The following is a 144,179-nucleotide window of genomic DNA, read 5'->3' as shown; positions in this document are numbered from 1 at the left end:
ATATACACTCAGCCACACTTTAAGTTTTACAAAGTGTTGCAAAAAAGTCTGATTTTATTTAAGCCAATTTTTATACTAATGATAACTAGAACTGAATCAAAATAAATTCGTGACAAACAAATTTATTTAGATGATTTTCCGTACAAAATATGTCCGGCAAATCATCAAAGCGAATTCAAATTTTTGCCGTACTACTTAATACGGTTCATTTTGCATGTGTCGAGCGACAGGGGTACGGGCTTTATTTCATAATTTTTTTTACAAACTAAATCATTGCCATTTGAAAAATGTATCGTACACATAAGTGTTCTATTTAGTTGAGTTCATATAAGAAAGAAATCATTTGTATATGTAAAGTACTTATTGCATACAACGGTTTTCGTGTAAAATTTCCAGGTAAGTTTGTGTTTTGTTTTCTATCTTGAAAGTTTTTCGAAATCGTGTTTTCATACCGTATAGTAATCAGTGTGGATATACTTATGGGATATACACTCAATTTTACTAATTTTTTTCCAAAGTAATTGATATAAGCGAATCAACCATAGCCATTTGAGGTTATATAGACTCTTATGCTTCAAATAAACGTTATGTAAATGACGTAAGGAACAATTTTCTACAAGAATTTTGGCATATACAACCAGAGGCGAAGTACCTATAAAAAAGTCACCATTTGTAAGCCAGCTACTCGTCGAGACCAATTAGCTTAAACACGATAGTTCTACTGTAAGTAAAAGCTGGTGAAATTACAGGCACATGTGTCTTGTCAACTGTCTCAGGGTGACAGACGCAGTGGTAGTGCCCCTCAGATCTTTGCAATTCAAAGCTCTGAGTGGCACTGTAACGTTACAAAAACAAAGAAGTAGTTGAGGTGTTGGGTAGTCGGCAAATTATCCTAGTTGCAGCATCAGATCAAAATTACCATATTATTGCAGCCATAAGTCCACAGCGGTAACCTATCACAAACTCGAATTTCTTTTTACCGAATTTCATTACTCCGAAAACGGTGCGACTTTTTTTCATTAGTGCTATGACAGTTTTGATATAAATTTGCAACACAGAAATGTCTTACAGCAGAAGTATTGTTTGTCCGAAAACCTACTATTAGAACAATTATTACACATACGTATTCTATGGGCAGAAGTTTGTTTGGTCTAATCATGTTTGTATACTGTCTGTTTTCCATACAATTTAGATTGCTGAAAATTCGTTTCGACAACATTATTATTCTTAGATAAAATTGTACCGCCACACAATTTTACCATACAGTTCCGAAATTCTGGACTCCAAATCCACTTAGGTAATTTTCGTCATACCATTGTGCTATGTGTTTGCTGTCATCTGAAGTGTAATTTAAAAACAATGGTCTTAAGTATTCAATAAATAACTTATAACTGAATCGAGGAGAGTACCAGAACCGAATTTGTTTGCATTTCCTAGCTAGGTCGACCCCTCCTGTGGGTTTAGATTAGGTTAGTATATGAAAATGCAGCACGATCCGAACGAGTGAAGCGAGCGACTACAACTCGATCAATTAACATGCATCTCGTTTACCATATTTTCCAAAGATGCGAGGTGCTTTAATTTGACGAGTTGTATTGTGCGTAACGTTCTAATACTTTTAATATCTGTAATAAGAAATAATATAACAAAAATGTATCATGGATGTCGTTTTTTTACAAAATAAAAATATTCAATTCGATAGATACATTAGTCAAATGGTTTCTTGGGGAAATAAAAATCGAGAAAAGAATAACTTGTCAATATGTCAAAATAGTGAAACATTAAATGGTGTAATGAAAAAAACCGTAACTTGTTTTCGGACAAATGAAACAAAATCTATTCAACAAAAGTCTAAAGGTTTTAGGAGAAACAAAATTCTGTAAATCATGTTTTTAGCTTGTGATAGGTAACACTAACGTCTAATATCGTCCAATGATATCGCCATCTCGGAGGTCCCGGTTTCGATTCCTAGCCCGGTCAGTATAGAAACTAACTTTTCTATATTGTCTGAGTGTTTGTGGTTCCGTCGTTGTTTCCGATTTCCGATATGAAACCAAATGACAGGACGAACAAATCATACTTGATGTTAAATCGCAAAGTTCTGAAGGACATTGCCACTCTGACTGCCTGTCACCCTGAGACATAAGTTGAGAAGTCTCCGTGTGTCTGTACTTTCTCCTGCACCCTTACCCTTCAAAACCGAAACACAGTAATGCTCACATTACTGATTGGCTGCAGATACAGGTAAGGTAAGGCAGTACTTCCCTGGACGAACACTTTCACAAGGAGCTACTAAAAGTAGCTCTAGTTACTTACTTTGGGATCAGTGCAACGTAAGTGACAGTGCTTATATTTATTTATATAAATCGCTTCAGTATTTTCTGTGGCTCTTGTGAAAAGGGCTACAACAACTTTACAAGGACACGCGAAAAACAGTTAAAACTGATTATGATATTAAGCGTTAAATGTTTTTCGCGTTTCCTTGTAAAGTTGGCTTTTTTTACTTGTACCCCTTTTCACTACAAACTACTAATTCCGACTGCAAAAGTGCAAACAGCACAGCAAATTAGTAGTCACGCCAGGGCAGTGCAGTGGTACTATAAGCGTCTAATTTGAAACCGCCCTTATTTAGGGAAGGTACTTTACCTATCTCTTTTTCTAGTTATAACTATAACAGCTACCCTTTCTAGCCTGTACGTTCCTGCTAAGTATCGAGACACAAAACTCTCGAAACGGCGCAATGCGAATTCGCAACGCAATTACAATGCGACGCCAATTGCTGCAATGCGATTTCGTGCGATAAAGGCATCTCACTGCCACGATTCGGGTAACCATTCCTTCGACTATCGTCAACCGTACCAGAGAACTAATAAGTAACGAGAACGGACACTCTCCGCCCCTCCCTAGCTTAAGATACCGCACCACGCCCTGCACATTGCCGGTCACATTGACTGAACGACAACAAGGCTGCCGGCGAGCCGTTTTCACGCGAAGACGGCTTTGATATTTGAATATAGTTTTCATTTATTCATTACGAAACTTGTACGTTAATATGTAACATCATTTTACGTTACTATTTATAATAGTCGTGAATTGTGCTGTGTACGGCTGTTTAGCATCATTTTCCGAAAGATGAAACGAAGTAGGTAAGTAAAATAACTTACGTCTGAGACTCATTCAGTTATTGTTTTTTTTATTTATTTACCGCAGAGTAATATATGTATGTATAAAAAATACAGATTTATTAGATCAATATAAAGAGGCGCCATGACTTCGTGAGCTAGTAGACAAGGATTCTCGGATTTTCAATTCATATTGCCGATAAATATTATGTAAGTAGCGAATATACCTAATTATTTACTAAGTAGTGATGATCATCTTGGACACGCAATTTTAAATACCTAGGTTACTTTATTTAAAGTACATGTCCAAAATATAACATTTTAAGTGCTTTTAATATATTTTTTTAATAAATCTTCAATATTACTCTAGTTAGTGAGTTAATGAAAAATATGATATTATATCGATATAAATCATAAAAGACATGTGTAATTATTAGGATTCTGGATTCTATTAATAGAATCATTGATAATAGATTCGCGTTAGCATTTTCGCTATGTTGCCGCTCCGATCACGTAACGTAATAGTGCAAGAAAGTGATGGGTAACCCCGCCACTTCACGCACACATTTGCGCGTGTGCAGATAGCGCCTTGCTGTATGTAGTAGTAGTAGGTAAATAATTTTCGACCGTTCTATGGAGTGTCCGGGGTGTGAACGTATTTTTTAAACTAGGTAGCAACATGGATCATAAAAAGAGTGTTGCACTGCTGTTGTTGATAAGAAAGTATAGGAAGAAAACACAAAGAAGATTATCATCCCAGGAATGGGCGATGCGGAGCAATTCCCAAACTCGCGTAGTGCGAGCTCGTAGATTTCTGCGATGCGACGTCGCACGGCAGTTTTGTGTATCGGCCCTAAGCAAGACCATTTCCAGCACTGATATGTTAAAGTCACCGGTACGATCACACAATTCAATTAAACTGCGAACGGACGCGTAGCTTGCATCCTAAGTAAATACCTCGCCATCTGCCTGGGGTGCCGATCACCGTTCATGGGGATCGATCAAAGATTCACTAAGCATACAAACATAAACGGTAATAGTAGAAAAGTTGGTATAAAACTTCAATATGACAATGGATTGAACATAAAAAATATTTTTTTGCTCTCTACTGTACCTCTACCGTAATTTTGTAGTGTTGACATAGACCGCGCGTTAGACTTGGTCTAATAGTCACATGTGGTCATACGTCAAAAGTATTTTATCACACGATATTCATAAAAATAATAGGAACTACATGAAACAAATGATGTAAAAGACGCCTATCTGCACTAAACCAGATTTTACAGGAGAGAGAATTAATAGAAACCCATAATCCAATGTCAGATACGCGTAATTGTACTATACTCGACGATAACTTTCTTATTTAATGAAACATTAATAAGTCATCGATTAATTTCGTTCGTAGAATCTTTAAGGCTCTCTCATTTGTCAAGTGTAAAACGACCATTTTTTATGCTACAGCTGAGCTGTGTGATCTGTGTTTTTCCTTATATGAAAATTTCAGAATTTATATGCCTTAAGTACCTACTGTACAAATCTGCATGTATGTACCTTCATGAATATCAACCAAAAATATTTTTAATAGACTCTGGGCAGCATAAACGCATCCTACCTATTTGCTATATGCAAAAGTGATAGTTACGTATAAGTTAAAATCCCTTAGTTAGCCCCACATGAAACCCGACACGCACTCCGCCCTTACATCACCGAGTGGGCTCGTTGGGCCAATGACGGGATTATCTTACTTGCTCGTAGCCCGTAGCCTGCACCCTACGGATATCTGAGACAAGATGGCCGCCAAAGTTTTTTATTTATTTCGTCTACTCATGAACACAGTTTTGTATGAAATATTTAAGAAATATAAAACGAAATATATTTTTCTTTACAATCGCTTGAAAAATCGTCTTACTTCACAGCACAAGTAAACCTTTGCGAAAGTGTATTGGTGTAGTACAAATACATTACATTTAACAGTCTTATTATTATCTATTTATTGAGCATTGGCTATAGAGTCATCGGCTTAAAAAGGTAACAAATAATTAAGAAACTAAAAACGTGTAAAACTTATACTAAAAATTAATTCATGTATAAACTATAACTACAAAAACTCGCCATTTTTTGGCACACGGAACTTATGTGTCTGATTCTGAAAGATTTTGAGAAATTCACTAATATTCAGTAACAGTCAAAACAAAAAACGCATCAGAATAGATAATAAGATGCATTTACAATTAAAAAATGGCATGTATTTGTAGTTTCAATTATTTACACGTATTAATTTTTAGTTGAGTCCAATTATTTGTTACCTTTTTATACTGATGACTCTATAGCCAATGTCTCAATAAATAAATAATAGATAATAGATACGTAAAATGAATACATCCTTAAAGCACAAAAATTGGGCTGGTTAGCGACATCTAGTGAGGAGTAGTATAAAACAAGCATCAATCGAAAAGTTATTCTTTCGGTTACTTAGAAGTACTTAGCGTAAAAAAAATATGACGCCAATACATTAAAGAATCGGAAGTGTCAAATATTGATATTTGAAATATAAATTGCATTTCATAGCCTGTGCTAAAGCCACGCTCAGTGACCGACGGCGACGACTGCCCGAAAAAAGTTGCGCACACATTGCTCTGACAAGAGTGGTGGACACACAATCCTATTTGCGGAAGCAATTTCGCGAAATGCCACAATTTATTTAAAAATTACGCCCTTGTTTGTGTTGTAAATATTGACGTGTTTGGTTTATGATAATGGCAACTCTGACAGGTAGGACGTTCAACGACTAGCGACAATATTATTTGCCCGTACACATATTATTTAATATTTACCGTCGCAATGTAAAGTTTACAATATAATATTTGTTAAGTATGCTCCTCTTTTGAAAGTTTGTGTTTACTATTTACTACATGTGGTTTATAATCAAAGGTAAATTTGAAGTTTAAACAAGGCGGATTGAGTGGGTGATTTAATATATAAGTTTACTAGGCTTACGCTCACACTTAATTTGTGTGTCTATCCTTAACTCCAATGTATGTTTAATCGTTTCAACACATAGTATATTCATATATTTACAAGCGAACTAACAGTTATACTATTATAAGATTTACTTATAAAAATCTGATTACGAAAGTCTGAGACAAGATGCCCGTATTAAAGTTTTAAAAATAAAACCAAATTTAAAGCAATAGTTTATGTATCAAATAACAATAGATTTAATCAGGCCTATTGCGTTCATTAAGGCTGCTTATCATAGTAGGTACCTACTAGTACCTACGATTGTATCAATGACTAACTTTTCTAACATTGTCTTGTTGATCAGACAATCAATTTACAAGTGTTGACTTGCTACAACTGTGCGCTAAACAACCTCGATCGAACGCAAAGTCTAACTGCAAACAATATCATAGTATTTGTACTGAAACAACAAATTTGTAGCCAGCTAACGCCCGTCGAGCCGACACTCGCCGTGTGTGCAGAGACAATATGTAGACTCCACGATCTTAAGCAACGCGACAAAATGAATCTCCGCAACGACTGATACGGCCCAATTCAAACACAGTCAGCGCCATTTTGTTTTGACAAGCGGCTATCTCGACCTCCCTCTGACTACGCCAAACGCGACCTTACCACAGAAAACTTTAAGACTCGAAATCGAACCGAATTGCACCAGGCAGAATGTAGAAACATTGAAAATTAAGGGACGACCAGACACGATTCTGTTTGCCATCTAACGTGGTCCCAGGACGAAGTTACAAATATTTGACGTGTCAATTTTGTGAATGTTGACCGAGAATTGCGGTAATATTCCCGACCCGAACAACCTGGCGGGCACCCTTTAATTAAATGACTAAAATAGTCCAATTGTTAATATATCAACTCAAGACCCAGGATGGACCTTTACATTTTGAAAGCGCTTCTTGTCAAATATCCGACCTTCCTTTAGAAAATTATAAGTAGGATTGCTATCTCTATCAAACAATTTTGTTTTTCCTATAAATAATACAAGCAAAGTTTTAAAATATTGTTTGTGTAGGAATTAACTTGCAACTTAATGATCGTTAAAAGAAACAATAACAGCTCGCCGCGATCCATTGTGCAGACAAAACATTGTTTCAGCTTGTTAGAGAGTATTGCTCGTTACCGCGGCTATTTGTTCTCAAGTGGCAACATCGAAGAGTCTATAAACAAAAAAACACTCCGGCGACTGTTTTCATTGACAACAAAGCGTCGAAACAGCGCTGTGTTAAGAGTGGGTTCGAGCACTCTTACTTTCGCGACATAGGTATCCGAGTAGGGGTACTCTGTTCGGTATTTTCATTGTGTGCTTTTAATTTTGAGTGCGCGAACTAGCTCGCTCTCCCGGGACTCTTGTTTGCAATGGAAATATTTGCTTCCGCTGTATAATTCAGCCGGCCGCCATATTTGCCAAAGAGCAATCATTTTAATATCGTCAGCCAGCACATTAGGGCCGCGCGGGATACTTACTTTGTTGAATGAATTAATTTTTCAGGTTTAATCAGACTTTTTGGATCCTCTTCGAGTTGAAATGTTGAAGGCAATTTTAGATAATTATTTTATGATATAGAATTACGACGTCGTTATTTGCGGTTATTAGGGATAGAAATAAGTAAATAATTATGAAGCTGAGATGTGGACGAATAGTAAATCGAACAGAACAGCCCACAACTGCGCTAAATGTAATTAAATTGATTACAATTGTTTATGGGCACTCATAAAACTTAACGCGTTTTTTCATTATGTAAAAGTTTACACTATAAAAGTAATACACGAAAATGAGTACCTCTAATTTCACTCCTAAGATGACTCTATCCAAACGCATGTCTTTACATTTCACGTTGGTTTTACAAGCACTCTACCCTACTTAAAAATTATTAATGCTACGGCTAATGCCATCTTACGGCAAATAGTTTAACTAAAGTATGTACTTCAGTATGCGCCACATGTTGTGCCATCTTTTGACGTGCCATATTACTAAGTACTTCCACAGCTAAGAAGTTCCTGGCTTTAGCACCCTTTGGCACTTACACCATATAAAAAGAATAAAACTCGTTGATTAATATAAAATATTTATTCAGCAAAGTATCAAATTAATATTCATACATAAAACACAAACTGGCCAGCGTACGTCATACGTCATACCACTAAATTAATGTCATCAACACAATGATCTTATATATGCACTTAACATCAACATAAAACAATAAAATTACTCATAAATGGCACATGGTGCAAATGCCAAATAAGATGATGTACTTATATTTTAAAGTATCTAAGTTTTGTATATAAATTTCATGGACATTACGTCTTACGCCTTTTATTTAAAATATTAAAAGATCATGGTATATCGCTACAAATGTCACCCAGAAAATTTATGTTTAAAAATTACAAACTTCTTGCTGGAGATATTCCTACTCATTTTAACTGAGTAGTCATTAAACTGCATGTATACACATCTTTAACGGTAATGTTGTACTGTAAAAAACATATTTTTATAACACAAAAAATATTATAAATAAACTTATCCTTCCCGTCATAATCTAAAAATAATAAATAAATTCACTCTTAAACTTCAAACGCAAAAAACTTAATTTAAAAAGTATTCTTAATATTAAATGTTATTAGCGGTTATGTTTTATAGAATCAGTATGTTAAAAAAGAAGCAAAAAGAAATGGTCGTAATGTTACAAGTTTATTTAATTTATTAAACTCTAGTGGAAATTCTTGTTTCGCTAATATTACAGGTTTTCCTATATAAAAAGAAAATTATCGGATCTCAAAACTGTCGACATTGTCCTTTCAACTCTCACAGAGTTGAAAGGACAATGTCGACAGTTTTGTCTTTTTGTTTTTTGTCCTTTAAAAGATTCATCTTATTGGAACATGGTCATAATATGTGTAACAATCGCGAAAACCTAAGAACTCCATATTCATCTTATTTTCAAACCTGTTATATAAAATCGATTTAGAAGTAAAAAAGATATACCATATATTAATACATAGTAATCCCATGATTTCCAGATAGTGGCTTTATAAAATTTCCATAATGGGACACTTATATTGTAGCTTACGTTTTACAATAAAACTAAAAACTTAATTGTGCTCTTATAGCACTTACAAATAAAATTCTTATAATAATTTAGCCAAAGCAAGTATTGTGTAAAACATTCTTGATTTTGTAACGGAAAACTTAATCATCAATTTTCCGTTCATCATCATTCATCAAAATTTGCAAGAAGACTGGAAGACAGCCATTAGTGAGTTCAAGTAAAGACACCGGTTATTTAGAAAACTTGCAAAATACGTTTTCACCTCACTAGCTCGGAAAGGCTTTTTTATTAGAAATCTGCGCGCAAAAGCATTTTTTCAACGCTAGAGGCGAAAAGGTTTTTGAAATTCGTAATAAACCATGGACTGTGGTGCACCTAACTTTTTGAAAAAAAACATGATACGTTCAACTACGCGATTTGTCGTACATTATTTATGTAATATAAATCCGTTGGTATATTTTATTCTTATTGTTGATTTTAAATATCGAACGATACCTAATTTTGTTTATTAAATTATTTTTAATGTATGAATGAATAAAACCGATTTGTTATGGTTCAACTGTTTTTCTTTCATCCATTTTCCTCGCATTATACTGAGGTGAAAAACTGTGTGTTTCGCTCGGCAGCAAAGTTGTTTTAAGTCTCGTGGCTTGAAACCCTTGCTGTGCTCAAGATACTATTAGTATCCTTAGCTTGCTCAGGTTTCAACATAAGCACTCGCGTCCAATAACAACTTTGCAGCCTTGCATAACAAATAACTATTTCAAGAAATAAATGAAAACATTTTGTTGCTCCTATTGTAGAGTACAAATAGTTTAGGCGTATTTAATCACATTTTTAATGTCACTAGTGTAGAAACTTAACTTTACATCATGATCGCGGTTTATTCCAAAACGAGCGGGAAATCTTCGACGTCCTCGCACATAGAGTTAAAATTCGCTGCCCATGCTTCTGCCTCCGCGCGCTGCAAACAATTAGTTTATATTTAATTTTTTGCGCATTCAACAGCACATCAAGCTATACACGTTTGTTCGAATATCACATCCAGTGCAACAAAACAAGACCCTACATACAAAGAGGTACCATTACATCTGTCCCCTAATGGGACAGGCAAAGACTACCACCACTTGCTTTGTTCCTGTCATACCGCTTTCGCTTTTCCAACTCTAATTCAATTTTTCATTTTCCTTTGGTCTGGGTACCTATTGACATGATAGGGTCTACTCCCGTGCTCCAGAACAATTACTGCCTGTCTGTATTTTTAATAATTTGTTTGTTCATTTATTATTTTAGAGTATTTTAATGTATCATATTAAGATTGTCTACTGTTACATTTCAACTACAACAATCTCCACCAAATATCTTTCTGCCTGGGTGAAATACAGCGATAATGACAAGAAATAGGCTAGCTAGTATCGCCGTGCTGTCGTATAAGATTGCAAATAATATTTTGATTGTCTATCTACCTACCAAAGAATAGGCAAAAACTTATTTGTGAACTAATATTAAAATCTAAGTAAAGTACAGCATACTGTATATGTTGACAACATTAGAAATATTGACACATATATGTATATTGGTTGCGCAATCCCATGACGCGGGTCTCATCTATGTTATGCCATTTCTGTTAGAATCCTTCACCACCACTATGTTAAATTGTATTCCCATCTGTAGACCCACCCATCTCAAACTGTATAATACACAAAAATTTAAAATGAGGCCGATTGTCACAGTAGTTTTCAATATGTTTGAATGGCACACAAACAAAAAGATTGGTAGGTTTTACTCATCCAATAAATAGAAAACTTGAAACTGAAGGGTTATCAATTTTCTATCTTAAGTTAGCTTACCTCTTTTTTTGTCATTTTCTGTTTCTTACTTCGTTTCTTTCTGGGTTTCTTCTCTTCAACCAAAGGCACCTCAAAGTTGAGGTCATTTAAGTCATCTTCTTCACCGCTAGAGGCCTCAGCCTGTACTATGTTGACACTCTGAGAATCACTGTCAGATGTTGATGGTTGGCGGAATGCTACTTTCTTTGCTTTGCTATAGCTTTTACAATGGGCCTGGAAGAAGACATCGTAACACTTAAATAACAAATTATGGATCTTACAGGTAGCACTGAGTGTTGAGATAGATTATCTCTCCTCCTAACTTTTATAAATGAAATCCCAACTGAAATATTGTCGCACTTTTTTGTTACAGCCTGAAGATATGATAGCTTAACCATAACTATGTTTCAATGTTACTCAATTGTAAGAAATAATGGATAGATCAAGAATAGTGCATATTTTTCAGCTTAAAATAGAATAGGTTTCACCAAGATGGTACAGAATATGCAACAATTAAATAAAAAAGATGTAACTTTACCAATACTCACATTCAAATGACGTGCAAATTCAATATCCTCAAACAAATGCACAGATTGTGAATCTTCATTATCAATTAAATCAATATTAGTTGTCTCTGGGGCTGGTTCATTTTGTAACGCATCCTCATCAGGGAATATTGGAGCATCAGTAGCAGATTTCATCTCTTCATATAATCTGTTTACTCTTTCAGAATCTTTAGGTTTTACTGCCAAAGGCAGTAAAGCACGGGTTGGTCCTTGTTCATTAATCTCTTTTAATACTTCTCTAGCCCTTGGCCTCAGAGCTCTTACTTTCCGAGCATCTATATTTTTATTAGGAGATACATTCTCTTGATCAATCTCACTGTCATCAAAACCAAAGTAATTGTTGTTATCTTGCCTAGGAGTTTTAGCTGGTATTTCAATTAGATCAAAATCATTTTTACGTTTTAAACTTTCACGAGGATTTTGCTTATTCAATGTAGTTGAATTTTCATTCTTGTTTGAAGAGTTTGGTGTATTTTTTGATGTTGCCTTATCTGTTGTAGTTTTCTTAGGTGTAATAACTTGCCTGGTATGTTTTGTCACATTATCAATTACTTTACTAGAATTAGTAGCTTCACTGAAAATACAAGCTGTTGGAGTCTCAGACCTTGGTCTTGGCTTTTTACTAGCACTCTTTTCCACAACTTCTTTTATGAAAGAAATTATACTAGGCTGTACAAGATTAGCAGAACTCTTTTCAACAATCTGAGGCAATGGTTCATTGCTTTGTGGTACCATGTTAGTATAAACATGTTTTTTCTTACTGTCTTCAAAGTTCACAAATGAACATTCAACTGCTGGTGTCATGTTAGGTTTAACATAGGAATTGACATGCCATTTGATAGGAAGACTTTCAAATTCAATCCTCCAAGGGCTGGCTAACGGATGTCTCACAGACATATTCATACTACTACTTGCAACAGGTTGATCATCAAAGAAGCTTAAATTATCTCTCAAATTCAACGGATCATTATTGTATCTAGGACTTGTTTGAGGAGTTGGAGGTTGTACTTGAACTGTAGGGCTTTTTAAACAATTAGGATCCGGAGAATTAACTGGGGAATAATTTAGGTCTTGATGATCTAATGAGATTTCTAAATCTGCAGCAATGTCTTCTATTTGTACTGATTTGTTTCTTTCTGGAAATGTAGGGGCTTCAATTGTAGTTGGTGTGGTTGGTTTACTGGTGACTGTATTTGTTACAGATTCCACGTTTGTGGATATTTGGATAGTCCCATGATTATTGGCCATTACTGAATTAGGATTTATCTCTTGATTAGGTGTTTTTTGTATTTCAACATGTTTCTTAGCAACAGCACTTTTAAGAGCTGACAAAGTTTTAGACAGATTTCGGTCATAATTATGTTTGAATACTACAGTTTTGGGCTTTGACGGCTTTTTCTTAACAACCCTTCGTTTCTTTTTCTTCTGAGGTGGTGGTTCATCATTAGGGTCATATGTAAACTCATAGATATCCTGATTCTTTTTGTCTTGTGATGAGTTTTTGTTTTCAAGCACTCTAAATGAGAAAATTGGTAATACATTTTTAGCACTAAGTGTTTTAGAGGAATTGTTTCTAGAACCATCTAGAGACTTTTTTGTTTTTGTAGTTTTTTGTTTAGTCATAAGGGAAGAGTTTGTTACTTCCACCTTTCTTCCTCTTAATGTTCTGCATTGTGTACCAGGATTATTTGTAGCAATAAGCTTACTAGTTTTCTTGACTAATACATCCTTCTTCAAGTGTGTTTTAGGTTTTTCAGGCTGCAAAGTATTACTACTTTTAGAAGCCTTATCAATCTTCTCATTCCTGATATTTTGGTGCTCATTAGCGTTGGAATTTGCCTTTTTTCTATTTTCAGTCGGTTTAGGGCCAGTTTTCTGCAATTTAGGTGTACTTGCATGCACTGGTTGTACGGGAAGAAACTTACTGGGGCTTATTGAATGGTGTTCGAATTTAGATGGCAATCGGCATATTCTCCGGGGCCTATTAGCCATGAAGCTTATCTCAACTGGGTTCTGTGGCGTCTTAAAAGACATTTCTGCGTTTGAATTAATGTTTACAATGCTCTTTGTAGGTGTATGCGTCTTGTTCATTGTAGATTCAGGAGTAAATGTTTCTTTGTTATTAGACATATTCTTCAAAACATTGTTTTCAACAAATCTATTAGGCAGTCGTCTGTCGCGACGCGGCCGTTCGTTATTCTCTTTACCCGTTTCTGTTGGTTTCTTGGTCACCTTTTTTGAAATTTCGACAGATGCGTTGTCATCTGACGCAGAGTTTGTTTTATCTGCTAACGCCTTCCTCGCAGGCTTTGTGACCTTTCCTAAAACCATAATCTTTGTTTTTTCAACAATTTCGACGTTTTCTTTTAAGCCTTTCGCTGGTTTACTTGCTCTAGTTCGAGGTGGCATGATGCTGAGAGTGAATATGATAAAATCACCATTAGTCCAAAATTCGGTTTACAATTGTTTAACAACACGTTCAACATCCACAGCACTTTTAAAACCAGTAATTTTGTACGTAAATGCCTGACTTCAAGGATTTTTACAATGATTTCATACTTCTTTTTCTTATTTTATATGATATGGCTCCATCGAAACAAATGATTTCATACATAAAAAGCAAAGAACTTCTAGTTTTCGCTCGTTTTTTGATTTTGACAGCTGTTGGCAGGCAGTGTTGCCAGACTTTTGTGAAGTTAATTCGTTAATTAGTTAATTTAGTGAAGAATTTGTGAAATTAAACGGCCGCGTTCACGCTCAAAGACTCGCGTTGACACTCAAACGGGTGCGCACACACCCGACGCGACCATACATCGGCGTGTGAACAAACAAGCTTGTTGTTGTTGGTTGTTGATATTATCGTCTCGTAAATTAAATGACAAAATGGCTTTAATAACTTTTGACAACTCGAGTATTTAAGCTAGCAACACTATTATGGATACTTATTTAATTTATACATTAATTATTTCAACAAGTTAGAATGAAACAGTAGCATATAATGTAGTATTTTGCTATCTTATTAGCACTTTACGACTGCACAATTACTGTTTCTGTGAAAAATCGTGATACAAACAGCATTGCCAATTTGTGGGAAATTCCCCAAATTGCGGGGAATTTGAAAGAATTTCAACTCGATTGGGGATTTGTGATGATTGGCGCTATGTGGGAAAAATGTGGGGATTCTATCATTTTATCATTTTGTTTAATCTATCGATTGCTGATGCATCGCTTATTTGATCGTTGCTGATGAAAACATTGTGATAAACTATATCGATCTGTTTTTCAATCGCATTATTAACAGGCAGGTTCTGAATTGTAAAACTACCAGTCGGTGCATGTTGAGTACGCAGTCCTTTCTCCCGTTTGGGTCGGTCTCAGTATGAAGAAAAACGAAATCAGCTATTGATAAACAAAGCCGAGCAGTTACTACCACACCACTACTTACCACTCGTCAACTTTAAATATTAAATATACGTCGAAACTTAATTTAGTCATTGATTATTTCTAACATTAACATAGTGTCACCAAATGTGCAACAAATAATTAAGTTACTTAATTTTGTAAGGCAAAGAAATTTTTTTTTTCAAAGGCTGATTAATGTTGAATCTCATTAAAACAAATAAACGATTTAAGGCATCTAATTTTACAATTTGCTTTACATTTTACATTCTGTTTACATTCACAGCAAACGTAATAGATGATTACATTTTGAGTTTCTTAATTATATGTATATCATATGTTTAAGCGATGTATTTGTAATAAATAATGATAACTCGAGTTGTGTGGAATATGAACTTTGCTCTCCCCAAATTTGAGGATTTTAACCGTGATTATTGGGAATTTTGAACAATTGGCATTGGCAACGCTGGATACAAATTCAAATTTAAATTCGTTGCTTCAACCGTTCTGTGTTAATATAGGCAAAGGAAAGGACTGTAAATAAATTTATTTTATTTTATCTGAGGTAATTAGTGAACTTACGTAGGTAAAGTTATCTTTCAAAGTTTGTCTTAGGTTACTTTCCAAGAAACGAACAAGTAACGTTTTTCTCATTTCCATATACCAGCGATATTTTCTAGAAAATGTTCAGTTGGTACTTGGTACACTAAGTTCCCAAAAAAATATTTGCGAAGTGATCAAAAATTATTAGCACTGTCAAAACCTATGAAATCTTTTTTGTTCCAGGTCAAAAAGTTTAAAATATCTGGTTTGACACACAATTCAGATGCCATTTCACGTAAAGGAACTGTCGTATCGGTTCCTTCGCCCGTGTCAACAGGACGTCCAGAGCTGGTGAAGACGGTGGAAGTGTTTTTTTTATAATTTTAGGAAAACGCATAAAAAATGGCTGACGAAAGTAGTAAGGGTACAATAGACACAGTTCAAGTGGCTTTGAGGATAAGGCCCTTGATGCAATCGGAGCTGGACAGAGGGTGCGATGAGTGCATCGACGTGGTTTCAGGCGAGCCTCAGGTCCAGATCAAGGACCTCGCTTTCACATACAACTATGTGTTCCCGCAGCATATCACACAGCAGGAGTTTTATGACACTGCTGTGAAGGGCCTTATAGGGAAGCTTTTTCAGGGTTTGTATTGTTTAGTTTCTATTTATGTATAAAATACGCTTTTTAAATTGATTGTTATGATGGAGGTGGTATGGTAGGTATGGCACAATATAACACGCTGGTTTCGGGACTCAATGCCGCAGTGCCTGTTTTACATGATAATTTTTTTATAAGGATGATTTTAATGCTGTTCAAGAGTACTTAAAATTTTAATTATATGCAATATTAAATATCATCATTCCCAAGTAGAAGATGTAAGAATCTCGACGAGCTTGTAAAATTAAAAACTGTTTAAGTTAACTGTAATATATTGGCAATACGTTAGCAGTTTACAGGATTAGTGCCATTAATCGCTAAACAGTGGTGGTTTCTTATGAAAGTACAATTCAAAAGTGAACATCCTTTTTGATCTTTTAGTTCAGAAAAAAGCTTATTTCATTCACTCCTGCCACTTGGCTCCCATGCCTATAATCCTATGGCAGTTGTGAGTAACATTTTTGCCACTATGTTTCCATGGGATCATAGGATATATTTTTATGTCTTTTGACTCCGGTGGGATCCACGGGTGAACTATTTTTCTTCAGTTGTTGTAGAGATGAAATAACATGTATGTGGTGTTAGGAGGTTGGTAAGTAGAAAAATAGAACCCCCGGCCTATGTAATGTGCTTTTGATGAGGGATTAGTTACTGCTTCAAAAGTTATATTACATTTTATACAAAAATTCTGTTGTGTTCGCAACATAATGTTTCACAAGATTATTTTGTATAGTATAGTATAAGAAATTTATTTACCACAGCTATTTACAACAACAAAATAGTGTATTCCACAGTAAAAACTTAAGGTAGGACTCCATTTTTCAGCAAGCATCAGCATGTTTGATTTTAAGCTGTGCTGATGATACCTTATATAAAACTACGTGTTTTACATGAGGTATCATCAGCTATAGTATGAACTTTATTATTTTTTTAATTTTCATTTATTTATATTCAGGTTACAAAGACCCATAAATACATACCTTATTAAACTAACAAACATAATATGCTGAAATGTGCTTATTAATAAGCACAATAAGGCTCAGGCCACACAGAGGCGGCCGTAGAAGCATTCCGGGCTCGGGAATTTTTGTAATGTATGAGTTCATACGAACCCTGCCCATGGAGTTGCAACATGTATTTGCAACTCCAACAAGAAGTAGTAGTTGTTCAACAAGTACAACCTTGAGGTAGTATGCTATGTTGAATTGGGTGTTCTTTTATAGGAAGTGTACTTTTCAAAAATAACAAAATAATTGGGATATATTTAATGTGAGAGTAAAAGACAAATCCAACACTATTTCTCATAAATTCCAGTGGACTTAGGGGGTTGAATTCGGATTTTATATGAGGGACTGTGAATATGTTAAATTATAGTCGCCAATGTTGGGGTAGACTGCACAGTTGGCATGATGACTAAGGCTACTTTGTTTACAATTGGTCCGCAAGGGCCCAAAGTGAGATTATGTTGGCAAGTTTCGTGACTGCATATAATTGTTAATGAAAAAGAACTATAACCTAAAATTGTCTAATTTCAGGTTACAATGTGACCATCCTGGCATATGGACAAACAGGGTCAGGAAAAACCTACACCATGGGCACTAATTACTCTGGCTCAGATGGGGACTCTACAAAACTAGGTATACACTATTCTGTATTTTTTTATTTTAATCTTCTACCCAATCAAGAACTGAAGGAACTTCTTGGCTCCAACAGTTTTTATGTCCTCTGGTTGTTGTTGTTGTTGTTGATGTCTGTGCCTTCCCGCTATGGAACTTTCGTCATCACCATAGTCTTATACAAAACTCTATAATGTTATTTATATTAATGATTAACATGCTGAGATAAATAAAGTTTAAATAATAGGCATTTTCAATATTTGTTATTTTATTCTAAATCTATTTATTTAGGAACAAATCATGTCAGTGGTAGTTGTACTCTATATTTCAGAGACTTAAAAGTTGCTATATGCAAGCAACTTGTGAATCACATCATATATCATTCTTTACATTGCCGATGGCCCTTTGTTTGTTTTAGCAGGATTTATTTCTTAAAATTAATTTACATTGTTATTCCAGGTGTAATTCCACAAGCTGTAGCAGACATATTTGACTATATAGACACACACGAAGATAAGTTCATATTTAGAGTAAATGTTTCCTTCATGGAGCTTTATCAGGAGCAATGCTATGACTTGCTATCAGGAAAGGAACGAGGACATAGTATAATTGAGATTAGAGAGGATATTAACAAAGGCGTGATATTGCCAGGTAATTTTTTTAAAAGTCAAAGTCTACTATTCTGCACTGCACTAAAACTTCAGTGTGACTTCTGGATATGAAAAGATTTTATGCCGTTAAAGCAGCATCTTTCTTTTAACGGGGATAGGCGCCAGAGTAGTTTCAATATGTCTAAAGGCAATAATGGTTTTGTCCCAGAAATATGAGAGATGCTAGATAACTTCTCATAGAGATATGCTTTAGTCTACTTCCAACCAGAGAAGAGGGATTTACTCTACATAAAATTATATGTATACTTATCATCAACTTACCATAAAAATTCCAGGCATAACAGAAAAGCTAGTAACGTCCACAATGGAAACCATGATGATACTCGAGCAGGGCTCACTAGGCCGCGTGACAGGTTCGACCGCCATGAACCAAGCCTCCAGTCGCAGCCACGCGGTATTCACTATCATTATCGCCAAGGAAAGCCGCACTGACAAGTGAGTTACATTGATGTGATACCTCTCTTCCTGTGGCCCACCTTGCAGCAACAGGACACCAGATAGAAAATCACTGTGTTGGAACAAATGGCAGTTAGCCTAGTGGTGGCCCAACTGTCTGGGTCCCACATTCAATTCCTGGTCAGAACATTTCAGGACAAAACAATTTCTAAATTGGTTCTGATTTACAAAATTGGTGACACCATGTTTGCCTAAGTTTTTGGGACAAGCTAATTGTTCAGTTTGTTGAACACTCAGAAACAAGACAAAACTTTAAAATTATGTTTTCATGCTGCTCTATTATTGGATGAAGAAATCTTTCGTCCAGCTATAAAATTTACAGAGTACAATTTTTTCTCATGCAAATGTAAAGAAATGTGAGACAGTTAGGATTACATGATATTTCTGGCCCCATTCCTAATTGATCATATATTTACTCTACAGAAACATAGCAACAACATCAAAATTTCACCTAGTAGACCTAGCAGGTTCAGAGCGTATAAAGAAAACTAAAGCATCAGGCGAGAGACTTAAGGAAGGAGTTAAAATTAATCAGGGTTTGCTGGCATTGGGTAATGTCATCTCGGCGCTTGGAGATGGCACTAATAGAAGTTTCATTGGGTACAGGGATAGCAAGCTCACAAGATTACTGCAGGGTAAGTGACACTTAACATAACTAGAACAGTCACAAAGAGCCATTCAACATGTAGCAAAAGTTCAACATGTAATTGTACATTTAAATGTAATTATTCAGTGTTTATCATGAATTTCTAGTGCTGAAGCTACCATAACATATTGTTCAGCACTGTTAGATAGAAATATTTTAAGCAATTTTTAACAATTTCAATTATTTTTTTAAATATTTTTTTTTATTAGGGTAACTTACAGCTACTTTTACAAGATGGATTTCAATGTGATCAATCAGATGCCAATTACGAGTTTACATAACCTTACCTTACCGAGCGTTACGGTTTTGTAGCGTGCTGATGAAATTACAGGCACATGGGACTTGTCAACTTATGTCTCAGGATGACTGGCGCAGCGGCAGTGCCCCAGATCTTTGTGATTTAAATGTCTGTTAAGGCCAGGTGTATCGCTTATCACCAGTCCCGTGACTTGTTCGTTCCGTCACTTGATATCATAAAAAAAAGCTCCCACATGTGAATACACATATGCATATATTGATAAAACTATGATGATAACTAACTCATGAATAAACTTGAGATTACAAATTAATTCCTGCTAAGTTATTGGCGCAATCAAAGGTTCCCACATTTTTCTTTCTCTTGAAAATCTGCAGTCAGTCGACCAAACAGCGCGGGATCAACGATTTTTTCGAACTGGGGTAGAAAATTGTATAGTGGCTCCCCCTTGAGACCGTTTGAGGTAGCAAGAATTAACGAACCTAGAACCTAGAACCTTAGAACTATTAGCTAATAACTATTTCTTTATTGTGACATAAAAATAAATATAGAAACCATACCAGGAAAGACAACAGACAATACAGTGTTGATGTTTGTGTTGTGTTTAAAAACAAAATGGGTGTTTTAAAATCAAATCAACAATCGATAGAACAATGTGCGCTCGATACTTGTCTATAGTGAACTGAATAGCATTTAGATTCGAGAACCATTGGTGTATCCAGATGGTGTGGATTTCTGAGTTTCGAGCGTACCAGGTTGCAGCAGATAACACCCTGAGAATGTTATTTTGGGCTTTTTGGAGGCAGAGAAAATTTGTTAAACAACATATGTAATAGGCAAACACACAGTTGCTTATACACATTTAGTTATATATATTATTTAAAATATTGTTACGTGCGTATAGAACACAGCGATATACTTAAAGATGAGAACCAAACAGAAGAGAAATAATAATAAAATGTCGTATATTTTCCTGTTTACAGACAGTCTAGGCGGCAACTCCCTAACACTCATGGTAGCGTGCGTATCACCTGCGGACTACAACCTGGACGAAACGGTATCAACACTGCGGTACGCGGATCGCGCGCGCCGCATCCGTAACAAGCCTGTCATTAACCAAGATGCCAAGGCTGCGGAGATCGTTAGGTAAAACAATTTTCACTACTTAAGTGCACTGATTAATACCCTGGAAGTAGTTTAAATTATGTACACGGCCTTGGATTTCAATTCATTTCTCTTTAATATAAGATATAAAAAGTCAGTTTTTTTTATATTTATCATGAGTTAAAATTATTTTCTAAACTCTGACAGATATGTTTGTCAATATATGGCATTGTGTGTTACAAACTTATTTATAAATGAATGCTTCCTAATACGGGTATATGGCCCTAATCCTAAATTTAATTAAAGAGTAGCCGGCTCATCGGGTATATAGCCAGATAGAGACGAAATAAGGGCCATACATTCCTGGTAGCTAATCAGTGATACATCACTTATAAATATCAACTCTCGTTTGCATTGAAATAAGACCTCTCCGTATATTCCTAAAATATTCTGTATTTTATTTATTTATTTATTTATTGCACATCACACATGATACAAGTATGACAACCCTGTACGGGCATGACAATAGTTGAGGTCTCACGCTTTTACAATATTTCTAATTAATTATAATTCTTGATTATATATGTCTAATTACTATTTAGTTTCTATTTAAGTCACACAGTACGCGATCGGAATGTTATTAGATATGACGAAAGCTTATGATAAAGTACAATATAATGTATAGTATAGGTATTGGGGGAGAAGCATACAAGTGGTTGCAATCTTATTTACAAAAACGAGTTCAGTATGTTGACATAGAATTTTTTGACTATAATACATGTACAATATGTAACGTTAGATCTGACCAGCATTACATGACAAGTTCAATACCGCAGGGCAGCGTGATTGGATGTTTACTTTTTCTAATCTATATCAATAACTTACCTAAATCTATTTCTGAACACTGTGTCATGTTTGCCGACGATGTTTCACTTTTGACATCATGTGGTACCGGCGACAACGTGAATGCAAAAATTCACCATGTTTTCACTGAGGTCATAAACTGGATGTCTGACCATAACTTGGATATAAATTTCACCCACCGCAAAAAAACTCCATTATACTTAGTATATGCATATAATAACACGCCTGTAGAAACAGTACACAGCTTCACTTTGCTGGGTTTAAATATAGACAAGCATGTGAATTGGAAATGTCATATACAAAAAATTAAGAAAAAGTTGTCTAATTTCACGTAAGCATTGAGAGAGGTAAAGAAAACGACTGACCTAATGACTGCAATGGCCGCTTATTATGCTTACACTCATTCCCACCTAAGTTACGGAATTATCCTTTGGGGAAATAGTGTGCACGCACGAGAAATATTTACAAATTAAATATACAAATTAAAATTTTGTTTTGTGTTCTATATATATTTTAGAAATTTTTAGAATAAAAATGAGAAATGCTAAAGTCACGTGTTATTCTCATTTCAGTGAATTGAAAACTTTAAAACGCTCCCCTGTAAACTTGGCAATTTCGACATACAATACTTTACGTAGGAGGGGTCGAGGTACTAAATACCCGAATGCGTTGTTTTGTATCGTGATTAGCAATCTCTAGTTATTGGTCCATGGTTTTCAGCCAATCTGAGAATGGAGCGCTCCCATACCACTCACTTATTTTAATGGTTGAACAATATTTTCAATGACTGACAATTTTCCAATTACTTACAGGCTAAACAAACTAGTTAACGAATTACGTCTACAACTACTCGGAAAACTGCCGTCCACGAGCGAACAAAACAACGAGCAGCTACAAGACGAACTTGAAAGGGAGCGGGCCAAATACTCAGACTTGCTAAAGAAGCACAAGCAAATAACAGAACATCTTAACAATATGTTGATAGAGAATACAAATCTTTGCGAAAAGGCGTTATTAGCTGAAGCTGCTAAGGAGAAAATCGAAAGAAAATTAAATGAATTGACAGAGCAATGTAATCAAACAATTGATAAACTTAATACGTCTGAAGATGAGTCACAGAAGACAGGTGTGGTTGATTATTTGAAGGAAATCAAGACGAGATTAGAAGACCTTCAGTCGATGAATGTGAAAACGAATGAGGAGTTGATAGACCATGAGATCAAGGTGTCTTTCGTGACCGAAGGAGACAATGACAAGATTGATGAGGATGCCATTTTCAATGAGGAGCAAGCTGTGCTGGAGGAAGAAAAACGGGCGATCGGACAGGTTTGTATATGTTTTGTTTTAAATTTATTTTTATTTCAAAACTAGATAATACTTGTAAAATTAGGGCGGATGGAAAAATGTTAAGATACGGGCGTACAAAAAATATTTACCAAGGTTGTAGCAGATATCCATAATTTCTACAGAGCCCAGTTTTTTGCGATATAATTTCAGGATCAAAATCAGTCTGTGACTAACCTTGGTTCTCGATATGACCAGAATAATTCCATACTTGTGGAATGATTCATTCAATTGAGCGTTTGGGACATGGGAATAGCACTTATCATAAGATTGGCTAAAGCTCTGTCACATTTCACGGCATGGAATTCATCATCATCATCACATCAGCCGGAATATGTCCACTGCTGAACATAGGCCTCCCCCAAATATTGTCAGATTACCCGTCATCTCACTCATCCGTGCCTCTAGTAGGGGGCGGTCCCACTGAACGCCTTCCGGTTCGTGGTCTCTATTCGAGAACCTCTCTGCCCCTACGGCCGTCAGTTCTACGGGCTATGAGCCCTACCCACTGCCACTTCAACTTGCTAGTCCTTTGAGCTATGTCGGTTACTTTCGTTCTTCTACGGATCTCCTCATTTCTGATTAGATTACGTAGAGAAATGCCGAGCATTGCACGCTCCACAGCTCCATAACCATGGCATGGAATTAGAGTACATCTGTTGTATGAACACTACTTTACTGTGAAGAAACGTATTAATCAAAACCTTCACCTTATTCTAAAAGCCTACTTACTTACTGCACAGCCCAGTTATGTATAATAATGGAATGGTACGTCATACGGAAAGGCTCCTTTCGTGCACCCTAACTGACCAACCACGTGACTTGAATAAATTTTTTTAATAAAATTTACTCAATTTTATCTTTATTTCTATATATCTTCATAAGTAAGCAATTTACACTAGAAATCGTCACATTGATAAAAACCTTCTGGGTTGCTCTTTGTAAACAAATATTTGTACACATTTATAATTTACAATTTTTATTTAAAATTTAATATATATGAAGAAAAATCAATGTGCAAGATTTAACCTGGTCACTACCAGAGATTTTTGATACGCGAAATTGTTAAATTGCTATTACTCATTCGTAAGGCCAATTCTGACGAATAAGAAAATCTAAGGGCTGCTTTTTGAAATACATATACATTTACCATATCCAGAAATTTATTTAAAAATATCATTAGTAAAAACAACAAGAAAGAACTAAATGGAGCACTCCAATAAATTTTTGGAATCATATTAAAAAAGCTTCAGTAAATTTTTTGAATACCAATTATAATTCGTATTTTTAACTATGCGCAAAATTATTTTATCACACAATAAAGAACACTAATTATCCTATGGTTATAAACAATCTATTCCATTGACTATAATCTCTTTCTGTTACTTCTAGGTGGCTCTGACCCAAGAGTTACGCGAACTAAACCACGCGATGGCGATCAAGGCGTCTGTAGTTCAAGCCATACTGGCCAACAACAAGGAAATGCTTGATAGTCACACGAATCTACGCGAGAACGAAGAACGCATCTCTCGGCTGGAGAAGGAACGGGATGAGCTTATGCAACAACTCAAGCAAACCAAGGTGTGTTTTTATTATTTTTCTAACATGTGTTCCAAGTTTGAGTTATAGTCAAATGATTTACTGTCAATTCATATACCATAAAGTAATCGTTACGAAATTATTTATTTGTCGTGTTTAGAACAATTACCTGGTCTCATACTAAATAAATTTAGTAGCAGTAGAGTTTCTTGTGAAGGAGTTCCCTGGGGAAGTACTGTCACTATTTCTGCCATCAAGCAGTAAAGTGACTATTACGTAAGTGACTAATGATAAGGATGTCGCTTACCACCTAGTAACAAACTAGTGGAGTAATTTCACAAAAACTAATTGAATTTCACGGTGGTTAAACATTCTGACGTTTATTTTAATAAAAATTTAATACTTCATCTTGTCTGTACTCCTGCCTTATAACAGGAAAATTTTATATTGAAAATCAGTATACTTACAGGGCAGAACCTGTAAAAATACTGATAAAAGAGTTTTTTAATTATTAAACCTTTGATTTTTACGCAGAGCAAGGACCCAGATAACGAGGTGCGTCGTCACAAGGTGTCGACATTAGAAGCAGAGATAACTGAGCTGAAGAAGAAGTGCCAGCAGCAGGCTAACATCATCAAGACCAAGGAGAAGAATGAAGCCAAAATAGCCGCACTAAACGCAGAGCTGCAAGCTATGAAAGCTACCAAGGCATGTCAAACTCTTTTACGTATATATAAATCTACTGGGAGTTCAATGCATTTAGTGAAATGACAGTCTGTACTTCCAGTTTATTTCGTACAAATATGTAAGACGGCTCCAACAGAGTAGACGTTATTATTATAGGTCTATGAAGTCTTAAATGTGAAAGATAATTCAACAATACTTAGCGTAATTTTTCATAATCTCGTACTTTATTAGAAGTAATTATGTACTTATTAATTGTATTTAACCTTCGGATTATTAATTATATTTACACAGTTCTTTAAGTTGAAATTAAAAACCTTTTCTAATTTACAGTTTGTAGGTGAAGTCAATGTTAAATTCCCATTTTTTTTCATTGACTATTTTTTTGGCTATATTACATAAAGTAGTGAATTACTATCCGAGGTAGATTATAATAAATACTATAGTATAATAATAATATAATACAAGTACGGTAACCAATACAAAACATAGCAGCGCGACTTGAATATGACCAAACACGCCACGCGCCGTACACGGAAACACGTTAAGGTATTTGAGCATTATTGAACATGCACAGCCCCATTTTAAAACGATACATCAAGAAAGTACTTAATAAAATCCATACAGATATATCAAAATACTTCCTAACCAAACATGTATACAAAATCTTCGCGGCACTACACGTTGGCTCGGACAAAGCGGATTGAAACCACCTAACATTAAATGGACGGAAACCCACCTGTGTAAATAACCGTACTCTGATGGGTTCCGTCCATACTTCATAATTAAGATACACATCTGCGATACTAGTAAAAAAATATCAATACATAAGTACTTACTGCATTTAACAAAGGCTATTTCAGTATAGCACGAGAATACTGCGTGGAACGTATCATGCTTACAGTCTATAGGTACAACCAAAATAATAATGTAACAACCTTATGCTCTGAGGGACGACGTGAAGGCATTTACGCGCTGAAAAGGCGGAAGCTGCCCTACTTGCTCATATATGCCAAGACTCACAACTCTGTGCACCCCACTTAAAACATTTATCAATAGGTGAAAATAATCCGGCAAATGCGCGAAGAGAGCGAGAAGTTCCGCAAATGGAAGGCAGACAACGAGCGCGCCATGCTGCGCTTGCGCAACGAGGACCGCAAGCGCGCCACGGCCATGGCCAAGATGGAGTCGCTTCACGCGAAGCAGCAAAACGTGCTCAAGCGGAAAATGGAGGAGGCCGTTGCTGTTAACAAGCGACTTAAGGCAAGTGTCTGCAATATCTTAATAAAGTGTCGCACTGCTGGACTCATCAAGTCTAAAAAGAAGCAGATTAAGCCACGTTTTAAGATTTATTGGAAGTGTTCCTGCCTAAACTAAACGTCAGGTTATGTGTATATTACACCTAGTATCTTTTTCGAACTCAGTTCAGATTGATTGAGTTACGATTGGATTGCCTTGTCCTTATAAGACTACCGTTCTCGTCGCTGATCTATATGGGCCACAGAGTACTGCCTCTACCGATTTCTTCTTCAGGTATCCAGCATTTGATACTTGTGATTGCCGTAACAGGAAGCCCTTGAGCGCCAAAAAACAGCGCAACTCAAACGCAATGCAAAGGGTAGCGTTAAGGAGACTGCCGTTCGCGCGTACATCGAGCAGGAACTCGAGGTGCACCTCAGCATCGTCGAAGCCGAGAAATCGCTAGAAGAACTTATGGAGTACAGGTAACATTTGCACATGCTTGTTTACTTACATTGCGTTGGATTGGTAGAAAATAATACATAAATGTAATGTAATTAATTATTGTTAGACGCTAGACGCCTGCTACGTGCTATGTTAACTAAGCACTACATTTCTCACAGATGGCACTACGGAAAAAAGTCGTCAAAACCTAAACATAGATGTGAAACATGCACAGAAAATTAGTTGGGCCCGCTGATTCGTTCGTTGCGTTGCTTAGTTGACGTAGCATCTACCACGGTTCGTTAGAAGACGCTAGTTCGAATTCAGCCCGATCGAAGGATTTTTCCTAAGTGTTTGATCTTTACTTTGATTGAAACATTCACGATTTTCACACATTATTTGATTTCTAATTCGGGACTTAATCACGTATAAAAACATATTTTAATTACCTCAACGTTTCGAACGTATTGCAACGTCCATGGTCTTGAAGGAACTGAAGAGGCGGGTGTCAGCTTCTTCGAGCCGTGCGTGTTTTTCTAACTATCCGCATTTGATCTTCATTATTTATTTGTGCACTAGGGTTCTCACTAGACCGACACACAACACTCACGACATCCAGCGACTTGTCGGGCGATACTTGATGTCGTTTATATTTGCTGATAACTGGATCCCATGACGATGAAAGCTTAAAACCGTCTTCTTGGTTCAAATTACGGTGTTATTTAATTTCAATAGCTTCACGCGCGATGCTACTATATTGATGACGTTCTGTAGAAAGGATCTTGGGATTATGAAGCTCAATCCTGCGGTTTGGTCCTGATTCCAATTAAAAATCAAATAATGTTCGATCTTTGTATTAATAATTAACTAGTAATAACAAAGTAGTGGAGTAATTTCATAAAAAATAATTGAATATCACGATGGTGAAACATCGTGACATTCAATAAACTTAGTTTTAATGTAATTTTGACTGCAGGGCATTCATAATGGAACAACTGGAGGACTTGCGCAACCGCACGGATGAGGAGGCTAATAGAAAGAAGATCGCAGAGCTAGAAGATGATCTCGCATTGCGCAAGGCTCAAATATCTGACTTGCAACAGAAGATACTTATTGCTGATCAAGGCATGATTGCATTTTACCACAACTTATAAATATAATATGATAAAACCGTTTTGTGAAATATTTCCAACTATATAAACTTAGTCATTAGAGCTAAATATTGACTGTGAACTGGGAACCGGTACTATCTCAATTTTGACAACTTTACAAGGATGAAGAAACAAAATTATTTGCGTCGTTTATAGAGCATCTGATTTATTAAATAAGAATACGTACATTTCTCGCCAGGACTGGTAACTGTAAAGGTAACTAACTGGGTGATAAAGCTTTCATAGATTTCTCATAGGTGGCACTACGACTAAAAAGTCCTTGAAAAAACCAAATACAAAGACACGACGTAAGCACATAGAAAAATTCGTGAGGTCCGCTGGTTCGTTCCGTGGCTTAGTTGGTATAGCGTCTGTCACGGTAAGCTAGAAGACGTCGGTTCGAATCCGGCCGGATCGAAGGAATTTTTTCTCAGTGTTCGATCTTTGTATTAATAATTATAAAAATACGTAGTTTTTAAATATTTTTATTACACATACACTACGTATTTGCCAGTTCACAGTCGATACTTTTGTACTAGTAACGGTGATTGAAATTTACGTTAATTATAAACGTAGAGCTTGTACAGCTGAGTCGACAAATTATGATAGCTTGTAAACTGGTGTTGCAAAAAATGCCTACTAATATTGTAGACTATAGGGTTCTATTTATTTGCTAATACGGGACTAAAGTGAAAGATGCTGCCGTTTTCATACTGAATTTAATTTAACCTTATTTACTTATTAACCGTACAGACTAGAGCCCATCAAGCTACACATTGACGGATCATGTTCCGTTGCACTAGAGGCGATATTCGAACAAAAGTGTATAAACTTGATTTGCTGTTGAGTGTGCTGTTGATTCCCTAATTTAAAAGCTAGACAATTGGTGCGCCTTTCTGCCGCATAACCACATAACATACTCGTACATTCTATGCTACTAATTTGTCATATACTAAATGCATTCATTAAAATTTCACAGAAAACAAGTCTCGCACCCAATGGGATAACATCCAATCGATGCTCGAAGCAAAGGTGGCCCTGAAATATCTATTCGATATTTTAATAGACGCAAAGCGAGAACTACAGAACCAGAGCGAAAAGGGCTATCAAGCTCTTTATGAAGAAGTCAAAGAAACATATGACAGACTCAAGCTCGAGTTCGAAAACAGCAAAGCCGAGTTTGAGAGGCAAATCGCGACTATTAAGATTAAGAACGATCAGAAGGTAAGGTTATTTTCTATAGTTTGTCGAATTCTGAGGCCTCAACTTTGTTTTTGACTGTTTATGAGGTTCTTCAATATGAGACAACATCTTTAGAAAAACAGTTATAACTTTAACAGGAGTATAATATTTTGTAAAATGAAATGTTAAATTTAGATTAAGAGAATAGACAATGGTCATACTTGGGTTACTAGATTGAAGTCCGAAGTGTTCTAAATATAGAAAGCCTAAAGATCTCTTTTTAATTAACTGTAATGTGTGATGCATAGTACCACTAGTCGGAAATATTTGCGGACTTGAACCCTTGTCACCTCGCCACAAACCACTGCGTGTTGCCAGTTTAAGGTCATCGTCCATATAACATCGTCTCTATACCCGATCAGCACTGCCTTACCTGAAAATAAAGTATCGAAAAATAAATTTAAAGCTGTGAGACAAGTATATTTTAAAGATTTAAGTAACATGCCGATAGATGGGCGGCAGATTGGCCAAAGCGCACATTCAGAAATATACTGAATGCTTTACAAGTTGAAATCCGTTTTTCAATACTTTGTTTTGAGGCGAGACAGTGCAAGTCTGGTGCTGAGACGTTCATGCTGAGCGTTAAGCTACAACAATTGAAATAAGGTATACATTTCAATGCTCCGAGGCCGACCTCGGGGCATTGCAGCGCTTTCTCTTTTCGGTATTGAAGAGTACATTAGAGGATACCGCAGCATATCGTGGCCGGAGGTGCGCCCACCGGTATGCACCGAAATCCACCGGTATGCACCGAAATCCACCGATATGCGCCGAAGTCCACCGGTATGCGCCAGAATCCACCGGTATGCGCCAGAATCCACCGGCATGCGCCAGAATCCACTGGTATGCGCCGGAATTCACCGGTGTGCGCCGAAGTCTGCCAGAATGCGCCGGGCACTTTCCGACTGCATAGTTGCTAGTTGCTAGAAGAGAGGATTCCAATCCGAGCGACCGGTGGCATGTGGGCGGATGACGCGATATTCTAGTGTACTCTGCGGTATTGTAAGGTATATTCCTCATCAGTGTGCGCTGGCGGGCAAAAGATCCTCTTCCATGCTATCCGGCGCCGTCCGCCGATTTGCTAGCCTAAGAATACGGCGAGGACGGACGACACGACGCGAGTCGACACAGCCGAACCACACATCTTTTTCGCTTTTATTACGTGGATATGTCAACGGTGTCAACAGTGTTTGAATTTTTTTGGGGAGCATGTTTTAGTTTTAAAATGTTTAAGTTTCTGTTTTAAGTTTAAAGTCTAAAACATTCTCCCCTGAAAAAAATTTCGAAATGGCGTTTTTGCTCTTTCTACGAAACACCGATGTTATGTGTGACTCTCTAACTCATACATAGTTTCCCAAAGTGGTCCCTACCGCCCCCTAGTAGGCGCTGAAGAATCTTAGGGGGGTTGAAGCAATTGGCGTCGATGCTGTCCAAGGTGCTATCGCATTTGAAAAAAAAGTAGTGTATATAGATATTTTTTACACGTATATACAATTTTTCTCATTGTGATTTTTTGTGTTAATACAAAAAAAACGAGTTTTCACTATTTTTTTGTGGTGATGGGCGTTGAAATTTTTTATCTTGCCTAAGTGGGAGGTGAGCCAAAAAGTTTTGGAACCTATGCACTAACTGAAGCTTGTCGTACATGACGTCATTCGACAGTTCCGCAAATGTTACCGACAGATTGTAAATTAGTAATGATGAGAATCTCCCTTGTCTACAGGTAAATGACGTTGCGGAGTGGCTGGGACTTTCAGTTCACTGGTCACTCGGAATGTTAATGTAATTTTGCTTGTGCACAAATTACGTAGTCACTTTTAGTTTTGTGTATTTTTTCATTGTAATGTATTTGAAAGCACCTTTGAAGTTTGACGACCTCAGTGACCCAACCGTGTTGGATTCCCGGTAGAGCATATTTGGGAAACGAATTTTTCTAAATGGGCTTTCAAGGTAGTGCTCTTCTATAGTGAATTTTGGTTGCTCTGGTACAGGGAGTTCTCTAGTTGAAGTGTAAAGTAATTAGTGTGGATGTCCATTATGTAATGACATTAATGTCTACTTGTACTAAACTTATTACGTTTTACACAAATGCTTAAATTGATAAGACAATGTAAAATAAACTCTTAACACAATGTAAAATAGTGTCTTTTGCATTTCAAGTATTGGTTTAAGAGAAACTTAAGTTTAGTTAGTGCAAGGGGACATTAGTATCGTGCGTGATTTTAACGGATGCAGGCGTAGGTTGTATAAATTGTACGGATATCATAAACAATGTCAAACAATGTTTAGTTTATTTATTTCTCAAACAAAATATTATAGTATAAATAGCATAGCACGTGCAGCGAAAAAAATTAAAATATAAATGTGATTTTAGGTTTCATTGCAATACAAAATTAATAGTTTGTGTTTTATACAGAGTGTAAAAAGACCTTTAACGAAGCTGAAATTTATGCACGCGTGGTGTACATCAAACTGAGGCATATAAAACAAAAATAGTTGCTGGGAAACAACTTTAATTTTTAGGTATTAAAAAACAGCTGTTTTTTATGACGCGTAACGTAGCGCGTGCAACAGTGCATGAGTGAGTGTTTTCAATCTGCGTTCAGTCTGATCTCTGATAGTAGTTATATACTTAGTAAGCGAAATGACACTGTAGTCTTCTTTGGCTGCTGTTCGCACTTCCAACGTGGGTTTTCACACCACGTCCAGAATAGAATTGAACTGCACTTCGATATTCAATCCCGTAAAAGGGGGCATTTCCACGGGCCATATAACTTTCGAGCACTAAATGATTGCCAGGGTCCATTTCGTACTAAGTTCTTATCACTTAAACAGAAAACATAAACACTAAATAAAGTGAAATGTAGGATTACATTACATCAACAACAAACTGCACTCATTGACGCCAGTATTCGAAAAAACAAAACCAAATAACACTATTCGAAAAAGATCGATGGTATTTGTCGTTTCTTTTTCGCCTCCCTTTTGCCCCGCGGCCCTCCTTGCGGAGATCGATAGATCGATGCTATACGTCGCATTTGATTATTTTGTCTAATTTTCTGTATTACAATTGTAGTAAGACAACACAAAATTACTCTGTAAATAAACTAATTTAGTTTTTAATAATACAGGCCGTGCTTGGTGCCACAAATGGCCATTCGCGTGTAATCTCGTCTGTCTGCCTGTGGTACATGTACAGCTGACGTTTATTTGTGTGCGTAATTGCATAGCGGCGCCGGCAGTCGCATTGCGTGTGCGTTCGATATTTATTGCGGTTTAGTAATTTCAAACGCCTTGTGAATTTAAGAAAAAAATATAATATTTATTTGGAGGGAAGTTTAGTAATAACGTTTCAAAACAGATTTCGTAAAAAACACGAAAACAAAATTTTCACTTCGACTCTCAATATCTTTTTAACTATCAGATATCGCCCTACATAAGAAAATACTAGTAACGATGAATAGGAAGAATACGTAGTTCTCGTTTTCGTTAAGGGTGTTTTTGCAACCTATATATTTGCGTTTATAATTATTATAGTAATCATTCACGATGTAATTTACAAAAACTTGTTAAACGCAACCTTATTTTACTTGAAAATGGTCTACGGTTATATGTCCATCCAACATGCTTAACTGAGCCTCGCATATAATGTTTATGTCAATATTTGAATGCCAATGAAAAACTTAAATTTTCAAATGAAATTAACAATAAAATTGTACTAATAAAATGTAAGTAGTAGTGGATGACATTTAAGAATTTTACTGTCTTAGTTCGGGGTGAAATTTTGCACGGAAAGTTGAAAAGTTGACAAAATTTATTTTAACTTGTGATCCCTGTGAGTATTATTGACATTTTACATGCCACCTTGGATATGGTGCTGAGATGCAGCTATTCAAAGTAGATGATTTTACGTAATATTTTCCAGCTGACGGCACTGGTGGCGTTACAACGCGGCGTGGTGGGGCGCGGCGACAACAGCGAGGCCTGTCGTCATTTGCAGAACGTCATGCGCTACCAACAGGAGCGCCTAGAACAGCTTGACGAGGAAAACGTATGTATCTAGAACGCGATATCGTTTACACATTTGAAGACAAATATAAAAATCAAGCAGGAGACATAAAGGTTCTTAGTTAAGCAGTCTACTACATTCAAATAAACTGTTTGTTGTGAAATTATAGGGATATGGGGCTTATCAACTTATGTGTTAAGGTGACGGACGGGCGCAGTGGCAGCACCCCTCAGATCTTTGCGATTTAAAGCTCTGAGTGGCACTTGAAATTGCTAAGGAGAGGCTGGTCGCTTACCACCAGGCGCACGACTCGCTGGTCTCGTCACTTACTATAAAAAATAAATCAAAATTGCCTTCAGTATTCTGACCTATACGGAAAAAAGAAATGATCTGACGAAAGCTGAATCTGACCGACGTGGTCTAAATCTAAGTTACTGCCCCATTCAAACAAATATGTAAACAAAATGAACCCGCGACAGCACTGTTGGACTCTCAAGGATGGTTCAATGTATTTACTAAATGAATAGTTAAATTAAAATTTCTTTCATGAAAATGCTGAGAGTTAAATAACAACATCGACAAAACACAGAAAATAGTACTAAAAAATCATGTAATTTTGTTACTCTATTTTAGTTAAAGCTCTAGTTATACATGCTAAATATAATATGAACCCGACAAGACCTGATGAAAAAATAAGTGCGCATTTAACCTCCATCTCACCTGATCTAAAGTGACGATAAGGTCGAGGATGCAGCATGCACACCTAATTAATGCCTATTCACTCTCGTCGCCTTGAAAAGGTCCAAGTTATAGCGTTCGGGGAACAAGTCTGCAGGCAGGGAATTCCAAAGGCAAATGTGGAAGCGAAACGCTTCATGCGAATCCGGGAAATATGCACAACATAGGAGTGGAACCTTCGCCCACATCTAGGATCGTATTCTAGAACTCTACTCAATGCTCAAGTCAGGATTTGAGTATGGTTTAAAGCACTCGAAATCATACTCAAGTCCCTGCCATTAGGGTCGTATTTCCAGTGCTTGTGTTTCCAGTGCAATCCTGACTTGAACATTAAGTAGAGTTCTAGAATACGACCCTATGAGTGACAAGAAACATATTAACTCGAAACGGGTGTTTAAAGTTAAAAATAATAAGTGTGGTGAAGTTGAAAGTTTGGTTTCTTCATGAGTCTTACGTTTATCTTCGATTGGTATTTGACTGGGTTCGTCGACGCTTCTTCATATGTGGACGAATTTCAGTTCAAGGAATTCGAGGACAAAGTTCGAGGAATTGGCTTATATTAACCTCATAATTCCCATTTCTCCTAGGTCTTAAAACGACTTGATATCATCTCGAAGGGATCAAGCGTTACAACAGGTTGATAGTGTCATCGTCCTCACAGCTGTTTCAACTGTTATCGCTATTTTCTTCTGCCTGTGATGATGTGGACGTTTCGTTCCTGGTACTGAGGGTTCTTGTTCACAGTTTTCCTCTAGATCTTCAATCACAACATGGTTCTGTTTGACAACATTCTGATTGGTGTCTTCAAACACTACATCTCCTGATACTTTTATCTGGTTTGTATTTGGGTCATACATTCTGTAGTTGTGGTTTTCGTACCCGACTAAGATCATCCTATTATTGGCCCGTAAACATCGCTATAGACCAAATCTCCGGGACTCTGCTCGGCTCGACGAGAAGCAAAGAACAGCAGCCGACTTTGCTTGCCATACTTGCATCCTCGAGCACACTAACAAGCTGTACACTTCAACTTCACCATACTTATGAAAACGTTAGCAGTGGAAGCGTGCTAGCAGTGGAAGCGTGCTGTGCCCATAACCTGTTCGATTATCAGCAGTAATATTAATAAAAATGCAAGAATTCTCATAAATAAACTTAATTTATTTAGCTCGCAAACTGGTTCTCTAACAATCGGTTCTACGAAAATATTGACATCAGTCTAAACATATGTTTTTTAAAATTAACATAACATAGAGTCTTAATATAAAATTACTATCTAACAGAAACAACTGGAAGAGGAGCTGAAACAATTGCGGATGACAAACAACAATTTCAAAAAGCGAGGTAAAAATAACAGCAATAATAATGGCAGCAACAACGCCAAACGTGAGTTGGAGTACATGGAACCCTCGGACGAGGACGATGACGAGTTCGAAGACTCCGACAAAGACCCTGATTGGCGTGCTACACCTCTTTTTAAACGTATACAGGTAAGGGATAAAACAAAGCAAGAACTCCATCATTTAGTGTGTTAGCTAAATGATAGAGTTCTTGCTTTGTTGCTGTAATGCCACTATAATAAGACACAAGACCGATTACCCACGTATCTTTTATTATACAGTATCGTTTAATAAAAAATGTTTTTTTTTAAACTTGATAAAAAATTATAATAATGGTAATATACAACACGGAAAGTCGCTCAAATTACAAGCACATGGAACTTGTCAAGTTATGTCTCAGAGCGATGGGCGTAGTGGCAGTGCCCCTCAGATCTTTGCGATTTAAAGCTCTGAATGATACTGCAACTGCTATGGACAAGCGTGTCGCTTACCACCAGGCATACGACTTGTTCGTCTCGTCACTCGGTGTCATAAAAATTTAAATCGACCAATTTAAAATATACGAAAGATATAATCGTTATCACATTCGATTTTTGTTACGAAGACACTATTCAACATTCAATACGCAGACTCAGTAAAACCTACTATGCATTGAAAATAAAAATGTTAACACACGGTTAAGTTCTCTATCTCTCAGGTTTTCGCGATTATTACACATGAAGGTAATGAAACATTTTTTTTTTCTGATCTAAATCGCCTTTATTTTGTTTTATCAAACAAACAAACTTTCCGTGCCGTTTACAGCCGTGATCATGGGACGTGTATAGAACCTGAAACGTAGGTTTGTTTGAAAAAACAAATATACGCGGTTTAAATGGTTTAATTTCCCACACGATTAAGATATTCATGTCTTTATGACACCGATTTCAGCGTACTGTACGTCGTTCTGATTTATGTGTAGTACAACGCAACGTCACGACACAACGTCGTCGTCGTATTGCCAGAGTAGTGACTCCACAAGCCGTATTGCATCCTCACGTGTCTTCAGGCGCAGCGTCCTCGTCTGACCATGAACTTCACGGTGTCGGACGGCGGCGACGGGCGCGGCAGCGGCGGCAGCAGCGGCGCGGTGAAGCGCGGCAGCGACGGCTCGCCGCACTGCACGTGCCGCGGCGCATGCGCCACGCGCATGTGCGGCTGCCGCAAAGCCACGCGCGGCTGCGGCGACGCCTGCCGCTGCCCGCCCACGCTCTGCCAGAACCGGAAATCCACAGACGATTCCGAGGACAAGGAGAACAAGGTACTTACTTCTCTTCGGCGAAACGTTAAGTTAGCCACTTTTTAACCGACTTCAAAAAAAGGAGGAGGGTCTCAATTCGACTGCTTTTTTGTTGTGTGTATGTTACGCGGTAACTCCGGATATTTGTGAACTGATTTCGTTGACTCTTTTTTTTTTGTTGGAAAGAGGGTACCTTAGATGTGGTTCCATTTAAATTTGAAGAAAATATTCCACCTCTAACGGTGGCAATCTAGGGGGTGAATGACTTTTGAGGTCGGTTTTTTTAGTACTCTGTACTGAGATTATTATTAAACGACTAGTTTCTGCTACTGTGTTGTATAAACATTCCAGTCAAGCTAGGGGTAATAAAAACACCAAAAAGGTAATTAAAATAAATAGTCAGCCAAAACTGACAAAATACGTATCTCAGTGGTACAAAAGACATTCTTATTCCTTTCATTCATATTTATTTATTCACTCAACTTATAGGAAGTACTATAAGGTTCTTATATTGAAGACGGTGTCAATAACATTCTATAAAAACTGTCATTCTTTTAATACTCCATTAAATGACAATCTCAATTGTATTGCAGCCATCGTCAGAATCGGCTCTAGAGTCTACGCCGAACCGCACCACATCATTTTTCGGAAAAGGGTAAGTTATTTATCGTAAAATTTTTAATGGGAAATAATAAAGCTTCCGAAAAGCAAATAAAATGGAGCGAAATGAGACTAACCTGTATAAGCTAATCGTCAAAATTGGTTACTAAAAACGAAACTAACTTAGCAAACAATTAAGAGCTCTTTCAAATTACAATTCTAGGAAAAAAAAACTATTTTGATATAATATACTGAAAATTTTTTTCATTTTCATATTATATACAGAAATCGAAAATAAGAGGTACAAACTTACCGAAAATACATTTTCTATAAAAACGTTTTTAACAGATTGTCGCAACCAGCTTTGTTTATGTCGTAGACTTCCTTTTGTTAACTCTTAATTTTAATGAAAATAACTACTACCGTTCGGTCCTCGACGGCAACGCTTGGTGCCAGCTTCAAACGCGACGCCATGTTGACAATTTTTTATGTAGCTTTAGCTACAAGGCTATAAGTTTCAAAATTTTATGTGAACGCAGGAACTTTTCTGGACAGAAACGAATATGGTCGATGTAAGTTCGTAGTTAGTTTTTTTTTTTTATACAAAAGTGGAAGTCTTCCGGGACAGAAATTAGTTTCCTTCACTATTACTCATTTCCTCGCCTCGTCCATCGTTTTAAGAATATTTTTCATTATATAACTATTATATAATGATTGGTTACAAATACACTTTGATATTGCTTACAAATTCGTATGTCGTCACTCATGATAGTATATATTTCCGTATGATGGAAAGGTTATAAAATATGTAGGGTCGCTTTCAAATTTATAATTGATTTTCGATAAAAATGGCTAACACTAGTTTTCGGTAAAATATAAGTTAAGTTGATAGAGTAATATTACATTAGCAAGATTTTCCGGAACTTGCAGTACTTGATTCGGTTGTTTTCATAATTTTATTTGCACAAAACTTTTCGGTAGCCTATTAAATAACACACTAAAATTCAAATTGTATAAGCTCTGTTTTAATTTACTTTTGGGAGATTTTTTTTTTTTGTACTTTAGGCAAATTAGCTTAGGGCCATAAAATTACTTAACTGTCGCAGAAATTAATTCATAATAATAATTCACGTGGTCAGACCAGAGACGGCACATCAAATCGACCACAAGTTAGCTCGGCCGGTCGAAGAGCAGTGCCTCCCTAACGTACCTATACCAAGCGAAGAGAACTCGTTGGTCGTCCGAACACTGCGACCTCTTGCTGAGGGGCAACATAGCCCCAACCCTCACGCGCAAAAATGGATGTACGCCCTCCTGCTGTATAATACTTGCGTCGCCCCGATGTCCACGTACTGCGCAGACAATATCGTCCAATACGGGATGGACGTCGCAAAATACCATTTTATTTCTCTATTCTTCAAGTATCTGCGTGAGGTTGGCTTCTTTTAACCCCCCTTGCGGACTATGCTCTTACTGGTAGTGTTTATTTACTGATAGCACTTTTTCTCGTTCCTAGGCACCGCAGTAAGGAGAAATACTCGTTCTATAAAAACTTGTCTGGCATATGGCACATATTTAAGCGAATGGACTCTATCTAGTTCCTCCACATTATTCAGTAAGTGCATAGTTCTGCAAAGCATTTGGTAGATAGTGATCAGCCCATTTAGGAATATTTTATGGTAAATATTCAATCGTACGAGTACATACTTAGTTATGTTTTGACGTGCTGAATATTAGTAGATACGTATTTGTACGCATAAATGTATTTATTTAGTTAATTCATTTGTCATCAAAGTAGTGGTTACTGTTAACTTTATTACTTAATACAATTCGGTATTAAAGACCCTTTTTATCATTTGATTCAAAATTAAATAAATGACTATGCAGAACTATGTGCCATAATTTTGTTACTCTATTTTAGTTAAAGGTCTAGTTACACATGCTAAATATAATATGGACCAGACAAGAGCTATAGTCGAAGATTTAAACGATACTTTATATAAAAAATAAGCGTGCATTTGTCATCCATCTCACCTGATGGAAAGTGACGATGAGGTCGACGTTGTAGCATGCACACCTAAATAATGCCTATTTACACTCACCTTGAAAAGGTCCAAGTTATAGCGTTCGGGGAACTCCGTTTTGAGGAGAATAGACATGCCTGCGTTTGGTAGCATGAAATTTTACAAGAACTGTCATCGCCACAATCGGAGACTGCTTTAAGTGTCGAATTCAAACGACTAACCATGGACTCGCGACAAGACTGGATTTCTTCTCCACTGACTCTTGTATTGGTCAAGTACCTATCCACAACTGTGCTGTCATCAGCATACTCAAAGGTCCCTGGAATGAACATATAATGATATATTCATTAATATAATGATATGCAGCAGAAAGAGGGTTGCGGACAGTACAGAACCCTGAGGAACTCCGGCATCAATCGCCCGGTGTTCGATTAATAAATGATGACTATGAATAATATAGTTTGTGTTTCGTTTTGCAGAGGTCACCTTGATGCGACATTCGTAAAGAAGAAGAAAGGATTTTTTTCTTACTCTACAAAACAAGAGTGACCTTGATGTAAAGGTGAGTTTTTATGACGTAGAGAGTCTTCTTGTAGATATTTATGTTAAAAAATCCAGGATTCCATTTGGTATTAAGTTTTCTATTGCGAAGTGTGAATTTTTGTGAGAAAAATATGGAGCATTATTTCTTACGGATCTTCAGAACTTTACAATTTAGTTACTGCGTTTTTAGGCGTTTCTCTTGTAGGGGCTAATTTATCTGACTTCGATTTCTTTTTCTTTATATCAAGAAAAAAATTTAACAGTATGGAAAAGAACTTAAACTTGCATAACATCTGTTAATTAGGCAACTAGATTCCTAGCAGCATGGACCAACTCAAGAGGATTGCTAATCTCGATACAAGACAGCGTAGTCGGGTATTTAGTACATATTGGTACGCCAGATGTCGCGCCGAGTAGTAAATAGCAATTTTTGAAACTAATTTGGTTTACATTGCAAGTTGCTTTACATACAAATTGCAAGTTATCAAAGCTACGCTAATTTCTAATAATAACAAACAAATCAACTAGATGGCACTTATTGCATAGATTTTTTAGATAGTGCCGGCTATTTTTTATTTTGTTTCGAATTAACGCCATCTGTTCATATTAGGAAAAGTTAATTTATAAATTAGTTTTGTAACACACAATGTCATCTATTGACACGCATATTTGTCAAAGATTAGAAAATAATTTCAGCTCATGATCAATATTTGAATTTACAAATTGAAAATAACAACTTCCAGGCTATATAAGACTGAAGCTCTGGAGCAATGCTATTTAGTTACCTAGAAGCGTTGTAAGATTCAAAACAGTACTGATGTTTAGAACAATACCATCTTTTAGTGATAAGATCTATAAATAAAAATTTAACAATAAGAAGTCAGATGAAAGATTTCTGTTTATAATAATAAACAGAAATATTAAGTTCGTACTCTCAAATCCAAGATGACGTTTTTTATATAGTAAAGTTATCATTCTCAGTGTACGATAATTCAACCACGGTGGCCCACGGTTTGCACTATGAGCACTGGATGAGGAGGTCGCGGGTTCGATTTCCGGTAGAAGCAACTTTTCTAAATTGGTTCTGGTGTTCCGGGGAGTACCCCAAAATGAATTTGGTTGTTATGGTACTCATGGTACTGGGACGTCATATTTAACAAAATTCTCTTTTGTTTCAGACTGAATAAATCCGACCAGAATATATTTTAGTTTTTTTAGTGATGGGTCCGCGCTCCACTGACGCCCTGTCGCGTTCAATACAATTAAATTAAGTGTATAATGTATTGTTGTTTTAGTTTTTTGACTTATCGGATCTTGATGATGTGTACGTAGAATTTGTTTTTTCTTCGTTTTTTGTAATTTTTAGGTTAGTTCTAATATTTGTAGATGACCTTTAAAGAATTAAGGCAGTAAAATAACGATTTAGTGATTTTCTTTTTCTCGATTTTAATGTAACGAATATCATGTTTAAAGATGGAATTTACTTATGAAGTACACTTTTGTAATCGATCAGGTATTCGTCTTGTATGTATGATGAACTACGTCTCCGGTGCCCAAACGTGTCAACAAAGACTGAAATCAAATGATTTTTTTATAATTTTTTGACGTTCTTAAATTCGTGAGTTGAGTATCAAATCATGATTCGGTAAATTAAATTGACTTTTCCCCATACAGTTGTCAAAAACAGTATTAAGTAAAGAGTAAACTCGACAACTTTGTGATTGCTCGATTCTGTTCATGAAAATGTTTTGTGTAGCTAATCTCCCAGTACAATCTGCCCTGTCAAAATAGTATGTTTGAAAATGTTGTCCGAAATTTAAAATTTTATATTTTTATAAATTGCAGAGCAGATCTCTGAATAAAGTAATTAATATTTATTATTGATTTGTTGTTGTTTTTTTTTAATTTTGTTTTGTTCCTGATAGTTCAGACAAAATAATTGTTGTGATCAAATTGCGCTGGAAACAGCAATGCTTAGTCAAGGTACGTAAATATACAAGTTTCCTTATTTTTGAAAATCGATAATGGTTTTAATATAGTCTCCTTTTATCAATGCAATAGGTAAATACTTTATCATTTAAGCTGGCTTAAAAATCTGCATTGTCTTATTGTTCATGCTATAACGAGACATTTCTTGTATTTACGGACCTTTGCACTTTGTGACGACATAAATATTGTAAGTATAGATAATTTATTGCAAAGTAGATACGAGTAAAAAAATATGTCGCACGTCTTCCGGAGAATTCTCGCGCAGTTTCGGGAAATACCACAGCTACCGTATCATATCTGGATTGTACGTTACACAATTGTCAAAGGTCATTATGGTATGTACAATTTCGTTACGAAAATTCTCTTCAAGTCCGTTTCACGGCAGTAACGCGACGGTGGTCATGAATACGTCAGATTATAACAGCAAAATAACTGACTTACTATCGGATGAAAGCACGTATAAAAAGGTGAAGAAAGATCCTACCACCGTGATATTAAAAACAACAACTAAGTTGATACGCTGAAAGTGAGTTGGTGTAAGTGAGTTTGTACCCTGCTGCGTAAAACCTCCAAAACTGTATGGGTTACCAAAAATACATAAGGTTGACACCCCACTCCGTCCCATAGTTAGCCAGATTAACACACCAACCTACAAACTGGCTCAACACATGGCAAAGGTACTGTCACCATTGAGAGGGAACACTTCTACACATGTGAAGGATTCATACCATTTCATCAGTGGAATCAAAGATCTATGGTTAGCTGATGATGACACCATGGTCAAAGCAAAGGGAACATAATATGTCCATTGAATATGCAGAATTATTAGAACACTGCCTAACATCAAGTCTGATGATAGATAGCCATCTATTGTGGAATAATGAATTCAACCTACAAATTGACGGTATAACGATGGGCTCCTCGGTATCTCCCGTTGTTGCGGATATTTTCATGGAAGACTTCGAGGAGCGAGTTTTACCCATGAAGATTTTCAAACGGTACGTTGATGATACTTTCACAATATTACCTAAAGATAGCATACCTTCTTTCTTGGACCATCTTAATTATTTTAGTACTAAGATCCAATTTACTATGGAACAAGAGAATTGAGGTACTTTAGCTTTCTTAGATGTTTTAATTAAAATAAATCCTAATAACACCTTAGGCCATACTGTATTTCGAAAAAAAAACCCATACAGATAGGCATCTCAATGGTAATTCCCATCGCCATCCTAGCCAGTTAGCCACTTCAGTTAGCAAATCTTTGTTTCAGAGAGTACATGGTCTGCGACAGTAATCATCTGGCGGGGGAACTTCAGCACATAAAGCAAGTCCTACATGCGAATAAGTTGAAGATTCCACGCCAATGCCGCAGGCCCCGTGTGAAACCACCAACAGTCGAGCGAAGACCTGCCATCTTACCTTACGTGAGAGGTGTTACAGAGAAGATCGGAAGAGTCCTCAGGTGTGCATCTATCAAGACCTATTTTAAGCCCCTGAGGAAGATTTCTCAGTTCCTGAGACCCGTGAAATGTAACATCCCCTTACAGGATGCAGGAGTTTACAAGCTTGACTGTGAGTGCGGTCTCTCTTATATGGGACAAACAAAGCGAAGTATTTGTACTCGCATCAAAGAACATATAACTGATGTCAAACACCGTCGCGTAAACAAGTCTGCAGTCTGCGAACATCACGTTTTCGACAATTTCGAGAGCAATTTGACATTTTGAAGAAGATCAAAATACCGTCGTTTTCTCGTCAAGCTAAAGGTGCTTATATATTTACTCGATTTTTTAACGATCGACACGTGTCGTTTTACAAAAAATACGATAATGATCGTCTGCTTTTTACACATTTACTCGATTTTATTTGATCACACGTGTCAATCGTCAAAAAATCGAGCAAATTTGTAGACATCTTAGAAACAAAGTATATCATTAATTGCCTTACAGCATCTGAATACTGTATGCATACCTACTTAAAACTTGTCAATATTCATTGACACAATCTACAATAGGATTTCGCAGAATTTGTTTATTTTGCCAAACTTATGGGGCTGTTTATAATCAATTCGTGGAATTTTTGATTTCCGACGATTGTCTCGGGACATATTTGAACTCGTAACATTTGTGTGTTGGAGATTACATGCAAGTTAACGAAGTTGACATGCCATTGTTAATAGTATATTGAAGAGTTATCTTTCAACAAGCAAATGTCCCGCCAGTGGCGGAACGTCCCGCTTATTCATACTTAATGTCACGTGCCATAAATCAAAATCTTTATAAATAACGATAAAGATGATTAAATTCAATAAAAAACTAACTGATTGTTTTTTATTTTTGTAAGGAAACTACATACGTACCTTTCCTATTTTTAAAAGTTAAACATTTATAGATACGCTTCTTAAATTCTTAGCAGGTTGAACTTAAGCGCCTGAACAGATTGTGAAGCAAATGTCTTAACACCAGCGACTCTTAGGCTCAACTTACACTGGCGCAGAGTCGAAGCGTCGCGTCGTGTTTTTCAACTACAACATTTGGCGACGCGCGTGGACGCTCGACTGCATCCCAGCGTCAACGCCCATTTCCATATTTGCATAACACAAATTTGTATCTTAATAATGGGAAAATAGAGATGAATATACTATAAACGAAAAACATTACGCGTCGCGACGCTTCGAGTCTGCGCCAGTGTGAGTTGAGCCTTATGTTGATACAACATTTATTATTATTAATCAATAACCTATTGTCAAACATTTGTTGGTTGGTTTGCGGCGACAATATAGATAGTAAATGTCTCAGGAATACAAAACAATTATATGCGGTTTAGTATTCTCATTATCTCTTGCTTAAGGCTGCTACTAGACGGACTGGTTGCGCGAAGTCGATATATACAACTGTATGCAGTGGAACGCGATATTGCCGCGCGCTTAGCTCAGATACTCAGAGTCGTATTCTAGAACTCTACTCAATGCTCAAGTCAGGATTTGAGTATGATTTAAAGCACTCGAAATCATACTCAAGTCCCTGACATTAGGGTCGTATTTCCAGTGCTTGTGTTTCCAGTGCAGTCCTGACTTGAGTATGGTTTAAAGCACTCGAAATCATACTCAAGTCCCTGCCATTAGGGTCGTATTTCCAGTGCTTGTGTTCAATTGCAATCCTGACTTGAGCATTGAGTAGAGTTCTAGAACACGACCCTTAGTGTATCTGTTGATGTTGAAATGGAAGTACAGATGTTACTTCTAATTTGTCACCGTATTTTAGTGATTCCAAATGCTGACTTTACTATTTAAACATAATATTTAAATAGTAAAGTTATCACTATCGAAAACTTGAATTTGCAATGAAATATGTGCCATTACAAAAAAAAGGTGCGATTAGAAAAAAAATATTTTAAGAATTGTGCAAACGTGAAATAAATACGTCGAGAAAAGTTTTACCGTGTTTTTGTTTTTTATAATGTTGGTTAAAATTACGTATTACATTTTTCCGTTACTATAGAATATCAGAGTAGAATATCAAATTGTTTCAGACACAAATAAAATTATATACCCTCTTAAGACCGCTAATTGTTGTTTTTGATTCCCATCAACTGCGACCGACGCTTGCAGCGGACCACAACTTCATACATTAATTGCAGACATGCTGTCCGTGTGTTAGCAGCCTTAATAGCATCTTAAAACAACTGCACATCGAAAAAACTCCTCGAAGGCGTATCAGATTTCCAATGAATTTGGCCAGCGTGGAGGTTGACAGCCTAAAATCCTCCCCATTAACCTTTCCACAGTAATCCTCCCCATTAACCTTTCCACAGTATAGTGCATAATGATCTATTACAGCTTTTACCAGGGCAAAAAGGGGGCGAAGACTTTGTGACACGTGCACCTTAAACGACCGATTTAACACCATTATATAACTGGCTAAGAAGAGGAGGATAGTCGCAGGGCCACATTGCGGAGTCACCGCACTTGATCACGCAGAATTCGCATGTGCCGATCAGAAAAAGCTTTCTCCATGCAACTGTTGAAATTTTTTTTTAATTTCAATGGCCTCTCGCTGTAGGTACCCCGGATAGAAAACGGGCTTCTCTAACAAGGAGCTGGGGTTTGTGTAACTTACCTACCTAATTAAATGTGTAGGTTTGTCCATGACATTTTCGCAGATTTTATTACGCGACGATGTTTGACATATAAATTAAGCTATTGTTATTTGATTGGGGTAGAAATGCTTCGCTTTGTTTGTCAAAACAAACCCAAATCAAAGAGACCGCACTCGCAGTCTAGCTTGTGAACTCTTGCATCCTGTAAGGGTATGTTCCATTCCCAAAAAGATATTTTTTACGATACCAAAGGACGGAACTAACAGGTCGTGGGTCTGGTGGAAAGCGACACCCCTGTACATAACAGTTGCAGTGCCACTCAGAGCTTCAAATCGCAAAGATTTAAGGGGCACTCTCATTGCGCCCGTCACACTAAGGATGCGCTGAGGCATACGTTCACAAGTCCCGTGTGCACCCTGCATATTTCATCCATTTCACCAGCACCCTGATCCCTTAAAACGGGAACGCAGTAATGCTCATATTACTGCTTGGCGGCAGAAATAGGAAAGGTGGTACTTCCCTGGACGAATTGTTTCACAAGGATCTCTACTGCTATTAAATATTTTTTTAATTCGTCAGACAAAAATTTAATATCTTTTTCGTGACATGTGAACCTGTTTTTTGCAATAAGGACGTCATTTTCTGAGAAAACTTTCAGATATTTCTGTTTAATTTGAACGTACAGGCTTAAAGAAAACTGTTTACAAAATTTCCTACTTGTTTTGATTTATGTATGAAGCCATCTACAATATTTTTTAGGAAGTTAAATCGGATACGGAATCCGGATCCTAAAAACCCGAAGGTTTATATTTGGAGACATGTTATGTACGTTAATTAATGCTGCGAGTCATCGTATCCTTGCCGGGGTGGAGCGCCTTGACCGCTTTAAAACATCCTGACGCCCGCGTCATTGCACGTTTTATTAGTCAAACGAAAGCCTCTGCAGCCCCAACCATTGACCAATAGCTTCTATTAGCTCGAATGTTTCTCGTCTTGGATTGTTGAGTAGGTACTTTGCAATATTTACATAGGGCAACAAAATATACCTCATATGTGACGTGATTCAGACCTAGACAATATTATTCCTATGATCACGTGAATGCTAGGTGTACATTATAATAAAAACGTCACATACCTGGCTGAGTGAAGAAAAGCTTTCATAGATTTCTCACAGATGGCGCTACGTCAAAAAAGATTGAAACAAGCACATAGACAATTTCGTTCGCTAGTTCGTTCCGAGGCTTAGTTGGAATAGCGTCTGGCATGGTTTGCCAGACGCTATACCAACTTTAAACTAATTTGGTTAATAACTATTACAAGTGGTGGAGTAATTTTACAAAAATAATTGATGGTCAAACATCGTGACATTCAATAAATTTAAAAATTACAAAGGAAAATATCACATTCAAATGTAGCGCTATATATTCGTATTTTAATAATTAGAAGAATATTTTTAAAAACCCCGATTGCGATTTTCATACAAAACTGTAGGCATGCGTGGATGGGCCTGAAAGCATATTTAGTACATTTTAAAGTACATACATACATTAAATGTTAAGCACTTAACCCATTATAGTTTGCTGCGTCTTGGGGATATATAAATTAATAACTGTACTCTCTTATTATGACACGTTTATTTAGGGAAACGAAAGCCTTACCGACTCCCTATAAATTGGCGAATTTGTCGAATGTTTCACGTTTTTATATTTTATAGCAACATATTTTGTAACATGCGAAATTACAAATGCTCATTAAGTATATAATGACATATTTTTATTATCAAGCGAAAACTTCAGCCAACCATTACCATTGGACATTACGCTCTTTGTCGGTTGTTTCTCGTTTTTAAACTATAAAGTCTAAACGAGCTCGATTATTGTAGACTGCGTATCGATTCATTTTTCAAGGTTTTCTTACCTTAATTATAGAAAAGTAAAAATGAATAATAAAAAATACTGCATATTAAACCTATTTTAATACATATTAATCTCATAAAAAGTTCTAGATCATCGAGATTTCAAGATTGCTGTACTAAATCTATGGTAAGCCGTGCAATAATAAGTCTTTTCATAAAGGGACGTCACACGGTGGGCTGAAAATCGGCTTTCATAGACTTAGGGATTTCAATTTGCAAGTGTCAGTTTTTTTGACGAATATTGCTTCTTTTAGTTATTACTATGTACAAATATGACACCCGAGTTGATTATGTTCAAAAACGAAGGAGTTATATTTTTTTCGAAAGATTTGTATGAAACTTGTATGAAAAATCGAATTATCTTTTAAGCGGCAAGGAAAACCGTAATATCCTTACAGGTGGTTATAGTACTAATTATTTATGATTTTTTGGCATACTCCAGATAACGGTCATAAATGCCGTTTTTTTTAAAAAATCATCAAAATATTTTTATTTAATTTTACATGTGAAACGAAATGATTTAGTCTTTGAGTTGATGAACACAAACTTTTTACAACACGTAACATAAATATCTATCACCTTTATATTCCGGAAAAGTAGGCAGATGTTTATAGTACACTCACACTTAGACAAATATTGTTTATTTTTCTAATGAATCTAAAAACAAGGGATTAAGTAATTACAACTACCTATTTAATTGTTAAAATATTCTTGTTTATTTACTTGGTACTTGGTACTTGGTGCACCGGGCTGGTATCCGCAACTCGACGACAAAGCGCCTATTTTGCGTGTGGTTTATTTATTTATTTTGCCTATTTTGTTTATTTATATACATTCTTAAGTTACACACTAAAAGGAACTGTTTCTCCTTTTAGTGTCTAAGTTAAGAACGTAGTATTTCCAAATAATAAGAATATACAAAACAAGATGAAATAAAAAATATATGTTTCTTATTATTTTTTATTAATAATTTAAATAAAACAGAGGTTACAAAAATATTAAAATACTGTAAAATATATACAAAAAATATTTTAATTCAAATGAAGTTACAATAAAATTGTATAAAAAAATTTAAACATACAATAAAACTTTCAAGTAATATTATTAAACTGAAACAAAATTAAAAAAATTACACTTATATCTAATAATAAATACATAAGCACCTATACTAAAACCTAACCAAAGACAAAACTAAAAATAAAACATTTCTAGTTAACTACATAAATATCTAAAAACCAAAAAAATATTTTAAAAAAGCAGTACCTACTTTAAATACAACATACAAAATATTTTAATAACTAATTTGATGAATTAATAACTACTTAAATCTATTGGTACAATAAACTTACAATAACAAAAAATAGCAAGAAATCATAATATGTAATTAAATTTACAAATTCTCCTTATCGGAGATTGGAGATATCTAAAAACTCAAACTCAGTCTGCTGAAACTGAATTAGATCAAGAGTTTCAGCAAAAAAGCTCTGCTTTCTCTTGGTATCTAATTTAGGTCTTTGTGCAATTAGAACAGGATCCGAAGACAAGAAGCATATTCAGGATCGAAAAACTTTCTGGCTGTATTCCCATCATTCGTAGTTCCTGAACCTTGTTTCACTGTATCAATCAACAGATTGAGCTCATCTTTGAATTTATTTTGAATCAGTTTCTTTCTTGTCTGCAACATTTCTTTGTGCTCATTACTTCTCGCAGCCCACTGTTTGAAGTCAAGTCTGTACGCAATGTGTAACAGACATTTCATGCAATGTATTCGGGCATGTAGGGATGACAAGCCAAACTCATATATATCAGAACAAACGGTCTTTGATGTTACATCTAAGCGGTTCATTTCTGTTGGTTTCGATAAACACAGGTAGCACGATGCATTTGATCTGGCTTCAGAAAGATAAGTGCAGACTTTACCGTCGATCATTAGTTGATGAGTCACACTGTTACTATTACTGCATTCTGTGGTGTTTATTTTGCACATCATCAGAAAGACTTTGAAGGATCCTAGTCACTGTGATGTCAAGTAAAGTTTGAAGGGTAATCCTGGCCGATGAATCCGTAACTGATACTGATTGCTTCATATTAGGATGGATAAATACCCTCAGCACCTTCCCGAATGGCAGCCTCTCGCAACGTAATATGTTGCCACTTTGACAGTTTTAGTGAAAGAAGCAATCCAAGCGCTTTCTCTGGTGTAGATGTGACTGTTTTCAATGGTTTCTTAAGCGTTTTATTAATTGTAACGGCTGCTTCTGGATTTTTCATCATATACTCGATTACAGATGCGATATCATCATGCCCTTCTTCTTTCAAACGTGCTGCAGCTGCATATGCTAATTCACTGGATTTTTCGCCTGCATGATCATCAGATCTTCTCTTTTTTTGTTTGCTTCCCAGATCTTCGAATGGTTTTCGGGACCTTTTCGTCATTGTTCCAACACACGATGAAGTAGACGGTTCTTGAGAGACTGAGTGTGTGTCTGGTAACTCATCAGCAGTTGGTTCTTGATGAAGTAAAGTTTGCACACAACTTGGCCAATCAATATTTGCTTGCAGCCAATTCCCGTATAATTCTGAAATTATCAATGAATCGATTGGATTTCTTCCACCTCTGTAAAGCAGTTCGCGTGAATCTCCGACAAAACTCTTTCAGAGTTACTTGATCTTCATCAGAAAGGCAATCGCCTATGCGGGATACAATAGCACCAAACAATACTACATGATTAAATGAAGTACTCTCACTTTTTAGAAGAACGAACAAGTCTAAATTGGTGATTAAACTTTCCATTTTCAAATTTTGAGCAAAGATTTAATGTTAGCAGTTACACAGTTGTGAACGATATAAATTATTAAGCAAAATGTTAGGCCTTTTATTGCAAAAAGTCGATAATTTAAGTTAATTTGTTAACTACCCTCATTAGAGTTTAAAAATATGTGCGCTTAAAATATATATATTTTTCTAGAACTGAAAGCACAACTAATCAACAAATTAGCTTACTCATCAGATAAAGTCCATAGTTGGCATTGTTGTGCGGTATTGAGAATCATTTAATCGCCTATTCTGACTCATTAGAAGACAATATCGTTGTAATTACTTACTTAATCACTTGTTTTAGACTCATTATAAAAGTAAACAATATTTGTCTAAGTGTGAGTGTACTGTAAACCTCTGCCTACTCTTTGGGAATATAGGGGTGATAGTATTTAAATGCGTCAATCATGAAAATTAGGGAGTTAACCATTGACTTTTTATTTGTAAGTCAATGCAGTTAACGGTTATATTTGGATGTTGAAGTACCGCTTTAGTATTGAAGAAACCTAAAAAGAATCAAAATCAAAATTAAAAGGTTTATTGAATTGTGTAATTTAAGATTATCTTTTTTTTTAATTCCTGAGGTGTCTTCGTTTCCATAGAGCTGTTATAACGGAGACCTGTTCAACTTTGCATCGTATCTAGGTACCTCAAGCGTTTTCTTAAATGTTAGAAAAGGAGCATTTGCTTCTATCTTTGTTGTACTGAATATATTAAATTAGAACAAATCTTCAATACTCACTCAAGCCGAAATTTCCAAATATCAATCGAGAACAATTAGTAAAAACTTCACACCGCGTTTCGCCACGAGTCGAAGAAAGGTTCGAAGGCTCGCTTTCGATGTTTACGGGGAGAAATCATAACCGGTCTACGCCGCGTGCGCACCTCAGTCAGTACCGCGCGGCGCGCCAACCTGCATCAACGTACTACGATTGTAAAGCGAAACTCGTGACAATAAAGAAAAAAAAAAGGTTTTGTTTATTAAAATTTTCAAGAGTTGTTAAACAGTGTGTTTGATTAGTGAACGTGAAAAGGATCTGGTTTTTTGTTACTACAGTGAATTCTACCTGGAGTTTTTGTTTGCCGGTATGTTCTATGTTTCTATAGAGGCATTCAGGGACGCTAGCGTCTCATCATAGAAAGGAAGCCTCTCACTAGGTGTTAGATGAATGTTGCTTATTCTGTGTTTATTAGTTACATTTTCGAGATTTTATTAGAAATAGTGATGTCATTTGTCTGTTATCGCGTTATTTATTAATGACGTAAATTAACTATTTAAATGGAGTTAATAACGTATGAAAAGTATATATTAAAGTAAAGTGGCGTAAATCACAGCACTTTACCAAAATGTAGAAACTCTAAGCGTCCATTTATTAATATTTAACTATAATGTAATATCCCCATTAAATATTTAATAAAATCTGTTTCTTGAAGTACAGAACAGAACACAAATATCTTTTGCAAATGAATCTAATTTCCCAATTTACCAATATTTAAAATAAAATCTTGTCAAAAGCTTTTTCACAAAACACGTACAAATTTTGTTTAGGTTGTACATTTTTTCACTCGTATTAAAGACATCAACGAAAGTATCTCGTCTCTTTCGAATACTTATTATAATAAATAATAAAAATTAGTTTTTAAACATATAAACGTAAATTATACTAACTCAAAGGAATCCTTATAATAAATATGAATAATAAACATAAAAAACTTGCCATTACTTATCAAAATAGATACAGCAAAAAGACGAAAACAAGAAATTGTTGAGTATTTACACGTCAAAAAAAAACCGGTTTTAAGTTTCTTTATATATTTCATTTATAACCAACGTGAAACGCGTTGGTATATAGTATTTCCTTAATTATAAAAGACTTTAATTTATGAATGTTGATCGTGTAATTATGCTATCGCTGCTCTAACAGTAATCAATAAATTACAGTATAAAAATAAACAGCTTCATTTAATGTTCTTTTTAGAATTAATTACAAATAAAGTTTTTTTATAATACCAAGTGACAAAAATTTGAATTCAAAATAATCTTTATTTCATAGGTAAGCATTATTACACTTGAAATCATCACATTGGTTAAACTCTACCGCTCATTAGTAAGGCAGATTCCCCTGAGAAGAAAGAGCATGAAACTCTAGGGGTTGCTCTTCGTAAATAACATTTGTACACATTCAACATTTACAATATATTTGTTTTTGTTTTGAAATATCAGAGATCGAGACTACCTCCATGAGCTTAACGGTTTACTACCACGGATTTTAGTAATCCAAGTACGCAGAAGTTGTATAATAACCTTTAGTATAAAGTTTTGTTTCACTATAGTTTTAAACCTTGTGGAAGGCAAATTTTGTATATCAACCGGAATCTTGTTATAGAAGCGTATACATTGCCACTTGAATGATTTTTACATTTGTGAAGACGACTATCAAGAACAGCTAGTTTATTTTTATTCCTCGTATTAATGTTGTCTGTCAGTATTTTTCTTAAAGAAATTACTATTCCTCTTAACATAAATTACATTTTCATAAATGTAATGTGAGGCTAGTGTAAGAATGTTAATTTCCTTAAACTTATCTCTCAAAGATACTTTGGGGCCCACATTGTAAATTGCCGCACGTTTCTGCAGGACAAAGATTCTATTGATATCGGCGGCATTACCCCAAAGCAAAATGCCGTATGTCATTAGACTGTGAAAGTAGCTGAAGTAAACCAATCTAGCGGTTTCTACGTCTGAAAGGTTCCGTATTTTTTTTAATCGCGTACACTGTAGAGCCGAGCCGTTTTGATAACTTACTTATATGGGGACCCCATTGCAATTTAGCATGTAACGTTATACCTAGAAAGAGAAGATTCAATTTTTCGTTTCTAACTACAATGTTTGTAACCGTCTCTCTGACATTGGGTAATGTAAATTTCACACAATTTGTTTTTTTCTCATTGAGGAGTAGATTATTAACAGCAAACCAATCAACTACTTTAGATATAGCATTGTTCACATCGACGTAGGAACATTGGTGCCTTTTAACTTTAAATAATAAGGAAGTATCATCAGCAAACAATACTATCTCATGTTTAGCCACGGAATCAGTTATTTGAAATTTACCATGAGCTTTTTGGTGAAGAAAAACATTCTAATTATACCTCCACGACGAAAAAGGTTCGCAACCCTCAGAAAAAGTGTGAAGACTCCAACCCACATTGGGCCAGCGAAATCGACTGTTGTCTAAAACCTCGCCTGAGAGGAGACTCATGCCCAGCTGTGGGACGTAAATGGGTTGATGATGAAAAAGCATATATTGTACATTATAGCATTATAGAGTATCATTGTAGTCAATTCCATATTCCAGCAAACATAATATACATTATCAACGGCGTTGGCATCCAGTAAAGTACGTGCATTTGTCGGTCTGGTATTGCGCGCACGCAACATTCTTTTTTGTTTTGTTGCCGCCGTGAGAAGCAAATTATCGGGTTAATGCTTATCTATGTTCAATTATTTTTGACGTTTATAGACAGCATATGAATTGCATTAGACATGGTGTGTTAAAATTGTTCCCAGAAAGGGCAAGGCACTCGCTAATGAAACCAAAAAGACACAAGCTATTCCTGTCAAAGAGTTATCGCGTAAAAGCGATTCATAAATGCCCACACACAAAAAGATGCAGACGAATTGAGAACTTCCTCCTTTTTTGAAGTCGGATTAAAAGTGAAATTCATAAATCCTCATGTTTTATAATAATATTTATTTGTTTTGCCTTACAACAAATAGGTACAAACAAAAAGAATAGAGTTTAAGTATTTGACTTTGTAAGAGACAGGAGTTTAAATTACGATGCCGCTGAATGTTAGGTACAGGTGTAGTTCGTATTTAAAACTTTCATATAGCACGAGGTGAACCAGTCTTTGTGAAGCTGGTCTAATTTGGCGGTACAATAGTTGGAGCGAGAGTGGCATCCCTAGACCCTAGACGGTAGTCTATTAAGTAGAAGGTCTGTAATTTGATGCAATGTTGAACAGCCCTTGGAAAAGGTATGATGAGCTTAAGAATCAATACAACCTCAAATGGCTTTGGTTGATTCCGGATAACAGTGAGTGTTGAATCACTTTGGAAAAAATTTATAATATAATTGAGGATATACACTGATTAGCATACGGTTTGAAAATACGATGCCTAAAAATTTTCACGATACAAAAACATACCTCGAAATTTTACTATAATAGTGCTGTATTCATTTATATCAACTGAACTCAATAGAACACGTATAGTATGACATTCATTTTTCAAATTATGGGGTCTATTATAACCTTTCCAAAAACAATCTTAATAATAGTAATAACGCACACACTCAACATAGCCTAGGAAAATCCTGTGTCGCGGGTGCCATGGACACACACACAGAGAAATACAAATTACACCCAAACTCACGAGAGAAATAAATGTAGGCCATACAAATATTTCTCCCGGCCCGGGAACTGAACCTGGAACCACTGCGTGGTAGTCAGGTATGGTAACCGTTCGGCCACTGATGCATAAGTACTTACTTCAATGTAAGCTTAAAGTAAGCTTATTGTAATATTACTCATATTCGTACCATGACAAATCTGTTAACCAAGTAATGTATTATTGCTTAAAGTGATTGAAAGAACGAATGATTTCCCAGTATTGCCTATTGCTTATTAAAAATAGGAAAGAAATAACGCTATATCAACTATATAATTCCTTCTGTTTCTTTTTGACGTTCTGAATCGTCTTATCATATTATAATGTGTAAGTACTTAATGTTATTTACATTCAGAGAATTTTAACTTAAAAAAGCATGTAATAATAAAATCTATTAGAATTACGTTGTTTTCAATTATTTTTCCGCATTTTCATGAATTCGAAATTATGATCTACTGTCAACTGTTAGTGTCGCCAAGGAGCATATAGATGTCGCTGTCATAATTTTACGAAATAAACATCTCGTATTTTCATTTAACGAGAATTATTTCGTATGTACTATTAAATAAAAAAATAAAACAAAATATTGAAGAGATTTATGTAAATAAATAAGTTCCACTTAACTTTTAATCATTACAAATCAATATTTAGACAATGAATACGAAAATAATATTGTTCCCACTGCGTCCGAGTAACTATTATAAGATTGCTAAATTTGACTTATGAACAATGTTACTTTAAAATTAAAGTCGCGTTATAGTACGAACTGATTGAATGAATAGTTACAAAGCTGCCAATAAAACATAGTTTTAACATAATAATAAACTCACTTTACGCGCGTCATGGTACGAAATCTCAATGTAAGGTTAAAGTAATATTGTTTTAAGAGGTTGTGGTAGGCACCCTGAAATAAAGCCAGTGTCCCTGCCCCTCGACACGGGCATTAGAACCGATTCACTACGGGAAAAATTTTAACTAGAGCGGAGGTAGTTTCCACCCTTAAACGGACCTAAATTTAGAAGAGACTCAGCAGCGGGGCGTTCTGATAATAGGCTGATGGTAAAGTATATTTTACAATAATATACCGTGTTATGTTTGCACTGTTTAATAGACAATAATTAGATTCAAATCTTTTTATTCCATTGTACGAACAGTGATCTTGAAAGAATAGACGGATGATGATTATATCTACAGTTTTGAAGCGACCGAATGAAAACTATTTCTGTTACCCAATCTCATTGTTCCACATAAAGAGTAAGAGACAATCGACAATCGGGCCATCCGAAGACGTACGTTTAGATATAAACTATTATTAAGAATTAGCATAATAGAAATACGGGCGGAGGTCGATCGTTTTGAAAACTAAAGTCCGTTACCCACCGTACCAAACCCGCAATGAGAAATGTACGAGTATATTAATATTATCCATAGGAAATGATATATTTTTTTTCGGAACTAAATAGCGCGTATTTGTTGTTTCAAACAAACTAATGGTTCGAGCTCTTCATATTATTAGTATTTATATCTGTCATATGAGCTCTTCATATTATTAGTATTTGCATCATTAAGCAATATAATGTTTAATTTCTTTTCTACACTCTTTTAATAACTTGCTTCTTTTCCCTGAGCCAGTCTATATTATTGTATATTTTTGTTATTATATATTATCGTTTCTCTTTCCATAGTTTTAAATAAGACTAAGAATTAGACATTTTCATTTTGTTCCCAGTTGTATATTTCCTATAATTAATCTATTTTTCGTAAAAATCCTTTTCCTGAATTTCTTGACATGTAATTATTGAATTATAATGGCAACACAACGATAATTCAAGTATAACAGACGGCAATATAAAAATTCATAAACTTTTTATAAAAAAATTTCAACGCCACCACCACAAAAAATAATTGAAAACACGTATTATATTAACTTAACAAATCACAAGGAATAAAAATTGTAGTGTAGTTTATATGCATTATTCAGGTTTTTTTCCAAATGCTGTAGCACCATCGACAGCATCAACGGCCCCCAAAATGCTTCCCAGGTTCCTTACTAGCGCCCACTAGGGGGCAGTGGGGACCACTTGGGAAGCTATGGTTTATACGTTTGAAAGAAAGTTAACATTTGACCGTTAACTATCTTATCGTTAACTCCAACGCTGACCGCTTAGACTCAGGAAAAGAAAAAAAAGTATCTTAATGTCGTTTCAACACCTATGCAACATATAGAGTAATTAAAATAATGTTCGATTTTTAATATACTTATTATGTAATAAGGCAACACTAGATATTATGTTTTTCTCATTTTGAATATTACATGAAGGTTAGAGTGGCTCTGAAGTTAGCACAGTATATGTGCGAGATGAGTAGTTAGTTAGAGCTCTGAAGTTAATACGTTGCAGTCTGTTGCATTATTTACATGAGAAGGATCCGCATTAAATTATCGCTAGAAATAATTCTAAAGTCGGCAGACTAAATACGTAAGTCTAAAATCAACTTTATTAATTTGAATAGTATCTGTAGAGCTCCTTGTGAAACAGTGGTTTTGAATACCAGATCAGTTTACAAATATGCATACAGCATCGGGGAACACTTAAAGAATACATGAATCTTCTTTCTGGCAGGCAACGCATCGGTGGTTTCTTTGGTAATACAGATATCTATTCACTACGGCGATTGCTTATCCACATTTAGTCCGTCTGTTCATTAGACAATGTAAAAATCAGCGCCGGCGCTTGTTCATGTAGCACCCGGCAATCAATATCCTGGCGCTCTCTAACACGAAGGCGATCAAATTGGATTACTTACAGTTGCATTTTCCTCACCTCTGTGATCGGAAATTTTGGTGTAAACGGCGAAATTGTAAATGATGTTGGGATGTAATAGCCAGTTTACTTCGCTTGCAACCCTACGATCGTGTTTTTTTTTTTCAATACTAAGTGACGGGACGAACAAGTCGCGGGCCTGGTGGTAAGCGACATGACTGCCTATAACAGTTGCAGTGTATCTCAGAGCTTTAGACCGCACAAATCGGAGAGGTGTTGCCATTGCGCCAATTTTTTTAATTAAAAACGAATACACTCAACTCAACTAGGGAAACCCTGTGTCGCGTGTGGCATGGACACTCTCATAGACAACCACAAATTACACCAAAACTCACGAGAAAAAAAATGTAGACATACAAATATTTCTCCCGTGCCTGTAATTTCACCAACATCCCTACCCTTCAAAACTGGAACGCAGTAATGCTCACATTACTGCTTGGCGGTATATAAGATCGCAGTACTTCCCTGGATGAACTCTTTCACTAGGAGCGCAGAGCTACGTGTGCGCTGCATGTGCTATTAAAATAATCTAAAAATACATATTCAACGCCCTTTCAATTAACTAAGTTGACTAGTTAAATTTGCGTAGTAATATCCCCACGACTTGCAACTTTGCTACTTATAATTTTCTTCCGGTTTTAGAACTCGTCCTGGCTCTAGAATATCTCGTTTCTGTTTTTTATACTCTTTGCATTTGTTTATACAAACAAGCCGTAAATAGAAAGCTTGTATTCCACACGGTGTAAGAAAACGATGCTACCAATATCTCAGCTGATGTGTTTTTATACACACATCAAAAGTAGGGATCAAGCACGTTTTTGCTAATTACAGAAAATCAGGTTTTTAATTATTTTTCTAACACTATGGATTTTGTTTTGGTCAATTTCATTTTCAAATTAAAATTATAAAATTGATCGAAAAAGAATCCATCGGTGTTAAAAAAAACTAATTAGAAAACCTAGTTTTCAGTAATCGGCAAAAACGTCCTTGATCCCTAGACCCTGTTGATGTGTGTACTTGCAAAAAATCGTGAAATAATTTTGGCTGATTCTTCATTCAGATATTCAATGCATCGCGCATATATGGAATGTAAAAAAGTACGGAATATGTCTACAATCTGTGTAAATTGTCCGATGTGTTGACTGGGTTTTTTATAATAACATTAAAATAAGCACTAAGGAAACCCTGTATCGCGGGTGCCATGGACACACTAATAGACAACCATAAATTACACCCAAACTCACGAAAGAATTAAATGTAGGCCATGCAAATATTTCTTCCGGCCCGGGACTTTTGCATGGCAGACCAGTATAATGAGCGTTCGGCCACGGAGGCAGTTACTTGTAAAAACATATCGACTAGGCCATGGGAGAGACGAATCTAAAATAGATATGGGAAATAAAATAATAATAAGTTCATGGAGATTGTGACTTTATTGACATTTTGGAGTACACTGTTTTGTATTGGGCTTTTTTCATTTTCAAGTGCTAACTGTAAATGTATTATAAAGATTATCTTAATGAATATTTCGTTAAAATGACTCAATTAATTGCTCGCAGATACGCAAATGAAAATAATTAAAAAATGTGAATATATTTCTAAATTGCTTTTATATTTACCGTAACTGCACTTCCAATTAACTGCGGTTTACGTTAACGTTAGATAAGTTGAAAAGTAGCTGCTAATATCTCAGTACTGTTATGTTCTACATTTGTTGTGGTATCGTTTTTGTTTTCATTTGTTAGTCTACTATATGTAATGAAGCGACGAAATAAGTCTGCATACAGGTAGACCAAAAAAATTATAAAATATTATCGTGTTCTTTCACATATGGATGGCGTCACCAAATTGAGTAAACACTTCCAAATCCGTGCTCTTAGTTTTATTTTAAAGGTAATCAGACAGGTCCAGGTAGTCGTTTCCATAAGTAGACAACTCCTGGAAACAAATCTATAGTACCTAAGTTTTTCTCGCATAAATTTAAGGGAAAATCTTTTAACACCGCGATGTACAATTTAGATAAAATTGGTCAATGCCATCTAGCGGATTTTATGGAACTACGTGATACGCAAAGTTAAATAGGTTTGTTACAGCAGTGAATGATTTAGGATTTTTTTTATTACATTCGAACCGTTAAGGGGCCTGTCGGTCCACTTCTTGGAAAGTGGTTACCGTTTAGAGACATTTGCGATACAATGGAAATGTAATGAGTTCTCGGTCGTGGAACATAGTCTGTGATTGCGATCAAAATAAAAAATATATTTATATCATACGCAAAAAAACTACACTTCATATCTCGAATGTACCAATTAAATATATAAAATATGCCGTGGTAGCTTAATGGTTTGACCTCATCAAATAGATTATAATATTAATGCAAAGTTCCTGACTACCAAACATTATTATATCATGAGTTCCAAGAGCCAGTGTCCTTCTTTACTTCTGTGTAGGCTTTTTTATGTTTAAAATAAGTATGTATTTGACCTCCATCTCACGTGCTTATAACTTAAAATTAAGCGTGCTTGTGTGCTTATATTAAAAAACAAACTTTTGAAAGTGCTTTTCGTTTAAACCCACCTTTACTTATATATCTTTCAACTGTTCAACAAATTTCTTTTTCCTTTGAAGTGTCTGTTTCAAGCACACTTAAGGGACATTCAATTAAATATTTCATGAGAATTTTACAATCTGCAATCGTTACAATATAAAGTAATAAATAGTTTGCGTTCTGCTGTGAGCTCCATCAACGTAATACACTCTGACCACCCTTATTTTGAGGCAAACCTTTTCATTCATACTTCATTCGATTTTTTTAATAGGTTAACTAAAAAACAATTACTGGTCCTAGCATAAGCATCGCACAAAAGTAACTGAATATTGAAATCATGATCTAAGTTGCTTTTCAGTGCAGCTTTGCATCAATTCGTAATTTTGCATTTAAGTTTAAAGATGGCTAGGGGTGAGAAACTGTTCAAGCATACTTATCAATTTTGTGACGAATTTGATATTATCAATTGTTATTTCTAACTCCATAGAAGAAAATATTTGAACCAATATCAATAACTAACCTCGTCGGAAAATAACCAGTTCGTCTCCATAGTATTTGTTAATAATAACGGTATTTTGGGCTCGAATGAGATCTTTTGGAAGAGTATTTAATTTTATGTAGGAATTTCTTCATCTTATTTAGATAACGATATGGAAAAGCGTTGACGTATTTAGATTTTTTACATTACATTTAAATATATTTATTTTTACTTTTTTGGTACAAAGTTTTTATACATTTTTCAAGTTTCATGATATACACGCCTGTCCATGGCAGTTGCAGTGCCACTCAGAGCTTTAAATTTCAAACATCTAAGAGACACTGTACCTGCGCCAGTCACCCTGAGACTTAAGTTGACAAGGCCCATGTGCCTGTAATTTTTACCAACCACCTTACGGAGTAATTTTGCCGACGAGCTTTTTCACAAGGAGCTCTACTAAGGTGTAAAGAAATAACAACATAAACTACACTACAAACCCCGACCATACAAGGTTCGGGAATTAGATGTTTAACACAGATGTTAGCTATAGAGTAAACCGTTCGTCACCGGCTAGAATTTTCAATAATGTTCAAAAAATGATATAATTATTCGCGATATTTCTTTATTTCGTGCTTTTGTGGGATTATTTTTAGTGGCGGGCATTCAACCCGGCGCGAACTAAATGTAATAATTATTACGTTTAGGCTGGTCATAATGCCGAACAAAGTACGTACGCGTAATGTTCGACCGATGTTTACCTAAAACTGACACAAGTCTTTCATTAGAGATTGAAATTTCACATTAACCATTATTGTGCTTAGTTTGAAACTTATAAATTCAATTTGAAAAAAAATTTTTTTTTATTACAAATATACTTTTTTCCCTCTAAGTCTAGAAAAGTAGGTATGCCATAAAAAACCCTAAAAACCAACTGGCAACAGAAATTCCTCTGGGCATGGTATATGGCTAAATAAGTAGCGTTTGCCACCTGTGGTGTGAGCACATTTTAACATTTCAACCCCCCACGGCCCCAGTAGGTAGATGATATATCGATCATTTTGACCCACCACGGCGATAAACTTGTTAAGTTGTAAACCTTGAAGATGTAACCGACAAAAATAGCCCCGAGCTCACTATAATGCCAACCGTTAGCGCTGTGACCCGCAACGTTGACCCGTGACTCGCGATCTGCGGATCACACCCCAAATCGGACCCTGCCAAGGCCAATTACACAACGCCATGGGAAAATATTATAATGTGCTTTATTTGAGTACCTGTTCTAATTGTTCACTTGATCTTTTGTGGGTTTTAAAGATGATTTCGTTTTTTATTCGGAACTTTCTAACAATATATTTCGTAATATCGATTTTATTCAACATAGTGATGTTTATTACCATGATTTTCAAATTTCATTTATTTTTTGTGAAATTACTCGACTAGTTTTTTATAATTATTAATACAAAGATGTTATTGCTTACGGCGATAAAAACCGAAGAATGTCTAATTTTGCGTGCTTCGCTGTCAGTCGAACAAATGAAGAGTAAAGCGTGAATGACGCTCTGTATACGATTTTAACGCCCTATAAGTTCGGACACTTTTTAGCGCGGACCCGACGTCCATATAATTGTAAGTCAATGTTTTTAACACACATCAAATTCATCCAAAGATTGTAAAGGCAATCGAACTCCCTATAGTGTACATTCAGTAAATGAAATAAGTTCAGTTATATTTTTTTTATGACACCAAGTAACGGGACGAACAAGTCGTGTGCCCTATGATGAGCAACACAACCATCAACAGTTACAGTGGCGGTCAAGATTTCAATCGTAAAGATCTGATCACTGATATGATCACTGCCACTGTGCCCATCATCCTGAGAGTTACGTTGACAAGTCCCATGTGCCTGTAATTTCACCAGCACTCTTTCTCTTCAAAACCGGAACGCAGTAATTCTCACATTACATCTTGGTAGCAGAAACAGATGAGGTGGCATCACTTCCCTGGACGAGCTCTTTCACAAGGAGTCTTTTCACCATACTGCTACTAACATGTTTATTATTTACAAATTCTATTTAACACGTGTTCTGCCATACTAAAATTACTTAGTAATTAAGGTGTATAATCTACATAAATACAGCCAATTTTTCCAAACAGATTTTTACTCACAACATGTCATTATATGTCGAACCGAAATCGTGTTTTAGTGGCAAAATAAAAGATTCTTTTTGCGCTAATAAGTACGAGTTAAATAACGCAGATGTTTTCGCGCAACAAGACAATTTGGCAACTGGTTATGCTCCGTTTGCCACCCTCAATGGTCGAGAGATTGCTAATCACGGCGGTTTGTGACTGTACAGGTACAAAGATGAGACATAACCCATTATTATGTGTTACTATGGTGAATATAAGGGTTATAGACGCTCCAAACATAAACAATGTACTTACAATGTAGAGTTAAGCAAAATCAAAATTTTCTGAACTTCCGACTTTTTTGAACTTCCTGCAATTATGTAAGCAATTTTTTTTGTATCTGGTTTTTTCTTCATTTTATGTTTTAAACCAAAGTGATTAAAACCTTGTTGGTAGTTCCAGAACGTTCTTTTTTAATTGCAATCACTCTATGATATGGTCTTGTTAAACACATAGAGACCAAGGAAGTAATCAGTACTTGACGCGCTTATTACGTTGTCAAAAAAATCATTAACAACAATCTTTGTTTATAGTCTTTAATAAACATGTCTTACTAAGCGTTTATCGACAGAGATTGATGACCTCGATGGCTTGCTATGGGATCTTGTAGAGAAGGTTTTCAGTTCGATTCACAATAGGATAAATTTACAAATAAACTTTTCTAAGTTAGTTCTAGTCTGGGTGTTCGGAGTAAAGCCCTTGAAGTTAATTTAGTTGCTCTAATTATCTGTTCTGAAGCTCCGTGTTAAAGAGTTCGTCTAGGGAAGTACTGCCACCTTACCTATTTCTGCCGCTAAGCAGTAATCACATTACAGTGTTTCGGTTTTCTATTTGTCAATTTACGTCTCATGGTCACGGGCGCAGTGACAGTGCCCTTCAGATCTTTGCAATTAAGTTCTGATAGCCATCGCAATTGTTATGGATAGTCGTGACGCTTGTCACCAGACGCGCGACATGCTCGTCCGATTACTTGTTGAAATAAAAAAGTTTTTTTTTCATCACGCACGCTTAATATGTATATAAATAGTCATGGAACAAAACTTGTTGCGTATGATGTTAGTAATATAGTCCTGGGAAGTTATTAGTATTTTAAGAATAATGCTTCTGTACCTATATAAAACTTTTCCACATTTGACAATAGGTAATGTTTCTGACACTTTAATAATAGGGGTTAAAGTATGAAATTGCCGATTTGTACTGAAAATCTAAATTGTTTATTTTTTTAATTTTTAACAAATTTATTTAATCAAAATAGTTGCCATTATTATCTATACATTGCTGCCATCTAATGGGAAGGTTATTAATGCCTTTGCGATAGAACTCCGCCGATCTAAACTGCACAAACTGTGTGAAAGCATTTTGTACTGCCTCCTGGGAAGAAAACTTCTTGTCACGTAGATAATTGTCCAAATCACGAAAAAAATGGTAGTCCGTTGGAGCAAGGTCTGGTGAATACGGAGGATGACGAATGGTTTCTAACTGCAGTTCCTGAAGGTTCAAAATGGTTTCTCGTGCTGTGTGAGGTCTCGCGTTGTCGTGGAGCAATAATGGTGAAGATCGATTCATGAGTCGGGGCTGTTTTACTGCTAGTTTTGTCAACATGGTTCGGAGTTCGGCACAATAGACATCTGCCGTTATTGCTTGACCAGATCGGAGAAAACTATAGTGAATAACACCATGCTGAGACCACCAAACAGTTACCATTACCTTTTTATTGGTAAGTTTTGCTTTAGGACACTGTTGTGGCATTTGACCTGGGGTCAGCCATTGCATTTTTCTTTTCCGGTTATCATAAAGAATCCACTTTTTATCACATGTTACAATTCGATCCAATATTCCTTCATTTCTGTACCGGTTCAACAAGGCAACACAAGTTTCACCACGCGTTTCTTTCTGCAGATCAGTCAAATCATGAGGCACCCATTTTTCGTATTTTTTTATTTTATTGATTTGACGCAAGTGAGTCAATATTGTGGGTAAGGTAACGTTAAACCATGCCGCTAATTCCTGGGTAGTTTGACTAGGATCGGCTTCCACTATCTCTCTTAATTCATCGTTATTCACCTGTGTGGGCGGTCTTCCTCGTGACTCGTTCTTTAAGTCGAAATTTCCATCACGAAAGCGTTTAAACCAAAATCGCACGGTGCGTTCATTAGTAGACCCCTCTCCAAAGGCAGCATTGATATTGCGGGCTGTTTCTGCCGCGTTAGTTCCGCGTCGGAACTCGTATTCAAAAATCACTCGAATTTTCGCAGTATCCATCTTTCTTGTCTAAATTGAATAACAAAAACAATTGAAAGTCGATATTCATATGTTTCAAATATAAAAAAAAAAAATCACAGAAACCATTTGAAAAAAGTTTCATTCGAAAACCTCAAACCATGAAGATTCTATGAAAATTCAAAGAACCTATTGCAATAAAACGGCAATTTCATACTTTAACCCCTAATATAAAAATATTATCATCATTACAAATATAACTTGTAACTAACTACGGTTAACAGGCAAAAGAAAAAAAATTACGTGTCTCAAGTTTATATAATACATGTCCCCATAACCGACCATTTGGTTTTGGGTGAATAAGTGCGGAGAAAGGTGTTAAATTAACTTAACCTTTAACCTTTGAACCGCAAAATTCATTTTGGTATGACTTCCTTATTACATCATTCATTAGTGAATGATGGTATGGGAATCTTTTTAAGCCAATTTAAACTTACTTAAATATATTATACAAATTTCGACTATAAATTAGTAAATTGGCGTATTGTGACGATGCTGATCTCCTTCATGGTCATCCCGCCTTTTTATCACCGTCTTTCTGGTTCCTGGCCACTTACTTTTAAAATTTTTAATCGTTCTCGTATTTCCTTTTCCTTCCATTATTATTACGTTGGCTTGTTTCGTCATCACTCCCATCAAAATTCTGGAAGCGAGAGGACGCACTTATTAATCATCGTGTAAAACTCAACTTCACGTAATGTTGTTTTAATACATCACGAGCGGGCTCGGGACCCGACCTGCGCCCGTCTCTCGCCCGCGCGTGGTGTATCTATATGTTTTAAGTATTGAAGTAAGTAGGGAGTGTTATATATTGTTTGTACCTTTTTATATCATTGTATTATTTTTGTTACTTTTCTTTTCCTTACATTTTCTACTTCTAATAAATTTATGGACCCAGCCCTTCTTTTACTTTCGTAAAAGCTATGCCACATTGACGTCCGAATAGCAAAAGCAGCTCACTATCATTTGAAAGTTAATCACTTTTAATTACATACTGCCAATCGTCCCGTAATCAGTAAATAATAGAAAATCTAATAATGCACAAAGTAATCAGCAAAAAGTTACGAGCTTCCATTGAATTGAACGTAACTTGGTTGTTACAACAATGGTATACAATGGTTACGAAATCCGGTGACTGATTATACGAGAAAAACCGCGTGTAAAACTAGTTTTGATTGTTGTCGTGAGAACTTCGAGTAGGTTACAGTCGTGTGCTTTACACATCGCGGTTGCAACAGTTCTTGTTTAATCTGCTTGAAGTTTTAATACATTTGAAGTGGCAGAATAGACAATTGTTCAAATGTAACATTTTGATTTTTTATCATTTTATTTGGTACTTGGTAAGTTACTTTGAGAATAACCTAGTTCAATGTGCTACGAAATTATTACAATAATAAAGAATTACTGTCTCAATACACTAACAGTGTTCAATGTAAGCGTGAAACACATACTTATTGCGCGGGACCTGACCTGCACCCGTCTCGCGCCCGCATGTGTAGTATTGACGTCCATAGAGATACACGGAATTACATCTGCTGTTCTCCCGACCCGATACGCGCCCGACCCGCACCCGTTCTCTGTGTGTTTCACGCTTTATTGACAAGCTGAAGTATTTACTAGGCTATAATAATAATTTATTTATGTATTAAACTTTATTGACCACAACACAGAATGGTACAAAAGGCGGACTTAATGCTAAAAGCATTCTCTACCAGTCAATCTTTGAGGAAAACGAAATTCACGAATGCGGCAAATTATTAATAATTTAATAATAACACAAATAATGATAACTTTTTATAAAAAAAGACCTCAAAAGTTTGCTTATCCGCTTTCGCAGTATTTGTTATATCTTTTGGCAAGTTTTATTGAAATCAGTTAACAGAAAATTGAAATCATCGTACTCATCCCCTAATTTGCGACCCTTAGAGGTGGAATTGTCTTCAGATTTGAATGGAACCACTGCTGATGTGCCTTTCTAAAAAAAGAATAATTGAAACCGGTTCACAAATGTCGGAGTATTTGCGGAACATACACACAAGAAAAATACAATCGAATTGAAAACTCCTCTTTTTTTAAGTCGGTTAAAAATAAAAACAATTAACTGATGCAACTCATTGCATCAAAAAATTATTCACTAATTACAGGTTTCTTTATTTTCATGATATTTCGGAATTCTGGCAAGTTAACCCGTGAACATTGTGCGTGGAACCGTGCCGAAACATCGGGAAAATAAAAATAAATATTACCGTGTTAAGAAACCTGTAATTAGTGACAATCATTGAGTTGCACATGGTTTAGTTCATTTTTGTCCAAATGTAACTAGTGCCAATATTGTATATAATATGAGAATTTAATGTTATGCGTGTGTGTAGGTGCGCGAATGGATGAGCACGTGCGTTTCCCTATGCTTGCCCCCTGTGCGTGTCCCTGTTTCTGTCGCTGTGCGTGTCCCTGAACGTGTTCTTGTGCGTGTCCCTGTGTGTGTTCCTGTGCAATATCAATTGTCAACATTATTTTTTTTGTCCAAATTTATTTATCGCCCTGGATTTGGAAATTGATAAACAGATAATTATTATTGCACTTTCGAAGTTCGCTTTTTGTGTCAGGAATTTATTTAACTATAAATTATATATAGCTTTCATTTCTGTTTCATTTTTTGTTGCATCAAAATTGTTTTTTATTGTGAAGTATAATGACTGTATTCTTTGAGTTAATTTTTCGTTTTCACTGTTCATGTATACAAACTCTGTTGAATATTTACTAAACCTTTACAAAATAAATTGCACCGCCCGCCGTAGCGCGTGTGTCTATACGATTAAATATTATATAAACAAGAGTATCTTCAAGGGTATTTTTACGATTAAATATTATATAAACAAGAGGTCCCCTTAACCACTATATATAATATTTACTACAGAATTAACAATATATTAATGCTTTTGTTAAGCGACACGCTTTAAAACGCAAAGGTCTGAGGGACATTGCCACTGCGCCTGTCACCATGAGACATAAAATGATAAGTCCCATGTGCCTATAATTTCACCAGCTCCTTTCAAAACCGAAACACCGTAATGCTCTCTTTACTGCTTCGCGGTTAATATATTTTTAATTTCAATTAAAATTTTACTCAAATTTATCTACGTCATCTTCGACCAACAGCATGATGTCTATCTGTTGATTAAGCAGCCATTGTTAACACTAATTTACTTTTAATTTACATATTTTAACTGGCTATTTATTTTATTTAAATTCGTAAACCTCCATTAACTTGAACTTTAAATTTGATATAAAAAACAGAATTACTAGAAATAGTTATACGACAATCTGTATTAGTATACCTTTATTTTAGAACAAATTAAGAGTCTAAAAGTCATATTTTAAGATTTAATTGCCCGATATTGCGCTAGAAGAGTAAAAACATTACATCCTTACCTTGATCTTTTAAATTTATGATGTTTGAGTTTCCTAACATCCTCCAACTCGACAAATATATAACAATAAGTAAATATTAGACATCACATGCGTTGCTCTGACCAAAGTAAGCAGCTAAAGCACTTGTGTTATGGAAAACGGAAACAACAAGTACCACAAACACCCAAACCTGAAACCATATAGAAAAGTTAGTTTTCTACACTGACCCGGTCGGGGATCGAACCCCGGATCTCAGAAATGGCGACACCATGAAAACCGTCGTGCAAGCCACTCGACCATAGAGGCCGTCATAATTGTCTATATATAAAAAAACCAAATGCACTCTAAACATCACTTTTAAGTCACTTATAACTCTGTTCTCAGATTGCTATCTTTTTACATCTTGGCCCAGGTTTGTATAAAAGCGTATCAGTCTCCTTTAGCCGACAAATTGTCGTTGGAGTTCTGACTTCGAAACCTGCGTTTTTTCCCCCTCTGCCCCATATTCTGACATATAGAACCCGGAATCAAACTATAAAGACCAGTTTTGGCCAAGACTCTAATCCCAAAATATATAATATAATACAATTTCCAAAGTAAGATACCTTTCACGTGCAGTAATCCAGGCCAATTATTAATACTTTACACAACTTAAGAGAAAAAGTGCTCTCGTTTTGGTAGTTGATTGTAAAAACTATTCCGTCGGCAGTTTAGAGTGTCTATTTCAACGCAACTACTTATTTTAGTTCTTTTTGTAGTTAGCTAGGAGAAAAACTAATTTGACTACTCCGTGGCTTAGCAAGAATGTAAGAATACAAGATATTTATTCGCTAAAAATGTAATTAACAATGAACGTGTTATATTATATTAGATTGTACATTTCACCAATACTGGCATTCAAAATTTATACAAAAGCAGTTACAATTAGAATTTATTCAAAAAATAGGAATTGTTTGTACAAAGATCGAACACTTAGAAAAAATTCCTTCGATTCGCCTTTTTTTTAAATCGTGTGCCTGGCAGTAAGCTACACAGCCTGTCCATAACAGTTGCAGTGCCACCCAGAGCTTTAAATCTGAGGGGCACTGCCACTGCGCCCGTCACTCTGTGACATAAGTTGACAAGTCTCGTGTGCCTGTAATTTCACCAGCACCTTCAAAACCGGAACACAGTAATGGTGACGTTACTGCTTGGCAGAGAATAGGTAAGGTATACCTACTTCCCTGGACGATCTCCTTCGCAAGGAGCTCTACTGCTACTATATTTAGACGGATTTACATTTGTCTGACGTGTCGTGTCGTGACGCGTCAGAACGGTATCGGTTTCGTACATTTAATATAGATTTATATTAGTGTGTGCTGTTCTGACGCGACAGGACACGACACGTCCGACAAATTAGTGTAGTACTTTGCCTACCTTGCCTATTTCTGCCGCTAAGCAGTAATATCAGCATTACTGTGTTCCTTTTTCGAAGGGTAAGGGTGCTGGTGAAATTACAGGCACATGGGACTTGTCAAATTTGGACTCAAGGTGACGGGTGAAGTGGTAGTAGCCCTCAGATCTTGCAATTTAAAGCTCTGAGTGGCACTGTAACTGTTATGGACAGGCGTATAACTTACCATCAGACTCATGACTTGTCAGTTCCGTCACTTGAAATTATATAAAAAAAAGTAAAATGTGCTTAGTTATAAAAAAAAGATATTTTAAATTTCGAACTACAAACCATCGAGTAAAAAAAATTTGTCACGCAAATGTTTATGACACAGGTGCAAAACTGACATACAAGTGAAATTAAGATACATGACAAACGAAAAATTTGAAATACTTAAATCATTCAACATCAAAATATCTTGACCAAAACGTATAAAGTGCAATAGCAACTTTCTATTTTCCGTATTAACGAGTCGACCAAGAATTAGGTCTTGCTAAGACGTAAAGACGTGTACCTATCAATCTCGGTGAACAATAGGTTTAGAGCTTGTTGTGTATAGGTACCACTTCATAGCTAGGGCTGTGTCAACTCCGTTAAGCTTTATTTATATTATTTATTTATTCTAGTTACAACGGACATATTTAATCACAGTAATTAGCAAGAACAATAATAAAACAAAAAACATGATATGGAAAATAATAATAATAATAATAATAGTAGTAGATATCTTTGTGAAAGAGTTCGTGCAGGGAAGCACCTTACCTATTTCTGCCGCCAAGCAGTAAAGTGAACATTACTGCGTTCCGGCTTGGAAGGGCAAGAGTGGTGGTGACATTACAGGCACATAGGACTTGTCAACTTACGTAAGGGTGACGGTCGTAGTGGCGTGCCCAGGGTACACCAGAAGTACGAAAACGTAAGGGAGGACCCTTCCGTATACCTTGTAAGACTAAATTCGGTGACAAAAATAATCAATTCATTCACAATGTGCCGTTGTTTGAGCACGTGCACCGCCCGTTGCAATATTCGTAAATCAAAGGCCAAGGATTTTCCGTTACATTTATGTACATACATTTACGCTGTAAGTTAAACATATGTCACATTTTGCAGTTCTTTAAATGTGTTGGTTTTAGTGCCGAGTTCTAATTAGTGGTGATCACAATAATTCATTTGATAATGGTAGTGATATAATAAACTAGGCAGAATGTCGCTTCTTGAAAGTGCAGCGGTTCTTTTATTTCTGCACATTTGCGCGCGCAATTTGCATTTTACAATTGAATATTTTACCCATAGACTTTTGACCTCAATTATCTGGTCACAGTTTGAAATTCCAAATTCGGCTTCGTCACGACTTGCAGAATTTTATTTTTTATACTGCCTCCGTGGCCGAACGGTTACCATGCCGGACTGACACGCAGAGGTCCTGGGTTCGATTCCCGGGCCGGGAGAAATATTTGTATGGCCTACATTTATTTCTCTCGTGAGTTTGGGTGTAATTTGTGTTTGTCTATGTATGTGTCCATGGCACCCGCGACACAGGGTTTCCCTAGTGCGGGGCTATGTTGAGTGTGTGCGTTGTTATTATTATTATTATTATTATTATTATACTATTTTCAAATTTCTGTACATGAATTGACCAACGGTCGGGTAATTTTGTTCGCAAATGTACGTTTTTACAATAAGATTCCGGAGCACATATTAAGATTATCATTTCCTAAGTTTAATACTTACATTAAAATTATTTTAATTGAAATATCGTTACAAAATTGAAGACTAGGTCTTAGATAAAAATGGATGAAAAGACGACTAGGCTCTAGATTGCAAACAAATATGGTTCAAAGTCTATTCCATAGCATTTAAGTTTATTTGAGAAAGTAACCCAGCGTTTCCTGTTCGTTCTTCTCAGGGAAGTGAGCGCAGTGAACGAGCAGCAGAATTCATATTATTTTTACGACTTTCATGTGATAAAAGCACTATTGGCATATGATCACATATGTGTCTTTGTTGTACCAAGGGTATCTACGATATTTTCGTACCTTAATGTAAATGTGACAACCCTAAAAAAATATGAAGAAATCGCGACTATACCGCATCATACGCGCAGTCTTACAAAGTGTGTCATTTTGTGAGAATACGATACATGAAAATGTGCCATTTTTTGTATGGTTATCGATTTTTAATTAAGCGTAGGAAAATAATAAGTTTAGAAAAAATACGCGATTTAAATCTGGAAAAATAGTTTCATTTCCTATGTGTAACAATCGCTAAAACCTACGAACTCGATAAATAATTAGTTTTTTTTAAATATTTTTTACTCGAGAGATATTTTTAAGTAATTAATTACGTAGTAATTTTTTTTTCGACAATAATGTTATATATTATTATACCAACACCACTACCTACCAATGATAATGATAATGTTATATATTATTATACCAACACCACTACCAATACACCAATACAATACCATTATATTAAAAAAAAAATGTTTTCGCGTACTAGAAAAGCAATTAAAATGAAATATAATTAAGTATACATAGGAAACTTTCAAGAAATGATTCTCCATTAAAAATTTACTGTATGAATCAACCTTCCAAAAAAGTGGTTTTTGCTAAAAAAATACATTTATAAAGTAATTTTCAACTTAGAAAGTTAAGGTCAATGCGTTAACCACAGACAAAAGCGTACACAAATATAATATACATAGTTGTGTATGCGCATATTCGGAAAGACTTTCTTTAGCCTTAATCACTGATTCATGACTTGCAACGGACAGTGCACTTCTCGAACAACGGAACTTGAATGAATTGATTGACGATTTTTGTCACCGAATGTTAGTCTTAGGGTCGTATTCTAGAACTCTATTCAATGCTCAAGTCAGGATTGCACGGGCAACACAAGCACTGGAAATACGAGCCTAATGGCAGGGACTTGAGTATGATATCAAGTGCTTTAAACCATACTCAAATCCTAACTTGAGCATTGAGTAGAGTTCTAGAATACGACCCTTAGAGTCAATAAAGTCAATAAATAACTCAATGCTCAAGTCAGGACTTGAGTATGATTTCAAGCACCAGAAATCATACTCAAGTCCTGACTTGAGCATTGAGTAGAGTTCTGGAATACGACCTTTAGTAACTTGCCTTGTGAAGTCTATTTATTAATGTCAATTTGAATTAAAAGAAATTAAACTTTTGGAGTGAAAGCCTGACATTAATGTGTAGATAGAAGTGTCTTTTTTTAATGCTGGCAAATACGTTACACGTACCATTCGGTTCGGGGGAGCAGCGAGCGGTTATGTGCGACTCCAAGTCGGTAGTCCCGTGTACCCATTAAAACGCAGCGATTAACTCCACCGCCATAGAGTATAGGGATGCCGCAAACGTCTGTATCCATGTCGGGGACCGCAGATCATCAGCATATTTTTAAATGTCTGCGTCAGCATCCAACGTCCGCATAAATCGATACTGAGTTTTTACGGATGCGGATGTTTTGTATGTCACGATAAGATCGTCAGGAATCAGAAAGCCTTTGCCAAGTACTAGTGGCGACGCCAGTGTCACTGCAATAAAATGGATTACTGGATTGGATACTCCGGTTCACGTTAACGTTTTGTATATTCAGAAGAAAAGGTAAACAAGAGGAAAGGGAACAAACAGGCTGTAACAAAAATAAACAATATAAAAACTTGTACAACATTATAAAACACTCTCTTACTACGCATTAACAAATAGTCCAGACACTTATCCCAAAGGGCCTATATACACATATATATACCATGCTTTAAAACACTTACATTACGTGAGGTTGAGTTTACATGATGCAGATCATACGCACGTCCTCACTCTTCGAGAATTTCGTGAGAGTGACGACGGAAAGAAGAAAAGTGAGAATGATGAGGCAATAGAATTAAAGAATGATTTAAAATTTCGAAAGTAAATGGCCAGGAACCAGAGAAAATGGTGATAAAAAGGGAGGATGAAAAAAAAAAAGGATGACGATGAAAAAGGTCGAATCCTCACATACTAGTGCTAGCGATGCGCGATTGCGAATGATTTCGATATTCGACTCGTTAGTAATTAGTAATCCTGTCATTCGACTCACAATTTAGTAATCTACTTATTTTTCTCATGATATGAATGATCATCCATTACTAATCCATAGATTCCATAGAGCATTTCTGCCTAGCCCTCTCTGACATGTAGTAAATAATGTAAATGCGACGGGGATGAGTAGTTCCGACATAATCATTATTCGACAATGGATTCGACTTAGGCGAATGATTTGCCCATGCGAATGATTAGTATTAGTAACATTCAAAGTAGCGCATCGCTAACAAATGCTACAGTCAAGCCAATCAGACCTGTTTGTTTTCTAATGAAAAATAAAATTCTAATAAAAAAATAATTATTGAGTATGCATTCACTTATGTTACACACATGATAGTTGGGACTATTTTGTTTGAATATAAGTTGATTTACACAAGTTTAAGTATAAACGATGTTGCCAATTTTAGGTATTAATAAAGGTAATATTCCATCCATGTCTTTTCTCTCTCTATTAGAGAGGTATATAAGTAGGGCTAGCACGACAGAACGCCACTTCCGCGAGGGCGACATAAAGGGCGAGATACTGCCATTCTCGCACAGAGAATAGCAATATGTCACTCTCGGGCCAGTCGCGCCCTTTCGTACTAGCCCTACAGGATCCGCCATAAGTTAAGCTTATCGCAATACTTTACAATAATTGTAGATACTTTTTCGGCTTCTAAAGTAACGTGACATCTGGAAGTTTTTAAAATTATTATTCCTTAACTTACTAAAGAATAATCAAATGCGAGTAATTAATTATATCTCAATTAAGGTCAATTACTTGCTTAAATGGTGAAGGAAAACATCGTAAGGCAAAGGTCACTAACCCGTTGGAATAGGTCAAGTGACGATGACTGACGTGAGAACAAAAATGTCCTAAGTCCACGTGCTTTGCAATTGTTGTCATGACGATGTACGTAGTAAACATTGTCAAGTGTTTTGAAACTATTGGCTTTTTATAATAAGCAATGTGACAGTGTAGTCTAAGTGCATAATCCCATGTGTTGCATTCTGACTGCAAAACAACAAATCTGGAGTCGGCGTGCAGCTGCTCTGACGTCATTCAAGTTGCTTCTCGACCGCATTCTAATGCTATTTTGCATTTGCAATACGGTCGAAAAGTAGCTCGCCGTTGTGTCCACGCCATATAATAAGGATGAGTGTTGGAGTACGTGTGAAAAATACTTAACTAAGCTGGTTCCTATAGAAGAAATGAACAATATCGAAATGAGCTCCGCTGAGTCAACGTCTTCATGCGTCGTTGGTACAAAGCCAGAGGTTTTCTTCTGTGGTCATTGGTCTTTTGAGCTTGCACTCTCGATAACGCTATGAAGTACTCACTTCAGGACGCAAAGTACAATATTGGGAAACCAAGTAGAGATTGGCCAATTGGCAGAGGGGCCTTATGTAAGCGGTTTTAAGGGGTGTCAATTCTCCCCCTAAATAATTGGATGTAGTTAAGCAAAAAGGATCCAATCTACAAAATTATCAAAAGATTAGTTATATGTATTAAATGGTTCCTAAAGTCTAATCTCTTAGATCAGCAAAAAATCCAACATATAAACATAAATAAATATCTCTGCAGTTACATGACATTAAAAGTTTTGAAAATAAAACAAGAGTAAAAGACACTTTTCAACTTTAAACTTTCATATCTCGAAAGTTACTGGATGTGCATTGGATCCTTTTTATTTAACTATCTAATTGTGAAACATGTATCAAAATATTTCGCACCTTCATTGAAACATCTACTAACAAAATGTTACCAAAACAAATTAAAAGTTTTATTTAAAGTTTTTAGGGTTGCTGAGTTTCTAAAGCTGCATTTAAAGAACTCTTAAATATTAAAAGTACTATTTCTATAAGGAATGCGCCCTCTATGGAAAAATGAAGAAATGTATAAAGATTGTAAAATATATATATACTCATAACATGCTTTTGTTTTTCCGTATGAATTGGCATTTGTAAAATGGTTTAAATTTTTTTTGCAGACTGTGTTTCACCGTAGGTGCAATTTTAGAAATGTATGCTGATTTTATGTAAAGCATTTCTATCTGTTGAAAAACATAGTTGACATTTATATTAATGAATATTATGTAGAAAATCGATATTTTTTTATAATATCAAACGACGCGCGACGGTACGAACAAATCGTAGTAAGCAACACGCCTATCCATGACAGTTACCGTGTCACTCGGAGTTTTAAATCGCAACAATGTGAGGGGCACTGCCACTACGCTTACTACAGTTGTTGTCTAGGTAGCAGAAGTAGAGCAGATTCAGGCATCAAGCCTTTGTTGCTGTTCTGGCTTTCGAGTCCAGAGAAAATGGTTAAATATATTGAATTTTCAAATGGTATATTTCTAACCGGCAAACAATCAGATCTCCAGAGAATGGATTCTATTCGATATTTTAAGATACCAAGCGAAGGAAAGAACAATTCTTGCTCCTGGCGGTATGCGAAACGCCTTTCCATTGAGCTTCAAATCGCAAAGATGTGAGGGGCGTAGCCACTGCGGCAGTCAGTCGAGACATAAGTTGATAAGCCCAATGTGCCTGTACTTTCAACAGCACCCTATTTTATTAGTAATGCTCAATATTACTGCTTCACGGCAGAAATAGGTAAGGTGGCAGTACTTAATTACTATTACTAATAATTATTAATAAAACAAGTGACGATCATCGAAAAGGTATCGCACCATAGCATTGTCACATTTTTTGTGTACCTCATCTTCGGCCTTGTACGAAAGTGACATCCGATTTTAATACAATTTGACTGGCTCGCAGACAATGGCCTGCGCCTTATTACTCTTACGTCAGGCGGATTGTCCTATTGCGTATGAGGCAAATGTTAGAAAAAATTAGGTTAATCGTATTCTGTGGCCATTGTAATGTAGATAATGTAAATTACGTGGACTTACGAGTAAAGATTGTAAGGTCATATTTTTTATTTCCGCTTTATTTTCCGCACACTGAAAAAAAGTGTTATTGAAATAAACACATATCACATATTATATTACAGGTATGATCGCACGTATCATAGGCATGATAACTTATTAAATACAACAGTTTTCTTTTAAAATTTCGAGACATAATTGTGTCTCTTTTTAACCGACTTCAAAAAAGGAGGAGGTTCTCAATTCGACTGTATGTTCTTTTTTTTTGTATCGTCGAACCGACGTCTTCTGGGTTACCGTGCCAGACGCTATATCAGCTAAGCCACGGAACGAGCCATATAGATATATATTCTTTTTCTTTTCTTATACAATCAACAAATCTAGTTTACTTACTATACGAGCATTTATTTTCTTTATTAGGTAAATACTCATAACGAAAATAAATACAGAAATATTGCAACAATTATTTTGACATATCCAAACGTAGACCCAAATTCTCGATAAACGCTATTATGATAACGCTATAAATGCTATTACACACACACAGGCCTCACCAATCACAGAAAATATACTAATCTGTTTGAAAATATCATCATATCGGTAGTATCAGCAGTACTAGCAGGGGACGTATTATGCTATAGGACCAAAACTCATAAAAAAAAAAAAAGGTTTTGGTCTTATAGCGTCCATCTCCGACCCGTTACAGGCCAGTCGTGTGTTCGTCTATATTTTAGGGACTACACCATTATAAAGCAAATCCAAACAAAGAGAGCTAATTAACGTATTTATTTTCGTATCATGAGCGCGTTTAATCTTACTTAAAAACCGCTATTGACCTCCTAAGACACAGGAAACTACAATGGGAAACGCGCTAAACGCTCAATGCATATTAAAATGTACTAAATACAATTACATGTCTTAGGCCCAAGTAAGTACATACAGACAGTTTCGTATGCAAAATGTATTTTTTCAGTCATCCTCTGATCATTGATCGTATAGAATTAATAGAGCCGCTACGTTTGAATGCGATATTTTCATTATACGTGTTCATGCGATATTTTCATTATACTTGATCATAGGAATGGTCAGCCAAATTGTCTAAAGTCTGAATCACCATGTACATTTTGATGTACACGGGTCCTTAGGAGATTAAACTTAAGCCAAAACACGATTAGCTAGTCATTTTTGCTAGAACTATTTGATATTTTATACATTGTGGTTTTGATTTATGCCAATAGCAATCATTCTTCTACATGATCACATTTTGTGTGGTTGTAATTTGAGGCCAATGTACTAAAATAGACAACAAAGTCTTTGGTAGACATGTCGCAAAACTTCAGCGGTTAAATTTCTATGTTAGATGTACATACATACATATACTTCACGCCCTTTCCCCGTTGATATAGGTAGAGACAAGCCATTGTCTCCAATCATATACAAAAAAAGTATTTGAAATAAACAACATGTGACTTTTTTATATTATTCCATAGTAGGTGCAGTACTACTCAGAGTATGCTCGCTTTCTGATTGGTGGCACAAAAAGGTAAGGTGGCAGAACTTCCCTCTACGAACTCTTTCTGTTGCTACTGAATGAACCTTACATTTACTATTAGTACGGTGAAAGCTGATCATACCACACCTTATTCTATAAACAGCTAATATGAACTATTCGCTTTTGGATTATTATTATGGAATTTTATGGAATTTTTTCCTATAATTATTAGTACAAACATCGAACACTCAGAAAAAAATCTTCATAAAAATTTGTGAAATATATTTTTTGTTTACCATAATCGATGGAACACCGTATATCTCTAGGACGTGTGACGGGTTTAGACTAGAAATCCTGTAAACATCTATAATAATGTGCCAGAAAGCCACATCAATTGCTTGATCTCAAACTTCGGAATTCCCTGTACTATGAGCACCAGTGCAAAGGAATTCACTCTGGAGCACTCTCAGAACACCCAGACCATAGTTTAGTAGCGGTAGAGCTCCTTGTGAAAGAGTTCATCCAGGGAAGTAGTGCCGCCATTACCACGTTCCGGTTTTGAAGGGCAAGGGTGCTGCTGGTGAAATTACAGGCACATGGGACTTGTCAACTTATGTCTCAGAGTAACGGGTGTAATGGCAATGCCCCTCAGATCTTTGCGATTTAAAGCTTTGAGTGGCACTGCAACTGTTAAGGACAGGCGTGTCGCTTACCGGCCACAACTGTTATGGACAGGCGCATGACTTGTTCGTCTCGTCACTTGGTATTATAGAAAAAAAATACCACACGTACTGGGAATTGAACCGGAATCCGGTGACTAGAGTGCAAACCGTTGGGCCAATGAGATCGTCTTAAGAGCTTCAGACTTGAGAATAAGAGCTTTGACACACGATTTTGTTCTATAGAACAAAACATTCACACTTCCGCTAGTTTGTTTATTCCATGGTATATACGTTGTTGACAGCCCAGATTCATAAACCCTTAGATGACGTCATCAAGTCAAGAATGCCTTTTATTATTAATTAGTACCTAAATAACGAAACAGAGATCTCATTTCACTCAATTGTCGTAAAGACCTTAATGGTGTTCTTGTTAATTACAATTCCGGTTATCTGACAACAATGCAATTCCATTCAACACGAGAATCAATTAATTTCATTCAACGTCTTCGTTCTAAGGTTGCGATGATTCATTGTTGTTAAGAGCTCCGTTTATCCTGGAATTGGAGCAGGTAGGTGGGTATTTTATAGTGTAAAGAAGTTTCTATTAATGGTAAGAAAAAAAATGTGCAAATCGTATTCGTATTTAAACGCACAATATCCATAATAATAACTTTAAATTTAAATAATAAACAAGCTCATGAAGGGCCAAAGTTATGAGTATAAAATAATAATAATAATAGTTAGCCTATATCTAGGTTCGGCGGACTAAAACACAACGTCGTCTTAGAGTGAAAACCTCGTATGTGATTTCTATGTAATTTCTCAGGACGAAGTAAAAATGTGGTGTAAAATGTAGTAACGCAATAATGTTTGAAGTTAGCATTTTAATTAATTAAATTATACTTCTCTCTGATACTATATTACTTAAGCAAATAACTTTTTCTTCAACAAAAGTCAGTAAAAACTAACTATGTGAAACGAATGAGAGGTTTTCACTCAGTCAAATTAATTTATTTCATTAATTTTTAACTTAAAATAGTGGCATCTTTTTCAAATTTATCATTCTCTTCACATCTTCCAACATTATAAAAACACAAATATATATATATATATATATATTTTATTATAGGTGTATTAATAAATTAAGCAAGTTTTTTGGCTTAGGGTCGTATTCTAGAACTCTACTCAATGCTCAAGTCAGGATTTGAGCAGACTTGAGTATGATTTCAAGCACTGGAAATACGACCCTAATGGCAAGGACTTGAGTATGATTTTCAGTGCTCACTGCAATACTCAAGTCCTGACTTGAGTATTGAGTAGAGTTCTGGAATACGGCGTTTAGTCTCCCTGCTCAGCGCAGGTTAAAACAATTAAAAACGCCTTCATTCAATCAGTGGTCAATTAAAACAAATACTAAAAGTAAAAGCGCTATGAAGTCAATTTATAACATTATTGCAAATTAATGGGAAAGGTATAGCTATGTTTCAACCTTCATTTAACCAGCGTAAAAAAACTTTGGCATAACATCGTTAGACCTGTGACCAGCAGTAGTATGTTGACACCGTACAGTACAGTTTAATTTTGGTAGCAGTAGAGCTCTTTGTGAAAGTTTCTGCCGCCAAGCATTAATGGCAGCATACCTGTGTTCCGGTTTCGAAAGGGTAAGGATGCTGGTAACATTGTCAACTTATGTCTCAGGGTAACGGGCGCAGCGGCCGTACCCCTCATATCTTAGCGATTTAAACCTCTGACTAGCACGGTAATTGTTATGGACAGGCGTGTCGCTTACAACCAGGCGCACGACTTATTCGTCAAAAAAACAATTGGCATTTCATATCTCATATAATAACTCTAAACTTGTCAAAACTTAAATAGGTGTAGAGGCAATAACCGGATGCTTAACAAACTTACGACGCCGCACGCATGTATTATGAACTGCCCACATAGTTATTTATAACTGTTTTTTAAACTCGCATTAGCAGCAAGTGGAAATAAAACGTACCTATGCAATATATTAATGGGTGCTAGTTGAAAACTTGTTTTCTTGTAAACTTAGGCAGGTTTTATACGAATATTGATAAACTTCCTTATGCAACGTTTTTGCCTCAATTGAAAGCTCTTATAGATATATCAGTGTTGATAATCGCAACATGGGCAGCGAACAAATGTGAAATTTTCCAGAATTATTTAAATATTTTATGATAGAAATGTAAGATTTATGATATGTACCATGAGCTGTAAATAATTTACCATGCCGCATACTTCTATAGCAAATGTCTATAACATCTATTATTACCGTTTTCCTGTCTGTTTTTTAGGTTTGAATACCAAATAATCATATTGATTTTATTGAATGTCACGATGTTTTACTATGATGAAATTCAATTATTTTTGTGAAATTACTTGCATGAAGTTGATTTCGACTTTATGCAGTTAATGCGTGAAGTCGACTTCAACGATATCAACTTCATGCAGTCGAGGTCTCGGATAACGACTTCACGCATGATGTCGAGGTCGTTTGCCCCTTATTGCTTTTCATAGAGAAGTATCAACAACGTAATGACTAAATTCAATGATTTATATACATTGAACATTTCATATTGAATCAATATAAGACCTACGGCATGAAAAGCATTGACATTTTTGTATGCATATGACGCGAGGATTACGAAATTATTGATACGATTAGTCGTGTCGGTCATTTGTATCAACTATGTAATGATGTGTTCAAATTGGTGACATTATCGTGTATATAGATTTTAAGACTTTCGTGGTTGTTCACTAAATGATTATCACTCATATCTATATCAGGTTTCTTACCACGGTATGACTTCTTTTTATTTTCGGAACGGTTGCCAGCTTCATAGTCACGGGTTGGGTCAACCCGTGACCATGAAGCGTGCAACCGTTCCGAAATATCGGGAAAATAAAAAGAAGTCATACCGTTGTAAGAAACCTGATATTAGTGATAATTATCGTGTATAATGCAGGGTTTTTGTTGGATATGTATAACCACCTAAAACTCGGCATTCATGAGCGATCTTCGCCATATTGGTCGTGTTAAGTCAACATGTCCGCAATGTTAGCCTACATTTTACGTCAACAGTATTGAATCATATGTGAGCTAACCCCTAAACAAAGACACAAGAGAATATTTTCCGAGATTGCCGTCAGTTTGAGAAGTGTTGTAGTAAAATAAATTACAATTTTAGTGTAAATTAATGTATGCTTCATTTTATACAGATGGCGCTCCGGTAATGACGATGCGTGTGCGCGTGGTGGCGCTGGTGTGCGCGCTGGTGGTCGCGCATGCCGCCGCCTACACCGTAGACTGCAACCACGAGTACACAGACTGCGACACAGAACTCAGTGAGTGAAATTTCACTAATGAAAAAGCTCCTTTTATGACGAGTAAAGGTTGCGCACAGTAAGCCGCACGGACTTACCCCACGCATACTTTAAAACCTTTTGCACTCCCTAAACGCATGCGCAATGTGGGCGACGTTCTTTGGGATCCAATCCAAGATCCTGAGCTTCAAACACACTTAGGAGACTAGGGACCACTTCTAGAAAAGTTTCTATAAGAAATTCTGTGACATGGATTGGCTCCTGAACTTACATTTGAAAAGCAATGGTCGTTTTATTTATTTTTATTTATTCCATTTAGAAAACACTACACATTAAATAAATATTATGTTCAGTATTTATTTAATGTGTAGTGTAATATCGTGTAATATCTTAAAACTAAATGCATATGGAACATCACAGCATGCAATGACAACAACATAGTGAATAAAGACATTAGTGATATAATATATTGTTATTTGAAACTACGCAAACATATAAATATTACCAACCCACATGTAACATTTTTTAGTTTTCTAACATTTATTGATATCTTTTACTGTAAAAACGGTAAAGTTTATTGTGGCAGTGCTATTTTATATGTATACCTACAGCTTTTTTCGTGCAAAAATATAGTTCCCGGTGTCATATCGGAGACTATTAATAAATATCACTTTTCGGGAGGACAGTAATTATCTCATGATGTTTGTTGTTTCTATGGACAATTGACTGGTTTTTATTTTAAAATGAGTGTGAAAGCCATGGCGGTCACAACGTAGTGAATACTCAATCAGCACAGTTACAAAATTTCATCCATTTCGTTAAACTCAATACTGACAAATTGTTTCCCTATCTGGGGTCGACAAAGTTGCCACAAGGAGGAGAAAAAAGCGTTTAAAGCCTAACGCTTATCAAAGAAATTGTATGCTTTTTTTTCAAATTTACATTTTGTGAACATTACCTTTATGGCTATTGGCGGTACTTAAATACGTACAAATGTTAAACCCACTGTGATGTTAGATACTGAGATCATCACTTCCGATATGTGAGCTAACTGCGAAAGTATTAATTGAAATAAATCGTTCTTCAACAAAAAGATAACAGTAACCGCATGTAAATGAGACCGATAATGTCAAAACCTGTCAAATGCCACATTCCTGCAGCTTGTCTGTTCGAATACTCATTACACGAGCGAATTAAAATACCGCTAGCACATAGCTACGTCATATAAACCAAAGAAGTTTGTAAGTAGTCGGTTTATATTTATAACATTGATGGATTGGTATTGTAAAGTCACTATGAGATTATCTCTGTCAGTTGTTTACTCTAGGGTGCGTGTGTTTGACATAGAACAGAAAAGTACAGAACTTCTCTACCAGCGAGATGTGTGTATATTTTGTGCCTACAAGTATGAAAAGCACAGAATAAAGACTAGAAATTTTTATTGAAATATGTCTACCATATTATTTTTTTTTATGATATCAAGTGACAGTATGAACAAATCGTGCGGGTGGTGTTAAGCCACACGCCTGTCCATAGCACTTTAACTGTGTCCGTGGCCGAACGGTTACCGTGCTGGATTGCCACGCAGAGGTCTCGGGTTCCCGGGCCCGGAGAAATATTTGTATGGCCTACATGTATTTCTCTCGTGAGTTTGGGTGTCAGTTGTGATTGTCTATGTTGTGTCCATGGCACCCGGGATTCAGGACTTCTCTAGTGCGGGGCTATGAGTGTGCTAAAACTAAATTTTAGTGCCAATTAGAGCTTTAAATCGCAAAGATCTGAGGGACACTGCCACCGCGCCTGTCGCCCTGAGACATAAGTTGACAAGTCCCTTGTGCCTCTAATTTCACCAGCACCCTTACTCTTCAAAATCGTAACGCAGTAATGCTCATGTTACTGCTTGGTGGCAGAAACAGGTAATATCATATATAACTGCCTTAAAGGATATTTAAATATTGATTCTTTATTTGCATTCCTCAATGATGTACACATAGAAGGCAAACAATAAAGTAGAAGGCAAGAGTTTAAGAGTAGTTTTTAGTATTCGCGATCAAAAATGTAAATAAAGGTGCCGTAACAAAAAAAATAAGAATTGTGCAAATGATATAAGTCCGTCGAGAAAGGTTTCATTAATCATGTTTTTGTTTTGCCATTAAGTTGAGTAAACCCTCAAGCAAACGTTACATTTTGCCGTTACTACTAAAGATCAAGTTGTTTTAGATACAAAATAAAACATATGAAATAAGAGAATTTTTAAGAGTGTCAATTGCTACATTTAATTGTCGGACCTGCGTTCACATTGACTGCAGCCGACGCATGCAGTTGAACTCTCGACTGCACTTACTAACTGCAGACTTGCAGTTCATCTATTGGCAGCTTAAGATGACGTTCGCAACTGAAAATTCATTGATTTGTACAAAATTGCCTGATGCTAGTTACGACACAAGAGAGAGAGACAATATTTTTATGTAAGCCACCACATTTGCATTAAAACCGCAAATTTATATACATCGTGAGTTTATACAACCGTCATTTTCTACTACACTCATGGTGTTTAATCACATTTGTAACGGAGAGTTATCTAACACAGAATCTACTATGCTTTCATGATACAGTGGCTGTGACATAGTTCAATGAACTCCAAAATATGAGTGATGGAAACAAGGAGATAACAAAAAGAGTTGTAGATAATTTAAATTGTTTTTCTTGTATTAATTGTCTTAGAAATATGATTAATTTGTATTTTAAAAAAGACTGAAGAATGTAATGAAACGGTTGAACGGTATTTGTTTAAGACTTTTTTTACTGTTTTGTATCTTTCGACAGTACAGTTAACGAATTGTGATAATATATATATAATACTAATTCAATTTTAATACAAATTTATTATATTTATTTATGATCAGCTTACAAAGGCTCAAAAATACATACTTTATAGACTAACATACATAATAATGTTATAATAAAACACTATTTATTTATCGAGTTCTTAGGTTTTCGCGATTGTTACACATAGGAAATGAAACTATTTTTCCGAATTTAAATCGCGTATATTTGTTTTTTCAAACAAACCGACGTTTCGAGCCCTTTACAGGTCCCATGGTCTTTTGCGCGCGCACGTTTGTTCTTGAGGTCTTCGAACCGCCGGATTTTACTTGCAACATCCAGTCCGTACTGGTGTACATATCGAGTTCTTAGGTTTTCGCGATTGTTACACATAGGAAATGAGACTATTTTTCCGGATTTAAATCGCGTATATTTGTTTTTTCAAACAAACCGACGTTTCGGGCCCTTTACAGGTCCCATGGTCCGAGTCATGTGAAGGGCCCGAAACGTTGGTTTGTTTGAAAAAACAAATATAGGCGATTTAAATCCGGAAAAATAGTACTATTTATTTATTTACACGTAGGTATGGACTGCGACGTGTGACGCAACGTGGGTGGTCGGGAACCGTCCTCGGAAATGTCGGTATATGACACCCTTCGGGCAAAAGTCCTCCTTCATGAAGGTCGTCAGATGTTGTGTCAGGGTAGCATTAGCTTTCACCAGTATGTACTCCAAATATCAGCAGACTTTGTGGAGTAATGAAGTCGTGACATGTATAGCAACGTCGTCGGTGTTGCTGGACGCAGTTGATGATTGGGCCAGTCGGGGCGGTGCTACTATGGTTACGGCTGGTGTACTTCTTTTTCTTTTCCACCTTTTTGAAACCGTCCTCGTCGCACTGGTCTACTCGTCTCGGTGGTACTGACGACACAGCTCCAGATATGAGTTTCAGATTCTTCTTCTTTTCCTTAGTTGATTTTAATTTATTTATTATTAAACTACAACTACATTAATAAGGAAACTTTTTCGTTTTCAAAGTCTTCTTAAAACATTTTATAACACAACGAGATATGCTGTGTGTGCAGGCGCGTTCCCACTATATCGTGACGACAGATAGTCGTGCAGTTTAAAGTGTTGTGGCTTGTATATTTAAGTTAAATTGTTCACATATCGAACAACACGATTAACTGTCGTTCACGACTTTTTTGACGTTAGGACGACGGACTGTTGTGACAATGGGAAGAGCTAGAACGACTGCCGTCAGACGATAAATAAAAAATGTCACGATAAAAATGTGACGACAGATAATTGCAGCTTCAAACGATTCTGTCGTGCATAGGACAAGGTGGCTGCCGTAAACCGATATATTATCATCACGATCTAGTGGGAACAGGTAGACACGACAGTCGTTCAACGACAAAATAGATATCTACGACACAGTCGCGACAGTTAGTCATGATATGGAAACAGGCTAGACGCGACAGTTTAATGATAAATAAAATGTTACGACATGACGGGAACGCACCCTGACTCCGTATAGTATCAACTAATATACGTCTCACTGCTGACCACAGGTCTCCACTAAAAATCATTAAAGGTAGAAGCGATTAAGTAGAAAGAAAATACTTCACAAATCTTCGCAGTTACTTTCTTTTCTTATGCGCAGTGAACAAGTTACTCAGCCTTTGCTTTTTGTACCGTTGCTATCATAAGTGGCATATAGTTGAACTCAAAACTCAAGTGTAAAGCTGCGCGTACTGTTCACTGCACTTTTGTAACATTTACAAGCTCAAAGGGAAATAATTGAACATCGTTTAAAATTAAAATTAACGGAAACACGTGAACGTCATTAAAACATCATGCCCTAAATTTTCACTCGAAAAAGTCATTTACAAGAACGGATGAAACAAAAGAATGAGTTGACAAATGGTTTCGTTGGTTCGCTTCTCGACACAATCGTGAGAAGCGATTGCTAAACCAAGATGCCGTTGAAACTAAAGCGTGATTCTTAAATCTATTGAAGTGTAGAGTAATGAAAGGTTCTAAAATGTTCTGTATTGGTTTAGTTTACTCGTATAAAATAAGTATTTATTTGTTTATTTATATACTATTATTTACATATATATTTCCAAATTTCTCCACAATACATAAGAAACACATACATACTTAAAAACTAATAGAAAATAAAATAAACTGATATGGACAGGACGGTTAAATACTCAGCATTGCTGATTTTTAGTCTTTCTAGCTAGCTCGGTGCAGCAAGCGAATATGCGGAGTGTCAACCAAGTAATAACGAACCTTAATATAAGTTAAAACTTTAAAGGCTGTCCGAGTAAAGTTATTTAAACTTCATTGCACACAAAACAGTTACAAACGGCAAAAATAATGCGATCAAGCAATTGTTTTTTTTATGATATCATGTGAAGCGACGAGCACTACGCCCGTCACCCTGAGATATAAGTTGAATCCCATGTGCCTGTGTAATTTTACCACCGCCCTTATCCTTTCAAACCGGAAGGCAGTAACGCTCACATTACTGCCATCCGCTAACTAAAACAAAATATTTTTTTGAGATATCGTAAAAACCATAACCCAGTTTTAGAATATTACTTAGTTTTAGGATATTTCAGCCATGCATCCTTAGGGTAAGTTCCGATAAGTCGAACATGTAAACTAATTTTAAGTGTTTTTAAAATAGAATTTTGTGCTCTATCTTCTGCTATTTAAGACGGATATTTGACCATTTGTCACTTAGCCGAGTTTTAGTTTGTGGACGGCAGATTACTGCTTGGCGGCAATAATTGGTAAGGCAAAAGCTTAGTTATTTTGCATGATTTAACCTCCACCAACCTTCACAAATTAATTTAGTTTCATTTTTATTAATATGGATTTTCGCAAAGTAACGCTTGTATCAAGTATTTGTGAAAAAAATACCTGATTCACTTTACCAATAAAACTATAAGAGCGGTTACACACGCGGAGCTTTAAACACACGCGCGACTTTAAGCTGCGAGGCAAACTCGCAACTGCATCGATACAAACGCGCGACTGCATCGCTACATTTGTGATTTATAAGCGATGGATCGATGCAATCGCGCGTTTGTATCGATACAGTTGCGCATTTGCTTCGATGCAATTGCCTATAAAATGCAAGTGAAAATGTCGCCGTTTGTAACTATAAAATGGAACCGTAACAAAAGAGAATTAATAATTGTACCCCAAAAATGGGTTACTAAATGTCTAATATTACCTCTAATTTCATATCTCGTGAAGACGAATGGCCAGCCAATGGCCAGAATGGCCGGGATGGTCGCGTCATTATGGACGCTTTTATTTTTTCTGGCCACAAAGTTTTGCCCGGTGATTTTGTTAGCCCGTAGTTAATACGTGGTTAGTGTCAAAACACGTTTTGGGCATGACTTGATCGTTGAATTAATATGGATGAGGCGCTATAAATACAGTTCGATATTCTTATAAAACAGTGTAACTGTTGAAATGCTGTTACAAATGTAGTTTTTTATTAGTAATTGTCATTATTAAATCATGACGACAATAATTACAAAGGTATTTATTCAATAATGTTCTTTTATTGTGAGATGTAAAAAATTGTCTTTATTACATCACCAACACATACAGATAAAGATGGACAGCGTATGTAATTTTTATGTTGGATCCACGTAGACTGGGTAAGTTAACTGTTAATAGGTATTAAGGCGAGGTATTTCAACGCGAGTGTAAATTTTAGGAGGGGAGATGTGGGGGGTCTCTCCTCGCGTCCCGCTGTCCGCACGCTGTAAATTAATATAACTAAAATAAGAACAGGCGGAGAAAATTTGAATGAGAGCCCGACGATGACTGACGGGGCAGCGGGGGGTGCAGCGTTTCGTTAAACCGCTGGACAATTTTCAAATTTTGGGATAAAAGTGAATTTAATTACTAAATAACGTTTCAGTTGAAAACCAAAATTTTGCAGATTTCTTAAGTAGTTAAAGAAGAATATCTCCAAATAAAAATAATGTGCCAAGTTTAATATTTTATTCTTAAATAAATAATTCCTGTTAGCCTGTTTTCAGGATTATATATGATCTGATAAAGTACATACTATCGTGTAACACATTAGCACATTATTTAGACAATATCCTTAGGGTATCGTATATTTTTTGTAAGACTGTTATTTAATAGTAAATATATAAACCATCTGATCTAGCAAAACAGTTTTTCGGGCGTCTCCTTCGGTGACCCGCCTTAACCTCTCTTTTTTCTACCATTGCTATTACTACACCAATAAGGAGGACAAACTGGTCATCGACACATCATGCTTTTATTTAACTACAAATAAACTTCAATTTACAATGTGATGAATAAAATTAACGCTTAGAAAAACTCATATCTTAAAACAAAATTCTAAAGTTCTTATTGCAACAAATACTGTGATAAAAGCAAGTATATAAACACTTCTAAAGTCACACGGCCTTTATGGATATTGAATTAGTAAGCATGCCAGCTTATAGTAATAAAATGGAATTGCAATATTAAATTATTCATATTCGTGACTCATCGCGTGGGCATATCCATACACATCATGCGGTATTTAGTGAAACTACCTTTTCGTCCTTCAGAATTGGCGAGAATTTGTACAATAAATATATTCGGTAGAGTCATTGCGAACGTACATTAAATTGGTGGCTTGATCGTCTGGCTTATATAATAAATACGGCTCTCGAATAAGTATTTACAGACTAAAATATTTTTTGGTCTATCATTAAGGTCTATTGAAAATATTATGTCAATCCATTTCGGGAATGTTGAATAGAGCGATCGTGACTAATACTTTTTTTAGACACTGAACGTGGAATCGTCGACGACTCATTGCTGTTTTGTTTGAGATATATTATATCTTCTATTAAGACTCTTATGTTTATAAACAATACTTACTTAAACTTCCTTTGTTGCTAAACTTAAGCCGAGATGAATCCATTTAAACTACCTAACGTAAATGTTTAGAGAATTAAACGTCGTAGAATGTTTGCTAATATTTGTTTTCAAGCATCCCATGTTGTTTTATCTTAATTCAATGTTCCGTTATATCTACCTATAATGGGTATAGACAAACAATAAAATAATATTAACAATAATAAGTTTTTATTCGGCTACGTAATACAGATCCCATATTGGTGAATTTTTATGAATTCTTATTAGGTTTTGTAAGAAGCTGGTGAAGTTACAGGGACATGGGACTTGTCATCTTATATCTTAGGGTGACGGGCGCAAGTACAGTGCCCCTCAGATTTTATTAATTTAAAACTCTTAGAGGCTCCACCAGGCGCAGGACTGTGCTGTTTCTCCACTCACTTGGTATTATAAAAAATATTTCAAATGTTATTTGTAAAAAAATTTAGAAACTAAAAACAAAACTAGAACTATAAAATTTACCTGGTATTTTTCTTCAAATGGTAAAACGGCAGATTTTATTTCTCAACACCATTTTTGTCTCCGTCTCACCGGGTAAAATAAATAATGCCTATTCACTACCGCCTTAAAAACGCTCAAGTTATAGCATTCAGCGAATAAGTCCGCAAACAGAGAAATCCACTTCATAACCTGTCACCATATGAAAGTGGAAGCGTAATGCTTTGTGCGAATCCTTACAATATCCACAACATACGAGTGGTACCTCAGCCTACGTCTAGTTTCCCGATGATGGAAAGGGGAAGGCGGAATTAAATCATCATCTAATTCCATCGCACATTCTCCTTGTGATAGCAGTTTTAATAGCAGTTCTTTGTAAAAGAGTTCGTCGAGGGAAGCACTGAATGTTTCTGCCGCCAAGCAGTAATGTAAGCATTACTGCGTTCCGGTTTTGAAAAGTAAAGGTGCTGGTGAAATTACAGGCATATGGGACTTGTCAACTTACGTCTCAGTGTGACGGGTGTAGTCTCTTTCAGATTTTTCCGATTTAAAGCTCAGAGTGGCACAGTGCAACTGTTATGGACAGGCGTGTCGCTTACCACCAGGCGCACGACTTGTTGATCCCGTCACTAGGTATCATAAAAAAATATAGACTATAGTAGCTATATAGAACATAGAACGTTTCGAAGCTTCATATTCATTTAATGGCTAACATTTTCGTTTAACAGCCAGTTACTTACCATTGAACTGTTAAAGGCTTGTCCGCAATAAGCTAACATAAAACGTGATGGGGCCTCTGGATAGCATAGTCGTGAGTTGACTAAGGCCTTTTTCGGCAGAGGGCTCACATTCCTCGCTCGTAGTTGTTTTGTCTAAACGCCGATTAGTCGTTTAAACGCCTCATGGCCACGCAGGTGGTGACCTCACTGAAATTAAAAAATATTCTAGGAAAAATGTAAAAAGAAAGTTTGTGTTAGGTATTTTATTCTTATTGCATACCATTATGTTTTTACTATATTCATCAATTTTTTTGCGAAAATACTCCATTAGATATTCTGGATTCGAACCAGCGTCTGGTGCCTCAACTTGACTACTGCTCTGCCGATTGAACTACAGATCGAGCCAGAAGATCTTACGAATTTATTGTTTAATTTTTTAACGCCCACACCCATTGGGAACCTCTTTATCGCGGTTGCCATGGACACATAAATGTAGGCCATACAAATATTTATCCCGGTCCGGGAATCGAACCCGGGACCCCTTACAGGCAGACCAGTATGGTAACCGTTCAGCCACGGAAGCAGATATTTCTCTATGTGCTTGTTCAATCCAATCTTTATATTGGGTTTAAACATGTGTTAGAACCTTTGTTTTAGATTTATATAACAAAACGTATAAATGGATTCTTGGAATATTCAATGAATTCTGACATCATCATGCGTCCTACTATCATATGCTTTTATGGTCGACCAATCAGTTGTTTTTACTGTTCAATTATTACATAGGTGTTTAAACTTATTAAGACAAATTATTAATACAAAGATCGAACACTCAGAAAAAATTCTTCGTTCCGGCCGGATTCGAACCGACGTCTTCTAGCATACCGTGCCAGACGCTATACCAACTAAGCCACGGAACGAACCAGCGGACCTCACGAATTTTTCTATGTGCTCACGCTATGAATAATCGTAATAATAATAAACATTATAGACTTTGAAGAAACTGGAGGGTTTCTTTAAAATCTATCTTTATTGTATAATCTTGAAGGCATGTGTATAACCTTACCTTATTTCTGCCGCCAAGCTGTAATGTGAGCATTACTGCGTTCCGGTTTTGAAAGGTAAGGGTGCTGGTGATGTTGCAGGCAGATGGGACTTGTCAACTTATGTCTCAGGGTGACAGGCGAAGTTTCAGTGCCCCTCAGATTTTTTAAAGCTCTGAGTGGCACTGCAACTGTTATGGACGGGCGTGTAGCTTACCACCAGGCTCACGACTTGTTCGCCCCGTCATTTGATGTTATAAAAAATGTATTTAGAATCACAGCTTTTTGCAAGGTACTCGTAATGTAAAGAGGTACAAAAAACTGTAATTTTACGTCCAGACCAGAACCAATTTAGAAATGCTCTTTTCGTAAATTGATCCTACCAGGATTCGAACCCGGGATCTCCTCGTCCAGCTCCTTGGTCAGACCTTTCGGCCAGGGAGGTCGTCCCACAAAAATTTTATAAAATTCGGACGAAGTGAGTCTAAATTTAGCATTGTCGTGATTTCTGAAGTATTGTGTCTACATTTACAATATCAAAAGATTTGAGTATCTACTTAATTCAAACACCATAAGCCTGAGAACGCAGTAGTTGTATTGTTATTATTGCGTCAGAGTTGCGAGAACATCACGGTTTCAACTCCTGCGCAAGTGGCTTCGATACTTTTGTGTTGTTTCTATTTATCTAATATACAGCTTGTATCGCGTCTGAAGATGGACTTATATAATGGAAATGCTTGAATGGCATTTTTTTATGATACCAAGTGTCGGGACGAACAAGTCGTGCGCCTGGTGTTAAGCGACACGCCTGTCCATAACAGTTGCAGTGATACTCAGAGTTTAAATCACAAAGGTCTGAGGAGCATTGTCACTGCGCCCATTACTTTGAGACATAAGTTCACAAGTGCCTGTAATTTCACCAGCACCTTTAGCCTTCAAAAAAGAAACGCAGTAATGCTTACATTAGGTAGTGTTTGGCGGCAAAAATAGGTAAGGTAATAATATAAATTCTTAGAATTTTTTCGGATCTACATCGCGTGAATTTGTTTTTCAAATAATGTCAGTGCAGAGTACTAAAAAAACCGACTTCTATTCGTTCGTGGAATTACATCCATTTGCCAAGTTTCATTGAAACCGATTTCAGGAAAATGCGCGAAAACGGATTCATCCCATAGTTTGCCATCCGTAAAGGTGGAATATTTTCTTCAAATTTAAATGGGACCATTACTGAAGTACCCTTTTTCCAACAAAAAAAGAATCATCCAAATCCGTTCACTAAAAAGAGTTATCGCGTAACATACGTAAAAAAGACTACAAGTGAATTGAGAACCTCCCCCTTCTTTGAAGTCGGTTAACAAATCAACGTTTCGGGTTCTTTTGAGGTTCTGTAATCATAGGACCTACTTACATTAGTAACAATTATACTTTACACGTATATATTGCTAGCCGTCTAGCTCACTACAATTGTATTAAAATAAAATTAGTAACAAATTATACTAGCAAAGTTCATGAACGGCACTTCGTTGATTTTGGATCAGCTTTCGCCATCCTTCTTTGATCGTGTTCCCGAACTTCGCGCTCATTTAAAATGGCTCCCAATTCGCCTTCACCGTGATTTGCATATCCTGTCCACCCTTTTTAATATTCTTCATGACGCTAACTCCCCTTCCTACCTTCGTTTCCGGTTCCAGCTGCTGCCCCCTCCCACCCGCTCAAGGTGTCCGTGCATCACTAAGATGCTCGTTCGTCCTAGCTGCAAAACAAATTTCTTTTTGCCTCCTTTTCTTCTCGTGTGGCGCAATTGTGGAACAGACTCCCTTCTCATATCTACCCCGTCTATCGTTTCTTTCAAGAAAAAGTTGACTGCTGACTTTCTTGCTGAACTCTTTGTAATTATCTTTTTTTTTTCACATATTTATGTATGTATGTGTACCTATGTGTATATATTTATGTGTATGTATGTATATTTATGTTATTTATTATAATTCATTACAATACTTATGTAAGTGATGGTATTTTTATTTTTTAGTCTAAATATGTAGTTTATTATATTTGTTTCTCATTCTCTCTTGCACGCTGTTGCCTGCTTATAACCTTAGCTCTCGCTGCCCTGGGTTTTACCTTTGAAACTAATATTTCTGTTGTATTTATTTAGTGCAATAAAGAATATATAAAGAAAATACTTAGAATTTTAGATATTGTGAAAACTTCCTTTCAGTAACTGCTACTGAACTACTGCCGCTACTTAGAATGACGATTGGTAAATAATATTCGTATGTTAAACTCAACAACAATACATCACAGTTATAAAACACCTTGTTTAACAGGTACGTAAAAACAGCAAGGTTTTATCACAGTGTGGCAATAGGCATGAGAATAAATGCCGTCGGAATCGTTGCGGCACAATGTTGCGTTAGAGAATCACGTTAGGGTACAGAATTGCTGACTGTAAAGTTTCTGTACAGAAATATCTAACAACTTGTGGCTTATAGGACGCACAGATGGTTTCAACGCGGTATGGCACAAGAAAACGAACTCGTTTATAAACAGAGTGTGGGGTTGTAGTAACGGCCTCTTCAAAATACCTAAGAAATTTGATTGTCCATTGATGTGGAAACTCGCTCAAAGGACTAAATCTTTTTTAAATTAAGAACTAAGTAAAGTAGGCTAAGTGTTACTAACACAATTGTGGCCCTAACTGGGTGTAAAAGTTCGTACGGGGAAGTAGTGCCACCTTAGGTATTTCTGCCGCCATGTAGTTATGTGAGCATTACCAAAGTGGAGTGGAGACCAGCTGCGTTTTATCCGCCAATAGCACCTATACGTTATTTTGACATCTAGCTGTCAGTGAAGAAATTAATATTTAGCATACATAAAGCCGCATGTTATTACATTCGCTTATTCTGACCAGTACCCGACCATATAGCACTCGGGTGCAATCAATGTCATGGCGTCCTATAATAAGCATGCAATCAAAATGGAATACTTACAGTCACATGTTCCCCCAGTGATCGGAAATTCGGGTGCAAATGGTGCAATTATAATTGATATTGTGTAGGAATAGCCCGTTGACTTCTCTTGCAACCCTACCATAGATAAAGCCGACACGGATTCTGACTAAAAGTTCCTATCAACAACTACGGCGGCTGCCCGCGACTGACTTATTCTTGTCAACGAACAACGTTTCAAACTTCTACTACACCACCCAAATACAAGGGACCCCTGTTCTAACTTAGAGAGGTGAAATAAGAGTTATTAAGTTAGTGTCCCGAATTAGGGTGATGATATAAGGCGACCCAATCTGCCGCGCTCTGCCGCTAGAGCAGTGTAATAACACTTAGGGCAGTTAGGGAGCTCAGTCGACGCGCGGAGAGCAGTCGTGTCGTTTCGTCCCTCTAGGTCGCGCAGTCATTTTATTTTGCTATCGCCATGCCCCGCAGTAAAGAAAAAGAAGTTTTGTTGTGCCTGATAGACATGTACAACATCACAAAGACCATAGAATAATAACGCATAGAAACCTAGGCCGCACATAAGTGAGGCAAATTGAAGCGCGCCAAAAGGGCCTACACGAGCGGGCGGGCCTTCAGTGCTCAAGGTCAACTTGCACCGCGAACACATCAAGAATTTTAGCTAAAAATGACGAAATATGCGGTAAATGAGTGTAAAAATACGTCAGACAAACATAAAATAGATACTAACATCACATTCCACAAGGAAGTAACGCGTTTCAACTTGTATTTTTATGTAAATATTCACTAAAACAGAAAATGGATTTCGTTGCCTCAAGATACGACAATGTTGCAAAGTAACGGATTTTTTCACCAAATTTTGCTATTTTATTTCAAAATAACTGTATTAGGTAATTTTTTGAGAATAGGCAATGTCGCGACTGTTTCAGAATTTGTACAAATGTACATCGCCACGACAACATTGTAGGGAATTTACGGTAGCTATTTTTACGGAATATATTTAGTATTTGCCTTCATTACTTTCACGTGAAAATCATTATTCTTGTTCATCATACAGGACTCATTTTAAAAATTGTCTTGTCCAGACTCAAAAGTTCGCTAACTAAACTTATTGCAGGGAACTAACACTGGCTAAAAGACTCATCGTCAATTCTCCAAAGTCGTGTATAAATTACTTTCAGGTTCAGGTTCTTTATTGTTATCATGTATTTTTCATCCACATATAGATATAGGTATATAGATAGTCGCACGCATAGCAGATGCTCGCTTTTAGGCTTTTGTTCATATATGAATTAAATAAAAATTGGGTAGTATTTATTAACTCAATGATGAGTTAAGCAAGATACAATTTCCCCACTTCTGAGGGAAATGTTATTCCATGGCATCATTATTTGTATATTTGTGTGCTTGCCGCCGAGCGTAAATACAAGTTGCTTACGCCTACATAAACTTTGATTTTTGCCTTACTTGTGACAGTTCGTTTGATATGAAACTATCTTTTTTTATTTGACATTTACTAATTTTATTTGAAATTTACAAAAAATTCCATGAGAATCAACAACAACAAATATATGGCGCCATGACGGTAATACGTACAACGGTCGTTCGCGTTCTGAATGAGGGCCTGGTTGACAGAATAGTGCAATAAGCGGCTTACTAACTGGGGGCCTCGCCCACTCTCGCAGGGCCGTAGAAATTGGGTAGTGTAATAAGCGGTTAAGAGCTAGATAATATTTTTATTACGAACAAAAGAAAGGCCAACAAAATATAGGACGGGCAAGCTGCAATATCATCTTGCGAACAGAACTGTTTCGGGCCTGGAAAGGCTTCAACTTAAGTGATACTACAATACCTTACGATGCGTAGTGATGTAATCACTGTTTTCTGTGTTGTTATTGTAATTGTAATTTTAATGTAGAGTAATAGAAATAATAATAATAATAAAATTAATTTAAAATTAATTAATTAATTTTTTAGGCCTTGGGAGAGGCGAGAGTTTAAAATAAATACGATAATAATAACGCACACACTCAACATATCTTCCGTACTAGGGAAATCGTGCGTCGTGGATGCCATGGACACACACCTAGACAACCACAAATTACACCCAAACTCACGAGTGAAATAAATGTAGGCCATACAAATATTTCTCCCGGTCCGGGAATAGAACCTGGGTCCTCTGCGTGGCAGTCCGGCATGGTAACCGGTCGGCCACCGAGGCAGTTTAGAGCAGAGTGAAGAATATTTCATAAAAATAATAATCAAGACGGGCCTCAAACACTTGATACTTTATATACTAAAATCCTGCAGCGATACACCATGCACGTCTAAAAAACAGTAACAAGATTTCTTACTTAAGTAGTTCCGAACAGAACAACTTAACAATTCTCTGCTTCCTGTCCTTTGCGTGTATTAAATTATACCTATATCCCCAACCTAAACCTTCTGTTTTTTTTTCCTTCTTCTGGTTTAAATATCGTGTGTGGCATCTCACTACGAGATGCGCACCTCCCCATAATCAACATGACATTAACTTTTTTTATTCTACCTGCCTGCAATAAGTTTCATTTATATTTTTGCTGTAACTTTTTTAGTTCAGTGTGTAGTCTATTAGATATTCTGTCAGATATCGAGTTTTTCGCGATCGTTATATATAGGAAATGAAACTATTTTTCGGATCTAAACCTAAATTAGAAAAAATTCGTATTGTTAAAATACAATAAAACGTATATAACGTAAATTGGAATGTTTTTTAGTAAATTATAAATAAGGTATATATTTAGATTAATAACTTTTGTAACTATTGTGAAAAATAGGGTAGTTTGTATTAAGTAAATATTAGACAACATCACGTACGTTGCTTTGATCCCAAAGTAAGTGACTAAAGCACTTCTGCGTCCTGATTTTGATTGAAATCGGTATCGATCCGAACGGGTAGTCTCGAAATCGAATGGGTTTCTGAGCGTGAAAATGAACCTGATTCCGACTATATCTTTCTAATTTGTGAGTTAAATCAACTATTTTTCCTATTAGAAATGGCAAAAGTTTCCGATCGGCCAGTTGTGAATCGCAATTATGCACCTCGACTCGGGGAGAGGCAATCAAAATCAAGCTGCTGTCATGCAATCCAGAAACAACGACGGTACCACAAACACCCAGACCCTTGGGTCTAACTTTGGGTCAAACTAACTTTTCTACATTGACCCTGCCGGGGATCGAACACGGAACTTTAGAGCGACACCATGAACACCGGTGTGCAAAGATGTCGTCAAAATATTAATATTAAACATGTTGATGTCTTTAATATCTCATAATAGCTTTAAGGGCCTGAAATTTATGTGTTTGAAAAAAATACGCCATTTAGATCTGAAAAATAACTTAATTTAGTATATATGTATAAGTAGTACTATAGCCGCTATACATTGTACTATTCGGTCTGTTAGTAACATTGGTTTTTGCTATGTGAAAGAACTTTTGTAGAGGTCTTTGTGAAAGCATTCGTACAAGGAAGTACTGCGGCCTTATCTATTTCTGGCGCCAAGCAGTAACGCGAATATTACTGCGCTCCATACAGGCACATGGAACTTGTCAACATATCGGGGATAGTGCAAATCGATGTATGTAGTATTAGTAAAAAGCGCGTATCTACTAGGGTAGATATCACATTTTACAGGCGAGGCATTGAAGTTTATTATTTTTTACGACTCTCATTTTTGCACAGTAAGCATTAATTCATGTTGTCTACCAACTGATAACAATAGATTTCCTTAAATCACGTTAATTTGGTTGCCACGACATTTACGCGGATTTGATTTAGCCACAAAATTGGCAAAATGAACGGGCGCAGTGGCAGTGCCCCTCAAATCTGTGATTTAAAGCTTTGGTACTGCAACTGTTACGTATAGGCGTGTCGCTTAACACCAGGCCACGACTGGTTTGTCCCGTCACTACGCGTCATAAAAAAAGAACCAACAGAAGCGCATCCCTGTTAAATTTAAAATTGGAACAATCTGAGAAATTCATAAACTTCTTCGAGGAACTGTAAGGAATGCGACGACTATATGCGGAAACTGCCATACGAAATAAGTAATAATTTTCATGGTACACCATATTTTCCACTAAACACAGTCGATGCTCGGACGCCTCACACGTCGCTCATTTTACTTATATCATCAGTTACGTGCTTCCTGCAAGAAGTTGCCATTCACGTTGCAGTTCAATTTGCTGCCATGGAATAAAAACCCTCTGGGTAATCAGTGCATGCAACTATGTTTTTTATGGTTATACAGTTTGTGACAAGTGATGTAGGTATAATGTTTTGTGAAAACATTACAACATACCACACGTTTTCACACTGTTCGCATTGTATTTCAATTGACGGGTAGGAATGTACTTAGATTTAAATAGTTAATAAAAAATATGTGAATGAATAACAGTGATCTAGTAGGTGTGTAAATTATGTTTGTTTTAGAAAGGATGTATTAAGATTTAGAATTAGAAAATTTGTTAAGCCAACAATAATAGAGTTCATAATAAATATTCTACATTTTGACAACGCGGTGTAATATAATTACGTCTCTTTATAAATTTAGTTTTTCGGACCATTTTCAAAAATTATACAAAAGACAATCGTTTTTTTACAACTATCTCCTTTGCCTGTTTTCTCCTATATATGTAAATTTACCTCTATAGCCAATAAAACTTGAAAAAAGTTTGAAAAAATTTCACGCGTCGCGGTTCGAAAGGGACGCGGTACAAAACGGCGAAAGAACCATTACAATAACACACTCGCTGTAACAGCCAGCATAGTTAGAGATTATTTATGAATCATTCGTTCTTAGTAAGCTAGGACCGAAATTAGCCGTTAGAATGTACGAAAGTTTTTAATAGTATTTAGACTCTTATCTCCTTTACAAACACTTCGTTGTCTATGAGATTTATGAACATACTAATGTGTTTATCAAAATTTTAATTTAAAAAAGTCGTGAATTTTTTTTCTTGGCGTGCACGTAACCATTAAGAAGGACAAACTGCATTTATTGTAAAAACTAGAATAAAAAATTACATTCCAACTGCAACGTATGAAAACTACTTTTTTAGACAAATCACATATGTTGTTCCGATCACAAAGTACGTAACTAAAGCACTTGTAACTAACTAGTTTGTTCTAATTAATAATTATAACAAACCAGTGGAGTAAGGAAATGAAACTATTTTTCCGGATTTAAATTGCGTATATTTGTGTTTTCAAACAAACCGACGTTTCGGGCCCTTTACAGGTCCCATGGTCACGGTTGACTGAGGTGGTACAGTCTTCAACCAGTTATGTCTAATATTGATGCAAACTACCTTATTTTTTCACTATATTTACAATAGTTATTAATTAAATACCTTATTTTTTACAAATAAATTTTACAAAGAAACATTCGAATTTACGCTACATTCCGTTTTACAAATTATTTTATTGAATGAATTTTTATTAAGTTCAATTTATTATTAATTAATAATAGAAATTAGAATAAACTAAAACATATTAATTAGTACTGCATTCTTATGACTGTTTGGGATTTTTCATTAGAGGAAATACTGGATCCCAAACTGATGGTACGGAGAAACCATCTTCCCTGTTGAAATTAGGATGTTTTTTAATTTCAATGGCCTCTCGCAGCATCCTGGGTAGATAACGAACTTCTTTTGCAAGGACCTGGGGTTTGTCAAACTTCATTAAATGAGTAGGTTTATCCATGACATGCTCGCAGACGAGACGAGTGTTTGACATCAGCTATATGTTCTTTGACGCGGGTACAAATACTTAGCTTTGTTTGTCCAATATAAGAGAGACCGCATTCACAGTCAAGCTTGTACTCAGTCAACCGTGACCATGGGACCTGTAAAGGGCCCGAAACATCGGTTCGTTTGAAAAAACAAATATACGCGATTTAAATCAGGAAAAATAGTTTCATTTCCTATGTGTAACAATCGCGAAAACCTAAGAACTAGTGGAGTAATTTCACAAAAAATAATTGAATATCAATTCAATAAAAATTTAAAATACAACGAGTAGCGACATCTGTCGCCAGGAATGGTAGCTGTAAAGGTACTAACTACGTGATAAATCTTTCATATCACACCATATCGTTACTTGTGTTTCATATCATCACTTGTGTCGGAAACAACGACGGTACCACAGATACCCAGACCCGGAAAATATAGGAATATTAGTTTTCTACATTGACCCGACCGGGGATTGAACACGGAACCTCAGAAATGGCGATACCATGAAAACCGCTGTTCAAGCTACTCGACCATGTAGGTCGTCAAAATTTAAATCGGTGTCGGTATTCTATAGGATATATCACGTAGGTTGGGATTCCACCCCGATGTTGTGGATATTCCCAGGATTCGCACGTAACGTTTCGCGTCTATATAGCGAACGGATATGGAGTGGAATTCCCTGCCTGCAGACTTATTCCTTGAATGCTATAACTTGAGCCTTTTCAAGGAGAGAGCGAATAGGCATTATTTAGGCATGCTCCATCGTCGATCACATCGTCACTTACCATCAGGTGAGATGCAGGTCAAATGAGCACATTTTTTATTTATAAAAAAAACATACGTAACGTGTCGGCTAAATTCTTAAACCTCATATCTCCGTTATTGTGAACTTTTGAGTAGGCACACAAAACAGAATTACTAGAAATAATCATACGACAATCTACGATTATACATTTAATTCATAACTAAAAAGTGTCACCAAATTATATTATAAGCTTTTATTGTCCGATATTGAATAAAACGGAGTTATGAAGTTTTCAAATTTCGATTTGAATAAACACTACGCCAACTTTATTTTTGGACCTGTTCTCTTTTTATTTTGATTTTATGTTTCTTTTTCTCTCAAAATTCCTTTCTGTTTTGTTTTTTTTTCAGTTTTGTTTCTTTATTTTTTTTCACAAAATTCGGGGAGCATAATATTGGTAAATAAATACGGCTGTTTATAAAAATAAGTTGGCGTAGTGTTTATTGGAAATATCGATTTAGCTGACGATAAGTGTCTTTTCACATTTTGTTTATTGCGACAAATTATATTCATAGTGTTCAACAATCGACCTCCAACTCGGATACAAAACGTCTCCAGATGAAGCAGCACGGCCTTGGGTTCATTAGATCGCATCAAAGCGAAAGTGGACGGCCATGTTAGCTTGATCGATGGTATAGGGATTCGATACAATGAGATTGTGTGTTTGATTACATGGACCTTGACCAGGTAATTGATTTATTTGGTTTATTGTTTGTTCATTTGGGTAGATCATTTAGAATAAAACAAAAAAAATAGTTATTCGTGGTTTACAACACATCAATAAACGCGTGTAAAATTAGAAAAAATAAATAAATTAAATTTAAATTAAAAGTTAAACAGTAGGTAATTTCATAACATGACATCGAAATATAAACAGTAAAAAATTAATACGAACAAGAATGTGTTGCTACCTTGAAAAGGCCACTACTCAGCGTAAGGCCAGTCTGGAGATTGACGCTGAATTTGAGATGTCGTTAGGGACATTTTGCCGTTAGGGAAAAATGACCTTACGACAAAATGTCTTTCAGGACATTCCAAATTTTCATCGTCGATGTAAGGGTTAATCATTTTGTCGATATAACGAATTTTGAAATGTCGTAAGCGACATTTTGTAGTAAGGGTCATTTTCCATTACGACAAAATGTTCCTTACGACATTTCTAATTTCCACTGTCGATATAGTGAGTGACACTACATATACCATTATATTATATAATAAAAACATGAAAGGGTGTCAGTACAATGGGTAATCAGGCAAGTGTAGTCTGTAAGACAGCTAGGCTAATTTTGCGTCTCGAATTTCGTACTATGAAAAGCTTCCGCCATCAAAGTTGTTTTGCTTTTGTAACAAAATTGCATTAAGGTGTTTTTTGAAAACAAGCTTTGAAAATTTATTTCTATGGGTTGTGCTTAATGGAGATCTTACGGTGCTTTATGGTTTTATTCATTGAATCTAAGCTACGTTTCGCATATAAAGCCACATATGCAAAATGAAATCTTTTTTTTTTCAATGAAACAAGATGTCTCAAGATGTCTTCCGCCTGGTGGTAAGCGACACGCATCCATAATAGTTGCAAAGCTTTGATGCGCAAAGTTCTGCGGGGCACTGCCACTGCGCCCATCAACTTGACACACGGCCAGTGTTGGGCTTTAATCAATTAAATTTAAATCAGAAATTCCATCAGATTAAAAAATCAATTCAATTGAAATCAATTGCAATTAAATCAATTGCGACACGTCGCGGCTGGGGGCCGGTTTGGGGGGAAGGTTGGAGGGCCTGTTGGGGACCGGTTGGGGGGCCGTTGGGGGTTCGATTGGGGGATCGGTTGGGGGGCCGGTTGGGGGGCGTTTAGGGGTGAGTGATACACCCTCTAACCCAACCCACCCACACACCCGCTCATTCACCTATTCACCCGCCCACTCACCCGCTCACCCACATACTCACCCACCCACTCAAACCCACTCACCCACCCCCTAAAAATATAAATGTATCATACATAATTGTCAGTTTTGATTGTTAATTGTTAATCAAAAACATTGAAAAGATTGAAAATTTATTAATTGTTAATTGTAGATATACGCGATTAACGATTGATCAATTGTTAGTTGAACAATTAATTAATTGATAATTGCGGTTCTCGCAACTAACAATTGATCAATCGTTAATGGCTGTTTCGTATTTGACAATTAATTAATTGTTAATCTTTAATAGCCAGAACAATTACATTTTGCCCAAGACTGGACAACGGCGAGCGGCTAGGGAGTGAAATTGCCTGCCTACGAACTTGTTCCCTGAAGGCTACAACTTTTCAAGGCGAGAGTGAATAGGCATTATTTAGGAGTGTATGCTATATCGTCGACCTCATCGTCACTTTCCATCGGGTGAGATGGAGGTCAAATGCGCACTCAATTTTTATATAAAAAAATATTGACATATCTCATTTGCCTGTAATTTCGCCAGCACCCTTCAAAATCGAAACGCTGTAATGCTCCCGTAATTGCTTGGCAGCAGAAATGGGTGAAATGGCAGTACTTCTTTGGACGAATCTCTCTCACAAGGAGCGCTACTGCTACTAACTTTTCAGGAGAGAGGTTCAAAGATTATACGAATAGAATAAGAGAGTTATAAGATTTCACCTATACGTAATTTGTTTCACGTAGTATTGTTTTTGACCTTTATGTCATATAAGCACTTTTGACTTGGTAAAGTAAGCGCATCTAGACATGTACTTTCCATGGCACATTAGCACGTTCAAAAGCGTACGGTATATTTTATTGTATACAAAAAAAAACATCGTGAAGTTAGGCTATAAAAATTCTATTGTATAAGACCACGTACATATATTTCGTGATTGCCAGCACCCGTCAATAGATCTGACAATGAACATATAAATTGTAGAGATGCAATACGATAAAGCACATTCGTGATGCACTAATGGCGATTGCATGTGTATTGTATAATAAACGTTACAATACAAGTATAGCATTGACATTTTAGTTTTCCTATTTTTTTTTATTGTACCAAGTAACGGGGCGAAAAATTTGTGCGCTTGGTGGTAAGCGACACGCCTATTACTGATAGTTGCAGTATATATTTGATAATAAATTAAAATAGGAATTGAAACTATTTTTCCGGATTTAAATCGCGTATTTGTTTTTTCAAACAAACCGACGTTTCGGGCCATTTACAGGTGACCATAGGACCGAATCGAAATGATTTTTCAGATACCTTATCTATTCGAAGCGCGTGAAGCCCCTAAATCGGCATCGTTGATGAGGTAAATACCTTTTCTACGATACACAAGGCCCGTGCCTTTCGGCAAAAATTGCTACACGCCGTGAACAAAAGTTATTTTCATCACCCTACGCCTCAACGTGGCTACTGAGCTATGAGTGGAGCCAGCAGATCTTAAGAAGCCACGTTGAGGCAACTGATGCTGGTTAGAGTTCAGTCGACATTTTTCTTTGTGTTTGTTGTGTTTCAATAATAATAGCATTACAAAGCTCTGTACCGATTGTTATCATACTTGTGTTAAAACTTATGTATAAAATGTTTATTAAAACTATTGTAGTAAGCAAAGTAATGTTTGTAGGTTACTATACTAATTGCTTTGTACTGTAATAATTATGATATTACGGTGAACGATACGTGGGAATTTTTCGCACGTTCGCCTTTTATGCTGTTCTTATGTTAAATTGTTATAATATCTTAGCTTATTCTAGAGATATCGTCACAATGAACGCAATGTTGTTTTATTTGCCAAAGCAATGCTGTGGGTGACAGCTAATCGTTTTTTCCAATTCGTCATCTTATTTACACCCCGACTTCGTACCCTTGGTATAATAAAGTTACATGTGGTCATACGCCAATAGTGCTTTTATCGCATGAAAATTATATACATATATAACACGAATTATGCTATTAATAATAATAATAACGGCCACACTCATGGTCCCACACTAGTTAAACTCTGTATCGCGAATGCCGACAACCACAAATTACACCCAAACTCACGAGAGAAATAAATGTAGGCAGCATGGTAACCGTTCGGCCATGGAGGCAGTTAAGTGAAAACTTTATCTCTCCTATTAAATTAACAGTTAATGCGTTATTTTATTTCTCCTATTTAAACAAAAAGTTATCAACTAATCCTTCGTAGTTTTTAAATCTATCTGAAAAGTTGTCGTTTTGAATATGTGGTCTTATTAACAAAGAGTGGAAGTAGGCCTTTGTTACTTTGTGCCTTCTACCACGATCCTTTATTTTTCTTTTTTTTTTATCACTGGGAAATGCATTACGCATACCACACGGCTCGGTGGCGCAGGGAGCGGTTATGTGGGACTCTCAGGCGGTAACTCCGTATATCCACCAAAATATAGCGGTTAAGGTGCCGCGCAACCGTGTGTTGTATTGGCTACAAGCGACGGCAACTAGAAGCGAATATTCTGTTTGCATACAGTAGTTTTCATACATTTGTAGCAGTAGCGCTCTTTGTGAAAGAGTTCGTCCAGGGAAGTACAGCCACCTTACCTATTTTTGTCGCCAAGCAGTAATGTCAGCATTACTGTGTTCCGGTTTTGAAGAGTAAGGGTGCTGGTGAAATTACTGGCACATGGGATTTGTCAATTTAAGTCTCAAGGTGACGGGCACAGTAGCAGTGCCCCTCAGATATTTGCGATTTAAAGTTCTGACTTTAAATGCAACTGATATGGACAGGCGTGTAGCTTACCATCAGACTCATGACTCATTCGTCCCGTCACTTGATATTACAAAAAAAATACAATTAATATTAAATCGACATATTCGCCGGTTGCCGCAACCGCAATTTGGATGATAATTCGCTTCTAAATGTCATGCCGGTTGCTTGTATCCAACACAAGACACATGTTTACGCAGCACCGAACTCCATCGCTATAGAAAGGCGGTCCAAGATCTGCTTGCGCATACTACTTACTGGGACATCTAGGTGGATGGCCCGCAGGGAGCAGGCCCAGGCCTTTGGTGGGTATTCCGGGGTTATCTACCACGATCCTACCGCCAATCTCACCCAATTTTGATAGACTACAAACTGTCAACATTCCTAGACAGAGCGGAACGGACAAGGGTATGTTCGGCAACCAAACAAAATAAAAGGAACATATTTTATAGTAAAAATTCGTATTAACGATTCATACGCAATTGAGTTATCAATTATGTCTAAAGAAATAACTTCAAACTCGAGACCTACATGCTACCGTGCTACATGCTATCTAAACAACATAAACGTGTTTTTTTTTTAGAATAAACCATATGTGCACTAAATACCTAGAAGCCAGCAAAATGAGGAAATGCACAGCATAAATAATCTTAGCAGTAAAACAATTGCACACAAGTAAAAGTGGGAGCGCACCTGTCGTGATGAAGATATACGAGTAATATGCGGACTTCCTCTCTGGTAACATAACTGTACGCGCATCGCTCGAATATCGAGGAGCCGGTCAAGCGTGTAAATGCAAAGTATCAACAGTTATACAGTGACTTGACATTTTTTTTCGATTAAACCTTTTTTTGCAACTACCGAAGCACAACCGTCTTTTTATTTTCCTTCATTTTTCCTTCATTTTTTCTTCTTTTTATTTTATCCCTTCAATATTCTTCCCACAGACTTGAACATGGTGACGTTTGAGCTCGATTATCTCTGGACACAGATCAGAACTCAAAACTTGAGCTTCGTCACGAACTGTCCTCCTCCTCGCGTCATGTTTCTCATTACTGAGGGTCGTGACTCCCCCGCGGAAACAGTTTCTGCATGACAATACTGCGTCTTCTACGGCGGTCATTATGTAGACTCATGCTGAGAGCCGTACAGACTTGGTCAGACCATTTTGTGGGTCAGCAACCTCTCAGACGTTTACTGTCAATCCGTCTGGTAACTATTAACTGTTCCTGGTTGTACCCTTCTCTCCTGGCAGTGTGACCAAAGAAATCATGTATCCTACGGAGACACAAGCTAGATAGTCTGGTCTGGGTAGATTCGTTGGTGCGAAAGGCAGTCCAAGGGATCCGCAACATTCGTCGTGACCTGTATAATTGTATTTGTTACGCTTGTTTCAAATTTCACGCATATCGGTTAAGGAATAGCTGAGTAATTCCGTTCGTGACTAAACTAGAAATACATAGAAAATACTATGGCAGTTTGAGTCGATGCCTAGGAAGTTTCGCTAGCTACGCTTCAGTTATTCAACAGACGAAATATTGTTTTACAATATATTAACCCCCTCTATTTGTCCCCCATCACTTACTTAAGTGCCTCTGTGGCCGAACAGTTACCAAGCTGGGCGGCCACGCAGAGGTCCCTGGTTTGATTCCCAGGCCGGGAGTAGCCCGGCAAATCGAAAAATCGAATATCGGCAAATACTACTATCTGTATGACCCATAATAATTTCTCTCGTGATTTGATAAAGTTAAACGTACCTACTAACATCGACCTTAAAGTCCATACCTGTAGCGCAATGTATAATTCTGATATCTAGGTGTTTTAGTGGAGGATATGTTAAGCTGGAGTACTCATATAGATTAGTGAGACTCATAGTTATTTTGATGTAATTTGTGGTTGTCTATGTGTGTGTCCATGGCACTCGCGATGCAGGGTTTCCTAGTGCGGGGCTATGAGTGTGTGCGTTATTTATTTATTTATTAAGTTATGCACATGTTATTCCTTCATTTAGCGGTCCACCAATATGTGCAAAAGCAATTTTCTTAAAATTGTGCTTAACACCGTACATATTAAATTTAAAAAAATTGGTGCTATGAATTGTTTTTATATTATAATAAACTGGTGCTAGGAATATATATACATTTAACTGTCTCCGTGGCCGAACGGTTACCACGAAGATGTTCAGGGTTCGATTCTCGGGCCGGGAGAAATATTTATAAGGCCCACATTTATTTTTCTCGTGAGTTTGGGTGTAACTTGTGGTTGTCTATGTGTGTGTCCATGGCACCCGCGACAAAGGGTTTCCCTAGTACAGGGCTATGTTGAGTATGTGCGTTATTATATTATTGCTATAAATAACTACTATTTCATATATGACTGATTGTGGCCACAAATCATATTTAATCATAAGTTTACACCAAGTTGATATATCCTATGGAATTCTATAAATCGGTTAAAATAGTGAAATCTAGCATACCCAAATTAGTATAGGATGTTTCTAAACTAATTAACCCAAGTAGTGTGAGCATCGTCATCAATATCATCTTAAATATCAAGTTTTTTTTTATAATACCAAGTGACGGGACGAACAGGTCGTGCACCTGATGTTAAGCGATACGCCTGTCCATGACAGTTGCAGTAGCACTCAGAGCTTTAAATCACAACAATCTGAAGGGCGCTGCCACTACATCTGTCACCCTAAGACATACGTTGACTAGTCCCATGTGCCTGTGATATCACCAGCACCTTAACCCCTCAAAAGCGCTTAGATATAGGTAGTACTTTCCAGGGCGAACTCTTACACAAGAAGCTCTGTTGCTGTTTTATCTTTTATATTATCAGTCTAGATTCCCTTTTTCAGTACACAACGACCTACCCATTCATTTGTTTTTACTTCATTTTTGTCATACTATGTTCTACAGAGAAATATATGGTTCTCCATTTGTAAAAAAAAACATTTAAATACTGATGTATTTACTAATACATTTAAAGGAAAGTTGATCAAATATATGAACTCACGTGCTTAACATACTTCTACTTAACCGTGTCACAGACACCAGCCGGATCTTTGCGCAATGTTACATCAAGTAGACTCACCGTACAATTACTTACTCACGGAATTTTGTACCACATAATTCGCTCCCAATTCGATAGCCGTGGAAAGTTATTTAACTAACCCATTTGGGCAATTGAGGTGTTAAATTTTATTGAAATTATTATTACTTTCTTTACTTTTATCACTTATAACATACAAGTGCGTATAACTATCTGTTATATAGGTTTATTTGTAAAATGCTAAGAAGAACCTTGCAAAACTATATTACTAATATCATTAACATTCACTTTTCCGCCGTGATTTTTAATATTTCATAAAATTTTGGTTTCGTACAAAAATAAAAACATTTAATTAGATGTTTCTAAACGGCAATAACTCTGTGCGGTAATAAATGAAAGCGCTAGCGTAAAGTTAAACCAATCCGATGCGAAACGCAGGAACATAATCCTAAGTACCTATGATAATTTCTCTTCACCACTCCCGCAGTGCCTGACGACCAGGGTTTACAACCAAGGCGTCCTACCGGTCCTGACTTACAAAGCCGAGACGTAGAATATGACGGTCAAACGGGCTCACAGAACACATGTGGCTCAGCGAGCTATGAAAAGGTCTATGCTGGGTATCTCGTTACGGAACAAAGTCCGGAACGAAGTTATCCTAAGGCATAAGACTAAAGTTATGGACATCGTCCAGAAATGTAGCAAGCTGAAGTGGCAGCAGCCTGGCCACATCTGTCGCAGAACCGATGAGCGATGGAGTAGACGGGTTCTCGAGTGGAGACCACGTCTCGGCAAACGTAACGTAGGACGTCCCCCTGCAAGATGGACCTGAAGAAGGTCGCGGGTAGTGGTTGGATGAGGAAAACAAGTGATCGGGCGCTATGGCGTACACTTGGGGAGGCTTATGTCTAGCAGTGGACTGCAATAGGCTGATTGATTGATGATAATTTATTATTCGACGTATTTACAATATCCCAGTAAAATTGCCCATAAAAAATAAGTTTTTTGACCTTAATTATGGACGCTTCCCTCTTTACAAGATCCATTAAATACAACTTTATACTGCTTACGAGAAGACGATGAAGACGCATGTCCATAACAATTACAGTGCTAGTTAGAACTTTAAATCATAAAGATCTAAGGGGCACTGCCATTGCGCCCGTAACCCCGAGACTTAAGTTGACAAGTCCCATGTGCCAGTAATTTCATCAGCGTCCTTCCAAACAGGAACGCAGTAAAATTTCAAAGCGTAAAGCACAACGTGTTGATGACTGTATAATATTGTTGTAACAAACAACATCGAAATGTAGTCCTTGGGTATGTAACTCTAATGCTGAATGCATGGCTCGGTACACATTCTTTATATTAAATCCCGGTACAAACTCTTAACAGCAAAGTAAGCCCTTTAAAGTACCACGCGGGTCGAAACCGGTTGCGCTGGAGTTTGTCCTTTGCCTAACCTAACCCACATACGGCGTACTCCGGGCTTAGAGGTCGACTGAGGGCAAATCGAGGTCAAACATCTTAATTGCCCTTTTGAGGTTTCTTGATACACATGGCGGAGGCTTTTTGGAGCATATATAAATATTTTTTTAAGTTTATTAAATGTCACAATGTTTAACCACCATGATATTCAATTATTTTTGTGCAATAACTCTAATAGTTCTTTCTTAGTGTTCATCTTGATCTTTGTATTAATAATAATTCTAAATTAGGCGTATCACACACAGCAAAAATTGATGACAAAATTTTAATGTCTTATATATTTTCAATATTTATAATATGACTCTTATATACTTTATTATTTATTTGTCCTATGATTTAGCCAAAATATTCAGTTGTTATTATAATTATTTTAAAACAATTAGAAACATTGGAAAGTATTTTTTCCCCTTGCAACATTTTTTTATTATTGGTTTTTAAGGAAATAAATATTTAATAGATTAGATACTTTATGTTAATCAGTTTTATTGAAAAGTTACATTGAAAAAAATTTCAACGTATTTTTAATCATTCATTAATCCAGCCTCCTGGATGCTAAAGGTTGAGCATGAAATCGCTCGTTTCAGACTTTTTTTACTTTAAAATAAGTTTTCACAAACTGCTGGTCATAACGTGTCCGATATTCGCACATTTATAGTTTATGCAACAAGGGCAGAGCGCCACCTTCTAAAGAAATGAAACTTACGCTATCTAGAACGGATAGATCGAAAGAGTGACCTTTGCAATTGGATTTCGGATTCCTTGAGTGAACGTTCGATTCGAGTGGTTAAGGCTACTCTTCCGAACATAGGGCGATATAGTTCCTCAGGGTTCTGTACTGTCCGCAACCCTCTTTCTGCTGCATATAAACGATATGCTGATTCCAGGTACCTTTGGATATGCTGATGACAGCACAGTCGTGGACAGGTACTTGACCAATGCTAGGGTCAGCGGAGAAGAAAGCCAGTCTTGTCGAGAGTACATGGTTAGTCGTTTGAATTTGACACTTAAGGCAGTCTCCGATTGGGGCGATGCCAATCTTGTCAAATTTAATACTACCAAAATGCAGGCGTGTGTTTTCTCCACTAAACGAAGTCCCTTTCACCTGACTCCGACTTTTTGTGATATATCCATACCGATAGACGATCTTCACCTACTTGGAATGGATCTGTCGTCCAATCTGAACTTCGGCAGTTAAATTGAATCCATGTCTAAGAATGCAGCCAAGAAGCTTGGCATCCTTTCCAAGGTGAGGCGATACTTCACACCGGAACAGTTACTTCAATATACCAAGCACAAGTCCGGTCGTGTTTGGAGTAATGCTGCCACTCATGGGATGGCTCTGATGAATACCAACTGCCCACCTTCGATTCAATAGATAAGCGTGCTAAGAGGCTTATAGGTGACTCGGAACTATTAGAGGCGAAGCTGCAGAGCCTTGAACACCGCCGTAGAGTTGCCAGTTTATCGGTATTCTACAGGATATATCACGGAGAGTGTGCGATGGAATTACATAATTTGATTCCGCCTTCCCCTTTTCATCATCGGGAGACTAGACGTGGGCAGGGGTTCCACCCCTATGTTGTGGATATTCCCCGGATTCGCACGAAGCGTTTTGCTTCCACATTTGTATGGCGAGCGGCTAGAGAGTGGAATTCCCTGCCTGCAGACTTGTTCCCCGAACGCTATAACTTGGACCTTTTCAAGGCGAGAGTGAATAGGCATTATTTAGGCGTGCATGCTACATCCTCGACCTCATCGTCACTTTCCATCAGGTGAGATGGAAGTCAAATGCGCACTTATTTTTTGTAAAAAAAAAAGAGTATTTGTGACAAGGCAGTGCTTTACATGTTTTGATGCAATAACATCAAAACGGGCTTTGTGTGCCGAATAACAAAGGTTTGTTGCTCAAAACGCTTCAATTTTGATCCACCAATGATCCGGATCAGCGAAATTATATCCAAACTTTAAAATTATCATCAACTTAACCATATAACGGAAATAGGATCTAAGGCAATCGTCACTGAGCGCGGTTACATAAACGATGCAACGGAACACAATATGACTATCGCTATTTTGTATGCAAGACGCCGCCGGCACAACGTATAATGTAAATTACGTATTTGCATGAACAATATTACATGTCCCCCCTTTCTGCTTTGTGCTATTAATAGTACAGGTTACATTGATCGTATGTACAATATTTAGTACCAGTAGAGCTCCTTGTCCTCCTCCTATTTCTGCCGCCAAGAAGGAAATGTGTGTATTATTGTGTTCCGGTTTTGAAGGGGTGCTGATGAATACAGGCGCTTGTCAACTTATGTCTTATAACTGCCTCCGTGGCCGAACGGTTACCATGCCGGACTGCCACGCACAGGTCCCAGGTTCGATTCCCGGACCGAGAGAAATAGTTGTATGGCCTACAATTATTTCTCTCGTGAGTTTGGGTGTAGGTAATTTGTGGTTGTCTATGTGTGTGTCCATGGCACCCGCGACACAGGGTTTCCCTAGTGCGGGGCTGTGTTGAGTGTGTGCGTTATTTATATTATTATCTATTATTTATGTCTCACGGCTACGGACGCGATGGCAAAGCGCCTCCGGTTTTTGCGGCTTAAGGCTCTGAGTGGCACTGCAACTGTTATGAATCGGCGTGTAGCTTACTATCAGGCTCATGACTTGTTCCTCCTGTCATTTAGAGTTATAAATAAAAAAATCGCCATCTGTATGTTGATCTGTGGGGGGACCCAACAGGTGCTTAGCGGAATAGCACTAGCGACAGACAGGTGAATATGATGATGCTGCAAGTTTCACAACGACGTGTAACTTTAACGTTTGAGCAAGTGGTGGTGGTTAGTAAACTAAACTAACTGCACATTATAGTTAGATACAAGAAGCTTTTGTGCTCTGACTAAAAAAAATATATTTGAAATAAACAGCATGTGAGTTTTTTAACCGACTTCAAAAAAAGGAGGAGGTTCTCAATTAGTCTGTACGTTTTTTTTGTTTTTTTTTTGGATGTATGTTACGCGATAACTCCGCCATTTGTGAACCGATATTGATGATTCTTTTTTGTTGAAGACGGTGCCTCAGAAGTGGTCCCATTTCAATTTGTAGAAAATATTCCACCTCTAAGACTGGTAAACTAGGAGATGAATAACTTTTGAGGTCGGTTTTTTAACCGGAGTTCAGGCTATTTATGACACCAAGTAACGGGGCAAGCAAGTCGTGCCCTTGGTGGTAAGCGATACGCCTGTCCTTAGCAGTTGCATTGCCACTCAGAGCTTTAAATCGCAAAGACTTAAGGGGCAAATCCGCTGCGTCCGTCACCCTGAGACATTGACAAGTTCTATGTGTCTGTAAATTTACAAGCACCCTTACCCTTCAAAACCGAAGCATATTAGTGCTCACATTCCTTCTCTGTACGAACTCTTCCACAATGAGCTCTACTACTTCTAAATATTACCTACTGATATTAATCAGTTTTACTAGCAGTAGAGCTCATTGTCAAAGTGTTTGCCCAGGGAAGTACTGCCACCTTAATTATTTCTGCCGCCAAGCAGTAATGTCAGCATTACTGTGTTCCGGTTTTGAAGGGTTAAGGGGCTGGTGAAATTACAGGCACATGGGACTTGTCTACTTATGTCTCAGTGTGACGGGCGCAGTGGTAGTGCCCATGAAATCTTTGCAATTGAAGGCACTGGAACTGTTATGGACAGGCGTGTACCTTATCATCAGGTGCACGACTTGTTCGTCCCGTCAATTGATGTTATTAAAAAAAATCCAGTGAATTGCTTGATAAATTTTAATAGTATTCAACGTACACTATTTAAACAAAGCAAAATTATTTATGCTTATTAATCTACTTGTACCTACACCTTATACGAAAATATCCGTCAAATGTAAAACAAAAATAACTTTTTCATCGTACATTCTAATCGAACCTGTATCGAAACCATGGACAGTTATATTGATTCGATCTCAATTGGTTTCTGTTACTCAATCGTGAACTCTATTGTTGTCGCAATAAGGCATAAAATATCAACCATCTTATGGTTGAAGAAAAAGTATATCTAAGAGCAGCGCTGTTGCAGACAACTGACCCTGTTCTAGATCGAAGATGTTATATACCCTGTGTTTTTATTGATCTTTCATCGATTCCGCAAATACTGAACGGATTTCCTGTGTCTGTTACTGATTCTAGGTTATATCTTATTGGCTTATACTTACTTCTGAGTACAGACCCGCCTTAACATTCCAAGCCTTGTAAATGTCGACTTCGAAAAAAAATGTATACGTTTTCCACTAAAACATAGACACCTAACTAATACAATGATAAATATCTATACCACTATGATGTTTATTGTACAACTAAGTTATAAAAACAGGATAAGTTTCGAGTATATGGCGGTCGAAATTGAGCCCTTAAGGTACTCAGTTGCATATTTGCAACTAAGAGTTCCAATGCATTTAATGTTATAACATAAATTTCTTTTACAGGTAAAATAGCAAACGATGATGACGATAGCCTTTCATCACCAAACTCTGCTTCGGCACCAGTACCCGTGCCTCGTGCAGCAGCGACAATTGCCCCACTTACTACTTCCACCAGAGACACCAACGAAATGAACCTACATCGCGAAGATATAACAACTAAAGCTACTGAAATCAAAGACCCGGAACCGGCAGAAAACAAACAGCCCAGATTATTAAATCTAAACGTAGAAGACTTGCAAAGTTTCGCAAATGCTTTACACAATGATACAAGGAAAAATGAAAAGAAAATGCCAGATCTGAGTGACGTCAATCTCGATGATGATGATGAGGAGTCTCCAAGGATGACGACTGATGAACATGATCATAAAAATCATAGAGATAAACAAATTGCGGATAAGTTTTATACGAATCTTCAAGTGCCATTCCACCCTTTGTTATCCATAGACAGACCTGCATCTTCTGAAGATACTGATATGTGTAAAGAGAATGGGATTCCATATAAAGTTAGTATTATTCTTAGTACCGTACTCAGTATATATTAGAGCCACCAATTTCAAATTGATTTGATCCTATTATAGTAATCCCAAAGACCACGTATGGTACTTGGTGTAACAGGCTGGTGTCCGCAACTCGACGTCAAGGTGCCTTTTTTACGTGTAAAGAAAGAAGACTTATGAAGACCGTGGTCTATTTCTAGTTTTGTTTTTTGCCAATATAATTTAAAAGTGTTTGAAAAACCTTAAGTATATTCCGATATTTCTTTCTTAATCTAATATGTGTTAATCTGTTAATACAGATTAACACCTCTATATATCCACCTCGATTGCACACACCCTATAATAATTTATAGAGTATGTGCAATCGAGTTGATAGAGCATCATCAATAATACGTAATTGTGATTTAAGTAAAAAACTATCTGAAAATAAAAAAGAAACGAACCACGCTTCGCTATCTAACTAAATAGGTTACGGGTCCAACATGCGTCAAATGTACAGACGTAATTTGACTAAATCGCGTGGAAATTGCGATAGTTTTGCGCTTGGTCGATTGTAATAAACAAAAATAGTTCTGTGTAGGCGCATTCTTTTAGTTTGCACAACAGACGCCTAAGGTTGTTGCACAATCCTCGTTTGTACTTGTTTCTCGAGTTTACAGGGCGACTAAGATTATCACAATGGTTTTTCAGAGATATGTTTGAGTGTTTAGCCCATAGCTGTTATATCGCGTAAAAACATAAATTATACCCTAAATTAGAGTGAATACGTCGTACGTGATTTGTATCTAATTTTTCAGAAAGAAGAAACAAAGTGGCTTAAAATAGCATGTCGTTTGTATTTGACATTTTAATTAGTTAAATTAAACGTCTTTCGAATGCTACATTATATGACATCATATTTAAACAAGAACCTTACAATTTTGCAATATTATATCTATTAGACCTTTAGATTATCTATTTACCTGGTTGAGTGAAGAAAAACTTTAATTGATTTCTCACAAAGCCGCCCCTTTGCGCGCTGAAAATTAATATAAATAAAATAAGCGCAGAATGAGAAAATTTGACACAAACCCAACGTCGTCAAGCGCTTGCACCGTTGCGTTTACACCGCTGGGCAATTTTCAAATTTTAGGATAAATGTGCATTTAATAACTACAGGGCTTCATTTGAAAACAAAAATTTAGCATGTTCTCTGTAGTACTAAAAAAATCTCCATGTAAAAATTATGTGCCAAGTTAGATATTTTTTTTACTTATTTTAAGGGTATCGTATACTTTTTGGAAGACCGTTATTTAATAGTAAATACATAAACCATTTTATCTAGCAAAACAGTTTTTCTCCTTCGTTGGCTCGGCTTAAAACCAAAAACCAAGATCAGTAATAAACGCATAGATTTGTAGGATCTGCTGAATCGATCTGTGGCTCCGTTGGTAGAGCGGTTGCCCAAGATTGGCATTACAGACGCAGATTCGAGCCCTGTCAGAACGAAGGAAAGATTTGTCTATATGTTCGATCTTTGCATTAATAATTATAACCTATATTTTTTATGATACCAAATGACGGGATGAACAAGTCGTGCGCCTGTCCATGGCAGTTGCAATGCCACTCAGAGCTTTAAATCGCAAAGATCTCATGTCACCCTGAAACATAAGTAGACAAGTCTGCCTGTAATTTCCTTGTATTTTTGTTCCAGTAACTTCGTACGCATAGTAAAATTTTGGTGTCAATGCCCAGAGATCTAAAAACAAATTACTTGTTTGAGTTCATGAATACCTGTTATTAATCGATAAATGTACAAGTTATATGGGTAACTTAAACATTTTCTTATGATCTCTAAAAGTTATTTGTAAGCCTTGTACTCTACATGAACGAATAAATAAAGACTGGCAATGACGCCATATTGGATTTGTAAAGGGAACAAACATTAATCATACGTAACTAGGGTATGTAGCAGTATTTTTTTGTTCCTTTACATTACCAGTCCGCCATATTCGTTTTGTAAGGGGAACAATTCGTGCTACATTACCTGGTTTTGTAGCAGAAATAATTTTTCGTTACCAAGTGCTGCTAATGTGAGTTGATTATGTGCTGCTAACAAGGGGCAGGTTTATATACGCGATGTGAGCATTGAGCACTGAGCTCCTATTTGAAGGGTAAGATTGCAAATATGTGAGAGAGTGAGAGTAAGATGGCAAAACTACAAGCACATGGGATTTGTTAACTTACGTCTCCGCGTGACGGGCTCAGTGGCAGTGCCCCACAGATTTAAAGCCGTAATTAGCACTACAATATTGCTATGGACAGGTGTCGCTTATCAACAGGCGCACGACATGTTCGTCTCATTAATTGGTAAAAAAAATCGTTTACACGTATTTTTTTTTATACTCAGATTGGAGACCACATTGAGCGAGGATGCGATGAGTCATGCGAATGTACACTACCAGGCATCTTCGAGTGCTCACCACGATGCAAGCATCCTTACATACGGAGGGGGCGGAGGTTAAACGATCCTCTATGCTTCGAATCGCCGGTTGATGAATGCTGCTCTATTGTGGCTTGTGCTACGGGGAATCAAGGTGAGAAATCTAGTAAAGAATAATACTTACGAAAGGACGTCTGAAAAGTTCATAACAGAATCTGATAATATGTCTTCTAGATCTGACTTGTTTAAAAATCTATACTTACATTTACATACTACTAATTAAATTTTAATACAAACACACGCTGGCACATTTATCGGAACAAAAAAGTGAGAATATAAAAAAGTAAATACAAACGTTTACTTATATCGAGTTCTTAGGTTTTCGCGATTGTTACACATAGGAAAAGAAACTATTTTTCCAGATTTAAATCGCGTATATTTGTTTTTTCAAACAAGCCGACGTTTCGGGCCCTTTACAGGTCCCATGGTCACCTGGAAACGTCGGTTTGTTTGAAAAAACAAATATACGCGATTTAAATCTGGTAAAATAGTTTCATTTCCTACAAAACGTTTATATTTCATTAAGAATTACACATCAGGTAGAAATTAAATTAACATCTTTTAACATCGATTTAATACTAGATGGCGCAAAAGTTGTCACCCGATATTCTTTGTCTGTATTTTTTTTTAATAAAAGAAAAAACTTTAGCTTTGCTTTTGGATTGTGTTTATTTGATGTCTACATTTTTTTTTCATTAAGTAGAAATAATGGTATCGGCCAAGTGGCCGCCGCCAGAACTGATGACCATAAGGGCCCGATTTATGGCATTTTCCATCACTCTTGCCAGAACTTCCGGCATAGCGAAGCAATAGCATTCCTGACGGATATTCTTTTAGAGGGCTTCAAGAGTCTGAGGCTTGTTGACAAAGACTCGTGAATTGTGAAAATTTGAAAATTGTAACAGTTTAGCGTTGATTAAATAAAAAATAATAAATAAAAAAAACGATTTCAACTAATGTTTACGAAATTTACAAGAACGCAAAATCAACCTCGAATCACTCAACAAACCTGTATTAGCAGAAAATTAAAAGAAATAAGTGAAAAAAATTACAGTCAACATTTTTTAATTTTGTAATTATTACACCTAAAATAAAAAAAGAAAAATAACCGGCCAGTATTTTGAAAAAAAAACCATTGCAATATTTTGGTATTTTTACTAGTGTTCCACTAAATGGGCAGGTGTATTTTCTATATCGTCTATAGCTATGGTAATAAAAGGGTTGAGTGTCTTTACAGTCATTACATGATCAGAAGTAGACTCGTCACTTTTATAGTAACTAAAATGTAAAAAAAATATTACAAATGAAAAAGTTGTTCGAGTTACTTTTAAACCCTGATTCTGTAGTGCTGTAGGTTATTATACTGACATCGAAGTTTTTGTTGTTGAAGAATTTGATAGTCAATAATTGTTACTTACGCATGACTTCGACTTGTTCTGTGTATTTATGTATTTTCGGTATCGTGCTATTTAAATTATTTATTACTCAAATTGATTCTTTTCTTTGTACAATTGTGTTTTATGTCAAATTTTATTTCGTCTATTTAAAGGTAAAACCACATAAGTGACATTTTAAACAAAAACTCTTTAATTTATATAGCTATGGTAAGAAAATCACTATCTTTCTGCACGTGAAACTCAATAACAAAAAAGCTATAAACTTAATAAGAGTTTTATCTGCAGAAAGTTGGTGATTTTCTTAGAATAGGTACATAATTTAGAGATTTTTTTGTGGAAAATGCCACTTATGTGGTTTTACCTTTAAGCAGACGATTTATTTAGTACCTAATTGTCTATAATTATTTCAATTTTGATTTTTTGTACCTAAATTTATGTGTGGTGTTCCAATTTATGACGGGCCATGGCAGATTAACAGCGCGGGCTATGTACATAGTTAGCATAGTTCTCAGATGCTGAGTCATGGACTCTTTTGACATGCTTTTTTATTTTAACTTGTATTTATTATTATTTGTTTTATTTTTTCTTCTTTGTTTCAATTTTGAAATTTATGTATTTTATTTAATTTTATTTTTTTATTGTATTTGTTAGCAACTGCCAGACTAAAAAAGTGTTTTTTTTCTAAAATATAAGTGCGCATTTCACGTCCCTCTCATCTGATGCAAAGCGACGTTGAGATCGACGTTGTAACATACACGCCTAAATATTGCCGATTCACTCTCGCCTTGAAAAGGCGCCAAGTATAACGTTTGGGGAACAAGTCCGCAGGCAGGGAATTCCACATTCCCTAGCCGCTCGTCATATAAAAATTTCGCAAGTCACTAATAAATATAATAAATTATTTTATTGTTATCGAGTTCTTAGGATTGCTACACATATGAAATGAAATGAAACTGTTTTTCCCACATCTAAATCGTGTATATTTACTTTTTCAAACAAACTAAAGTTTCAGACTCTTATAGGCCCCTTTGTTATAATTGACTGATGTGATTATGTAATTTTTTCCAGACTTAAAAAAGACATTGGAAATTTGTAAATACGGCAATGACTCCTATGTCGCTGGCGCAAAGTGGAATATCGGATGCGAACAACAATGTTCCTGCGAGGCTAACTCTGTAGTCATGTGCAAGCCGAGGTATGTATTTAAAGATACAACTCTCTTGTCTGGACTTAAACCAGGTATTGCGAAGAGATTGTGTAGCACAGTGTTGGGCAAAGTAGAATAGAAACCATTTATTAAATGCTACAACACAAAAATAAACGGTAAGAAACTTAAAAAAGACAAAGCTAAATTAAAACAAAAACAGAATAGAACAACAAACAAAACTGAAATAAAAATAAAATCCTAGTAATAGGTAATGAAACGACAACAAAGCAAATACATTAAATAGTCAACACTATTGTGTACTAAGTAGATGTCATGTTTGCGATTGTGGCATATGTAAAAAGATCCACCCAGCTAATGTCACCACCGAGAAAAGGTTGTGACGTTGATTTAGAGTGGACCCTCAATGTACGGCCAGCGAAGGGCTTTAATCCAGCCCAATGTCCCTTTTAAAGTCAGCAGCAGCATTGAAGTATCGAAATTAATGAGGCTGTTGACATACACACAAAATAACACACACTATACTAATTAATAATATTTTAATAGAACATGATTTTTTTTAAAGTCTGATCACAAAACGTGAAGTGCCTTTTTATTTAATTTTAATTTATTTTTCTGGTCCCTGTTGAAAAACGTTGGCCACCCCTGGACTCTACCAAATTTGTTACCTCAGGTGCAAGAAACTTGAACAATCCGACCAATGTATTAACGTCCAAGATCCAAATGACGAATGCTGTGAGGTACAAGTGTGCGACGTCTCCCATGATGACCATGAGGAACCTGTTGAAAACATCACAACCACTGTTAAACCTGACACGACAACTTCTAGTATTAATACCACCAGTACTACTAGTGTCACGACTTCTACGAGTACTACTACTGAGGTAACTGTTTGTATATACAATATTTATTATTATTGGATATCATAATATATCAATAAATATTAGACATCACATACGTTGCTCTGATTCCAAAGTAAGTAGCTAAAGCACTTGTGTTATGGAAATCGGAAACAACGACGGTACCACAAACACCCAGACCCGAGACAATATGGAAAAGTTAGTTTCTACACTGATCCGGGCGGGGATCGAACCCGAGACCTCAGAGACGGCGACATCATGAAAACCAGTGTACAAGCCACCAAATCGATCAGATCGAAGGATTTTTTGTGTTTGTTCAGTCTTTATGTCAATCAATAATTAAAACTTTTTTATTTAAAAAAAAACCGACCTTAAAAGTTATCTTTCACTGCGTTCGTTACCGTGGTCTCCTCAATGATAACTGAAAGGCATTATATGGAAGTCCTCGTCAAAATGAACTACGTGAGCCCAAACACAAGGTAGCTGCTGTACATTTGAAAAGTTCCTCTAATCTGTCTGCCATTTCTACCATCAGATCAGCTTTAAAGCACCATAACATTTTAATTTCATTGGAATTACATCTATATGCCAAGTTATACAGAAATCTATTAACGGAAATTCTATAAACAGGATTCATCTCCTAGTTTTCCACCCTTAAAGATGGAATATCTTCTTCAAATTTGAATTGGACCACTACTGAAGCGTTGTCAACAAAAAAGATTCTTCGAAATCTGTTCATAAATATCGGAATAATAGCGTAACATGCAAAAAATATACAGCCGAATTGAGAACCTCTTGCATTTTTGAAGTTGGTTAATAATAACAAACTACACACATCAAAAGTTTCCAGGGATCTGTCATTAAATATTGAAATTATTAAAATTATTTTTAATATTAAAGAATTGAATTTGACGTATGAATTCTCACATTGATCCCTTGACATTATTGAGCAGTGTATTTGTATATTGTGATAATATGATCCCTTCCGTGGTTGTCTTGTAGGGAATGGTAGTAGGTAGTTTGTAAGCCATCAATGGGTTCATTGGTCAGATATTGGAGTGAGAACTTTGAGACTTTTATACAACATTCTCATTAATAAACCATCACTGTGTATTGCATCGCTGCACCATTCATTTAGGAATGAATATCTTGAATGTGATTTTATTAAGATCAATTAAAAATGCAATGTTTTACAGTCATACAAAGGCTTCGACGACTACGACTTGCAAGCAAGAACGTTCCGTCCACTAGTTTTACCAGAACCGATTGGCTCAGTGAAAGTCTTACAAAATAACAGCGTTCAAGTCAACTTAATGCACATGAATAGTAGCCGAGATCCCATACATTTAATGCTCAGCAAAGATGGTGGAAGAAATTTCGAGGATGTCGAATTGAAGTATTCTAATTTGATCCTTAATTTAGAAGGAGGAAAGGACTATATTTTGAAAACGAAAGAGACTGGAACGAAGTTTAATTTTACTATTACGGCAACTGATGTTGCTAAGGGAAATTTTAGCAGTGCCGGGTGCTTTCATGAAGGCACGCTATATTCTATTGGTGAGTACCGTTACTGTAAATATTAGACAATAAATATTAGACAACGTCACGTAGGTACGTTGGTCCGATTCCAAAGCAAGTAACTAAAGTACTTGTGTTATGGATATTGGAAACAACGAAGGTACCACAAACACCCTGACCCGAGGCAATATAGAAAAGTTCGTTTCTACATTGACCCGGCCGGGGTTCGAACCCGGGACCTCAGAGATGGCGACATCACGGAAACTGGTGTGCAAGCCACTCGATCACGGGTCGTCAAACTGTGTGACTATGATGGCATTTCTCAAAATGATGTAATTTATACATTTTCTCAAACATGCTCGGAAATGTTTGCATTACTGTCAAAAAACGAACACGGAAAGTTTGTTATTTATAGACCATGCGACTTGTTCCCGGTCAAGGCCTGCAAAGTAATTATAAAAATCCATTACTGTCCTCTTCTTTAAACTTTTAAATCAACCTACTAATAATGAACTATGTAAACAGGCAAAAGAAAAACTCATACAGCCAACTGCCCACTGTTCATAACTGCGAGAATTAAAAATACCTACCTGTACCGCTTACTTAAAAAAAGAAGAAAATGGCGTAACATTTAAAGTAAAGTGTTTTGGTATTTATTTGTTTTGTCGTCTTTTTTGTATTTTGGTCGCGAAAATGAATGCTAGGGAGAAGAGCAATAACAAAAATACAGAAGTTCAGCAGACTATTATTAATGTGCCTGAAAAACAATAAGATTTTCTATAATTATTAATACAAAGATCGAACACTCAGAAAAGATTCCTTCGATCCGGTCGAATTCGAACCGACGTCTTCCAGCTTACCGTGCCAGACGCTATACCAACTAAGCCACGAAACGAACCAGCGGACCTCACGAATTTTTCTATATGCTTGCGTCATGTCTTTGTATTTGGTTTTTTCAACGACTTTTTATTCGTAGCGCTACCTATGAGAAATCTATGAAAGATTTATCGCCCAGTTAGTACCTTTACAGCTACCAGTCCTGGCGAGAGATGTCGCTATTCATTGTATTTTAAATTTTTATTGAATCGATATTCAATTATTTTTTGTGAAATTACTCCACTACTTTGTTATAATGATTAATACAAAGATCGAACACTCATAGAGAGGCGCTACGACTAAAAAGTCGTTGAAAAAACTAAACACAAAGACAGGACGCAAGCACATAGAAAAATTCGTGAGGTCTGCTGGTTCGTTCCGTGGCTTAGTTTGTATAGCGTCTGGCACGGTAAGTTGGAAGACGTCGGTTCGAATCCTGCCGGATCGAATGAATTTTTTCTGAGTGTTGCGATCTTTGTATTAATAATTATAACAAATTAGTGGAGTAATTTCACAAAAAATAATTGAATATCAATTTAATAAAAATTTAAAATAACATTTTCTTTTAGATTTTTTTTAATGTTAATTAATATGTTACTATTTCTAGTCATCTTCCTATCTTCAGCAGCTCCTCGCATTGTTTGAGAAAAATTCTATTCATACCTCGGCGGGAACGGGGATTGCTTGACTCGTATTAATACAAGGCTTCGCTGGCTCTCGTCCTTGTAACTCATACTCGTCCAGCAATTCCTTACTTCCCGGCCTCTGCAATTATGCACTACTCTATTACCTTTGAAACGCTTAAGCGCTTTGCTTTATTTAGTGGCTTATTCCACTAAGATACAAAAAATTAAAGACTAACTTGAGTTAAAAAAATAAACACTGCGGATCCATAATATCCACATCTGTTTTTCCCCTTTATAGTTTTCCCGAGTATATTTGCAGCTACTGGAGTATTTATACATTTACCTAAAAAGTCCATCTGTTCCTACAGGTGAAGAATACCACATTGGATGTTCGGAGCTTTGTGAATGTACAGGACCGAATCAGAGCGAGTGCGTGGAGCTTGTGTGCCCCTCCCACGTGGGATTGGAATTAATGTCCAAGGGTTGCGTACGGTGGGCCCCCTCCCCTCCCCCCACTCCACCGAATTGCTGCCCCCGGACTGCTCGGTGTATCAGTGATGGAACTTGCCATTATAATGGAACTGCGTATGTACTTATTTATAAGATTTCCCTGTTCATGTAATACCCAACCTACACAATAGTGAATCATCACTTGTTCGTCCCGTCACTTGATATTATAAAAAAAATGTCTTCGGCAATAACGAATAAACTCTGGATGAGAATTGCAGTGTACTGGCGACGCTATATCTTCAAGATAATTATTTCCGTTACTTGCAAAACTGTATGTATTTTAATGAAATTAAATATTAATATATGATATACATGATATAGGGTTGGAAGATAGGTCAATTGTTCAGAAGTGCACAATTTGATGAATTTAAGGTTTTCAAATTCTTCCAACAACTATTTATTCTACTTAAATTTATATTGAAGTTTTCACCACACTCTACAACAAATTGTTACAGATATATCCTAAATTTTTATCCTAAGGTTGCCTGGAAGAAATTGTTACATAGCAATAAAACCGCCTATTACACATTAACTTACTATTTCTATATTTACTTATGTTGCTGTTCTGTGATGCTGCTGTAATTTTATGTGCAATAAAGATATTTCATTCATTCATTCATTCTTACAGCATACCCAACTGGACCGAAGTCCCCATAACGCTGACGGGTTGTGAGCAGCGTTGTTTCTGCGAGAACGGCGAGCTGGACTGCCAAGAAGTCTGCACCCCTCTCCCGCCCATTCCACCTCAAACCATGCGCTGCCCCCCACAACACCGGCCGTCACCCGTCAACATCTCTGATGATGACTGCTGTAAGCAATGGGCTTGTGTTCCTCATCCTGGTAAGAAAGATTTTTACTATCTTAAGAATATCGGCTATGAAGGGCACTGTAAGATATAAATGAAAAGGTGTATAGAATGGCGGCAAGGGCAAAATATCACAACGCATAAATCACTGCATAGAATCATATCATCATATCGCTTTAACGTTAGCAAATGGAAGTTAAGTTTTGGTGCATAAGTAAAAAATGCTCACTAGCCTTTTTACTAGCAAACAATAGATAAGTAGTAGGGGCTATTCTTTAAAATTCTGAATCAGTCACTTTTTCTCTCATAAAAGCATGCTACAGCCTTTACCATTCTCACCATTATTATTTGAATTGCCATGAACATTTCTCTATCATTACATTAATTGAACCGCATGACCTCATTGCTTCCAGCCGAAGACCAGACCACGACTTTACCGACCGGTATCATAAACTACGTGACACCAGTCACCCCTGCATTACCGACAACGACTAAATTATATCTCTCGACTGTCTCTACGGAACCTACAATTGACTTTTATCGACACTTACACCCTGCCAAATCCATATTAAAACACAAACCTTACCCATTTATTAAAGATAGCACGAAATACACAGCTGATGTACAGAAATATCTCCAACAACCTACCAACTCTTCTATGAGCATTGATTCAGACCAAAATATGAGAGTCCCTGGACCAAAAGCCCGTCCAACGAAAGTACAGTTAGACCATCCAATGAAGGTCCAAGTACAACAAATACAAAAACCTTTACAAGCAGCTATGAATAATGCCAAATTTAGCCATTATAATTACAAACCGAAAGAAAACTATCCTGGAAACATACGTATTATCGACAATAGCAAGCCTATTCATCATTATGATTATAAACCAAAAAGCGATTTTCCAATATCAGATATCGACATGCATGAGCTCATCAATCCGTCTATACTGTTTAAAGGTGCAAATGCGATAAGTACTTTCAGTAAAAATAACTATCAACTACCACTCAAGATAGATGAGATGGAACCGGAACCATATTTTGTGCCAGCACACAATGTGTTTAATAATGATTTAAAACCAGCAGTGGGAGAAGTTTACGTCCTTGAAAGCAAACCTCCTGTCGCAGCAGATTCACCTACTCACCGTCAACCGTATTACGCACCTAATAATAATAGACATAATGTTCATCAAGAACCCGAAACAGAGCCCTCGTCTAAGAAGCTGCTTTCAAATCAGGCAAACCCATCATACAAATTGCGAAATAAAGAATTATACGCCATACATACTGAACCGCGTGGCCACGAAGCGTGGTATGATGATAAGGTACAGGACAATGCTCATGTGCAAATGACAGCACCTAATCCTTACGAAAATGTTTTACTTAGACCTGTAGACAGGTCTGAACCGACGCATAGAAAGCTCATGAACCCTCAGTCTAGAAATAGTCCATTAGATGTGGAACATCTAGTTAATCAAATGGAAGTGGAAGCAGAAGTGAACAGGAACCTTGAGCGATCTGCTGACAAATCCCAAAACCCAGCGGCAGGTCAGTGACCTTGCCTGTTTGCTGACGATCTTTCTTTGTATTCTATATTGTAAACTGACTGTAGACATTCGACTTCACCCCTGACTTGTAAACTCTTTGGAACACTGACTTAAAATCCTAATGTAACACGACTAACAAAAACGCTTAGCACAACTGCATTTAAGTTTCACCGCATTATTTTTCAATTATGTGTAAACAAATAACGTGTTATTGTGGTATAGTAGAATACAACAATACACCGTATTTAGCATTCACTTGCCTATACAAAACCTGTGTACATACTATACTTTGTTTTAGAGAGTTCAAATAGATCAATCCAATAGTATCTGATTAATTCAGTTGTGTCCTAGTCATCATTCCTTTGTGATGAAAATGGAACGTATTATGCCAAGAATGTCTATTCTCTGAAACGATGTATAGAGGTAGTATTTATTGTATTCGTGATCAAAATTACAGCGTTAAGTATGCTAGGACTTAGCGTTAAATGATAATGACGTAATGCTACGTCGAGTGTCATTTTTATTACCGTAAGCAATGTGTTTCAGGTCTTACAACATCAGTGACCCCAACTCAATCCAATCACTCTCCTTCAGGATTTTTGCCAACTATTCCTCCCGAGATCCATTTCCCCCAAGACGAAATCCCTGACTATGATCAGAATAACCTTCATCGTCCAATAAACGCTCTGCCACCAACTATCCCAGGATTACCTCCAGGGCTGCCTGTACCTCCGAACTATGGAGAAGAAAATAAGAAACTTTCTGTAATATCCTTGCAAGCAGACTCGCCAACCAGTATCAAGTTATTATTCGGGCTGCCACCTGTTTTGGTCGGTTTGCGAGGCAGCGTCGATTTGCGATATACCGATGAACCGTAAGCATATTACTTTACTACGAAGTTGTACGTTATAACGTTTATTATTTCCCAATAATCATATACTCAATACTCAATATATTTATTGCATTCATATGGTAAACATGTCTTAAAGTTAAAATAATGCTACACATATGAGCCCTTTATTAGGGATAACAATAACAGCAGAGGTAGGCCGAGGTTTCAATGATTAATTAAAATTGTTATTTATCAAATAATAATATAAAAAAAAATGTCATAAAGAAATACGTCATATTATGAGTAAAATTATGTCACTTAAAACTTTGAATTTAATTAGATTACATTAGCATAACTTTATAGTATGTAATTAACATTTATTTATTATTCAAATTTATTATAATATTATTATTTTTATTTGTCATCAAAGTATTCATTTAAATTGTAATAGCATTTATTAATAAGATGTAATTTTAATTTATTTAGAAACAGTGAATACTTTTCCTCGTTTTTAATAATGGGAGCTCATTGAATATCCTCACCGACATCGAGTGGGGACTTGAGCTGTGTATGTGTAGCCGAGATCGTGGCAGAAGCAATCTATTGCGTGGTCTAAAAGTGTGTCGTTGAGGCAGGTCGTCAGTGTTAGTGTAAAAGTCAGGGTGTTGTTTAATAAATTTACAAGTTTCTAAAATATATATAGAACACAAAGTCAAAATTTTAAATTGTTTAAAGTGCGGTCTGCAGCTGTCCGTACTACTCAAATTGCCAAGAATACGGATGCATCTTTTCTGGATTGTAAATATTTCTCGTGCGTGCACACTATTTCCCCAAAGGATAATTCCGTAACTTAGGTGGGAATCGTAACCGTATCCTATTTTTTAAGAGAACCAAAGTTTTAAATTTTGCAACAGTGATCAGGACATCTCAGAATGGTACTCGCAAGTCTTTGCTCCGGCTGACGAGGTGCTGACCACTCCTCGTCTGGAGTTCCGGCTGACCGGCCTAAAACCGTCCACAACTTACAAGATCCGAGGAAAACTCTACCTTCATAATTTACCTGTGGAGCCTCAGAGTGATATTTACAGCGTCAGAACCCTGGATATGCCTTCTGTGAGTAGAAGAGTCTTTCAATATTTTTGTTTCAACAAAATTAGCCTGTAATAAACTTACCATACTTTTCTAGTAGCGACTAGCGTCATCGTTGATAGTACAACATACTTAACTAATGTGATTCTAATCCAGGCTTCGAAACTAAGTATACGACTTTTACGGAAGTTGACGATTGCATTGGTAGTTATTATTTCACATTGTAATTTTCCGCTGATCAGTTCACTACAAGGCTCCCTTACCAGTTTAGATGTAGACTGATGTAGACTTTAAAAATGTGTTGCGTGGCCGAACGGTTACCATGCTGATCGCTGACGCAGAGGTCGCAGGATCGATTCCTGGGCCGGGAGAAATATTTGTATGGCCTACATTCATTTCTCTTGTGAGTTTGGATATAATTTATAGTTGTCTATGTGTGTGTCCATGGCACCCGCGACACATGGTTTTCCTAGTGCGGAGCTATTTATATTTGGTCCTATTTTTCCTCCTATTTGGTATATTTATGGTTGGTCCCATAGCAACTATTGATCCTCACCAGAGACCGGATCGAATGGCATAAAAAAAAGTTTTGTAAAAATTGCCTTGTATCTTGCTGACTGTACCATTTTTTCTAAATCTGTGAATGCCAATCAAAATATCTTCAAAATTCATGGATAGTCTTGTAGAACCGTTTTCCTGTAACTACAACTATAGGTAGCTGGCCTTGCTGCTCCGTGTAATATATACCACTGTATATGTTTATTTTCTTATTTAATGTTGTGGCAATATTTCAACTGTCGGCGAATTACATAAAATTCGATTGGACTTTTTTACTGCAAGAAAATGATTACATTCGAACAAATATTGCCTATTATTAGATTGAGCATGAGTTGAGTAAGTCTTCGATTGATTCGTATTTGTTCTCTGAAAAAATAAAGAATATTTTGTATTGTAACAATAGTTAACTTTCACCCATTCGTCAGGTACCCACAGAAGAGAAGCGTCGCGAGATAGACAGCAGGCTGATGGTAGTTGATGTAAACGACACTGTAGCTCACGTCAGTTGGCGACACTTCTCTGAGAGCGAGCTGCAGTACATTGATGGCATACAAGTGAGGTGTGTGATTAAAGATAATATTATAATAATAATAATTTATTTATTTTCTCTCAACATACAAGGTAAATTGTATAAATGCTTACTGACTGATAAGTTTCAGCATGAAACCTTTTTTGCGAGAGAGTGGTGCCTGAAATAGGCATAAAAATGCCTGTATTTATTGCCTCAGCTCACCGGGTCCTCGTTTTTTGAAGTGTATATATATATACATAGATGTACTATGTTAAAATCAATTTTCACATAAATTAGGTACATACAGTAATGCAACGGTAAAAATGTATTAAAATGGATTGTATACAATTACTCACTTTTATTTGCAAAATTAAATTTTTAAAAAATAAAAAAAATGTGGATAAGAATTAAGATACTACTTTATAAAGAAAAATATCACAAGTAAATAAATTTGCGAAAAAAACAGTGTGCTTCTGCGTGTTGTATTATTATATTTTAGTGGGCAAGTGTATGTGCAATACTTTAATTATAACGTGGGATGCAAAAGGTTTTTAATCTTGTCATAGTCTAATGACTTAAGCCACTTTACCACTGCTCGCTTACAGCTGGTTCTTGGTAGATGATATATTTTTGTGTTGTTACTGATTTGTTATAACAGTTATCTTTTGTGTCTTAGTCCAATAGAATTTTCTGTATGGCAAGCTACAAACAACCATGGCGACCGCAATAAAGTACAATCTAATACATAAGGAGTTGTTACTGAGACTGGAAGATAAATTTAAAATTCCCTTTCAGGTACCGTCCAGTGGGCACGCCGATATACAGTATGACAGAACTCTTACACCATAGTAGATCAGTAGCTGAGCTCCGGGAGCTGAGACCCGGTACTCAATATGAAGCTTCTTTGGTCCTGGTGCCACCGCCGCGCGCTACCACCGAATTGAAGGATCCCGCTTCTGTGCAGTTCGACACTGCTCCTTATGTCGGTAAGTGTCATCATCGTTTAATGCAAACAATGGGTAGTTGTTAGAGTAGGTAAGGTCATTATTATAGAGCAATTTCGATCATGAGTTGATTGGCAAGTAGCAGTTAACAGCTTTTCGGAATGACATATTTCTAATCTCTTTTGCAGTCTATGGCTAGAATAGAAATAGAAAACATTTATTCCTTAAGTAGACAACACAGTACACATGCATTTTGTAATAATACCAATAAAAATAGTACTAACTGCAAATATATGGAAGAGTACAACGCGTGTGTGCTGTGCTGCCAAGGAAACCGTGACCCACTCAGCTTATTGTCGTCTCAGTTATGGTGCTACGACGCTGATTTTCAGCGGATCCGGCAACAGAACACACGTGACACGGAACATAGTAGCCGTGACAGATTGACAATTATGTCCTTAAAACGAACAGATTATTGACACAGTACAAGAAGTAATGACGTTACCACTTACATAATATATGCGTTAAAATGTGAGATTACACATACATAATTAAACAATAAACTAATTGTCACTTTGCACTATCAATAAACCATCAAATTGTTCAACAAATTGCATAGATTTTTAAAACCGCGTCTAAGGAATAAAGTGATATAATTTTTACTTCTAAATCTGCAGTTTTACACAGGTACTAAAATAAAAATATTGATAACACTTTAGCACGTCTACTCTCTGTTCCGCGTCCCGCGCGCTCCTCTTATTTGGACACTTTAACTATTGTGTATAACCTCGGATGTCTTCAAATGTATGCTAGAGCATTTGTAATATTGTACCATTTTGAAACATTTATTTTTTTGTGACTAAAAGTGAAACTCCTTGCAATAAAACTTTCAATTTACCAAGTTGAAACAGCTGGTGATCAAAAAGTGGCAGCATTCATGTAATTTTATTCACTAAGGAACAAGAACTAGATGTTTCAAAATAAAGGGAAGCAACTAGATTTGAGCAAAAAACACTTAAATATATTGTTCAAATGACCCAGTTGACTCGTCCATCAAATTGTTCAAATGACGTAGTTAACTCAAACTCAGCAGTCAAACATTTTATAGCTCTTTGGCACATTAAACCGAAACTTTTCAAAATTGTATCTTATTTCGCAGACCCTTACAACTGGACGGTATCAATCGAGGCCCGCGTAGTAGGCTCAGATGCAGCCGAACTCACGTGGCACGGTATTCCCTCTCCTGCTGAGCGGTGGGTGCGAGTCTATCGAGCAGCGCATGCATGTGGCACGTCCAGACATGAACACGATGCCTTTAGACTAGCTACCAGAGATCTGCCACCCACCATAATGTTGTCCGGACTTGATCCTGACTCTAAGTAAGTTTACGTAATTCAGTTGAAAATTGAGATTCAATTGCTACTTTGTTGATCATTACAACAACACATATATTAAATAATTTGATTATTCCTTAAATTACAAAAGTATAATGTTCACTAAACAGACTAGGGAAAAGCGTTACATTTCTATCACCGTGACTATCGTTCCGGATATAAAAAAAATTACAGTGACAAATCACCGTGATTTTGTCACGCCTGTCACTTACATCACGATATACGGTTTTGGCAAGCGGCTACTTTATAATTATTAGTAACGTTTAATTTAATTTGAAAAATTGATCCGCCTTCACAGTTTTACAGGCTTGTCGCATTATTCGTTAATAAGACCATGAGGCGTGTTTAGTATTCTTGACCAATTTTGTGCAATTATCTTATTTGCATTTAGTTGGAGTAGGTCTTCTCACTCAATGGGGGGCTTGTTCTGTAGTTCCCACGTGGGCTCAATGCTGACATGGAACTTCATACACATCATTAAATTGCTTTGTAAACGTGTGCAGGTGTGCAGGCAAATTTGAAATTAAATTTCGCATATAAATTCCGAAAAACTCAGAGGTGCTAGTCCGGATTTGTACCCACGATCATTTCATATGCTTCAGAGGCAATAGATCCAACTATTAGGCTACCACGTTTTTTTATTTATTAATAGTATATTGTAACGAGTATAGAACAGGCAAATTACTTACTGACACAACTACATACAATATTACCTAAATATGACTTTGGGACTACGTTTTATTTACAGATGCAGGGTATGGATGGAACTGTTCCTGACAAATGGCAAGATCAAGACAAGCAACGTTCTAGAAATCAACACAAAATCACAAGACTCGCCAGAAGAAATCGACAGTTAGTTTTCAAATTTTAATTTTAATTATAATAATCAGAAATAGAGACGAAAAAAGTCGTTGAAAAACCAAATACAAAGACACAACAACAAGCACATAGAAAAATTCGTGAGGTCCGCTGGTTCGTTCCGTGGCTTAGTTGGTATAGCGTTTGGCACGGTATGCTAGAAGACGTCGGTTCGAATCCGGCCGGAGCGAGGAATTTTTTCTGAGTGTTCGATTTTTGTGTTAATATTTATAATAAACTAGTGGAGTAATTTCACAAAAATAATTGAATATCCATTCAATAAAAATTTCAAATACAGACGAAATGTCATTTAATTTGTTTGAAAACAATTCTGCCAAATCATTACTGTGACGACTGCGTTCCGATTGGCTAGCCCGAGTTCGAAACAATTGACGGATGTCGACAACTTTTCACTTTTCGTTTCACTTCAAATCAACCAGTTTAACTTGATTTAATTTTTAATTGTCTAGGAAATGTGATTCCGTTGGTTTTGTAATTAGACGTGTTGCAGTTTTTCCCACACCACCGAATGGAACAGCCTCCGTTGTTACAGATATTATCTTTGGCCTACGTTTATTTCTCTCGTAAGTTTGGGCGTAATTTGTAGTTGTCTATGTGAATGTCCCTTGCATCCGCAACACAGTTCCCTAGTGCGGGGCTATGTTGAGTTTGTGCGTTAATATTATTTTAAAAGTTAGTTCTCTAATTTATATTTTGACGACCTCCGTGGCACGAGTGCCTTGCACACCGGTTTTTGTAGTGCCATCTCGGGTTGGATCCCCGGCCGGGTCAATGCAGATAAACTAACTTCATTGTCTCAGGTCTGGGTGTTTGTGGTACCGTCGTTGTTTCCGATTTCCATAAAATAAGCTTTAGTTACTTTGGGATCAGAGCAACGTATGTGATATTGTCTAACATTGTTGTGTAATATATCTATATATATATATTTTTTTGTGTTTCTAGACGAAATTGAAGCGTCGTCAATAGCTGACAGCCGTGGCGGTGGACGCGGTGACTACTACGGCGCTCTAGTCGTGGTGGGCGTAGTAGCCGCGTTGGGTGCCCTTACCTCACTGCTGTTACTTCTCGTGCTCGTGCGCCGGCATCGCCCGCGCTCCGTGCCTATTACTCGTAAGTTACAATTGCTAAGTTTTAAGATTCAAGCACAAATGCCGCAATGTATAACGCACCACTGTCGACTTTAAAGAGAACGTAAAGTACGCAGGAATTGGTTATTAGAAGCGGTACGTAGTGTATAATGGGCAGTACATACAGAATGTGGCATTGTTTCTTTTAATGCGAACTTTGCTCAACTTTAGGCATAATTGATAATGTTAAAATCAGGGTTATAATCAAAGTGATAATCATCATAACAATTATTTTGATAAATATACCTTGATGTTAATAAAATTAATTAGAACAACAAAATAACACCGATGGCAATGTTTTGACATATGTTTGTATCAGAGACTTACCAAAACATCTATTTCAAAAAGTCACAAACCAAACCGTTTTCCCCAATATTTCTTCGTTAACCGACGTTCCGTAGTTTACAGGTCCCATGGTCACGGTTGACTCGTCGGTTTGTATGAAAAAACAAATATACGCGATTTAAATCCGGAAAAATAGTTTCATTTCCTATGTATATCTTCTGTTTCAATTTTCAAAAATTAAAATTGTTCTTTGCGAATTTTAATAAAAGTAGCCTTATTAGTGTAATCACCATTTTCATATGCCATTGACATATTCAAGCACGTAAGTATTTTTTCAGGGAACGATAGCCGTATAAAGCAGACCATTGAAGCGTATAGAAATATTGAAGACCCATGGCACTCTGTGATCAATCAGTACCTTGTAAGAGTGTATTTTGTGTGACAAAATGTATAATTATTATTGACTTTTCACTTCTTCTTGTAGAAGAAGAAAAACAAAACTTTTAACTGCTAATGTTGCTACTACGTAACTAAAATATCAATATTGTAGTCTTTGGCATCTGCCAATATATCTATATTAACTTCCATAGCAGGTAACTAAACGCAATAATTTTATCAATTATTTTTTGATAGAACTAAAATTTCTAAACCAGTAGAATGTATAAGTAGTTCATGCTAAATTTAATGTGTATACAGTTTTATTTTAGTAATACAACATAGTATAATGCAAGACAGTCTTATTGTACTTGGAAGAATTAGCTGAAAGCATGTTGGTAGCGTTGTCTTTATTTTATTGTTTCGTTTTTTTGCAGCTGTGCCATCCGCCCCCCGCGAGTCGTCACTTCCCCCGTACGACAACCCGGCGTACAAACTAGAACTACAGCAGGAAACCATGGGTACCTATTTATTATTATTATTGCCTTTTACCTCTTATTACTAGCTTTATAAAGGTAATTATGATAAACTGTACTTTTATGTCAAAGATATAGAAGTTACGCGTGCGGAGCAAAACCAAGCAAAAACAAGCAAAAGGTATGATAAGGTATCTACTGGTGGTTGCGTACGTTAAAATACTTATATGTATACTGCACATTGTGTCACGAATCACATAACGTATTTAGTTAAATAATAATGGCACTGGATATTAATCCAACATGACTATTTCTAATTCAACTGACCAGACAATGCGTTTATAACAGATTCGCAAAATTACACATCTATTACACAATTCACGAGACAATTTCGCGTAGACGTGCGGAAAAATTGCTGAGTGTAGGAAAAATTTAAATGAGATGCACCAATTACTTCTTTGTTTCTTAAACCAATACCAATGCCCGCCATAAGAATTAAGAAGAAAACTTTCCCTAGCGTTGTCGTAATGATCCATCGCCACCTTGATGATCGTACTTGTTATGCTGTATAACAATATATCGCATTGTAGCGGGATTATGCAGGTAACCCATAAAGTCCTATAAGATTTGTAAGAGGTTATTTCACCCATCAATACGACCAAATTATTTGTGGAGGAATTTTTTTCCGTCTTCTCTTGGTGACTTTAAAGCAAGATCAGGGATTATCACGATAATTATACTGATAAAAATATGTTGATAATTATAAAATTAATTGGAACAACAAAATGTAGCATCATTGTCCGAGTGTGTTATTGTTTCTTTTATTTTTTTTCCATCCTCTAAGGTTATTGTATTATTATTCGAAACGTGTCAAATGTCAAACTCAAAAAGATTTCTCACTGTTTGTCATTTTTAGTCAAAAATTAAAGAGACAACACTACGAATCAGCATGAACAAATTATCTGATAATTATCAAAGAAAATAATGAATTTGAATTTGAAGAAAGTACACGTGTCTATGTATGCCGTTTTTTCCAGATCTCTGACAATTAAGTTCCCGTGGGCACAACAACGGCGTCAGTGCCAACGGGACAATGGTGTCAGAGCGCAGCGTCGACGTGCCAAATGGGCGGTCGTTCAACGAAATGGGCGTTTAAATAACGATTAAGAGACAATTGGCAACAGGCTACACTCTTTTAATAATACCTTCTTCGTTTTTTTTTGTGTTCTATACCTATACAATGGTAGTAGAGAAAGATATTTAAATGTATTTAGGATGCTTAATATGCTTTATTTATATATTGGCAAAGTGACCATAGATATTAGATACCTTCCTAATACGATTACATATTAGAAGCAGAACCCACAAAACGTTTAGAAAAGGCAGCTTTTATTCAAAGATAGATAGACTCCACATTCCAAAACATATCGTACAAACTTTTTATTTAAATTTATAAAAGTCTATGGACATCGACAAATGAATATGTATCATAGATTTTTCACAGATGGAACAATTCGTGAGGTCCGCTGGTTTGTTCCGTGGCTTGGTTGGCATAGCGTCTGCCACGGTTTGCTAGAAGACGTCGGTTCGAATCCGGCCGGATCGAATGAATTTTTTCTAAGTGGTCGATCTTTGGTTAAAAATAATTGAATATCATGATAGCGAAATATCCTAACATTCAATAAAATTTAATAACAAGATTTTTCGATTCATTAACATACAGGAATCGATTGACTATTTTCTGGACATACAAAAACTTATCTTAAAAGCTTGCAATATTAATTTTGATAATCTATTCTAATCTACTACGGAGTAGCATCTGTTGCCAAAAGTCTATTAAAAACGTCGTTGTATAAACCGGCCGAAAATTTTCGTCGCACCCTGTAAATAGGTATCATGAACATTTTATAGGTGTGTTACGATCGGCCAAGTGACAAAGTGTAGTAACACGAACTTTTTTATTTTGGTGGTTATTTTAGAGACTCGAATTTGTAGTGATTGTTGTAAGTGACAACATAATACGAGATTATAATGAACATAGCACAGATTTGTTTGCAAAAACTATGTTTTTTTTATATAATTGACAAATTTTTATACCATTCACAATTTGATTTGTTGCCATGTTCCATCATCATTATTTCTTTTTTTTTTCAAATGACTTGACTTTTGTAATGACTTTTATAATTCTGACTTGTATATAGTGTTAATAAAAGCATTTGAAGTTTACCTACGTAATATTAATCATGTAACTTGAAGTGTGTTAGAAACTCGCTGTTTATACCTACGCAGGCTTATTGCCTATTAATTGTTAAAACTATTGTAATATAGTATTCCATTTTATTTATACACTTTATGTTTTATTTATTTCATCCCGAGACACACCCCGGACACTCCATACGGTAGAAAATTATTTAACTACCACTACTATCACATAGCAAGGCGCTGTCTGCACACGTGTGTGCGTGAAGTGACAGGGTTACCCATAAATTTTCTCGTATTATTTATTCTCAGGTTTAACGTACACAGTGAATTTGTAAGAAAGACGTAACAAACAAACGAATATATTGTATATTAAAAATAAAAAAAATTAAAGAACTTAAAATGTTATATTTTTCACAGGTACTTTTTATCAAAATTTTTATCAAAATCTAGGTATTTGAAATTGCGAATACAACTGTATTAGTTACATATTCACTACATATTTATCGCTAATATAAGTTGAAAATTCATGAACCCTAGTTTGTTAGTTCGCGAAGTTATGGCGTCTCATTATATTGATGTAATAAATCTGTAATATATATTAATTAATAAATGGATGGTAATAAGCAATAACGTGTCAACAAACATGACCATAGTTTTTCGTTGTTTTTGATAGTTTGTTCTAAAACGTTTGCTACTATGCTAGTAAATTTTAGAACAAACTATCAAAAACAACCGTTTTCGCAAAACTATGATCGGGTTAGCTGACACGTTATTGCTTATCAGCATCCAAACATTAATTTACACTAAATAAATGAAGAAAACAATAATTCTGAATTCACAATAGTCTCAGTCAAAAGTAAGATTCATCTTTCGCAGAAACGAAAGGAACTACTCTCTTTATCTCATTTAGGTGAAAATAAATAACGGTATATGGCAAAATTCACGACCGTCATAACGTACGCTAACTTACATAACGTACGCTCGTAATAAACAAGTTTAAACTGTTTGAAATCAAAGTCATCTTTACCGAACGGCTCGCTGACTGCCTTTGTTGCCGTTCCGTCAATGACGCAACAAAGCGATGTATTATCTAAAGCTAGGGAGGGGCAGAGAGAGAGACCATTCTCGTTACTTTTTTATTCTCTGCCCAAGATTAAGTAAAAAAGAAGAAAGGTAGAATCGAGCGTTCTACTGTAAGGGAAAGGAGCAGCAATTACAAAAACGTCTTTTAATTCAAATACAACACCAAATCACATTATATTTTCTATAATATTAGTACATAATAGAATTTTCTTTAATATATGATTTTATGCACTTAACACTACCCTAAACGTTTTGTAGTAAATCTACTCTATGCCCATTAATTTAAGGTTCATACAATATTATATGGTTTATATGGAAGTAAAAACGCTTCAAAATGTTTTATTGTGTATTTAATAAATTCTCTTTTAAGAAAATAGATATAAAGAGACTGTTAATAATAACCGTATTTTGTTGCTGGGCCCGAAAGGAAGTTTAATTGTTTATTACATAAATATTATTATAATCTTATTTAACGATAATTGTCTAATATATTCTTTGTATATTCTAAATATTAATTTTCACGGCACATACAGAGTGATAATATGCACTATGAAAATTTATCAAATGAACTTTATTTAGCTGGGTTAAATCAAGTCCATTCGAATTGAAACAACATAAATTAAGCATCGAGTTTAAAAAATACATTCACCAAATAACCGTAACCATAAGACGATTAAAAGTATGACATTCTGACTAGACAAATTATTTGTAAACATTGGCAATAAGTGTCACAAAATCTTAAATAAATATTTGTTTTTTACTTTTATAATTTAGAGTAATGAAAATAAGTTTTTTTTTCATCTTTGTTAAAATATTAGTATGTAGTATCGTATGTCAGCATTTGTTTTGTTAATCTGATATGTCCTCTAGCATGGTCATTTATACGTTTGGATCAAAGTGTTATTCAAAAATTAAATTGAAAATCTCTTCAAAAATATTGAATTATATCCGTTAATCAATTTCTTGTGACAATAATAAAAAGGTACCCGTACTCCGATATTGTTATAGAAATAATAGCATTTACTAGAAAAGATGAATCAATGAAACCATCTCGTGTAAGCTTCAATGTAAAAATGTGTTTAAATTCTGTTTAAAATGAAAGTTACACCTTTCAGCATTACTTTCACTAATGATGTTAGATACATCAAAATGATAAGACATGGAAACAAGTTATCAAGTTTATATGGACTTACTGTTAGGTAGTTTTGTTATATCATTTAATACGGTAAGACTCCGAAATGTTGCCTATCATTTTGATGTAGTTATTGAAAAGTTACAATTCCTTTTTACTTTTTTCCTCGTTACTTTTTGCGATGGCGATCAGGAAAGGAATCATTCCAACCAACGATTCACCCCCCTTGAAATAAATAAATAATAATGTTTGATAAACACCATCGCGGTAACATAATAATTTATTTAAGAAACCCGAACTAAAGCTTGTTTGTACTTTTGCGAAATGTAACGTTTGAGATATTGTACCATAATTATAAAGTTATTTGTTTATTTTTTCAATAACCTCACTCGCTCGATCTGTAGTTTGTACACAATTCCAGAGGGCAACACTAGTGAAATACAGCCAATCAGAACCAAACTTACTAGGACTACTTCAAACCAATTGCAAAAAATATGCAAGAAATTGACTTCTAAACACATCGTATGATATCGCTACACATCGTTTTAGAGGCGCGAAGTCCGGGGTTCCATTCCTGAAAGGACCAATTAAGAAAATACTTTTCAAAACCTTATTTAATTCTGGGCATACTACGCAGTGACACAATTATCTGGTACTCATGGTACAGAGTAGTGATGCAACGGAAGCGTCATAACGGAAACAGAAACAGATGTCAGAAGTAAATATTAGCCGAAAAGGAAACAGAAACGGAAGCCGAAGTGTAAATACTATAAAGATGTAAATGAAATAGTTCCAAACAGGACTTGTGTCTGGTTTCATAATTACACACTTAACACAACACAAAACTGCTAAGACCTACGCGTCCCATCGCCAAGCAATACGTGCACGCGCCCGATCCATCGCGAACGATATAAACTTTCGATAAAACTTGCGGATGCAAAAACCGAAACAGACGTCAAAAAGCGTGAACGCGCGGAACTTCGGCTGTTACGGAAGCAGAAGCAAAGGTCTGTTGCATCACTAGTACAGAGAATTTGCTTAATGTGACTCTCTTGCACTTCAACATTATTAAATAAGACACAATTCAATAAAAGTATGAATAGCAAAGGTGCTCTGTTGTACAACATACAAGATCCAATACAAAAATACCAGTTTGGAATAGTCCGTAGCAGTGATGTTATATCGTTCTAGCGGCTCTATTTACTTTAAAACCCGTAAAGAGATCACAAGCTCTAAACTGCAAACTTCGTTGCATTTTACTATCGCTTTGTATATTCCCATTCCTCTCTCCGTCCACAATGTTAGAATATCTATAAATGGTTCTATTAATACAGAATTATGCCTAGTAACATCTAGAAATATTCATAACACCATGTACCAAACCATCTGTGCAAAAACCTTATGTGTATTTGTAAAACTAAAGGGTAACAGCACTCAATCTTTTTTACGCTACCAAGTGACGGGACGAACAAGTTTTGCGCCTGGTGGTAAGCGACACGCCTGTCCATAGATGTAGCAGTGCCACACAGAGCCCGTCACCCTGAGACATAAGTTAACAAGTCCCATGTGCCTTATTCTCAAGTCTTAAGAACTGTTATTTTTTAATTTTACTCTAAACGTCCAATAATGAATTGCCGCATCTAGTAAACATTTACAATCACAGTTTAAAATACTTGAATATTCAACATTTTTTTAAATAATTTTGCATAATATGAATAAGACAAGTATGGCAACTCCGTTCATACGCAGCAGCGTGACTTGTGATCACGCCTGTCGCATAATGAAAGGCGCATGAGACGATCGGCGCTTTGCAACGCGAGTGCATCACGAGATTATGCGAATATGTGCGTTCGTACATGACACGCGGCGGGCACTCACACATACGTTTGTATGAAGTTACCTATACTATACTTGTTGTATTATATTATAAATTTAGTTTTGAAAATTGGATCCTGCAGGTAAATTAAATCGGATCTTCATTTAAAACGCAAGCTGATTATCCATTACTCTGAAAATAATTACTAGCTGCACTGTACATGACTTCCACAGATCACTTGTTTACTAGATACCGCAACCCACCATACACCAACGAGCTCTTATTTCTTGATGGCGTTATCTTCGTGAGCCTTCTTAACGACGGCGAGCTTTGAATGAGGATCTTGAGGCTGCAATTGCGCATATGGAGGAGCTCGAGTGCCGTGGAGGACCAGTGACCAGCCACGGAGGAAACCTGAGGTTTGTGAAGGACTGGAGCCACCGTTGATTCGCGCCTGGAAAAGGAATTATTTGATTTTGGCTCCGAGATAAGGGTTGATATATGATAAACGGTTGCTTAAATAGCTCAAATCTAAAAAGAAATGCCAGTATTAAAAACAACAACTTGAAATAACCCTGATGTGAAAAGTTTGAAGCGTGGTTACGTGATGTGCTACACAAATGACCGTTCCTCAACGTGTTTCTAACATAAGATAATGTTATTACACGTTGTGTTGTATAACGTAAAATAACATGACATGCTGCCTACCTCCAAAGTCCAAATGCCTTGAGGATATTCTCCCCAGGTATGCGTGGTCATGAACGGCCATTTGGTAAACCCATCTCTAGAGTCGTCGTCGTTGGCACGCCTGCTCAGGATCATTGACCTGAAACACACGACCACAAATGTTCTTGTCTTTCGAACCAAAATCCCTTGTAAAGTTGATGTTAAACTTTAATCATTTTAAGCACTGAATTTTACACAACATCATGGATCCCGATGGCCCGTCCATGATATTTGTTGCAAAATACCACTCTGTGCCTTAATGCGATTTTTAAATATAAATTCTTAA

The 144,179-nt window shown here is 36.3% G+C and overlaps 4 protein-coding genes across 11 annotated transcripts in view; 2 read left to right on the top strand and 2 right to left on the bottom strand.

Annotated features, from left to right (window-relative positions):
• Window positions 1-9,035: 9,035 nt before the first annotated feature.
• Window positions 9,036-13,521, bottom strand: LOC113226543 (protein dalmatian). Its single transcript, XM_026459201.1, has 4 exons — window positions 13,466-13,521; window positions 11,574-13,227; window positions 11,047-11,259; window positions 9,036-10,160 (listed from the first exon to the last, which is right to left on the bottom strand). The coding sequence occupies exons 2-4, from the start codon at window positions 13,212-13,214 to the stop codon at window positions 10,080-10,082; spliced, it is 1,935 nt and encodes a 644-aa protein (XP_026314986.1). The 5' UTR covers window positions 13,215-13,227; window positions 13,466-13,521; the 3' UTR covers window positions 9,036-10,079.
• A 2,301-nt stretch (window positions 13,522-15,822) lies between these two features.
• Window positions 15,823-41,815, top strand: LOC113226454 (chromosome-associated kinesin KIF4A-like). 4 transcript variants are annotated; one of them, XM_026459079.1, is made up of 22 exons: window positions 15,823-16,176; window positions 17,727-17,828; window positions 18,267-18,458; window positions 18,754-18,913; window positions 19,358-19,569; window positions 20,820-20,982; window positions 22,617-23,130; window positions 24,541-24,729; window positions 25,222-25,395; window positions 26,431-26,494; window positions 26,531-26,634; window positions 26,941-27,095; window positions 28,031-28,179; window positions 29,185-29,429; window positions 33,373-33,498; window positions 35,478-35,684; window positions 36,583-36,834; window positions 37,407-37,468; window positions 38,553-38,847; window positions 38,930-38,937; window positions 39,917-39,999; window positions 41,159-41,815. In XM_026459079.1, the coding sequence occupies exons 1-21, from the start codon at window positions 15,936-15,938 to the stop codon at window positions 39,984-39,986; spliced, it is 3,684 nt and encodes a 1,227-aa protein (XP_026314864.1). In that variant the 5' UTR covers window positions 15,823-15,935; the 3' UTR covers window positions 39,987-39,999; window positions 41,159-41,815. The 4 variants fall into 4 exon arrangements, 3 of the variants coding, with proteins under 3 accessions (XP_026314864.1, XP_026314863.1, XP_026314865.1); XM_026459078.1 differs by having other exon boundaries at window positions 26,431-26,634; window positions 41,159-41,814; XR_003310108.1 differs by lacking the exon at window positions 38,930-38,937 and having other exon boundaries at window positions 15,936-16,176; window positions 26,431-26,634; window positions 41,159-41,814.
• Window positions 41,816-51,706: 9,891 nt separating this feature from the next.
• On the top strand, window positions 51,707-139,222 carry LOC113226508 (putative epidermal cell surface receptor). 5 transcript variants are annotated; one of them, XM_026459145.1, is made up of 21 exons: window positions 51,707-51,889; window positions 82,803-82,928; window positions 116,186-116,685; window positions 119,069-119,255; window positions 121,627-121,753; window positions 122,397-122,607; window positions 123,780-124,140; window positions 125,972-126,188; window positions 126,742-126,953; window positions 127,332-128,465; window positions 129,011-129,338; window positions 130,211-130,409; window positions 131,369-131,502; window positions 132,250-132,440; window positions 133,558-133,777; window positions 134,541-134,644; window positions 135,614-135,781; window positions 136,422-136,504; window positions 136,896-136,979; window positions 137,972-137,977; window positions 138,024-139,222. In XM_026459145.1, the coding sequence occupies exons 2-19, from the start codon at window positions 82,817-82,819 to the stop codon at window positions 136,956-136,958; spliced, it is 4,551 nt and encodes a 1,516-aa protein (XP_026314930.1). In that variant the 5' UTR covers window positions 51,707-51,889; window positions 82,803-82,816; the 3' UTR covers window positions 136,959-136,979; window positions 137,972-137,977; window positions 138,024-139,222. The 5 variants fall into 5 exon arrangements, with proteins under 5 accessions (XP_026314930.1, XP_026314929.1, XP_026314932.1 ...); XM_026459144.1 differs by having other exon boundaries at window positions 137,972-139,222; XM_026459147.1 differs by lacking the exon at window positions 136,422-136,504 and having other exon boundaries at window positions 51,708-51,889.
• Window positions 139,223-142,925: 3,703 nt separating this feature from the next.
• The window catches only part of LOC113226494 (neuroendocrine convertase 2), a 145,537-nt gene continuing 144,283 nt past the window's right edge, over window positions 142,926-144,179 (bottom strand). Inside the window, exons 13-14 of the mRNA XM_026459127.1 lie at window positions 143,876-143,993; window positions 142,926-143,621 (exon numbers count right to left, since the gene is read on the bottom strand). Of these exons, the coding sequence (XP_026314912.1) occupies window positions 143,448-143,621; window positions 143,876-143,993 (292 nt within the window). The 3' untranslated portion in view covers window positions 142,926-143,447. The remainder of the gene's footprint in view (window positions 143,622-143,875; window positions 143,994-144,179) is intronic.

This window comes from Hyposmocoma kahamanoa, unplaced genomic scaffold (genome assembly GCF_003589595.1).
Source record: "Hyposmocoma kahamanoa isolate Upper Pololo Valley unplaced genomic scaffold, ASM358959v1 192, whole genome shotgun sequence".
Taxonomy (NCBI): Eukaryota; Metazoa; Arthropoda; class Insecta; order Lepidoptera; family Cosmopterigidae; genus Hyposmocoma; species Hyposmocoma kahamanoa.
The sequence above is the reverse complement of the archived record's forward strand: the minus strand, read 5'-3'. Positions and strand labels throughout refer to the sequence as shown.

Excerpts from the sequence above, each read along its gene's own strand:
- LOC113226508 (XM_026459145.1), top strand. The coding sequence starts at position 82,817 with ATGACGATGCGTGTGCGCGTGGTGGCGCTGGTGTGCGCGCTGGTGGTC. Across the intron at positions 135,782-136,421 it reads GCGCTCCGTGCCTATTACTC|GGAACGATAGCCGTATAAAG; the intron begins GTAAGTTACAAT and ends GTATTTTTTCAG. Across the intron at positions 136,505-136,895 it reads CTGTGATCAATCAGTACCTT|CTGTGCCATCCGCCCCCCGC; the intron begins GTAAGAGTGTAT and ends GTTTTTTTGCAG.
- LOC113226543 (XM_026459201.1), bottom strand. The coding sequence starts at position 13,214 with ATGACTAAACAAAAAACTACAAAAACAAAAAAGTCTCTAGATGGTTCT. Across the intron at positions 11,260-11,573 it reads AATTTGCACGTCATTTGAAT|GCCCATTGTAAAAGCTATAG; the intron begins GTGAGTATTGGT and ends GTCTTCTTCCAG. Across the intron at positions 10,161-11,046 it reads AGAAAATGACAAAAAAAGAG|CGCGCGGAGGCAGAAGCATG; the intron begins GTAAGCTAACTT and ends AATTGTTTGCAG.
- LOC113226454 (XM_026459078.1), top strand. The coding sequence starts at position 15,936 with ATGGCTGACGAAAGTAGTAAGGGTACAATAGACACAGTTCAAGTGGCT. Across the intron at positions 20,983-22,616 it reads AAGGCTGCGGAGATCGTTAG|GCTAAACAAACTAGTTAACG; the intron begins GTAAAACAATTT and ends AATTACTTACAG. Across the intron at positions 27,096-28,030 it reads GAAGAACTTATGGAGTACAG|GGCATTCATAATGGAACAAC; the intron begins GTAACATTTGCA and ends TTTTGACTGCAG.